General features: G+C 46.3%; 1 protein-coding gene and 1 long non-coding RNA gene across 2 annotated transcripts; both read right to left on the bottom strand.

Annotated features, from left to right (window-relative positions):
- Positions 1 to 32,664: 32,664 nt before the first annotated feature.
- LOC119373418 (uncharacterized) lies at positions 32,665 to 55,871 on the bottom strand. The gene is made up of 3 exons (XR_005179855.1): positions 55,734 to 55,871; positions 36,682 to 36,720; positions 32,665 to 32,874 (listed from the first exon to the last, which is right to left on the bottom strand). It is a non-coding gene; the product is annotated as an uncharacterized LOC119373418 (long non-coding RNA).
- Positions 55,872 to 57,313: 1,442 nt separating this feature from the next.
- On the bottom strand, positions 57,314 to 66,574 carry LOC119375288 (uncharacterized). Its single transcript, XM_037645468.1, has 2 exons — positions 65,578 to 66,574; positions 57,314 to 57,387 (listed from the first exon to the last, which is right to left on the bottom strand). The coding sequence occupies exons 1-2, from the start codon at positions 66,572 to 66,574 to the stop codon at positions 57,314 to 57,316; spliced, it is 1,071 nt and encodes a 356-aa protein (XP_037501396.1).
- Positions 66,575 to 117,626: the final 51,052 nt, after the last annotated feature.

Below are 117,626 nucleotides of genomic sequence, written 5' to 3'. Positions count from 1 at the left end.
CACTTAACAGTTGTGTAAGGGTACGCTCGGCGCATTGCAGCATTAGCAACATTTCTTTTTGCAAGAAATTTAAAAAACACGCTTAAACAACATTGCGTTATACCAAGTTAATCAACAAAGTCCCACGCTCCTGTTTTGCGCAATGGCAAATGATCACACCACAATTGCCGTCGAGGTATACCAGTAAACAGCTATTATTTTAATAAATCGTCGTTTCCGCTCTCGTGCGTGACACGCTTAAAACTCGAAATGCATGCACAATCTGTTCAAGAGATCGAGATATAAACATCCGAGCAAATCGAAAGGTATGTAGTATGTAGTTTGCAATATCGCTGAACATAGCGAACCGAAAAGGGAAAGTATCCTGTCGCATGTGAGCTTTTCCAGCAAAGTTTGTGTAGTTCACTGCAGAAAGGAGTGTGTTCTTCGAGGGGGGGGGGGGGACGAATTCATTCCGGCTGACTATGCAGCCACGTAGAACGACGCTCTTTGACGTTAATTTTTCCCACACGGAATGCAGAAATGAACGAGATTCCCAGATTACGTTCGGTTGATGGTGAGCTACTCTCTGGCATCTGCATGACGCGTTTAAAAAAGCGACGAAGTACTTATAGGGATCGTGGTACTGCTAAATGTCCGGCCACGCTCTACGTTCAACGCGCCTGCACCCAAAACGCTTGGAAGGGATATGGTGGCGAGAGGTCACGTGATGCGAGTAAGCCAATCGCGTCGGCGGTGGCGCGCGGAAAAGAGGTGCGATACTTTGATTTTTTCCAGTGACTCTAATACATCTAACACTCATGAAAGAGCGAGTACAACGCGTTTCAAATATCTTGTGTCATGGTTTTGACGGCGCCACGTATACGTTTTACGCCGTTAGATCGTCATGCAGTATTAGTAATCTTCTTGTAGGTGCATACGTGTGTTCGGTGGTTCTCATGATTACCCATATGCAGCTTTTCAGAAAGGATATTTCTCCATATGCCTCGATGTATATCAGAATAGCTTCATACGTTCTGGCGTATGGCGTACAGGGCGCAGGGCATTTTAACTTCAAACAAAATTACGCTCACATTGCGAAGACTGCATAGTCTCCACGCTACGGTAATTCATCACAGCTAGAGACGGGTCATCACAACTAAACACGGACACGGACTTCATGATTTTCAAGGGACAACTTTATTAGCACTTGTTTTTCTGTGAATGCGAACAACGACGTGATCAGCCCCGCCAGCCTGAGCATCTCAGCAGGCACTCCATCATTGATCTAAATCCGTTGCAGTTTGCGAGAAATGCGTTTGGGAGACATCCACGAACCGTGGAACTGTAGTAGTACGCGTTCCGAGACCGTGGTCCATAGCGAAGTCTTGGATTACAGTCGCAGGCTTAAATGAAAAAAAAAGGAAATGAAAGACAACAGATGTTAACAAGGTAACGTCTCAGTGTCACAGAAATACAAACACAGTACCACAATCTGTCACAATTATTTGTCATTCGGCCCACCTGCGCTCTTTTTAGTGCAAACCACTGCCCTTATTGTGGTAGCAAATTTACGGACGTTTGGCATTTTTGCCGTCGACATCACCGTCGGCATCGCCGTCATGTTCCGCATAAAGTCTCTATCATTAACATTGCCCGTACGCCGTATGTTCCGTGTGCGAGTGAAAGCGTGGGAAGGCTGCCATTTTTCGCGGCTCAAGCGGAGACGAAACGTGCGAGCTGTCCCCGTCGCGCTAAATGCGGAGGGAAGAATGCGGGATAGGGAGCTGCGTCGCTCCGCCAATAAATGCGGACTAGCCGGGCTTGCACGCGCGAAGACACCCCACAGACTATACAGAATGACAGATCAGAACGGCTAGACCGCGTATTTCCGCGTAGTCTGTAGCCTGTACCCACTAGAATCATGGATGCATCAAGTCGGTACCAACCAGCCCAGCTGAATGCGATAGCTTCCGTTGTACATCCAACCACCACACGTGCCGGATTGATAGGTATCGTCTCTTACCTCGGCATGCGCAGATGCGTTTTTGTGTCTACCTTCCGTTTCACCGTTCTGCACATTTTTCAGTTGTTATTCGACGTTTGTGGTTTCTTTACTTCTCTGTATTGTGTCCGTGTTTGCATGCCTGGTATTTTTAACATGAATACCTCCAAATAATGCTTTCTTTTTACACATTGGTCTTGTAACGCCGGTACGAGGCTTTCATATGGTTCAGATATATTAACATTCTGCAAGGGTGGGTGTTTAGCGCAGGAGGTTAGGCGCTCGGCTTCGTATGGTGCGGCCCTGGTTATGAAACCAAGTACAAGCACAAAAATATTTGTTTTATGCATTTACTGCTTTATAGAGATCCGTCTTACGTATAGGGAGACGATGAAATATTTTAACAGGGGGTTTCTCTAGAGACTGACTCGAGCGACACCCAAATGCTCAAGGATTTGTCATAAGCCTCCGCTTTTTCCTGAACTTATACTTTGTATAGGGGGGCTCACACACAATGTTCGTATTTAAAATGCTCTTTGTCAGTCATTGCAGTCCTTGTTACAAAAGGGTGAATGTCCATAATCTGGTACCGGTTCTCACCTACGAGCCTTGTTTTATTCGTTATTTCGCGACCCACTCTTCAGAAGTCGAGATTTATGTCATAGAGCGAGTTCGTGAATAACAATCGACAAAAAATGTACTTTTCTCCACTGCAGTTTACCTCTTCGAGAATAATCTTCTAAGTTGTTTGTTTTATTTGACGCCAGTTGTGTAGAAATCAGTAAATTCCATGGTGCATGAATATAAGCAAGATACAGAGCTGCAACTTTCTACAGATGGTTGTAATTTGGAGCTGATGTAACTGTGCAGTAAGCCAGTGCTCCCGTATCTCCCTCATTACGCAGAGGAATAATTCATATTTATTTTTCGCGTAAAATTTTGGCTGGCAATCGCTTTTTATAAAAAAAGCCACAATTTCGCCCCAACGGCGAAGCAATGAATGGGATAGAAACAAATTAGAATGTCACACGAAGAACGGCAAGCAGTTCAATACTTGCAGTACGCCGCTAAACGCAAATGACTCAGAAAAAGAACTCACGACGACTGCGAACTAACAACGGTCACAGCTCGACACTCGCAACGCGCTGCTCAAACACGAGGAAGGGTGCTCGAAAAGAGCGCAGAGGTATACATAGAACGAGCACGAACTAACAACTGTCACAATTGTTGCTTCTTCGTGTATGAGCAGCGCGCTACAGCCCAACGATCTTGGATTTTTTTTTTTTTCATGAAAACTGCGGCGCGTGGAGTGACCCCTCTGCGCCTCCCGCCGTGTGGTGGCGTTCGACGCATTGTTTACCTAGGTTCATAGAGGCTCCCAATGCTTACCCGTATTTCCACATCCCGAGTGAGCACGGAAATGGGCCACATTTTAGTGCGCATCTCAAAGGCAGTTTTCAAACTCAAGGAAAATGTAGGAGCTTTGCTTTAAAGGGCGCCCTTCGGGCAACCTCGCGGCTGATACTTCACACGCTGAAGCACCTCCGAGCTCTGCGCGTCACCAGCGTTAAATGGCGTATATAAAGAGCTCTCCGTTAGCATCCTAATCAACGGATGGCTCGTGGCCGAGTTGTTAAACCGTTTCGCTGCGCAGCAAGGGGTGCAGGTTTGAATGCCGGTGGCGTGCTTCGTAAATGGTTTTCTTCTGGTTTATTTTGCTTTGTGGCTTTTATTATATACATCTATATATATATATATATATATATATATATATATATATATATATATATATATATATATATATATATATATATCATCATCATCAGCCTGTCTACGCCCACTGCAGGGCAAAAGCCTCTCCCATGTTCCGCCAATCAACCCGGTCCTGTGCTTTCTGCTGTCACGTAATACATGCAAACTTCTTAATCTCATCTACCCACCTAATTTTCTGTCTCCCCCTCACGCGTTTGCCATCTCTTGGAATCCAGTCAGTTACCCTTAATGACCACCGGTTATCCTGCCGACGTGCTACGTGCCCGGCCCATATCCATTTCTTCTTCTTGATTTCAACTATGATGTCCTTAACCCCCGTTTGTTCCCTGACCCACTCTGCTCTCTTCCTGTCTCTTAAGGTTACACCTATCATTTTCCTTTCCATCGCTCGCTGCGTCGTCCTCAATTTAAGTTGAACCCTCTTTGCAAGTCTCCAGGTTTCTGCTCCGTAGGTAAGTACCGGTAAGATGCAGCTGTTATATACCTTCCTCTTGAGGGATAGTGGTAGATTACCATTCATGATTTGGTAATGCTTGCCGAATGATCCCCAACCCATCCTTATTCTTCTAGTTATTTCACTCTCATGGTTCGGCTCCGCGGTTACTACCTGTCCTAAGTAGACGTACTCCTTTACAACTTCCAGTGTCTCGCCACCTATCGCAAAGCGCTGTTCTCTGCCAAGATTGTTCCACATTACTTTAGTTTTATGCATATTAATTTTCAGACCTACTCTTCTACTTTCCGCATCCAGTTCAGTAATCATGAGCTGCAATTCGTCTCCCGCGTTACTCATCAATGCAATGTCATCAGCGAATCGTAGGTTACTGAGATACTCTCCATTAACTCTTATCCCTAACTCTTCCCAATCTAGGGCCCTGAAAACCTCCTGTAAACACGCGGTGAATAACATTGGAGAGATCGTGTCTCCCTGCCGTACGCCCTTCTTTATTGGGATTCTGTTGCTTTCTTTATGGAGGACTATAGTGGCTGTGGATCCGCTGTAGATTTCTTCCATTATGTTTATATAGGCTTCGTCGATGCCTTGATTCCGCAGTGCCTGCATGACTGCTGATGTTTCCACCGAATCAAATGCCTTCTCGTAATCTATGAAGGCTATGTATAAGGGTTTGTTGTATTCCGCGGATTTCTCTATCACCTGATTGATAGTATGAATATGGTCTATTGTTGAGAATCCTGTACGAAATCCTGCCTGCTCCCTTGGTTGATTGAACTCTAATGTCGTATTAATTCTGTTAGCAATTACTTTTGTAAATAGCTTGTAGACAACGGACAGTAAGCTTATGGGCCTGTAATTTTTCAGGTCCTTGACGTCCCCTTTCTTATGGATCAAGATGATGTTGGCATTCTTCCAAGATTCTGGTATCCTCCCCGTCGAGAGGCACTTCGTGTACAGGGTGGCCAGTTTCTCCAACATAATCTCTCCACCGTCTTTCAATAGGTCTGATGTTACCTGATCCTCACCAGCTGCTTTGCCTCTTTGCATTCCCTTTAGGGCTTTCTTTACTTCTCCTGTCAATACTGGCGGGATGTCAGATTCCTCTGCGCTATTACTCCTTCTTACATTATCATCCTGAATGCCTCGGTTGCTGTACAGATCTCTGTAGAACTCTTCCGCTACCTCAACTATTCTATCCATATTGTTTGTGACCTGGCCTTCCTTGTCCCTTAATGCATACATCTGATTTTTGCCTATGCACAGTTTTGTCTTCATAGCTTTGAGGCTTCTTCCATTCTTTAGAGCATGCTCAAGGGGTGCAGCCTCACTGGCGACCTCAGCCAGCAATGCACCCCCTCACCAGAGCAGGATTGGCCACCCTGGTGTAGTGCTTGGCCACTACCTCCCACATGAATACACCAATATATATATATATATATATATATATATTGTTACAATCGTAGTTTGGGTATGTGCACCTGTGTGTAGTGGGTCTGGGCATGAGAGAGGTGAAGAGGAAGAAGACGTGCCTGGCGATAGCGACAACCTCGGTGCGTACTCAAGGCCGCTGAGGCTACCGCTGCGTCGCATCTCAATAAACCCCGTTCGTACGCGTAACAGAGTGGTGGAGGTGCGGGGTACACGAAGTCGACGTACCACGGAGCCACAACCGTTTGAACTCCGCCGGAGCCGCCGCCTTGCCGGTCTCTCACCGACGACTTTCACCATGCTCCAGAACGAGGCACAAGACTCAGTGTCAGCTGCAACCGCGCATAGGTCAACACCGGATGCAGCGATTCGTCACTACATGGAACCGCGTCCGTTCGCTGGAAGAGGAGGAGAAGATGTGGACGAGTGGCTCAAGCATTATGACAGGGTGAGCCGATACAACCACTGGAACTCCATCTCCAAGCTCGAGTATGTAGCGTTGTTTCTGACGGAAACCGCTCTGGTATGGTACGAGAATCACGAGGAGTCTTTAACAACGTGGGAGCTCTTTGTAGAAGAAATGAAACAATGCTTCGGTGACTCTGACTCGAAGAAGAAAGGCGCTGAGAGGACGCTTGCGCAAAGAGCTCAGACTCCTGGGGAGACTTGCACCACATACATAGAGGAAGTCCTCAAGCTGTGCAAGATTATAAACCCGCGGATGTCGGAAGAAGACAAGGTCGGATATCTTCTCAAAGGTATCGCAGAAGATGTTTACAACTTCCTAATAGGTAGAGAAGATCTTACCTCTGTCTCGAATGTTCTGCGCCACTGCCGTACCTTTGAGACGCTGAAGACACGTCGCATTGCGCCGAAATTTGGGCGACTGGCAAGTGTCACAACTGTCGCCAGCGTCGATGTAAGTCCGCCCGCCGACCTTGCTTCAACTATTCGCCAAATCGTGCGTGAAGAACTGCGGCAACACGACGTCACCTACTCTCCGCATTACTCGACGCCAGTAGCACCATGTGCTCCTTTGCCACCGTCAGTGTGCGTTGCGGACCCCACTGAACCAGGAAGAATGTGGCCGCATCCAGACACATTCGAATTTGAACAGCAACATGCGCAACGCTTTCGTCCCGGCCGCGGCACACAGCGACAGACAGCTACAGTCCAGGCTGCTGAGCCTTCGCATGCGGTGAGACGACCATTCACGGCGGAGCGTTCTCAACAGCATTTCTTTGCACATACCCAAACTACGATTGTAACAAACAATATATATATATATATATATATATATATATATATATATATATATATATATATATATATATATATATATATATATATATATATGTCCATATCCGGGACATGAAGGCGATGGCAAAAATCTGTCGAGACTGTCCGTATTATTGCTATCGCAGTAAAGCTTCATAAAGCGGCTCTAATGCAAGACATATGGGCCTGGGAGTGGCACTAGCACCGGTTCTTGCGTTAACTTGGGTAAACTGGCTAAACTGTGGTAAGGAGACACCGGCGGCGTCGTGTGTTTGCCGCCAGCACATACGACGCCGCTACGCGGCAGCGGCAACGGGGCGGTGAAGTCAAAAGCTCCTGATCTTACGCGTGGTCACAGACTCTACATTGATTTTGACGGTCGCGACACCTCGTACGAAGGACTGCAAGAAAGGGTGACGCGACGCGAAGCAACGAAGGGTTCACAGCTGCACACCACGTGTCTCGACCGTCGAGTTCAATGTAGCGTCTGTGAACAACGCTTGAGCCCAAGGTGACATCGGCGGCGTCACGAGTTCGAAACCACTGAGCCCTTTTTCTGCTTCACTGCACCGCGTCACACCCAGAAGACCAACTGGTGACGTAAGGCGGCGTGCGGTTTTACATGGTGCACGGGGAAGAGAAAGGGCGAGGCGCGCGACACCTGGCGATCTTCGGTACAAGGGTCTCCTACGGGAGCCATTTGCTGCTATATACGAGGCGACCGCTGTGTAACGCTGCGCACATCTTTCGACATTGAAAAATCTCTAACGTATTTACTAAAAACGCTGCAAATAACTGAATGAACAGATTCTTAATCGCTTAACTAATGTAAAAAAATATTGAAAGTACCACCAAAGGGATACAACCACTGAAATTAAGAGTAGATAAAAATTCACACATACCTTCTGGATAAATACATCCGTGCCGCCTTCTGTTGCACTCTGGCAAAAAATAATCGGGTTAGAACCTCTTCATATTCATAAAAAATATTATTTATATGATTAAAGTATTGAAACTTCCAGAAAACATATACTTAAAACTTTTTCTGGCTAAATGCGCTACTCAAAAACGTTGTGCTGCGTGGCTAAAAAAAAATAAGGAAGAGAATTTTGTGGGCTCGTTTCTTTGTTTGACACAGCCACTGATCCTTAGAGTAAATAAAAATTGTCCGTTCATGAACACCAGCTGCTGCTTTTCATTAACTATGGCTCAAAATAAACACTTAAAATGAACATGCCCGAATTGCCGCACTTCTCAACATTGCAGCGTTTGTTCAGTTTTTCACCGACAGACTGAAGCATCCATATACAAGGAACAATGTACTTATTGAACTATGTTAAGCCGAATCTTTTTTCTGAGTTAGCTTAGTATTGACGTTCAGGAAAAACCAAAAGACGAAATACGACAAAGCTTGAATTTGCGCTACTCGCAGTTGTACTACTGGCCCATTCTATCCCGTTCTAATTTATATTCGTATTTTTATCTTTTGAAAGCATGAAATGCTTTTAGTTCCCGTTGACGGCGGCCTTCACCGGACCCAAAAATTTAGAGCAGGGTGGTTTTTGGCAGTCGCCCCTTCTTACAGGACCGCATCACATACCCTGGCAGCGGTCAAAACAAGTTTGAAAATATATCGCTCCATAGTTCTTGCAATGTCAACTATGCATCCTTAAAGCGATTTCAAGCACGCAAAACACCTTTTTGCCTAACGAGAATTTGCAAAAAAAAGGTTTGTGAGGTTCTTTTGCTCCCTCAAATAGCCTTTCGGTTTGTGTAAGGGTTAATATGTTTTACCTAAAACACCCTTTAAGTGGTAAGGGTGTTATAGGTTATCGAAACAACTGTGGCCCCTACGACAGAGTGTCTGATCATAATTGTGACTCGCTGATTAAAAAGGCCTTCGTTATTGGGCGACTTCACATTACCAGACCTGTCTCTTTTAGGGCTATCTACAAGCACACCATAAATTTACGCGTAGTCTGCAAATGTTTACAGTTCAATTATGCGGAGCAGGAAGATTCCCAACGGCACTGAACAGCGGCTCAAGATACTATGGCTATATATACCAGATAGTCGATGAAGGTCAGTGTAGCGCGAGCGCTCCGTCCTTGGGGCATTTTGCAATATGCTATGTTGTGTGTATGGTTTGGCGTGCACGTACGCCTTCTAACTGACGTCATGTGTAACTGAAGGTTTCCTGACTAGTCCATTTTTCTTGCTGTTTTCTAGTGATAAGTATGTTTAGGCGATTGGCAACCCCCCATGATATTGGTGTTTTGATTCGTGCAAATGCCTTTTTCCTAGGGTGAAAGGGTGTGTATAATAGACACGGTAAGACCCCTTAATGAAGTAAACTGGTTTACTTTTTAAAATAAAGCTGTTTAGCAAATCGTTCTTTGTCCGAAAAACCAAAAAAACTATCATCACAGACGGATATGTGCCACAAAAATTGGGTAAGTTCCACTACTCGCCACTCGTCCACTAAAAATGAAGAAGGCAGCAATTAGCCTAAGAAATGCTTATCATCAAGGGTATGTACCTGGGACAAATCCCACTATTCACCACTGGCTCACTAAGAGAGAGAAAGATGTATAGAAAGCAAGAGAGAGAAGAAATAGAAATAATGGGAATAAGGACATCAAGAGATAGTAAGACAGAGAAAGAGACACTAGGCTTCAAAAAGTGAATGAACAAAAATATCTAGGTGTCACGATTACGTCAGATCTCCGATGGGATGCGCACATCTCCAATGTTACATCAGTTGCACTGCGCAAGCTCTTTTATCTTCGCAGATGCCTCCGGCTAGCCCCTCAATCTATCAAGGTTTTAGCCTATACTACATACATTAGACCAGTATTAGAATACGCTAACACAGTATGGTTCCCTTATACAGTCACTAACATAAAAAAATAGAAAATGTACAGAGGAAGGCTGTTAGATTCATCTGCAACAAATATAAACGCACTGATTCTCCCACAAATATGCTAACAAGCTGTGGCCTCCAAACGCTAGCGCTTAGAGCAAAGCAAGAGCGCCTGAAATTTCTTTTCCAGCTACTTCACAACTATTATAAAATTGACACATCATTGTACATCTGTCCATCAGAGTCTCGCGTAACCCGGCGCAAACATTCGCACACACTAAAAGAGTACTGTTACCACAATGAAACTTTCAAGCATTCTTTTTTTCCGCGTTCTGTCATCGACTGGAACTGTCTGGATCCCTCGGTTACTAACGCGAATTCATTATATGACTTTGTCTCACAAGTAGAAAGTATCACCTGATTAATACAATAGCGCTACCCGCCGCAGATTCATTCATTTCGTCACCATTGAAATCATATCAGTGGCCTACTGCTCAGTACAGTGCTTTCTGGTTTGCTGTGCCTTGCCTGTGTAGCACTTCATTTCATGTATGCTTTCTGTAATATATCTATATTACGTGCGTATTGTATATTGTATAGTTGTATATTGGTTCTTTTATATTTCTGTATATGATTTCCATATGTATATTTGCATACTGATTGTCCATTATTATTAACAAAATTATATTGTATAACTTTTTTTATCACTGCACTGGATTCCTGCTTTTGTTTTGTTTTGTTGCACTTGCATGTCTAACCTGTATGCCCAACTGCTATGGTCTCGGAAAGAGAGTGGCAGTATTGAAAATAAATAAATAAATAAATAAATAGAAAGATAGAGAAAGAAACACAGAGAAAGAGATAGAAAAAATAGAAAGATCAAGCGAGAACTAAAGAGAAAGAAACAGCGAGAAAAAAGCAGGCAGAAAGAAAGGGAAGAAAAAGAAATAAATATAAAAAGAGCGAGAAAGAAATGGAAAGAATCAGATACAAAATTGAGATACATGAAACAAAGAGGAAGAGAAGAAAGAAAGAAAAGAATAATAACAAACAAAAATCACAGCATATCCACGGAGTGAATGATGATGAGTGGGCGAAGCTGCGGAGGTTCATCGGTAAACCGTGAATCTTCCATGAATTCTGCCCAGTACATCATCACCGACGTGAGATCGGGCGCGTTTATACTAAAGGTTCGATGAGTTATGACGACTTGCAGCTCACTTTAATTTTACATGTACACTGTGAATTTTCATTGTTTAGAAAACCATTGCTTTAGAAAACATCTGGCGTCTTTCGTTAAGCAGCTGGCGTCTTTTCATTTTGCTTTAGAAACATCTGGCGTTCTTTCGTTTTGCTTTTACAAAACATCTGGCGTCTTTCGTTGGTTTATTTCATCAATCAACGGCGTTTTGAACAAAATTTTTATTGTTTAATGACGCACAGGAGAAATCTCACCAGGCACTACCTTGGAGGTAAACAATGGCTGCTAATGGGAATGAGAGACAGAAGAAGTCGGCTTTTAGCTAACACTTACACTTCTACTTCTACTAACGTTTCCTACTGGAACATGCCAATGGCTGCTAATGGGGAATGAGAGACAGAAGAATTCGGCTTTTAGTTAACGCGCACGCTGCGAATTTTTTATTGTTCAACAACGAACAGGAAAAATCTCCCACCGGCACCACCTTGGAGGTCAAAGCGTAAGAATGGTTACGCACTACGACTACTACTACAACTACGAGAGACGAACGGGTGCCGCCTTAAGGAGCTTCGCCCCTAAAAAGGCCACCCAGCTGCGCTCTTTATTCAGGCTTGGCACGACTGGTGCGAGGCTCCCATATTAGGGAAGGAAAAAGCAACGGCGGTTGCGAGAAGAGGCCGAAGCGATGGAAGCCGTATACGCCAACGACGACGCGCCCGTAGATCTATGAGAAGTGTGAACGCTCGTTTCTGGGGATTCGACATCCGTGTCGTGACTAACCTAGCTAAAGCCTAGCAACAACATTGAAGCAACCAGATTAGACTTCAGAATCGTCCAGTTCCGCTATTTCAAGCCTTGCGCCACTAGTGCAAGCTTAGCCAATTTTTTTTTCGCTGGTTTACTGGTTTGTTCACAATACTACTGAAACTCTAAGTTCTACGCTGAACCCTTGTTTACCTTTTGCTGTAGCGACCTTCCATAGGCAGATATGGAACCATGCGCGTGCTCTTTAAAAAGCCAGCGCCCATCGTCCGCTATTTTTAAAGTTAGCGGTGGGCAGGCAAACGGCTGTCACGGCACGAGTTCCCGGATTCATCGAGAGATGGCGCCACAGTGCGTGCGGCGCAGCAGCTTGTCGCGCTGTGGCCGCATCGGCCGCATACGCTGTGTTAAGGCCAAGATTTATCTCGCCCAGTGACAGCAAACAATTTCGTCTGCGTGGACGATTGCACAGTGTAGTGTGGTGTAGTTTGGTGGGGTGCGCACTTGCGAACATGCACGAGATTGTGGCTAGCATAATCTCCAACCAATCTGCTTTTCCTGCTTACGTCTACTCTCGATTACGGGAAAGCGAGCCATCTTTTATCACTTCTTTTCTTGCTTATAAGCAGAATAGAAAAAAAGAAACACACATCAGGAAAGAGACATGAACATAATAGTAAAAAGAATATTACTTACTGTCTGCGCACGCGAAACTGCTTCGTGTGCGCAAGAAAATGTAGTGGCGGAACCCCTTTTGAATGCACCGATGTGATTCAAAATAAGCTTATTACTACTCCTGCTACTATTCCGGAACAAAACTCCCCACTAAATCGGGGCTATCACTTAGACTATGCTTACTCCACGAACATCACAAAGTGTAGAAACATAAACAGCAAGAAACCTGCGGCATCCTTGATGATTTTGGTAATGGTTTATCATGATCCTGTCGACAGGGCTCCCGCTAGTCCTAGCCCAAGTCCTGTCGTCTTTTCAGCGCTTTGGCGCCCTTTATAGCAAAGAACCAGCAAGCCCAAGAATATGGACCCCCCCCCCCCCACTTCCCCATCCCTCACCCCCAGCCCTACTTCTACAGATTTTGCTGGTGTTCTGATGAAATGAAGAGACCGTGTTCAACGGGTCATCGCGCACTATTTTCGCAAGCGAGGACACGTCACATATTTGAGATTTCGTCCTTACACGTTGAAATAAAGTTTTCCCAATCCAATCCAATCCTTACACGTTCTATAGCCCTGCCCACCGACATCACTTAGCGATAAATTGTACATGGGAAGTGGAAACAACGGCACAGTTAATGACACTATTCTTACAGATCAATTCTTATATTTCTTGTGTCTTTAGTAACAGCAAGAGACGTTAAAATAGTTTCCTACCTAGTGTGTCCCTTCTTGCTTCCACGTCTGCGGATGCGCAGGCTCCTTGTTGACATAGTAAAATAGCGGACAGCAACATAATCAGGAGTGGATGGGGTGAAGTCATTGAATTCATTTACGTTCCGCAGCTGGACGGGGGACAGGCTGAAGCACAGCACGTATATTACACATACAATTCGCACACGTAAAAGTTCGACACACAATCCACTTATCGCACGCTCTTTATTTTTGTCTGGAATGAATATTACGGCATCATTAAACGAAACATGCATATTGTAATTCAACCTTGGATACAAACGCCTGCTTAAGGTTTTTAATAGGTGACACGCATATGTGACGACAAACTTTGAGCATAATCGTGTAGTGATTGATCTAATGTGACAATTTCTAAAATTCAAAAAGATGATGAATGGTTAGTAATGTGCCTACGAAATATTGCTATCGGATAACTGCTTGCTAGAAATGTCATGTCTTTATGCTGTATGCTTTAGTATGGCCTAGAGTAGTGCACGGATAGGTACGCATGTGCTAATTGTGGCTTCAAAAAAAAATAATAAATTGCGCGTAAAAGTCAACAGGGCTTGTTGCTGAGCTAGTTGGTTTATTACTTGAGGAACAACTGCAATGACGCCCGTGTCTGCCTGTTCGTGTCTTCGCTTCGTCCCAGTCCTCTTTGCGTCATTACAGTTTTTCCTCAAATGGGCGTAAAAGATTTGCGAACGTATTTTTTTCACTCGGAAATTTAGTTCTGACGTAGAAACCGGAAAAAATTCTCTATGCAAGTAAACATGAAGCAATAAAATAAATTTTCCAAATAAACGCTAAACCGTCCTTCAAGCTATCAGTGATAATAAAAAAAAATTCATATAATACAGGCTCGGAAAAAAATTGCGAATGAACATTATGTTGGATAAAGTTCCCGTGATGAGTTCGAACATTCAATTTGGGCGACTTATCAAATAGATCCCATGCATATTTCCTAAACTCCTGCTGGAACGTCACCTCTGTAATTGCCGCCTCACAGTAGTCTTCAGCGGATTAGCTGACTAGCAGTTTTCGTGTAAGAAGCACACCCTAGTGCATTACTAATAGCATCACCTCCGGCACACAGAAAGGTCTACATCGAGGGGTAGATCCCGCTCCCAGCCTAGGTAAACGTCAATACCAGAGAAAACTATAATCTATGCCGAGGCTGATAGATAGCGCTCCCCCTCTTCGTCCTCTTTTTTTTTTTTTTTCAGGGGCTAGCACAAGAAACTTCAGAGGAACAGGAGGTTGACCAGTTCAACATAGAAATTGAAAAGCTACGGCAGATCAACGACGGGTTGCTCAGAAAATGCAAGGACCGCCTTACTTCGACCAAGCAGCTTTAAAACATTCAATGACAACTAAAAGAAAAAGAAAATATCGCAGCTGAGTGATCTTCGTTGTTTCTCTTCATTTTTTTCTTCCTTTCTTCTATTTCTCTCTGTTTCTTGTATCTCATTTTTCTGTATGTTTGTTCATATTTCTTCCTTTCTATTCCTCTATGTTTCTATCGGGGCAAGGGACATTCCATTTACCCGCTCGTATCTGTCAAGGCGTGGCACACGACTTTCAGAACGACCGGCGCGAGTAACACGGCAAGGTGCCGGCGTGAACTGAGGATTACTAGAACATTGCAAGTAATGTACTACATAAATAATAAATGCATCTTTTTCTTTAAGAATAGGAGCTTATAGAGCACAGTTTATCCGCCAATATTCCTTAACTGTTATTTGGGACTTACATTTTTCTTAATAGCGATATATCGCAACTTAGATATCTCTTTGCTTTATTTAAACATTGAGCCGTATTAGATGGCAGTGCCTGTGATAAAACGCGTGCGATAAATCGATAGATCACGATTCTTTATGCCACTAGAATACTGAATACGTCCCGTATGAGAGTCAGTGTCGCGCTAACGAATAAGCGGGGTCAACCGTCTTCTCATACATTCAAGCAATAACACTGCAAACTCGCCGGGTGAACCTATTCGGCTTGCATTGTTCTGACATTAATCAAATGATTGCAGTACGATGGAATGTAATATTAGGGCTGCGAGCGCTACAGTTTAATTAAATTCGTGGCATCCCAAGACGATATAACTTCGAGACATCGTGGGGATTTTCGCTATGAGGCCACGACACATCACTATGGTTGCATCAATTTACAGGAGGGAATATGTTAACCCCAACTGAGACGTATTGCAGCCATAAATGACCTGAAACGGAGTGCACGAAGGTGTGTTCAAATAGTTTATATAATAGTCCAGCTTTCCAGGTCTGAAATCAATCTGAAGTGAGCAACTGATGGTTCACTGCGTGTTCCTTCTTGAACCATATGTACAATATGTTTTGGCATACTTCATTGTGAGAGCACGTGAAGCACCTATTTCCAGTTTCATATATGAATGATACGATGCAATCTCTTAAAGAAAGCCAAACGTGCATTGGACACTGTAGACTTGAACCATATGCTATGTGGTTGTGCATCGAGTACCACTTACGCGAAGAAGGAAAAGTGGGACAAAGTGCTGAAAAGTGCTTCCCTAGAAGATCAACTTTGGGCTGTCCAGGAGGCCCGTGAGGCGGCGGAGAGCTTCGGGCTCTCTGTCCCAACATGGGAGATGCCCTCTGCACCTGGCACCTAGCCGAGTGTCTTTCAGGACCCCTTTTTGGGCAATAAAGTTTCACCACCACGACCACACCTATTCTTTCATATGTATTTTACACAACTCTACATCCGATAGCGACAAACAAGATGGTGGTATGCTGGCAATATAAAACAATAGTGACGAGTCCCCTATTAACCTTGACCTTTCGGCCATTTGTATCAAACCGACGCAGCGCTGTTGACGTCTTTCTTAATGCAGTTTTCGAGCTCCTCCAAATCAACTGTTTGCTGTCACTGGACTGGTTTGTAGATTTAAAAAAAAAAAACATGGCTGATCCCTCCGTCATAGGGATCGGTATAACACAAAAGCGAAACGTGTCTTCACAGTGGTAGCAGATTTATTTTGTGTATATTTTGCGTTTTTTTGTGTACTGATGTATGAGAGCTTGTACAATGTCTATTGGTGTTTGGCAGCTACAGCACAGTCAAACACAAAGAAAGACGTACGAAACGAACGCACAAGTATACTCACACTCTAAGAAAAAAAGATAACCAGAAGATGGTCACGGCACCGTGACTCTTTTGGAGTATTCATTTGACCCCTTTTGGAAGGTAGAATCCGAAAAAGAGAGTTGCCATTTCTGAGGGAGCACTCGACTTTCGTGAAGCGCGTTTCAATTGGCGCCGCCGTATACGCCATACCTATCGCGCGTTTGCCGTTTGCCGCCGTTCTGGCGCCATGGTTCGCCGACTGAGCCGGGCTGGCGCGGCGCCTCCGCCTCCTTTCTCAATATCCTCGGTTTTTTGGAATGCGTTGCGTTGGTTGCGCGGATTGCGTCAGTTGCCTATCTTGTAGTTTTGTGTTCGAGCGAACATGCGCATCTTCGGTGGAGGTGACGCCAGGATCCGTGCTCGAAGTTACTCTTGGGGGGCGGATATTCACGGAGCTGCGGACACGGACAACCTGCACCTGTTAAAGGGACTGTCTACCGTCCTTCATCGCTTTTCTGTTTTGTACCGCAGTAGAAAGCGTACCGTCTGAAGTGACCGACCTTGCAGCGGTTTCTCTGGAAAGTGAGTAGAAATTTTTAAAACAGCATTTTTAGATCTGCGTTCGGTTTTCTTCCGCTGGCGTGAAACACACCCACAATGCTGGTTGGTGGACACGATGACGATTGTAGTGCCGGTAAAAATTAAAACCGAAAGCACATGTGATATCTGTATGATTACTTTATTTTCGCGGAACACTATTGCAATGAATGTAACAGTCGTTTTCAGTGCGCTAACGGTTAAATGAAGCCTTATTATACGATTACAGTACACTTGTTTTGCTGTAATCTCAGTCTATGAGTTTATTTTAACACTACTGCCGCAATCCAAGCCAAGTCGATTCATCAAAAAGAGACAATAAAATGCGCGCCTTCACAGAGGAGCACGTGTGAGACATCTTAACAACAATACAGCGGCACAGTACGACTATAGTACGACCAGCGCGGAGAGCCGCATGGCATAGCGCATGAGTTGAAGCAGACGAAATTGAAGACAGCGCCGCAAGCAGCGCCACCGGGTGCGCGATACGTTTCTGGGTAACTTCGCGATACGTTCAGTTACCCAGAAATAAAGCACGTCATACACAAGCTTAGCGTGGGCAAGTTTATTTTAAAACTCACATACGATAGACGAATGTCTTCGGTTGGCTTCATCATCATCTTCGTCAATCTGTTATGTATTCACTGCACGACGAAAGCATCTCATGATGTTCTCCAGCCCCACCTCTCTTTTGCGAGCTGATTCTATTTGATATCTGCAAATTTGCCACCCTGGACTGCGTCTCCCATCTCCTGCAATCAATTCCGTTGCTCTATGCGACCAACAGTTTTTCATCATTCGCATGGCGTCGACTCCCCAGGTATGTGCGTTTCCTTTCAATTTCAACAGCGATATCAGCTGCCCCTGTTTGTTCTCTGATCATCTGTGCCATCTTAATATCCCTAAAACTTGCGCCTATCAGCTTTCGTTACAGCGCACGCTGTGCGAGGCTGAACTTCTTCTCGAGCTTCTTTGTTGTTCTGCAAGTCTTTCTACCTATTTTTTTTTCCAAATCGAGGCGTTCGTAAAATTCTAAACATGTCGGGAATAACAGTGAATTCATGGTATGTGCTTGTCGAACTCGTCTCTCGATCGAAACTTTAATGTGTTCCTTGATGAGGATCAAGGCAGCTGTGGTGTCTACCTAGATGTTGGCTATGGTATTCACGTATGTTTCATGTACAGTACATGCAAAGGCCACATGCAAATCTATGCAAATGCCGCAAAGTCGAATACGTTTTCGACATCTATGGTTGTCCTGTAAAGAAGCATTTCGTGTTCGGCAGATTTCTTTGATAAATCGTACCAGGTGATCTGTGGTGATCTCTTTTCTGGAACCAGCTTCTTCTCTAGCCTGATTGAAGTCAAGGTTGGCTCTCATCATAATTTAGATTACCATTTGTGACTGTTTTGCATGAAGAGTAAAAAAGGCTCGTTGGTAAGTGGGTGCGCAGACACTTAAGATGAAGAAGAGCGACTAAAAACAGCCCTGTTCCCCTCGCACGTATGCACCGACTAGCTCAAGCCTTCACCAGGCTGATTCTCATTCAGTTATCCAAGCCTTTGTTGTCTCGTATTAGTAAAATACTGGCGCTATTCTGACCAACTGGTACATTTTCTGTTCTAAAGCATTGTGTCTAGAGCTCCGATACCACCTTAAGTAAAAAACTTCTTTCATCTTTAATAAAACCGGCTGTTAATTCATCTTGTGTGGACGATTTTCTGTGTTCAGGTTCGCTTTCATATGCGGTATTGTTTGTTATGTTTGAAAAATACCCTTCGCAGTAGAAGTGGACTACATCCATCACTATGTCATTAAAATCTCTAACAATATGGCCATGCTTATCTTCTATTGTATGCAATATAGTGTTTTTCATACAAACTTTTCTTTGAGCTAATTTGATGCTGTTGCCTTTTTTACTGCTCCCTCTACGTTTTTTTACGTTGGAGTTCCGTACTACAGGAAATTTACTTTCGTTGATCAATTTTAAAACTTCAGCAAGTTTTGTTGTATGTCTTGGTGAAAATGCTTTCATCTGTTCTGTTTTTAATAGGTATTCAGTCGCTTGAGAAACCGTGCTGACTTCTTGCCCTGGTGATGTCCCTGCAATTTCAGTTGTGGCTTCAGAAATTATTTTAATTGTGGTATGGCTCATATTCTTTGTGTCTTCGTCTTCGTTTTGTTTTAAAGTGCATTTGATGTTCTCAGGTGCCTTCCTAAAGTCATTCTTCTTTAACCAAATTACGTCTAGATTGGCATGTTCCCCAGTACAAAAATGGACATGACAATTAGCTACACTCGTAGCAAACACGGATAAGAAAGGGAAGAGAGATTCCGATAGCTTTAGCTTATGTAACAACTACTGCATAATACATAGTCACCGATCACAAACTGGTCTTAATTAGTACAGCAAGGAACTTCTACCACCGCAAGCATACCAATTTCTTATTCGAACGTGGCCTACCCGCAGATGACTGTTCACCTTATCTAGACGCCAGACCATGCAGGGGTATTTGAGAACCAAGCTGCGCACGACTCTACGCGAGCAAGTATCTAACGGGAGAGAGAGAGGTTTGTTTAGTGTGTTAAGGTGTTTAATAGACGGCACTCAACGACAATGCGTAATGGCGACAGTCACGACAAGGCACGAACTCTCAGCGCGAGCGGCGTCCTTTCAGAAGCCAAGAAGGACGACCCACTAAAACGCGCTGGAGAGAGCAACCCATTACTATGTTCCAAGGCTTCGCTACAATTACCCCGGGTACACAAAGGGAGCCGCCCGGTGCATGTCGAAGAGACTTGCTCTGGGCAGTCCAGCGAGCGGAGGGCGCTGCTACGGTCCAAGGCTTGGCATGCGTCTGGCGGAAAGGGGGAATATTGACCTGAAGCACATACCGTGGCGCCATCTTCCGGAATCTATCCGTGACATAAAAAGGACATCACGTGACATCTGCTGCGAGGTGTTCGACGCATCCAGTGGTTGAGCTCGTTTGTCCACTGTTGTTCTCGTGTTGAATAATAATAATTGTTGGGGTTTAACATCCCAAAACCACGATATGCTTGTGAGGGACGCCGTAGCGCTGGGCTTAACAAATTTCGGCCACCTAGGGTCTTTAACGTGCATCTAAATTAAGTACACGGTCTTCAAGCATTTTCGCCGTGGCCGACATTTGATCCCGCGACCAAGGGGGCAGCAGTCGAGCGCCATAACCACTAGACCACCTTGCCGGGTGTTGTCAAAGAATTAATTGGTGGGCAAGTTGTTCGTGGATAACTGGCTGAGACATATTAGCGCAAATAAAACCGACCAAGACAAGAGAGAAGACGAAGGCACGCGCTACTCACAACTGCCTATTAGCAGGGAAAGGTTTCACATATATACCATAATGTCACGCATGCGCATAAGCGAATAAAGCAGCATATCAGAAGCAGTTGTGCATAAATTCAAGTTCGGGGTCCAGCAATGCGATAGATGGTCCACTTATGCAAAGATCTATGTTCTGCTTGATAAGTAAAGCTTCCAAAGCAAGTCTCGAAGAAGCGTTACTGCTCCTTCGCAGAATGGCTGCGTCCGAAAATCTCGCATTACAGCCACATGCCGTGACATGGGCCACCATATGTACTACACCCCTGACTTCTTTCTTCTGGAGCTGCAAGTGTTGTGTATGTGTGTGTGTGTGCCTCAGCTGCAAGAAAGCCTGATGTGCACGTCAGCAGCTTTTTTATTGGGCGAAAAACGGGCGTCGCCGCGTCGTCCACTCTCGTCCGAGCGTGTGCACGCGGCGCTGTGGACAACAGATGTGTAGAAGCCACTCGCATTAAAGGTGAGCTGTCATGAGATTTACCTAGTAGACTTTAACAGGAGATACTTGCATATATGTACATTCATGTTTACTTAGGCGTGCGCGAATGTGCGCAGCCATCTATATCTTTCGGGCGGACGAGAGATATCATTTCGATTCGCGTTGCCAGACGTGTACGGTTCGCGGCAACGCTTCCTCTGCTTTTGAGTGCGTAACTAAATGAACGATGTATACATTGTTTGATACTGGTTACTGAGTCGCATGGAGTTGCATAAAAGCAGCCATACTCGCTATTACCGCAGTAACAGTACCATTCGCCGCACTTGCCGCGGAGAGTGCGACTTGCCACGAGCGTGATAATTTTCGCGGGACGTTGATTTATTTATCGCCGCTTCGTATCGCTTGCTATTCTGTTTAGTTACGATTGCCATGTTGTTTCTTCTACGGTGACTGCAGGTCTCTGCCGTAAACGAAATCGTTGAACAGCCGTTTAGCACAATAGCGTCGCTAACAAAATCTGGGGCAGTGTACGAGGCGGCCTACGTTTGAGGATTCAGCATAAAGGAATAGCATTTAGACAAAATCACTTTGGCCGCCCTTGTGTTGCAAACAGCTGGGATGAGCCCTGTTACCCACGAGGTTTACCTTGTCATGAAGGGTCGAGCAGCAGAGACTGCTTCTCTTCCGTTAAGTCATCCAAGGGCCGTACAGAACGTTGTATGTCACTACTTTGTGGAAAAGGCACTTTCTTTTACACCCTGGCGCAACTAAAGTTGGTACATTCCTGCGCGTACAGATCCGGGAAGTTTCACGTTTTACTCAGCGAACAATTTAGCTCCAACGTCGAACACATGTTCGAGGAGTTGTGTACAGTACACCTTTTAATGAACGCTCCGCTGTGTCCCCATTTTCAGCTTCGTCAGTCTCGCTGCCGCAACGTGTTCAAATGACTCATTCACACGGGGCTCGCTCGAATACGTCTGGCACTGCGTCACCGAGCAGTAAACCATGCTGTAATAGCAAGAAACAAGCTGCGGTGCGGGGGAAAGCAAGCACGCTGCGCTGGCAGCGGCATAGGTGAGTCACGTGATGTTCTCTACGTCACAGCGGCAGCAGCGTTGGTCTCTCCAGTCGTCCCCCTCGAGGCCAATATCGGCCTAGCCTCCCGGCCGCTCCCTTCCTTTTCCAAACCCGCAGGCACTTTTCTTGCGATAACAATTATATGGACAGTCTCGACGGGTTTTTGCCGTCGCCGTCATGTCCCTCCCGAATTAAGCCCAAATTGATAAGATCCCCCCGCGCATCGTATGCTCTACCGCATGTAAAAGCGCGCGAGCGGGGGCGACGAACGCGGCCGAATCAGCGATCAAACGAGCCGGCCCATTTCCGTCGGTGGGAGGGTGCATGCGATAACATCACCCCGCTCGGGAGGCCTGCCGTCGAAGCAGACAGGAAATGCCCCGCCCGTCTTTAACGAGCATGAAAAGACGCATGCACCCTCCGTTGCTCGGAGGGTGAATTCGCTCGGAGGGGGAGGGTGTCGCGCGAGCATAAACTTTGAACTTGAATCTAAGGCGCGGGCGCGATCGCTGGCGTGTGCGCTATCTCCACAGCCATCACAGCGGGCGGCTCGTATACCCTTCTACGTGCTGCGCTGTCAACGCGAAGTGACTATGCGGAGAGCATCTCTCCCTGGAGCGGCCGTATTCTCTTACACCAGCGTTTTGTAGTTACGCGAGATAGGATACAAAACAGTTACAGTGAAACCTCGGTGATACGAATCTCACGGGACCCCCAAAAATATTCGTACCATCCGAAATTCGTATTACCAGAAACGATGGAAAATTAGCATGCGACAAGAAAGCTGACGTACATTTTCATTTATTGTTTTTCAGGGCCGCAGCAACGTCAGGAAGAACCCTGAGTGATTGTCAGTTAAGTTTTTAGATGCCAGCAATCATACCAGCACTCGTAAATATACGGCCCGTACGCGCGTATTTAATTAATGAACCATGTGCGTTGTGACCCGCGAGAGCAGGGGCCCCTATCAAATTTTAGTATGCTTTTTGCATGAGACCGGAGTACTGCAGCGAAAGTAACAAAAGAAGCGCTTTGACGCGATGGATCAAGGCCACAAAATTACAGTACCACGGTCCTGTGTTACGATTTTGTTATCGCGGAGGTGTTGGGGATCTTTTTTGGAAGACTTACGGCCGTGCCCGCACAAGTGCGGCCTCAAAGGCCGCGCAAGTTGACGTTGTGAGGCCTGACTCCTTCGCCAAGACCGTCCTCGCTTTCTATCGGTCCTCGTCCACCTTTCATGGGATGTCTGATGCACGAGGCAGGCACGCGTGAACACAGTACAACGACAGCAGCCCGCGTCGACGCGTTAGAAAAAAAAGCATGGCGATGTCCTCTGTAATCTAAACGCGAAGGCACACGGAGGCACATAAGAGCCTCAATGACTCGCGCACACAATCTCGGAGGCCATGACGCGTCTTTGAAGGTTTATTCTGACCTAAGAAAAATGTTTTTCTCACACCGTGATTCTGACAATTTGGCGGTGCAGCACTCATGCCCACGCTTGCGTTCCCGCGCTCAAACGTGCTTGGCGCGTCTTCCGCGACAGTGCCGACAGCACCTATTCGTGCCTGTTTAGTAGCGTACGTTCGTATCAAACGTCGCTGGGTGAAAATCGGTTCGCAACAACCAAACTCCGTTACATTGCAGGCCAATGGGCCTTGGCCGGGACCAACGAAAAATTCGTATCACCCCGAAATTCGTAGGAGCTGTGATCGTATCACCGAGGTTTCACTGTAGCTGCCAGTCTCACTTCGTATAACACTACAATTTGTTGCTGTCGCATTTATTGCTTCGTGCTTGCGGTGAAACTGTGACTTTTTTTTTCAATAAACAAGTTTTATTTCTCTCTCTCCACAATCTCATGTGATTCCAGAAGGTAAAGGAACTCGCAGCACTCCGAAGGCACCTCCACCATTTACATGACGTCTGTGAAATCAATGTTTCTTCGTCGGTGTTTTGGAGCTGAACGAAGATTATGCTGACGAGGGTGAGGACTGTATATAGATGAAGGATATTAATCGCGAGTGATATGCTCGCAATACACTCATAATGACTATCCGCACTCAGCGTCGGGAGATAAGACATTTGAAGACAAATGAATTTCACAGAGTTTTACGCAAATTTTTGAAAACCTAACATACATAAACACCTTCAACAAAACGGCTCTCTGAGCGTCAATAGCAGTGACAACATATTTCAAGCAACCTCTATGATAAAATAGTTCCTTTATATTTATTAAGATGTTGTGTACCTATGCCTACTACTGACTGTGCTAATTCTGACATCGCCTGTCTGCTACAAATCATGCTCAAAGAAATTGTCAGTTGTCTTAAGTGACGACACCGAACGCTGTGTAGCGCCTTCACTGAAAACGGCAAGAAAACAATGCATCAGTAGGTTTTCAAATAGAGTAATTCAAAGAATGTAAGGTATTACAAATGTAGGAACAATCAATGAGAAGTAGCGCCAATACTAAAAATAAACACGCACCTATTGGAAAAAAACATTGGCCAAGCCTCCTGTCACACTCTGGAAAAAAGAGAGATTTTAGTTCGACCCTTGTTCAATTCATGAACAAAAAAAAAATCACCGACGATTACGATACTGCCTAATGCGAATTCTGAGCGCAGCTTCTTATTGGGGCAAGGCCAATTGTATCTGGTTTCCGCTTTCCGCAAGGTATCAACTACGCCATAAATCATAATTTTTGTGAAGTAGCAAAGCACCCACTATGCCATTATTCGTCTTTCTACAAATAAATGAGGTGAACGCTACACATGTGTAAGGCATTATGTGCACTTTGTTGATACTGCATGTCGCTGATAACTATCAAAAATTATGGGGGAGCAATTCGTAATTGGTGGGAGGTTTTTTCAACCACCCACTCGTTACGCACTTCGCATTGCGTGCAGCCTGATTGTTATATTACTCTTCTACCACGCTATATTAGGTCTGTTACCGTGATTCCTTGCCCGACATGAAACGTGTATATGGTCTTTTTGCGACGGAGGTCCAAGCACTGATATGGCTTTGTGGTAGAATACTAGACTGCCACGCCGCGGGCCTGCGTTCGCATCCCGCTCAATCCCGGATTTCTTTTCCCATCGTACCTGATAGCGGTCGCGGACACCAACGGCGGCGGTGGACAACTACGCCACCAATATCAGCTGTTGACATCTCATAACAGCTTTTGCTGTAAAAAAACAGTTTATTACGGTAACGGTTATGCATAATGCACTTTCTGGGTAATTGTGCCTGTGAGAAACGCAGCACACTTTTTCAGATTTTTCCAGGTCAACTCACATCATCTTTAAGCCTTTTTCTTATCATAGAAGAGGTTGGAATACATTCATACCTAGTTCATCCCTTCTTGCTTCCACATCCTTGTATGCACAGGCTCCTTGTACGTAGAGTAAAACAATTGGCAAAAATATAAGCAGGAGTGTATCAGATGAAGCTATTGCTTTCATTGATGTTTTGTTTGAAGACGTGGCCACAAGAGGAGGCAGAGCGCTTCTATTACATTTTTAATTGCCATGTGCAGCAGCTAGATACATAATCAACTACTCGCGGTCTGCTTTTTCTCGTAATACTTCTTACTTCATTCCATAATGTATCTTGCGTATTGTAATTTATGCTCACGTACTATTCTAATGCTTGCCTAATGATTTTCTTAGTCCGCACCTGCGGTTGATGACGAATGTCGAAAGCCTTGCTATCTGCGTTGAACGAAATTGTCATTTCATGCGATTCAAAAATAGCAGGGTGAATACATAACTTCGTCAACACAAAACTGTCTCCCTGAATTTTCTCGATGCTTTGTTTTAAGCTAGCCTAGTTGAGCGCAGCGGTAGCTACGCGCATAGGTCGGCAAAAAATGTGGAGCTGACTTAGACTCACTCATGAAACATATTTTGCGTTTAGGGCTCACTTGGACTCATGCTCACCAAAATTTTCGTCAACCAGACTCACTAGGACTCAGACTCACCAGAATATTCCTCCCTTTGACTCACTCAGACTCCGACCCACGGCTCGATCTGAGGCTGAGTGAGTCTGTGCGACCATTGTGTCAACGCTCTTTAACACGAATATCTCACATAGTCGGCGCTTTACTTAGCACCTTTTCATGTCGTACCTTCAAATATGAGCTATCAGTGGTTGCAAGGCAGTAAGGGCATTTTTATTGAAATATATGACTCATAAGAAATATTTATTCAAGAACTTCATGTTAGAGAGCTTTCGGGAGGGTGAGGCGAGGTCAAAGCACGCGTAACTCACGCCTCTGGTCATTAAATATTGAGCTGGCACAAGAACGCTTGTGCGTTGAAGTATGTGTGAGTAGACGTGAGTATAAACGTGAGCCGACATAAGGCTGATGGTAATGCTGAAGTTGAGTAGATCGGGCCATTAGTCGACGAAAAATGTGGAGCTCACTCGGACTCCCTCAAACAATACATTTCACGCTTAGGGCTCACTCAGACTCACCAAAATATTGCTCACCCGGACTCCCGCAGACTCATTCAGACTCATAGTCACGGCTCGATCTGTGTCTTAGTCTGAGTGGGTCGCCTCATCAGTGAGTTTGCGGACTTATGGGTACGCGTATACGGATTGATGCTTTATTGAAGTGAACTGAGTATTAGAGTTTTCCAAACATATTTTACAGCTAAGAAACTTATTTGCCTTCAAATTGGCGTTCAAGGAAAATCATGCGAGCAAGCGCGCGTAAAGCGACCTTTCGAAATAATTTATGAAGATTTGAGAATGGGGTCACTCAGACTAAATATAATCTACATAATGCACGGGATCAGAAAATACACTTGTGAAAGAAACTTGTGTTTCATATATTGATGACAACGATGATTACTTTATACACTCCCGCCTCAGCACCATCTCTCGAATTGCGTAGTAATAGCCACATTAACATCACTATTTATATGTAACTTTGTTTTAGAGGGATAGACAAAACGCACGGAAGAATATTTTCACCTTTATGTGCGGCTTAGATACTTGCAATAACTAAACAGTAATAGAGCTTTCCTGCATAGCACACCTCCAAGTGTAAAAACCAGTTATTTAAACACATCGGAAACGTCGCTTCAAGGTAGAGTTTTACTGGCAGGCACCCTCGTTGAGTCATATTCTCTTGTCACATAAATTTGTACTAGTTCAATTGTGATCTCTTCAGCGATTCCGCAGACATATCGAAGGTCTGTCATGGTTGATTCCTCACCCGTAGTTGGAGCACATCCCCAGTTTATAGGAACGTACTATCTATTATTAAAGATGATATTCTTTCTTGGGGAACTTAAGCGCAGAAATTTTGGTCTGTCTTTCTGTCTGTCTTTCTGTTTGTCGGCACGTCCCTCGATTCAGCCACTCGGCCAAAGTTGAACCACTTGCCCAAGGGCCAGCCAGCGTGAACGGCTGACTAGGTTCATACTTGTGTACATTGTTGATCAAAAAGCAAACATTACGCATATCTGAGGCGCAACATCACTAGGTAAGTATTAGGTGGTGTGTTCCTTTAATAGAAAATACATAGATACGTAATTCTAGAGACCCTAGTTTCTTAGGCTGCGCTGAAAATGCGACTGCGCCGAAACTTGGCTTCCTCCGTGCCCTCTGCACGAGCTCATTGTTGTGTTGCGGTTTCGGTTCAGTATTGCACTGTACGAATGCCATGGGGCGCCGCTCTGGCATTCCTGCTTTACCCAGGCGACGTGAATATAAAAGAGTGTGTGGAGAGAACTCGTTGAGTGCGGACGTTTCTCCTGCTTCGGCGCATCGCGCCAAATCGCGTGTTCGGGCTGGCTGGCGTCCCCGCCGGTCTTCGCCTGCTGCTGCGCCGGGACTACCAGCCCGCAACACAGCATTCACGTTTCCCGACGTATTGCCAGATGGCGTTCATAACACGCAGCGCCTCTTCTATCGTCTTTACACGACATTTGCAGCGAAGCACGCAGATACGTGGCCAATTTTTTTATTTTATTTTATTTTATTGCGATAGGGATTACATGGATAGTAATATATTATATTAAAAACCCACCAATAAAATAGCTGACAAGGAAGTTGCTTCTAAGCACGTGACCGGTGATTCGAACCTGCGACCCCTCACTCCGCGGCGGGAAGCGTTATACCACTCCGCCACAGAACATACATCTAACATCATACTAATGGCGAGCTATTTATACACACCATTTACCGCTCGCCGATCGCTGGTCTCTGAGGTGCTTGAGCGTAGTAGAGGCATATTGGCTATACCCCGCGAGATGGCGCAAAGGGCCAAAGGGCGCGCTTTAGAAGTCGTCGTCGAGCTCGTCCTCCTCTGGATGTGGGATGCGTGCATCCGGACCTCTTTGTCGACTTATAGGGCGTGGTCGCCCGTGTTCGCGCGCTTATCTCTTGAGGGGAAAGCTTTGTACGTGATGTGCTTTTATCGCAAAGTTTCCCTTGGAGTCACAGACCGCACGAAGGCCACTTCGCTCGCCGCAGCGGCCCTGTTTGCGATAGGAGTTAGCTGCTAACCTTTCTTTGTACTACGTTCCATTTTGCTGCTATCGCATTCATCCTTGCGGCGAAACTCTGCTTTATTTATTTATTTATTTATTTATTTATTTATTTATTTATTTAGTTATTTATTTATTTATTTATCTATTTATTTATTTATTTATTCATTCATTCCTTTTATAAACATACTGCACCTCCTAATTGGCCTATTGTATCAGTGGCAAAAGATGCGCGAAATAGAGGCGTGTTGCATAAATAATGAGCGTAATGAAAACGGTAATAGTCACCAAGAAAGAGAAAGCTGCAGCACCGATACGGCATACATCCGGCTAGTGGCACGATAAGGAAACACATGGCGACATGGGTAACAATGTCGGTTTGTTTAGGCTGCCTCTCATGGCATCTTCTTAATCTTTCGTATTGGGGTTTTTATTCACTGCCACGCCTTTACGCTTGATAAGCACTTTCCTTTTTACTGTTCTTGATCATTACTTTCTGATATTGCCGTATTCTATTGTTCGGCCTCTAAGTTCATTTTTTAATTACCAAAAAACTCCACTGATTCCTTTCTCACAATGCCTACAGCACTCTCATCGAGCTGGAGACATTGTGAGCTGCCAGCGTGCCCGTCGGCGCAAGAGAAGACACAAATCCCTGTCACTCCGCTCACTCTTCACGGATTCAGAAAATTCTTGCAGCAATCGATTCTCGAGGCAAAAAACTTGGACGACGCTTGAGCTTCGCCTTCAAGATTAGAACGCGATAACGTAATTGGGCCCCGTGCGCATTGCCTTCTCAACTGCCAGCCTCGCTTCGGTTCTCGGTGGATGCCTTAACCGTGCCGCATGGACACGAACATCTGCGTGTGTAACTTTGGTCGTTTAAATCTATCCCAGAATGCATAAAGTTAATATACTGACTCTAGAGGAGAAGCTCCCCATAGGGCCCGTTCATTGAAACCTATAACCGCATGGATCCCGCCATGGTGGAACAAAACGAACGTTGCCAGACCCTGAGACGCTCGCTATATTTGACGGTAGTAGTCAGTTTTAATCTACCAACCTAAGCCAGCTGCGCGCTGTTCGGGGAACATCAGCCCATCAGCTGCGTTTTGATGCGTGAAGCCGTGTGTTAGTGTAGCGTTGTCTGTGCAGCTGGCCCTATTGATAACAGTTAGCATTTTCACCTCGTTGTGCATGTTTTTTACTAGGCACGCCCTACCAATAACGCATAACGAATAAAGTTTCTCCGTTCGCTGGCACAAGGGTCACTCGATCGACAGATTCGCAGCTCGAAGCAAAGTGCGTAGGCGGTGGTCGCGCGGTGCTTCGACTTGCAATGACGAGACATCTGTATCCACGTTGTTTTTCAGCTCATTGCGGCCGTACTTCAGTGGAGAGTGCCATAAATCAGAACAATGTCGATTGCAGCATGCAGCGGTGAATGTGGGTGAGACGTCGCGCGAAAGCTTTAATCAAAACTAAAAATACACGGCACACAGAATTTTATCACCGTTAGTACCCAACATAGTACCCAACTTTCAGTGCTTGTCTCATCTCTTCTTTGCCGTCCGTCCTGGTTTGCACTGAAGTTTTCAGCTTGAAATAAAAAACGGGCTGTCACATGAAGTCGAGTAGTACGTGGCAACAGAAAATGCACACCACAGGCACTACGACAACTACGAGATACACGACGTAAATGAAGTTTTAGAGGCTTTAAGACGACGCGGAAACGGGCGCAATCGGCCGTAAGCGCACTCTCGTGTATTGGTGTTGATATGGTGACGCCATCTAGTAAACCAGCCTGCAAACGCTCCTTTCCGTTCACAGTAAATTGCATAAATAGCTCTCGTATTCTTTCGTAAACATATTCAAAAAAAATTGGGGGATGCTTAAGCTTCGCCTTTTAGAGTTGAACGCGATAGCGATATTCTGTTCCTAGTGCGCAGTTCCAACACTACGAGTGTTTAACAGAATGCGCGCACTAAGGTGTGTGCTTTATGTAATGGGTAGCATGCTTTAAACCAGGAGCTATTATTCGCGAGAAACTTTTTCGAAGTTGCGATGCACCCACTACGTGGTCTTAAGGGAATACGTGCAGTAATGTGTGTGCCTTTTGTAATGGGTGGCTGCCTTTAAACCACCAAGTCGTTATGATATTGACATGGTGTGACGCCCGATGGCAATGTACGCTTGTACCACGCAATATTACTGCGATATTACCTCTCGTACTGTGACACCTGTATGTAGGACGCGTATTTTTGGGAAGCATGAAAGTTACTTTCAGTGCAGCTCCAAGCAAAGGCGTGGCTGTGCGGTAATATCGCAGTAATATTGCGTGGTACAAGCGTACATTGCCATCGGGCGTCACACCATGTCAATATCATAACGACTTGGTGGTTTAAAGGCAGCCACCCAACATTTTTATTATTTATTTTATTTGCAGCTTTTTCGATTTTTCGGTCACGGACAAGATGATGATTTTTCGCTCACAACCAACGGCCCCGACGCCGACGGCGGAATTTCTGCGATACGAGCTCTTTAACGCTATCGCGTTAAAAACACAAAACAATATCCGCGCGTTTTTAATTGTTCAAATGCTTATTTAGGATTGATATATGATGGCTAGAATGACAACGTTCCAAGATGTCAGCGTTCTTGTGGTTAGTGGTCTCGCGGCCCAGCTTTTCCTCTAGAGTCAGTATATGAACTCTATGCTAGAATGCCTTCTGCAGATGCAGTTGCGAAGTACCCACTACGTCATAATTCTTCCTTTTGAGAATCAGCGAGGGGCCCACTACGCGTCCGTAAGGCAACACGCGAACCTACGCAGCTGGTCACTTTGTTGATGTCTTTGGCGATGATGATGATTAAATATGTCTTAGCGCTCTGTAATAGGCGGGCCTTTAAAACACCCACTCGTTGCGCAATTCACATGTTTTGACGCCATGTGCGAATCTACGCTTCTGCCACGCAATATTAAGACTCCTTCCATTACATGACATACAGTGTTTTTTTCCGAGGCAGATTGAAACAATGGTTCTCTGTGGTAGAACACCTGCTTGTCACGCAGAAGGCGTGGGTTCGATTCTCACTCGAACCGAATATTTTGAGTATTTATTTTATTTGCGTCTTTCTAAATTTTTCGCTCACGGACAACGCTGATTTTTCGCTCACAACCAACGACGTTGTCGCTGACAGCAGAAGGTCTGCGAAACGAGCTCTGTAACGCTATCGCGTTAATAAACTCCAATAGTGAGGCAACTCGATGCTTAATTGGAGAAGTGTTTCGACGCTCCTTTAACACAGAGTGATTTTCAGTTATATATACATTCTGGCTTTGGCATGAATCCATTTCTAAAAACTGTTACCCATTATAAATCATAGCTCTGGTACTTAGCCGAACTATTAGGATACTGATTAGACACCACTACCCTGAGATATATCACGGCAGCACCTGCAACGCCTGCGGTATAGAACCTGTTACACTCAAATACGTTCTCTGGGTATGTGAAGCAAATACTGAAGGCATTATATCCGATGTTATCTAGGCAAGGTTGGCCGACGCCCTGAGCCACTCAGAGCCTGTCTACCAAATCTCGGCCGTCCAGCAGGCCCGCGAAGCGGCTACTAGGGAAGGCCTGGACGCCCTGACGTGGGACGCCTGAGCCAGGGTCATCAAACTGCAGCACACTCAAGATTTTTCAACCATCCAAACCCGTGAAACGGCTCGGAAAGGTACAGCCCAAAGAACGTGAACTTGGGCATGTTGGTAATCCATCTTAACAACTATAGCGCACCGAAGGGACATGAACACAAAGAAAGGACGTGGACGCAGCGCGTTTTTTTGTGTGTTCCTGTCCCTTCAGTGCGCTATATGTGTTAAGGAGGTACACCCGTTTTTCAAAACAACAACAAAACACCTATGACGATTCTTTAGAGCCGCTTCTGAAAAAAAAATCCCCTTTTTGGCGGTGTATTAGCTGTGCACAAAGTCTACAAGAAAGATTAGTAAATCGAACACACTCGTCAGAGAACGGGCCAAAGACGTTTTAAAGGTCGTGTTAAAATTGATCCGTCGACTTTTCGCGCATGTTACATATTTGATTGGGAAGTAGGGTTGCTAGTCTAGTGTAGATGGATAGCAGATGCATGTGCGCCTAATGGGCCTGTACGTTTGCCATGTTCATCTTTCTGAATGGATTTCTGCATACACATGTTCAGCATTTTTGAGACTGTCAGCATACGTTTTAGCGTGTAGCGTACATGACAGGCTACGTTATAACTTTTAACGATATTGCGCCCAACCTTGGATCGAGTGCGCATCCTCTGTGTTATGTTAGTTCATTTCGGCTCATCTTAGCCACGCAAGGTAAAGGCGCACACGACCTTCGTGCTCTCTGAAGGAACAACTTTATTACCGCGTATATTTCCGTGAATGTGAACACATTCGCCTAAGCCCACCCTCGTGAGCATCTCACCAAGCACACAATGAGGGACCTAAACCCGTTGCAGTTGCCGCTATATCCGCCTGGTAGACACTCGTTGTTCCTGGCGTTGTAATGGTACATGGTTGGAGAGCGTTGTCCAAGACGAAGTCTTCCGTGGCAGCTGCAGGCTTCAATACCAGTAAAAAAATCAATAATGTAAACAAGGTCATTTATCAGGGACACAGCAATGAGACGCATTATTATAACACAATCTATATGGAGTTGTCATTCTGCCGACGTTTCCCTATCGAAAATTCTCATATGACACATATGCCTCGTATCCAATAATTTCGTATGAACACATATGGATCATATGTGTTCTCGTATGATCATGTGAGTTTATTGAATATGTATCATACGTCTCATATGAGAGTTTTCGATAGGGTTGCGCCTTTCCAATAAGAATCCGCTCTCTTCTTGCAACCTTCAGTAAAATTAATGTAACCTCTTTCTGCAGAATGCGCATGCCCCAACTAGTACGCTACCTACAGCAAGAAAGCCGGTCATATGCACTCTCAGTATGGGCAAAAATTTTAAAAAACTTCCATATGGACGTGCATGACTATTAACGTTTTGGTTAATTATAATCACAGTAAGCTAGCTTTTAGTATGTCAGCAGCCGGTGACCCTACTGCTCCCAACGCACCTTGTCCTGCACGAGCTTATTCTATTTGAGCCTGAAAATTTATTAATTCCTTCACCCTAATAAATCCTCGACCGTCCTGGGCCGCCCTTCTGTTCTAGAGGTACTCCGTTACTCAAACTGGCTATCGGTTACCTGTCCTCAGTAAGTAACCTGAAAAGTCTGTTTTGTTGATCTCAACTAGCATACTAATTACCCCTCTTTGGTCTCCGATCCACTGAGGATTTATCTCATATCCTAACGTAGCGCTTAACATATTTTCGCTGCATCACGCGCTGTGTAGTTTCAAACTTCTCGAGTTTCTTTGTTATTGTCGGAGTTTCTGCTCTATAGTATGGCAATGCAGAAAATGAAATGGTTTTACACTTTGCGTTTCAATGACACCGATGAGTTGACGGTCATGAGTTGATAATGCGAATCCGTAGCCGCCAGCCCATCCTTATTATCTTTTCAATGATTTCACAGTCTAGTATTTTAAACACTTCTTGTGACCATGCATTCAATAACACTGAAGAGATTGTATCTCCAAGCTTGACCCGTTTCTCGACCATGATTTTCTTACTTTTCTTGAGGAGGACCAGGGTAGCTGTGAAATGTATGCCTATGTTGGCCATGATGCTCACATACCTGCATGTTTCAAGAAACTAGGCGGACGCTTTAAGAATGGAACACGATAGCCTTTTCAGGCCCCGTTCACATCACCTTGTCATTCACTCGCCATGCTTCGGTTCCCTGTGGGCACCTCAACCGAGACGTGTGGGGAAGGACCACTGTGCGCGTGACATTGCCTGCCGTGAACTCATTTTTTTATATAAATTGCCCTTAGACATAGTAAAACGTGGTGTCAGAGATACACGAACAGATTTGATTCGCGCCGAAAACCTCGCTGTGAACGATAGTATGGTCAGTGGGTCCAACGATCAACGTCAGGTGGTCTGCCAGGCTACATTACACTTCTTCGCCACCTCCGTCTGTTGCACGGAGGTGACGAAGAAGACTTAATTGCAGACCTGGGCAAGTCCACAGCAAATGTGTCACTGCCACATCAAGGATTGTGGCGTATCAGAATGAGGACGGTTCACCATAGTGTCGCAGGTACTATTGCGGCCAGAAAGGGGTCATAGACGGAAGGAGCGTAAACCCGACACCAGTCCTCCATAACGCAACCTCCTCTCGGAGGGTTAATCCACCAGAGAGTTCTGACCCACATGGTGGTATAACGGCTCGTGTTGTACGTTGGACTTTTTTTCCCAAAGCATTTGCCCGTGAGCCTCTTCCGAAAAACATACAAGGAGGCGCGGTACAATTTGCGGGTGAGTTGCGAAATCTGCTTTGACAAGGTCCTGTAAAAATGCTCCAGGCACCCACTGAACACGTATCCGCACAGTTGGAGAAGCAGCAAGGCGGTGACTGTTATCCGAGACTGATGCGGAGCGATATACTTTACGTATATCGTAGAGAGCCTGCGTCGAGTCCGTAAGAATAATAAGAAGAGAATTACTAATAGCTTGAACAAACGGAATGACACCGGCCGCTCCACGTATGCGACAAGCTCACCAAGGTAGACCGCCATATCTGGAACGGACACAGACCAGTATGCCTGGCCTGCCTCTGTTATCGATGTGCACACAAGAGCGGTATGCATCGTGGTGCCACTAACGCTAGTATCAGTCTATGCTACAACAGTTCGAATTGTCTTGTCAGCGAGATGAAGGCTGGTTATATGGGCGAGGATTCGGGCTGGGGATTATGGAGAGGATTCGGGCTGTGAAGGCGAACTATGGGTTTGTTGACACTCTTGTTGCATCATTTTCCACTGGTCCATAGTGATAGTCGTGGAAGCTGGGCTACGAATTTCGCGCCCCATAGGCCGCAGCACCCACTACGCCATAATTCATGATTTTGCGAAGTGGCGAAATGCCCACTACGCGTCTCTAAGGTAATACGCGCACCTACGTAGGTCCAGTCTTTGTTAATATTGTAGCTGATGTTGATGATAATGATGACTTATGGCTGAGAGAGAGAGAGAGAAGGAATGTAGGAAAGGCAGGGAGGTTAACTAGACTATGCGTCCACTTTGCTACCCTACACAAGGGGAGGAGGAATAAGGGAGTAAAAGAGAGTGAAGGATAGACACATTTCACATCACACACACAGTGCCAAGTTTCACAGGCGGTTGCTCAATGAAGTGGCTTTCAAATACCGCAGGAGGGCTCGTGTGGCTTTCTGGGCTGATGTGGTGCGCGACCAGGCTCCTACTCGCCGACTTATGGCTGAGCTCTTCTAACGGGTAAGCGGCTTTAATCCACCGACTCTTTGCGCAATTCACATGGTGGGACGCATGGTACGAATATACGCCTATGCGATCCCACGGTCAGACATGTGCGTGGTACGATACAAGCAATGCATTACTTGTGCTCGATTACATTGTGCTGTAATTTTAATATTGCTTCAATTAGATGGACAGCCCAGAGCTGTGCTTCAAAAGGCCTCTCTGTCCCGACGTGGGAGCGGCCCGCTGCACGCTAATCGCGCGCACCGAAGGACTAAAATAAAGTTGTTCATCCATCCATCCATCCATCAATTAGATGCGTTAAAAAGTGAATGATTCTTGTCATTCATTTACTATCTTTCCTGTAATCGATTACAAATCACAAAATTACACGCCTCAATGTTTTCCTATGGAATTTAAAGCTGACCTTTGAAATTCGATAAGGTGGCGTTCACGACTAAAATAACGTTGGCAATATGCAGCTGAAGAAGACGAATGCCGAATAATACGGTCAGAGTACACTTTTAAATGAAATCACTTCAAGCGAAATTATTTTTAGCGACATGACTTCAAGACATTTCTACCAGAGTTTTGAAAAAAAGAGAGAACAATATAAAGAGTTTCTAGAAAAGCACTTTGAGCATCGCGGCGTCCCTCATGATCATATCGTGGTTTTAGGACGTTAAGCACAATATTATTATTTGAGCGTCGCGCTTGCGTAGTCACTCCACATGCACATAATATATATAACTAAACAATTCCGATTGTATGTTTAATAGACTGCAATACATTTGTGCCTACCAGCGTAAAATTATCACAGCCTCTGCTGCTCCAACTGATGTTTAACGGAATCATTTGTCCCAAGTGACGACTTTCAGTGAACTTTAGCATATCCTCTGAAAACGGTGACAGAACACTGCATGAACAGGTTTTCAACTAAATAATTTCAAAACAGTTATAGTATTAACAAAGAAGGAACAATCAATGAAAATTTGCGTGAATACTAAAATAAACACCAACCTGTAGGATAAATACATAGACCATTTCTTCTATCGCATTCTGGAAAAGAATGTAAGAATTTGGTTTCGAACCACGTTCCAGTTATGTACAAATTTAAGCTTACTTGTGTAGCATTGCGGTACCGTAACTTACGTATCATGATTTTTTTAGCTAACTGCGCTTCTCAAAAATGTTGCATTCTTTATTCAGATGTCAGAAGCAGAGAGAAGTGCAAATAACTAACGATCACTCCATCTATTTATATGTATCCAGCTCAATGTTCTTCTTTGGAAGATTACTATTTATGATCGGGAAAAACCGCAGAGTTCGATTCGATGAAGCCTGACCGCGCAGTACGCGCGCTTGTACTACCTGCACATCCTATTTTACCTTATATTAGATCCACCCGCCGCGGTGTTCTAGTGGTTATGGTGTTCGACTGTTCAACCGAAATTCGTGGGATAGAATCCCGGCCACAGTGGCCGCATTCCGATGGAGGCAAAATGCTAGAGGCCCATGTGCTTAAATTCAGGTGCAAGTTAAAGTACCCAGGTGGTCGAAATTTCCGGTGGCCTCTACCAAGGCGTCTCCCATGATCATATCGTTGTTCTGGCACACAGAACTCAAACAAATATGTTATTATATCAGATCTACATCGTCATCGTTTTTGTCCCGTACTTGACTACTATACTGAAATAACAATATTCGATAAAACAGGAGAAAAAATATTACTGTTTACGCATAAAAAACTCCGTCGTGTGCGCAGAAAAACATAGTCGCGCGAAATATTTAATATGCAGAAACCTTATTTTTTAGCAAGTACACGCATATTTGATTAATTGATTTGATTTTATTCACTTGTTTATTAGCACAGGTGTGACTGAAGGTGAAAGAAAAGCCATTCAAGGATGGCTTCAGGGGTCCTTGGCCCCCTTATTGGCAAATACAGCAGCGGAGGCACGAACATGTTGTTTACATTGACAAAGCATTATTGAACGCACAACATTGTCGTACAGTTTGACGAAGCCACCAAATTGATAAAACACATCATTTCTTGTTACCCTATACAGAGTATCTTGCATTAACATACATTACAGCTGAATGACACGCTAGCACAACAGTTCATTTGAGCTTTCGCCTTGTAATAGTGGCACTTAAGAATTAAATTCAGATAAAAAATCACCGATGACTACGATACTGCCTAATGCGAATTCTGGGCACAGCTTCGTGTTGGGGCAACGCCAACTGTGTTTGAATGTTGGCTTCCCACAGACGTAGCAAGGTAACATTCCTTACTTATTGCCACAGAAGCAGAAGCTGTCAGCGCTCGAGTGCTACGCGTTCGCTCTCTTTTTCCTCGTTCGCCGTATCGGTTACGCCGACGCCAACGGCGACGCCGCTCAACGCAGGAACGGGCGCCTAAGAGCTGAGCTCTAAAACGCCACGCTTGCGCGGAACGCGCAGTACAGTCCCATCGAAAGCTGGAAGAGCGGTCTTTCTAGAGCCCTTTCGAAACTCTCTTGGGGCAACAAATACAAGTACACATGCAAGGTATCCACTACGCCATAAATCATAATTTCAACACGAAACTGTTTTATGCCGGGGTCCACCAAGTACTTCCGTTACCGGGTATGACGTTCATAAAATGGACGCCAATGTGTGAGAAAGAAGAAAATCAAGAAAAAGATCCGCCGCTGGGAATCGAACCCACGACGTTGCGGGCGCGACGGTAAGCGCCCGATGCTAAACCAACTCAGCTACCTTGCATGTGCTGGACGCAGCAGGAATGCGCCTTTATCTCTCACACATTCTCTCTCGCACGGTGCTCTCCGCTGGCGGTGTGGGTAGGCGGCGAGGAGCGTGAGGAGTGGGGCGGTGGCGCTGTCTGTGAGAGCTGAAAAGAAGTAATGCGTCACGATCGACACTTACTAGCGCTTACTCCGACATTGCGCGCGATATCGGAGGTCATGGTTAAACCGTCTCGATACCGGCGCGGGACACTGCATGGCCGCGCTGGCGTCGCCGAGGCAGCCTAGACGCTGTTACGTTCTTTGCCTTTCGCTTCGTGTGAGCGTGCGCCGGCTCATCGCAGTAGTGCAGCTTCCACACGCATCAACGGGAATTCTCCACCACCGACCACTTCGATTGCGAGAGCACCGACTAACCAAACTGCTGCAACACGCGTTGCAGAAAGGACACGATTTCGACGGGTGAATGTCGTGCCTTGGTGGAGCGAGACAGAGGCCAGCACGCGTTTGCGGCTCAAGCTAAAACCTCTACAAACTAGGCGTCAACATAGGTGCATGCACGCCAATCGGTGCTATAGCTGCCAAGCACGAAGATACATTGTACAAGCTCTCATACATAACTACACGATAAGCACTACTTCTGTGTAGACACGTTTCAGTTTCGTGTTATACCGATTTCTATGACTGAGGGATCAGCCATGTTTTTTTGTGTGTGTGAAGTAGGACAGCACCCACTCCGCCATTATTCGTCTTTCCGCTGATAAGCGAGGTACCCCCTACACATCTGTAAGGCATTATGTGCGCTTTGTGGATGATGCGTTGGCTGATGACGATGAAGAATTATGCCTCATAACTTTTCAGTCTCTAGGGAAGCATTAAACCACACGTTCGTTGCGCAATGAGTATTGTGTGATGACTGGAAAAAGGGAGAGTTGGGCTAGTTGGTTGGGGTTTAATTTGTACAGCGCAAAGAACGAAAGACACAGAAGATGACTTAACCACACGAGTGCTGATTGACAACTGAGTGTTTTATTCAAAGAAAACAGAAAAACAAAGAAGAGAAAAAGCAGATCATGCGTGCGGGTCCTGTGGAAGGGGCAATTCAGTTCTTGAATTTGTCTCTCATGTTTAATGAGGAACACGTTTGCTGGGAGTTTGCCCCCAGGCTTAAGAAGCCCTTGGTCAGCTGTTCCTCCAGTCATTCTAAAAAATTGTAAAATCTGGCATTGCTGTTAACAACGTCTTATCTGCCCTGACAAAGTGTTGTGCCCACAAAATGCCTTTTATCTCGAGGTCAACGTCTGAAACATGAAGGTATCCCCTTTGACGTCAGCGTTTCCGCATCATTAAAACTTTCGAACAATGTTCAAAATGTTCAAGCAGAATCGCATAGTACCAAATCAGGAAAGGGTAAGAGGATAGCGGTGACTCGAATATTCGTGGTACCTCTCGCCGTATGAAAACGATTGCTGAGAAGCTCAATGTTGATGTCTACTTTGCGCCAAAAATAGGCTGAACTGCCGGTATGCCAGAATTGATAAGTTGTCCCCAGGTGTGAATGTGTCGTGCAGCAGAATTTGCACAGTCAAGCACTGCATGCCGTTTGTCCCTTGCCAAAACAATGTCTTTTATTCTATTCCGTTTTCATGCGGTAAGGTTTATGCGGGGCGAACGGGGCGCTGCCTCAACATTCGCCTGCGGGTGCACCATAACTCTCTAAAGGGTACACCGTACTCCCATTTGTCTGTACACTGTGCCGCTGGTGGATGCCGACCACCGTTTATGGGCACAATAATTCTCGCATAAGGAAGATGGCTGAAACATTCTCTATCTGAATAAATGGCGACACGTGCGGTAGCACACCGTCTATTGCGTTGCACGAATGCGAGTTGACTTCCTTGAATATTACCTAACGACGCTGCAAGCCTGTAGTCTTTTTGTCCTGTGCAAAGGTTGCGCGCGCATGTTCTGTTATTTTACATCAATCTTTTTCTGTCTTGTTTCAATAAAGCACTCAGTTGTCAGTCAGCGCTCGTGTTCTTAAGTCTTCCTCTGTGTCTTTTGTCTTTTGCGCTGTTGCAAAATGAAGACTGGTTGTGATCTTACTCTTCTGGGACGCTATACTACGTAGGTTAACGCGATTCCTCGCCCGACATGACGCCACTATATGGTCATCTCGTGAATGAGTTTCATCACCAGCGTGGCTCTGTGAGAGAGAGAGAGATAAGATTCTTTAATGAAATGCCCGGAGAGGTTAGCCTGGTTTGTCGCCTGGCTTGCTACTCCAGGTGTCGGGTGATTATGGTATATACAATGATCACATATACACCATATACACACAAATAGTACATACAGTCACAAACACACATATATACATAAGAAGAGTCCTTCACAGGCTTTGGTTAAGCTGAGTGTTCCTCAAAAACGCCAACAGCGCTTTTGTGCTGCGCATCGCACAACTGTTGTCTTGCCACGGGCCGAGAAGGTGCCGCAGCTCCAAGCTCGTGCCGCGTTGCAAATGAAGTGCCTCCTTCAGAATCTGTCGTTCTGCGTCGTATTGGGAACAGTCGCAGAGTACGTGCTTTAGGTCTTCCCGAGTGTTACATGTGGTGCACATGGGTGAGTCCGACTGCCTGATCTTGTGCTTGAAGTATTTCGTGTAGGCAACGTCGAGTCTCAGCCGGTGAATGCAAGTTTCATCTTGTCTGGTTAATCCCTGCGGCACATGAAAGCTACACGTCGGGTCTATTCTGTGCAGCGGTCCATACTGGTTGTTCGCATCGCTCCATATTGTTCTCTGCAGATTACGCGCGAACGCAGACACCAGAATCGCTGCGTCTTTTCTTGAAAAAGGAATTTCAATTTCCTCAGATGCTGTGTCATGCGCAGCTCTGGCAGCGGAGTCAGCTCGAACATTCCCTTCGATGCCGCAGTGAGCGGGCAGCCACTGCAGTACTACATCGTGGTGTAGTTCATGAGCATTATTGCCTAGGCGCCTGATGTCTAGGACTAGTTGGTCTTGCGTACGTGGAGATTTCAGGGACTGCAGTGCGGCTCGTGAGTCGGAGAATATCACCCAAGAGTCGGGTCTCTGATCTTTAATATATGCAAGCGCCCTCCGCAATGCAGCCAGCTCAGTGGCAGCGGCGGATGTACGGTGGCTGAGAGTGGCTGTGATGGTGACATTCGCCGACGGTATCCACACACCTATAGCAGATGATCCATCTGTGACAGACCCATCTGTATAAACGTGACGGCGGGTTCTATAGTTGGTGTTGATGTGTTCAAGAGCGAAGTACGTCAACGCTGGCCCAGGTGTGTTTCTCTTGCTCTTGAACCCCGGCACTGTCGTGACTATCGTCCAGGAAGGAAGCTGCCATGGAGGCCCCGACAATATCGACGGCTGTTCATACGTCGGGGGGAGTAACATTCGCACCTCAGAAATGCTGACTGAAGCAAGTGGATGATCTTGTACCCTTGCCGCAAAACGCAGACAGACTCGGAGGAACTCTTGCTTCATTAGCAGGGCAGCCGAAAGACGTTTGCTTTCTGTCAAGGTCCCGACTGTCGATGTATTTTTCGGTAAACCTAGGCACACCCTCAAGGCTTTGACTTGCATGCTCGTGAGCACCTGAATATTTGATTTGGTGAGGCCCTGTAGTGCAGGAAGACTGTACCGCAGGAGACCTTCACATAATGCTGTATACATTCGCAGCAGTGCACTCACGGAGCAGCCTTCAGCTTTACTTGACATCATGCGGAAGATGTTCGCGTATGATGCGAGCTTCTCTTTTAGTGATCGAATGTGAGGAGACCACGTCATGGATCTGTCGAAGATCACTCCCAAAAATTTGTGACTTGACACGTATGGGATGTGAGAGCCCGCAATCTTTAACTTGTAGTGCGACATATCCCGTTTGGTAAAGGCAATGGCGGCACACTTGTCGGGTGATATGGATAGCCCACGTGTTCGTAAAAAAGTCTCAATGGATTTAATGGCCTTCTGCAGTCTTCCGCGTAGTACTCGACGGTTGCGGCCACTGCTCCATATGCAGATGTCATCTGCATATAAGGATAACTCAACCGATGCAGGGACACATTTTTCCAGACCAATGAGCGAAACATTAAATAAAGTCGGGCTTAATACACCACCCTGAGGGACCCCACGAGGCACTGTATGAAAAGTGGTGTCGCCGTCTTTCGTAGTCATGTACACCAACCGGTCAGTGAGATAGTCAGAAATCCAGCTGTACATACAGCCACTGACTCCTGCAGACCTCAGAGTGTGTAAGATCGCCTCGTGTGTCACGTTATCAAATGCGCCCCTGATGTCAAGGAACACAGCAATGGTAATGTTATGTGCAAGTTTGTTAAGCCTAATGCAGTTGGCAAGACTGATGACGTTATCTATGCTATTGCGGCCCTTTCTGAAACCCGACATCTGTGGGGGATAGGCGTTAGCGCTCACCAGAACCCAATCCAGACGCATCAGCACCATCTTCTCCATAATCTTCCCCACACAGCTGAGAAGAGCTATCGGACGATAGGAGTTTATATCTGTTGGAGTCTTGCCAGGTTTGAGGACAGGGATGATTCGAGCCCGTTTCCAACTAGGTTCGAGTCGACCCCTCTTCCAGCTGGCATTGAAGATAGCAAGAAGGTGCATCTTCGCCTTGTCACCCAGATGCGACAGCTCAGCATAGCTGATGGAGTCAGGTCCAGGAGATGATGTTTTGTTTACTGAAGCCAGGGCGCCGAGCAGTTCCTGGAACGAGAACGGCTCGTCCGTCACACTAGTGTCTACTGTCACAGCAGCAGAGACATTCTGTGCCAATCGTGGTATGGTTGCGATCGCCGTTGCTGTAGTTATCTTGTAGCAAAAAGCCTCCGCCATGTCCAACTCACTGACGTTGCGGGATAGTGCAACAGAACTAAAAGGATGCAGTTGTGTCGGCGGGATCCTCAAGCTTCGCGCTATATTCCATATTCTAGACAGAGGTTTTCTGGGATCAAGCTTGGAGCAGAAAGTGCGCCACTGTCGCCTGTCCAGCTTGTCTAGATGACGTTGAATGCGTTTCTGCGTTCGCCTGGCTTCGCGAATGTCGTCTATAGATAGCGTTCTACGAGCACGCCTCTCAGATCTGCGGCGTATTGCTCGAAGTCTCTCGTACTCAATGTCAGCCGTTTTGCGATTCCCAGGCGGCTTGAGATGCTTAGTGCTACTGTGCTTTGTTTGACATATAGCATCCACAAATTCGTCGTAGGTCATCTCAGATGAGTATGAATCTTCGAGAGTCGCGCTGTACACTTCCCAGTCAGTGCAGCGAACAATCTTGCCTTTTATATGCTGCAGAGGGCAGCCCAAAGAGATGTACGTTGGCACGTGGTCGCTGCCGTGACTTTCAATATCTGGGAACCAGGTTGCCGCCCGCGTGAGGCAAGAGGACATCATGGTGACGTCTAGCGCACTGGATCGATCTCCCTGGTAGAAGGTTGGCCGACCGTCGTTGAGAACTACCAGGTCATTTTTGTGAGCTACTTCGAGAAGACGCCGACCTCGTGCAGACGATCTTCTGCCACCCCAGGCTGGGTGATGTGCGTTGAAATCCCCTGTTAAAATGTGCGGTCCAGGTGTCGCATCTAGTACTTCTTGCAGTCTGTCCACGTCAAATCTTGCTCGAGGAGGTATATATGCCGCAATCACCGTAAATGTCAAATTGTTCCACTTTACTGTCGCTGCCACATATTCGTTTGACGTGTCAACTGGCAGGTAATGAGCCTTAAAAGTCAGATCATTGCGGACCGCCAACATGACTCTATTGGTATCCACTCCAGTCGACGAAAAAATGAGAGTGTATCCAGAAAGGCGAATGCTGGTGCGCACTCGGGATTCCGAAATTGCGATTACCGGGAAGCGGTGCTTGTGTACAAATTGCCTGAAGTCCGAGAGACGACAGCGGAGGCTGCAGGCGTTCCATTGAAATATGGTGGCGTTGTTTCGGATGTTGGTCAAGCTGAGTTGTTGCGTTGCTAGCGCCATTTTTCCAGAATAGGCAAAATAAGGTCCAGCAGTGTCAAGATGGCTTTTGCGACCAGAGAAGACATGGGTGCGAGGAAGCTGCGAGCAGCGTCGACAAGAGCAGATAACAATGAGAATGTGGTTTCGTTGCCTTGCCGAGTGCTGCGCTCTCGCGGTCCACTCCATGGATATGAGGACCGTGGTCTTGTCGACGGACCAGCTGTGCTCTGCTGAACTCCAACAGTCGGAACATTAATTGGAGCTGCAGCTGCAGTTGTAGTCAAAATCGATGTTTGTGCCGTTGGGCGAGGCGGCAGAGATGGGAATTCATCCGTGTCGTCAATTCGTGGTGTCGTTTCAAATGCTTTTTCCGATGCACTTGTGTTGTTCACAGGCGTCTTTTCACCACTATGCCTGCTGGAAGCGTTCCGCTGCTTGCACACGACCGCCTTTGCAGAAGAGTATCCAACATTGTTATTCTTCTTGTAGTTGTGTATTTCCTTCTCTTTGCGCAATACACGACAACGAGGTGACGTAGACTCGTGCTTTTTCTTGCAGTTTGGACACTGTGGTTCTTCAGTTCCGCAGGAGGATCGCTCGTGGTTACCTCCGCAGCGCGAGCACCGCGCTTGCAGCCGACAGGTACCAGCCACGTGTCCAAAACGTTGGCACTTGGAGCATTGTCTCGGTGACTCAATGTACTTGTACACGCGATAACGTGTGTATCCCAATATAACATGCTCAGGAGCACTTTCTGTGGCAAACACAATGCGAACATTTTCCGACGCTCCAAGTCGCCGTACTGACTTGACAGGAGCCCTTTGAAGGAGTGCCGAGAAAATATCCTGTTGATCAAGGTCCGTAGGTACTCCCTTGATGACGCCGACTCCACAGTTGTTGGGCCGCGGCTCGTAAGCCTGAAGCGCGATTTCCCCAATATTTTTTATTTTCAGAAGACGTTCGGAGACTTCTGCACTGCGTGTGTCCACAGCGAGAAGATTTAGACGTTCATTAGGTCGCACTTGTAGCACGCCATCTGGTACTACCGCTTCAAAGGCTGCTTTCAATGTGAGTGGGTTGAAGCGCGTTATGATTTGCTCAGGATTTTGTGGCTTGAATATAACAGTAAGGTTTGGTCTCGGCATATTTTCAACAGGCGTTGAACTTAGTGGCATGCGAGATCTCTTCGATCCACGACATCGCTTAGGTGGCAGTACTACGCTGCCTTTATCTGAGTCATCAGAGGAGTTTACGGAAGCGTCCATGTAGGTAATAGTGGCAGAGGAATCGGACATGTCCGAAAAATCGTCCTGACCTTCAGGTAGCCCGGCGTCAAGGCAGGAGATGTTCTTGCTCGGAGCACCTTGGGCCAGTGGAAGTGAGAAGTTCTCGGCAGATGACTTCGAGCTGTGGCCCGAAGTTGCGCCAGGCTGCATTCCAGAGGCAGAGCATGTCCCAAGGCTCGTTGCCGGCGCATGCACCTTCAGAAGTTGATCTGGCTGGATCTCAGGAGCTTTGACAGGGTGCGGCCCCGAAGGCACCGCACCCGCTGCCGGAAGCATACCTGATGCCCCGGAGTTCAGCGTGTAGATGGTGAAGTGACTTGAGGCAGATATATCGAAAGATTGAAGAGAGACAAGCAAAGCAGCACAGCCGCCGCGCAACTTCTTCTTCTTCGAATCTGTGGTCTGCTCACCAACTCGGTAATGTAAGAGTTCACCGGTCTCGGATTTATGTCACAGTTCCTTACAGCCATGCGCTTTCTCCAAGTACTGTGAAGACCGAGGAGAAAAAACATGTCATAGGGCACAGTGCCTTGACCTGTAGCTAAATAACGAATACCGTGTGGCGTGAGCGGTAATTCTTTTTAAGGGTTCTTTGCATAATATCCCATAAGGAGGCCGCACTCCAACAGTCTACAAATACATGTTCTATAGATTCAGGTTTCCTACAAAGTAAACAATCGGTACCCCATGCGATTTTCGGAAATTGGAATATGACGAAGAAGGGTTGGTATTGATGGATGCTCTGATCAAAATGAAAGTTTTGTAATCTCAACCATATGCTAACAGCGGTGCGGTCAGAAAGTGTTTCCTAATATCTGGAAATACAGAAAAAAAAACCACCGCGGATCTGTGGTAGAATACTCAACTGTCGCGCAGATCGTCCGCGTTCAAATCCCATTCGATTATTGTTTTTTTTTTCTCGTTTTCCTTTTCATGTCTAGCGGTTATTCTTCCATGTCTATCGGTACGCCGCCGACGACGAAAACGACGGTGACGCCGCTCAACGCAGCAACGGGCGCCTAAGAGCTGCGCTCTAAAATAGCATTTTGGGATGTTTTGTAAAACGCATCTCAGCGAATCGGAATAGTCATTTAGACTACATTTAGCCTAAAAACATCTGCAAGGTGCAAAATATATAAACAGCAAGAAGGATCAAGCATAATTTATGATTCGAGCTCATTTCAATGAATATTATTATTATATTATTATTATTATTATTATTATTATTATTATTATTATTATTATTATTATAATTATTATTATTATTATTATTATTATTATTTTGTCAAAGAAGCGCAAGTCATTTATTCAACGTTTTGACCTCATACGATTTACAGCCACGCTTACTGTCAGCAAGCAAACTGCAACCTACGAAACAACATTTTCTATTTGGGCTAAACTGTGCACTGCTTACTAATTATCATGCGACAATGTCGGAGGGGTACTCACAGTACTGACGAAGCTTATCAATCCGTTCATATACTTCTAAGTGCTCTTTCTCCTCTAAATAAATTCGGCAGATGACACGTACCACGGGAATCTATGTAATGCGAAGCATGCGGCGGGGAGGTGACTGTGGCGTAATTTTAAATGCGAAGCATTTCTTAGCGAACTTCTGCGACTTTGACCGTATCTATCTATCTATCTATCTATCTATCTATCTATCTATCTATCTAGCCGCCTACGACTTTGTGCTCTCCTGCTCGCTTGGTTAATCGAATGTGCACCAAAATTGGTATGGCGTAACATGACTGTATGACGAACATAAATGACAAGTCATAACATGAAAATCATGACACGAATGTCATGTACAGCATGATTTACATGCTACGCTCATGGTGCGCTGGCGGCCGTTTCGCTAGCTTGATATACACCAAAATTGGTATCTTGTGACGTGACTGTGTGACGAACATAAATAACACGAGTTATCATGAAAATCATGACACGCATGTCATGTACAGCATGACTTACGTGCCACGCTCATGGGGCGCTGGCGGCCGTTTCGCTAGCTTGATATACACCAATATTGGTCTCTAACGACGTGACCGTGTGACGAACATAAATAACCCGAGTTATCATGAAAATCATGACACGCATGTCATGCACAGCATGACTTACGTGCCACGCTCATGGGGCGCTGGCGGCCGTTTCGCTAGATTGATATACACCAAAATTGGTATCTTGCGACGTGACCGTGTGACGAACATAAATAACACGAGTTATCCTGAAAATCATGACACGCATGTCATGTACAGCATGACTTACGTGCCACGCTCATGGTGCGCTGGCGGCCGTTTCGCTAGCTTGATATACACCAATATTGGTCTCTTACGACGTGACCGTGTGACGAACATAAATAACACGTGTTATCATGAAAATCATGACACGCATGTCATGCACAGCATGACTTACGTGCCACGCTCATGGGGCGCTGGCGGCCGTTTCGCTAGATTGATACACACCAAAATTGGTGTCTTGCGACGTGACCGTGTGACGAACATAAATAACACGAGTTATCCTGAAAATCATGACACGCATGTCATGTACAGCATGACTTACGTGCCACGCTCATGGTGCGCTGGCGGCCGTTTCGCTAGCTTGATATACACCAATATTGGTCTCTTACGACGTGACCGTGTGACGAACATAAATAACACGTGTTATCATGAAAATCATGACACGCATGTCATGCACAGCATGACTTACGTGCCACGCTCATGGGGCGCTGGCGGCCGTTTCGCTAGATTGATACACACCAAAATTGGTGTCTTGCGACGTGACCTTGTGACGAACATAAATAACACGAGTTATCATGAAAATCATGACACGCATGTCATGCACAGCATGACTTACGTGCCACGCTCACGGGGCGCTGGCGGCCGTTTCGCTAGCTTGATATACACCAATATTGGTCTCTTACGACGTGACCGTGTGACGAACATAAATAACACGAGTTATCATGAAAATCATGACACGCATGTCATGCACAGCATGACTTACGTGCCACGCTCATGGGGCGCTGGCGGCCGTTTCGCTAGATTGATACACACCAAAATTGGTATCTTGCGACGTGACCTTGTGACGAACATAAATAACACGAGTTATCATGAAAATCATGACACGCATGTCATGTACAGCATGACTTACGTGCCACGCTCACGGGGCGCTGGCGGCCGTTTCGCTAGCTTGATATACACCAATATTGGTCTCTTACGACGTGACCGTGTGACGAACATAAATAACACGAGTTATCATGAAAATCATGACACGCATGTCATGCACAGCATGACTTACGTGGCACGCTCATGGGGCGCTGGCGGCCGTTTCGCTAGATTGATACACACCAAAATTGGTATCTTGCGACGTGACCTTGTGACGAACATAAATAACACGAGTTATCATGAAAATCATGACACGCATGTCATGCACAGCATGACTTACGTGCCACGCTCATGGGGCGCTGGCGGCCGTTTCGCTAGATTGATACACACCAAAATTGGTATCTTGCGACGTGACCGTGTGGCGAACATAAATAACACGAGTTATCATGAAAATCATGACACGCATGTCATGTACAGCATGTCTTACGTGCCACGCTCATGGTGCGCTGGCGGCCGTTTCGCTAGCTTGATATACACCAATATTGGTCTCTTACGACGTGACCGTGTGACAAACATAAATAACACGAGTTATCATGAAAATCATGACACGCATGTCATGCACAGCATGACTTACGTGCCACGCTCATGGGGCGCTGGCGGCCGTTTCGCTAGCTTGATATACACCAATATTGGTCTCTTACGACGTGACCGTGTGACGAACATAAATAACACGAGTTATCATGAAAATCATGACACGCATGTCATGTACAGCATGACTTACGTGCCACGCTCATGGGGCGCTGGCGGCCGTTTCGCTAGATTGATATACACCAAAATTGGTATCTTGCGACGTGACCGTGTGACGAACATAAATAACACGAGTTATCATGAAAATCATGACACGCATGTCATGTACAGCATGACTTACGTGCCACGCTCATGGCGCGCTGGTGGCTGTTTCGCTAGCTTGATCTACCCCGGAATTGGTCTTGCGCGATGTGACTGTGTGACGAACATAAATAATAGGAGTTAACATGAAAACCATGACACGCATTTTCCTCAATGACATACAAGACGATGTATGCAGCTCTTTGCTGGCTGCTTCGCATTACATCGATTCCCACAATGCGTGGGATCTGCCGGCTTTTTTTACATTGAGCGAGACGTTACGAAATGACGCTAAAGATAGGCGCGAATAGTATACCCCCGCACATATGTTGAATATTAGCACATGTGTTATATAACCAGTTGTTTGCAGTTGCGTAAGGATGCCAACAGCAACGTAAGTATTACCAACACCAGATATGGCAAACCGATATGTAGTGCTTATACTTGTCCGCTATCAAGGAGAACTCGCACGTTTCACGAAACTGTGTGCATGTGCGGAAGGGGTTCTTGACAGTTCTCATGTAGACGGGGGCGAGCGCAATGTCTTCGTTGTTGTGACTGATGTGAGCAACGCAGATCTCGCCGATTCCGCTGCTTGTCTCTGTCTTTTCGGTGTCTGGCGGCCGGCGAAGTGGGATGCGGCTTACGTTGAAGTTGCGCATCCCCGTGTTCCTATATGTGCCCACACTGCCGCAGCTGCAATGAAGCCCCTTGCTGTGGACGACACATTTGAATTAAGTTATAGGAGTGAGTGGGCTCATCGCTCCAGGTTTCAGAAAGTGCTAACACGCCAATTTCTCTGAGCAGAGCGTCTCTTTCGAAGTCGTACACACTTACGTTGAGAGCGGCGAGCTTGATGTGATTGTTCTGGTTGTGGCACCCATTGAAGGTGGTAGCCCGGTCCAAGACAATGCTAGAGGCCTGTTTGCCAACCGGGTCATAACGTCGACAGACTGTGTCGATAGAGCCGGCGACATCTCGGCTCTATTGAAGTCACTTGAAGGCACTTGAAGTCACCTTTTGCGTTGGTGAGATATAGGCCGTCGAAGCTGGTAGCCCTTGATAGTGGTACGTAAACCAACTTCAGTGGATGGCGCTTATGGTATTCGAAGACTAGCTGGGCTTCTGTAGCCCTTTGTGACTTATATACAGTTAGGGTATTCGCTTGCGCAAGGGCAAACTGGGCCCTCTTACACGAAATATTTTATGGTGTATGTCGTGGTTGTGGTGCTTCGCAGTCCCTCGGGCACTGATTTCAATTCTATTGAGGGTGTGCGGCAGTGATGTGCTTCGTCCTGGCTGGGTCGACAGTGCCTAGCAGGGACATGAGAAATGTTCAAGCCACAGTAGCAACATGTTGCCGTGTTCGTCATGTTCGATGTACCACAAGGTGCCCATGTTTCCATTAACGAGGCCGTAGCGTCGATGTTGGCCGTGACCATGTACGGCTTGCCGATGCTCAGGTAAATTGAGGCCTGCAGGCTACTCATTTCGCTGGCCTTCATGTTACCACCTTGGTCAGGGAATGCCTGTGAACCTGCTCATTCTTATAGCCACTTGTGTTATCGAATGACATAACACGCTGTGCGCGATGTCAAGGCAAAGTGCGTTGTAGCGGTCGGCGCCCGCATCGCTGCAGTATAGCTGTATGCCGTCAGGGCACTTAGCGGCTCTCAGTCAATCTGACGTCATCCTCTGTCAGCATGAAGCCATCGCCCAGCCCCAAATGAAATGAAGAGAACACTGCGTCATTCTGGCGGACCACGTGGACGAGTGGATGGGTCGAGCGTCTTCCAGAGGTGTTCTGTCTTCAGCTCCCTCGCTTGCCTTGCGTTTCATGCGTATGTTCACCGTGGAGGAGGAGGAGGAGGAAGGAAATGAAGGAAAGGCAGGGAGGTTAACCAGACGCGCGTCCGGTTTGCTACCCTACGCTGGGGGGAAGGGATGAAGGGATTAAAAGAAAGAAAGAAGAGGGAAGAAGGCATTGTCAGGGTACATATGCACCTGTCCATTGAATGCCTACAAGCGGTCGTTTAAGCCGGTCGATCTTAAAAACAGCAGTAATGCTCGCGTCGCTTTGCTGGCCTGCGATGCGTAGGGCCACGATCCGAGGATCTTCTCTTCGGAAAACGGTCTGTCGTCTAACTTGTTCAACGCATCGCGCAGAACGTTTCGTTCGTTCACAAAACGTCCACAGAAACACAGTAGATGTTCTATCGTTTCGTTGCTATTGCACGAGTCACATTTTGAGGTGTCTGCCATTCCTATGCGAAAAGAGTACGCCTTCGTGAAAGCTACTCCTAACCACAGGCGGCACAGTAAAGTTGCATCACGGCGGGAGAGGTGCGATGGAACTTGGAGCTTCCTCGATGGGTCTAGTTCATGCAGGCGACGGTTCCAGACACTGGGGTCACTCAACCAAGTTTGCGTCATGGTGTCAGCGAACGAGCGTAGACCCTTTGCAGCGTCTATCCTCGACAAGGGTATTGGGGTTGTCTGGGCATCCTCGTGAGCGGACCGAGCAGCATCATCAGCGAGGTTGTTACCCACAATACCACAATGTCCCGGCAGCCATTGGAACACAACGTCATGTCCCTTCGATAAAGCTTGGTGAAGAGCTTCTCTCATTTCGTTCACTAACTGCTCGTGCACCCTTCGTCGTAATGCTGATTGCAGACTCTGAAGGGATGCCTTAGAGTCGCAAAAGACAGCCCACTTTTGAGGCTGGGCTTCCGCGATATAAAGGATAGCAGCACGTAAGGCGGCAAGCTCCGCTGCTGTTGATGTCGTCCCGTGTGACACCCTGAACTTGACAGTCACTTGGTAGGCCGGAATAACAACAGCACCTGTGGAGCTGTCGGCTAAGACTGATCCATCGGTATAAATGTGTGTCCTTTGGCCATACTCCTCGTTGAGTAGTGACAATGTCGCCTGTCGTAGAGCCACTGTCGAATGACGGCTCTTCTTCGTTATTCCCGGAATTGTGAGGCGTACCTGTGGTTGTTGTAGGCACCACGGAGGCGACAGTGGTCTTGCTGCTGGAGTAAAGCCCGACGGAAGGCATTCTCTATGAGTCGAAACAATCTTTGAAAACATGGCTTGCGGTCTCTGAAGTGGCAACGCAGCAATATGGTGACCGGGAACTCGGCAGAGATGTCTAATGTGAGCTCTTAAATTGTCAGTAGTGACGTATGTTGGAATCGGATGCTCTCTTGCGATCGTAATTGTCCCGTGCGTGGAGGTGCAGCGTGGTAATCCTAAGCACGTGCGTAGTGCCTGGCCTTGCAAACTTTGGAGGGTGCGGATGTTCGTCTTGCATGTATTGGCCAGCATCGGCAAGCTGTAACGTAAAAATCCCAGAAACAGTGCTCTGTAAAGCTGCATCATGGAACGTATCGATGTGCCCCAAGTTTTCCCGCAGAGGAAGCGCATTATGTGAACTATGGAAATTAGTCTTCTCTTCATGTAAACGCAGTGGGCGCTCCACGAAAGATCCCTGTCAATAATCACACCTAGGAAGCGATGGTTCTTCTGGTACGAGACATTTTGGCCGTTGATAATAACAGGATATGGTGTCATGGCCTTGCGTGTAAACGCGACCAACGCACATTTCTCGGTAGAGACAGAAAGACCCTGTTTGCGGAGATATGAGCAGGTTAAGGTGGCAGCCTGCTGGACTCTTGCGCGCACTTGAAGACGGGTCACAGCCGAAGACCAAAGGCAAATGTCGTCAGCATATATTGATATGTGAGCAGTACTTGGTAAAAGCTCACGAATGCCGACCATCACAAGATTAAACAAAGTGGGGCTCAATACCCCGCCCTGTGGGACGCCACGGGAAGTATAGTGGTTGGCAGTGGGACCATCTTCTGTCTGCACAAAGAAGGACCTCCTCGTCAAATAATCGCGGATCCAGTGGAACATCCGACCGCCAATGCCGACAGCCTCCAAGGACTCGAGGATCGCGTCATGTGTTACGTTGTCGTACGCCCCTTTCACATCGAGAAATAGCGCCAGTGATATGCGCTTGAGGCACTTTTGCTGCTGGACAAAGGTTGTGAGGTCAATGACGTTGTCAACGGATGACCTGCCTCGCCGAAAGCCCGTCATGCAGTCTGGGTACACATTGTAGCGCTCGAGATACCATTCTAGGCGTAGAAGTATCATCCTTTCCATGACTTTCCCGACGCAACTTGCCAGAGCAATAGGGCGAAATGACGTCAAATCGAATGGAGACTTTCCTGGTTTGAGTAGTGGCACAAGCCGACTTATCTTCCATTGCTGGGGAACAATGCCAGCATGCCATGAGTGGTTGTAATATCTCAACAGCTTTCCTCTGGCCTCTTTTTCAAGGTTGGCTAAAGCGGCGTAGGTGACGCCATCAGGCCCTGGTGAAGATGATCGTCGGGAAGCCGCCAAGGATGCGTCCAGTTCTTCCATAGTGAAATCTTTGTCCATTTCTGGGATCCGGGGCTCAGGAAAAACACTCTGAACGGCGGAAGCGGGCATGGCACACACACCAGCGATTCGCGTACAAAATTCATTCGTCACTTCAAGTTGGGTGCGGCCTAGATGTAGGGCTAGAGCCATGAAAGGATGTCTTTGTTGGGGAGTCGAGCGCAAGCCACGAATAGTGCTCCAGATGCGTGACAATGGCTTGCGAGGATCCAATGACTCGCAGAATGATTTCCAGTGCTGCTCTTCAAGTTTGTCCAAACGTCGTTGGACTTTTTTCTGTATGCGCCGTGCCAGCCTTAAGTCACATATTGCCTTCGTGCGTCTGTATCTCCTTTCCGCCCTTCGGCGAAGCGTGCACAGTTTCTCCAGTTCAACGTCAAAGTCTGAACGCTTGCCGGCAAACGGGAGCATGCAGGAAGCTTCTCTCATTGCCTCTTTGATAACATCTTCCAAGTTATGGCCAAAGTCTTCTCGGCATGCATTTTCCATGAGACGCTGAAATTTTTGCCAATCGATTCTCCGTATTTTATTCCTAGAGGACGAGTTGGTAAGACCTCTGATTCGCACATAAGTTGGAATGTGGTCACTACCATGTGTTTCAATGTCTGAAAACCACTGGACTTGCGACCGGAAGCTTCTGGATACCAGGGTCAAATCTAGGCAACTGCTGTACGTAAGCCCCCGCAGGTATGTAGGACTGCCATCATTTATAAAACACAGGTCGTGCTTAGAGGCGAATGACACGAGGTTTCTTCCTTTAGCGTTGATCGTCGAACTACCCCAAAGTAAGTGATGTGCGTTGAAGTCACCAGTTATGACCCAAGGGCCACTAGTTGCTGACAATATGTCTCGTAGTCTGTCCTGTTCAAATCGTCCGGCTGGCGATATGTAGACACCAATGAGTGTGAATGACACTTTCTCCTTTCTTACACGTAAACAGACATATTGATTGTCATCATGTGGTTGAACTGCGTGGTGAACATACGTAAAATCCGTGCGAATGTATACAACCACCTTGCTGCGTTCCTCGCACGTTGAAGAAACAAAAGCTTCGTACCCTGATAGTTTGAGAGGTTTTTCTATGTTTGGTTCGCAGATAACCGTTAATGTGTTGATTGAGACTGCGAATCATTCGGGGCACATACCCGCATAACATGAACTGTGGTATGCGGGTATCTGCCACAGGTGACTGAGAGAAAGGACTTCATACGCGACAGGCGTTTTGTGCTCCTATTGTCATGACCAGTGAGTTAATCGTGTTCGACATACACTGATCCCCTGCTATGCCAATTTCGGTATACTACACGTTATCGAGAAGACTGGAAGAGAGGTCCGCCCAGATTTAGGCGGCTAGATAGATAGATAGATAGATAGATAGATAGATAGATAGATAGATAGATAGATAGATAGATAGATAGATAGATAGATAGATAGATAGATAGATAGATAGATAGATAGATAGATAGATAGATAGATAGATAGATAGATAGATAGATAGATAGAAACTGCCAAACTGTCTGAGGTTCGCTAAGAAATACTTCGCCTTCAAAAAAAGGTTAAGATATTTCCCTACCTAGTTCGTCCCTTCTTGCCTCCACATCGTTCTGTGCACCGGTTCCTTGTAAATGAAGTAAAATGGCGAGCAGCAACATAATCAGGATAGTATCAGCTGAAATTATTGGTTTCATTGATGCTACGCTGCTAGACGTGCGCGCAGTCTGAATATTAACACGCATATTACATATGCAATTCTCACGTACAACGGCTTGAGGCACTCTCCATCAATCGTAGACTGTTCTTTCTCGGAATAATTTATACGCCAGATCAAAATTCATTTTGAATATTGCAACCGAATGTAGGGTGCTGATGCTTGCCTAAGTGTTTCAATCGTTGACACCTGTCAAGGATGACAAATCTTGGATACTCGTTATAAACGCATGCTGTAGAGATTAATCGAACCAGTCATTTCTACAATGCACACAGACGCTCAATGCTAACTAATGCGGACACAGCACCTTATCATCGGATGACTGTCTGCTTTGCTTGGTACTTCAAGCAAAGCAGACAGTCATCCTATACCGTATGCTTCAGAGGAAGCCTAGTTGAGTGCATTAATAGGCACGAGAGCGTACACTGATTCTTAACAGAAGTGAATAGAATGGTAGAGATTTGCAAGAATATTTTTCTGGTTAACACATTAGCTCCTCTTAAACACAAACTGAGCTAAACGCACGAACACAGATCAAGTAAGCAGTGGAAGCAATAAGAAATGCCTGAAGCGCTCTGAAGAGTATCAGCGCGAATATCCAAAGTGTGCAGATTAAGCAAACTGGGGAAATTTGCTCGCGACCAAAAATTATATTGCATTAGGTTATCGCGTCTTCCGAGATCATGCAACTTACGCTGCTTAAAAAAAGTAAACAATACGCCTCTTTTCTTCATAGCTTCTTTAGCATCATCTCTCGAATTACCTCGTCATGACAACAATATGAATTGCACTTATGTCTTGAACGCCTTGCGCAATGGCCATACCTCCATTGCAACACGGCTTTACTAGCCTGAAGCCTAAAGACCAGTCGTTCAAACCCATCGGGAAATGTAGCAGAGCAGTCCGGGTAAAAATATTTAAGACCAGAATATCTCGTTCAAATATGCCCTCTGATATACTCCCTGATAGTGTACTAGTTGATGAACTAACAATTCGAGAATTGTTGAGATGGAATTTCATAATATTAGTTGTTGTGGTTGGACGCCCCAAAACCACGATACTATTATGAGTGACGTCGTAGTGGATGGCTCCGGAAATTTTGACTACCTTGGGTTCTTTAACATGCACCTATATCTAAGCACACGGGCTTCAAGCGTGTTCGCCTCCATAATTGTTGAGGCGTAGATAGGTCCTTCATCAATTTCCCCACCCCTAAATTGAGCACTTACTCAATAATTAAGGCGAAAGCCTTAGATGGCTCAACGAACACGAAAACTGACCATCGGCGGCGCCAACAAAAGTGATGCAAAAAAATCATCACGTGATGACGCAACCATGTGACGTCATCTATGATGTCATCATGACGATGACGTCATATATTGTCAGAATGTGTGACGCCATTATTACGTCATTCTTATGTCACTATGACGTCATTATATGACGTCCTACAGCGTGACGTTGCATGATGCCGTCATCACATGCCATCGTCGCTTGGTCAAAGACGGGCTGATTATGGAGGCTGCGCAAAACCAGGTGAAGGTGCAAAACGCTTGCAGTGCCTCTGATCCTGGAGGCAATGCCAAACCATGTTAGATGTAGAATGCTTTCAGAGCAGAGCGGGGTAGGATCAAAACATCCACTGGAAGAGAAGATGATGAATTTCGCCTTCGAATCTTTCTAGGCGAATGCATAAGGGATCCTGTTGTAGGCGAAAATGCCTACAACCCGTGTACTGTGGGAATTCAGGCGTCCGCGCCAGTGGCTCGACGCCATCTTTCCTTGGAGAATGCTCGCGTCGCTCTCCTCTCGACCGGACGGGTGGCAGCTGGCCATAAATCGCCGTCACTTTGGTGCCACCCCGCCCTCGAAGGTTAAACACGGTGGCCGATTGGCCCAATTTTGGCGGGATTTGGACCTTGCTCGCGCTCGCCTAGAAGCGGCGGGCGCGCGACCAGGTTCGAGAGAGAACACTTGGGGACCTCGAAGGGTGCGTACGCGTTTTGGCCGCTCCGGCTGGCGGCGATCCTTTGTTCTTTGTTCTTCGCCGCCGGCCGGCGGTTACGTCGTTTTGTCGGCGCTCCGGCCTCAGCGGGCGCGCGCTACCCTCCGCGGTCTCGAAGTCTCGAGGCAGCGCCTCGCGATCGTGCACCGTATGTGTTCCTTTAAGTGTTCCTATGTCTGTTCTGTTTCTTCTGTTCTGGGCTGCGAGATCGCGGGAGCGCTGGCCGAAGGGTAGGTCGCCTCTCCAAACCTGGTTCTTTCTTTGCTTGTTCGTTTTGTGGGTGTGCCATTCGCGGCCACATTTGGTAACAATTGTATTAGCTAATTGGTGTCCTGTGTAACTATCTTACGTGCGATTGGTGTAACGAATTATTGTTCTCTTGTATTAAAATCCCCCGTAATAAACCACTAATTTGGAGAGTGTCGCCTAGGGTCTCCCTCGCTGCTCGCGACGGCTCGCCGTCCCTTCGCGGTGACACGCCGAGTTCTCGCGCGCAGCAGTTCGAACGTTACACGGGCGCGGGACGAACGAGGACGCGGCGCCCTGCGTGAAGCTCCCAGTGCTCGAACTCGCGGTGGTGCTTGACGACGACACCACAGTACTTAGATTTAGGTCCACGTTGAAGAACCCCAAGTGGTCGAAATTAGAGCACTGCACGGGCCGTAATTCTCGGCCCGGGCCCGGCGCGGCCCCGGAACTCGTTCAAATTTACCCGCCCGAACCCGGCCCGGTGACTCAAAATGAGACCCGGGCGCGGCCCGGCCCGAAACCCGAGAAAAAATTTCGCCTACCCGGCACGGCCCGGCCCGACCCAGTAATCCAGATGGTGTTGCTCGAACATGGAATTGACAGCAAGGTGTTCTAAGTGGCAAATATATACGCTTTGTTCGCGTATGTTTCGCTAACAATTATACTTTCACATACGGTAATTTATTGTAAAAATGGGCTCACGGCGCAAACAGTTGAGCGGACATATTGGATACAATGATTGTTTGTTCGGCAGTGGTATACCGTACCCATTTTTTTCTGCAAATACACTGGGGATCGTGAAGGACGTTTTGTAGCAGACATTGTAGCAGGGAAAGTGATTTGCAGCACGAGTTCAGTTTCGATAGGGAGCGCAATAACAGCAAAGGATGGATTGATGGATGGATAAACCTTATTACACCGCAGCGGCATGACTTCGCCTCCGCGTAACATGGAGCACCGCCAGAGCATGTGTTCTAGATTGGCTTGACAGAGAACAAAACTTTCACTTCACTTTGTTTGTATTGCACTCTATAGCCCATTGAAATTTATAGCATGCTCTAACCACGAAGCCAATCGTGCACCGTTCTCGATATGTAGTACCTCTTTTCACCATCGTATCACCTTGCCACAGCAAGAGAAACAGAGGGAAAAAAAAAATTTGACCGTTGTTGTAAATACACTAATCTATAGGTAAAGTTATGGAACTGCGTGCACCACGTGTGTGCGTATAAGCAGCCGAAAGGAAGAAAAAAACTATTTGTCATAGCATTATTTTCATATACCGCACCACTGCTAGTATAGCTATACAGTCTATAAGTTTGTTATGGAATGGTTTATAGTTTACTTCTTTACATGTTATTGTGCGAAAAAACAAAGTATCAAGAGATTTGTGCTTTAAGCACGCCATTGCATCACATATCTTGCCGCGCTAAAGCTTCTTGCACTGCTCGCGCTGGCCGCACGGGCGCACCACATCTGCCTTGCCAATTGCGAAGGCGTCGGCAGCCGTTGTTCTTCCACCACTCGAGCAAATCTAGGATCTTTTGGACCTCTGCAGAACGACCATAGCTGTCCAGTTCATCCCGTTCGTTCCCGAACGTCGTGCCTCTCTTAAATGTCATCTATAAACCTCCTCTTTGAGATCTTCTCCTTGATTTTTCAGCAGTCTATGTTATGCACGGTTTGCATCGTGCTAGCTTTTTTTTCATATTATAATGGCCTATGCCTTCCCAGCGATGTTGCACCGGTAGAAGGTGGTCATTAGACTACGCGGTTAGGACTGGTAGGAGGTGGACGAAGCGATTTCGATATATTTTCTGGGTTCGCTCGGGCTTGGTAATAAAGGCGCGACTAAGCTTCTTGAAGCTTACTCATTGAATGCACATGGTTCGAGGTAAGGGGACATCACCCTGCACGGAATGTGTCATTGTTCTTTTTCAAACCAGATATTTTGTCAAGCGAATATAGTTCACCCCACGCCTTGTTTAATGGACCTATTCTATTCCTGCGCATTCCAACGCCGTTGCGGCAGTATCATGTAGCTCTCGCACTATATAGCGCACTATATAGGGCCTCAAACACGCGGCTCGCAGACCTCTCGCTCGCGGACCTCCGCCCGCACATAATTGTCTTCATCCGACTTTTTTTTTTCTTGATAAGTATGTTCTTGAGCTACACAGACATCACTGATCTAAAGCATACTTTTCGTGAGGCACCTCCTGCGATTACCGTGTGTTGATACATAACCGTGAAACGAGAGCTATATTTCAGAATCGGCGTCCAGATTTCAGTCATTATGGGTGATACGAAATGTCTGGTTCCCCAGACGTAAAAGAGAGACGTCCGTTTATTGGCAATGCTAAAGACGAACTGCTGCGCCGGCCACGTGCACGTGCCCTCGATGCCCCTCGGTTTCCTCTTCTTCGATAGAGTCGGGCGCGCTCCAAGTTGCTCCGTTCCGCACTATTTTGCAACAATGGGTATCGATCTGTTGTTCGACTCCTTCCGCCAAATCTCCTTCAGAAATGATCCCGTATATGAGATATGAGAAAGGTCTGCTGTGAAATGACGGTAGTTTTAAAACAACCTGTTCCCTCCTACCACGCTCCTACCTTCGTTATTGGCCTAGCCCTTGCGGGAGTAAATTTTCATGAATGAGGCCCGGCCGTTAGCTGAGGTGAGTTTGAGACCCCTGATATGGCGGAACAAGACGAAAGCTCAGACGTTAACAATGTGGGCACACAAAGCAGGCTGTGCATGTCCATCTTGCGCCGCATGACCACTGGGAGCCGTCACCATCACAGAAAAAGAATGTGCCTTTACAGCGATTCTATGTATCAAGGCTCCATGCAGTCTTTTCGTTTTAGAGGGGGGCTCTAACTTTCAATAACGTTTCCCCGCTTTGGAGCTCTGTGATCGCTCTTGCGATGACATTTCATAGGTATAATTTTATTATATTAAATTTATTCCTGTGATTAGAGTAACATTTGCGATATAAAATTATAACGAAAGCAAATAAAGCACGGAATAGCGACATCTTACATATAAGCGCTTGGTCTATTTACTTTTAGCTCAACCGGTTTCAGATAAATCAAGTAGCTCATATGCAAGAAGAAAAAGCAGTTCAGTACTTATCCCTCATAAAACTTCTCCAAATAGCTTACCCACATAAAAAAGCGTTTTTTCGAGATAAAATGTGGGACCTATATGTATGCACAGCGTATGTGGAACAAGGCACATTAAAGACAAAAACAATTTTTATATTAACAGTAATATAACTGTTACTTAACTCTGACTAACCCTGAGTAATATAACTCTGACTTCTATAACATTCAGAATTGGTGCACAGCTAATGGTTTAACAATTAATACCAATAAAACACAGTTCATTGTCTTCCATTCCAGTCATAACGCTCTCTCACCTACACCCGCTATTACTATAAACGGCCACAGCCTTCTTAGCGCTACTAAGTGCACATTCTTGGGAGTAGTCCTAGATGCTCATCTCAAGTACCATCATCACATTTCACTTATAAGGCAGAGGATTGCTCATGGTATCAGAACACTAATTAAAGCACGACCATTCTTCTCCTTGCAGACTTTGCTTAAACTGTACTACGCCTTCATCCACAGTCATATCACGTACTGTATCACGTCATGGGCGAATACCTATCCATCTCATATCCTTCCACTTCAACGACTCCAAAACCAGGCCATTCGCATCCTAACATTCAGTTCACCAATCACCTGCGCGTCCCCACTTTTCCAACAACATAGTGTACTAACAGTGTGTAATTTATTCAAATATAAATTGGGGATTCTTGTATTTAAATGTCTCAACGGTACCATAACAGCCGCTGTTTAGGAGAAATTTCAATTGTTAAACTCTAATCCTACTAGGTTTGCCTCAAACAACAACTTTTTACTCCCACATGCACGCACTAACTACGGCAAACATACTACCATATTTGCAGCCATTCAGTTTGGAATTCAATACCACTAAGCACTAAACAATTGTCATTACCAGCTTTTAAAAAAGAACTTAAACATATTTTTGCGCAATCATAACTCATCTGTATTTCTATATCGGCGTTCTCTTACATTTAGAGCCATTACTGTGTTCGTTATTTTTTCACATTTATTACTCATGCACATTGAAGTCGTTTCAACAGCTATATATCATTCATTAACGGCATTATGTTCCCGATTTACTGCCATGTTTATTGTATGTTTCGTTCTTTTCATAGCTTTGTATAATTACTAGACGTTGTTTTGTTACCATTTTTACTGGCATTTTTTATTGCATGTTTGCGTTGTCTTTATTACTATCAATAATTACTTAACGCTTTTTAGTTGCCATTTTGTTGTACTTATCAACATGTAATTTTCTGACAGGAGGTCCCCTTTCAGCCTTGTGCTATGGGACCTCCTTCTGTATAAACTAACCCCAATGCGTGTATATTTTTTTGCGACAAATAAATTACTCTTTTACCATTACAAAAGCACCATGCTCGCTGCAACAAGACTCTCGGTAAGAGAGAAAACTCGCAGGAATATACAGGTAATGACGCCAACTTGAAAATCACGCTGCAAACGCCATGACGTCATAGATTCTGAGGGCATCTACTGGGCCCTACGTAGACTATAGTGGGTAAAAATGAAGTACATTCACCTCTGAGGGGCCTTAACAGACTTAACATACCAAGTTTCCGGAAATTTCAATGAGCCAAGGTCCCCAAAATACGACGAATACAGTTTGAAATCCGTGACGTCACGTGCGGAGATTTCAGCGCGAAATTTCAAAATGGAAATTTGACCTTGATTTTCTCCTTTATTAGTAAACTCATCGATGGTGGAATTGACGACGTTCGGGTTCTCAGAGTACACTTTATCGGTCTAAACCAATTCAGTGTTTCACATTTGTGACCCTTTAAGAATGGAGCAAAGTTCAAGCCCGGCCCGACCCGAGCCCGCCACCTCAAATCCGGGCCCGGCCCTAAGCCCGGAGCTTCAGGCCCGACACGGCCAGGTCCCGCCGTGAAAACTACTTTACCCGGGCCGGGCCGGGCCCGGGTTTTCGGGTAGGCCCGAGCCCGTGCAGTGCTCTGGTCGAAATTTCCGGAGCCCTCAACTACGGCGTCGTTGATAATCATATCGTGGTTTTGGGACGTTAAACCCCAGCAATTAAGGAACCCTGTGAGTTTTCTTTTTTTCATTTTTTTATATACCGTGTGCCAACCTGTTTAAGATGCATCTCACGCGTTCTTGATTTTACATATTCAGCTTGGCCTTTTTCCCCTGGCGCTCATTTGTTATCACCAAGCGCTTACCATACGGCTGTTCTAGCCCCTTTCTTTCTGTAATTGTCCTACTCTCTTCATCGGCCTTTGGATATCTTTTCTTGTCCAATATATATATTGCGTTGCTTTAAGCACACAACCGGTGTGTGCTTTTCGGCACTGCTACTTCTTTTTCTCCACTTCCCCTTTACATCGCACACTCCCTTTTCCCCAAAAGCCATGAGACGTGTCCCAACCCGGAATCGTTATTCGCTGCTAGTGCCCTTCGTTCTACGGGCCCTAACGCAGTGCTGTGTCACTCGTTCCACGGGTGGAGAGGAGCAGGTTGAAAGGTGCGAGAAATGGCAGTAAACGTCGATAGGTTAGAAGTTAGGAAGGAAGCACGGTTGTCATGGCATTCTCCGGCGAGGGAAAGACATCTTCTAGTTTACGGTGCGACCGCTAAATGCGATATTATGTGAAAAACCTATTAAAGCTATTATTTTCAAACAGTATCTGCCTGAAAATAATGTTTTGCCAACAAAGTTCAGTACCCAAGCTTTTATATCAGGCTGAAAATCTTCCCGGCAGTGTTTTTGTTCAGGTAGCTTTAATACGAGTGAAAATGAACTTTCTTAGAAGGTTAATATGGCTCCAGCCAAGTTTAAGAGAGCCCGACGTTTCGGGACCGACTCGGTCCCTTCCTCAGGGGTGACTGGTTTGGTCACGGAAGCTTCTCCCCGACTTGTTCCACCGCGACTCCGGATTTCCCTTTCCCTCACGTTTTTGGAGGCCGTGAACGTAAACCGAGGGCATTGTTCCCAGGGACCGGTTCACATTTGCCGGCGTGTTTTGAATGTGCCACGACTCGAGCAAGAGCCTCCTTCCCAGATTCTTTTCTGTTTCCAGAACAGAAGCGCCGTCGAAGTCAATCTTATGGTCGTGCTTTTCACAGTGCTCTGCAAGAGCGCTGCGTTGCATTTCCATCTTCCTGACGTCGTTCTTATGTTGGCGTAATCTTTCTGGGAAGCACTTGCTCTCGCCTATGTAGCTAGCTGGGCATTGTGAACACGGCACCCTGTAAACTACGCCCTGGTGTTGTTCCCTCGGGGGTCGATCCTTCGGCCGCGGTAGCAGGCGGGTGAGCGTCGACGCTGGCTTGTGTATCACCGTGACCCCCTCTTTTCTGAGAATCCTGGCGAGCTCTTCGCTGATGCCCGGCACATATGGTATGACAACGCGCTGGGCTGGCTTCTTGGATTCCGTTGTGGCCGGTGGGGTGGCCGGGGAGGGGGGAGGGGGGTCGCGTAGCGTGTCTTTCGGCACACGGCGCGACACTCGGCGAATGAAAGCTTTGGTGTATCCGTTCTTTAGCAGCTCGGCGACGACCTTCTCTTCTTCTCTCTTTCTCTCCCCCTCCGACGTGCAGATTGTTCTTGCACGTGAAAGGAGCGCCGAAACTACCGAAGCTTTGTGGGCAGTCGGATGACAGGACGTGAAATGCAAATACCTGCCGGTGTGCGTTGGCTTTCTGTACACCGAAAAGGTCATGCGCTCGCCCTGCCGCCCGACTGCCACATCGAGAAACGGAAGCGTCCCGTCTCGCTCTCGCTCCACCGTGAACTGTATCGCCTGGTCGACGGAATTCAGATGTTGGAGGAAGCTGTTTACGGCTGACTTCTTTATGACGCAGAAGCAGTCATCCACGTACCTCACAAACACTTTCGGCTTGTCAATAAAGGAGCCTAGTGCCGTTTCTTCAATGTGCTCCATTGTGAGGTTCGCAGCTGTAACGGAGATCGCCGCCCCCATCGCGGTCCCGCTGGCTTGTCTGTAGAAGATCCCGTCGACGCTGAAGTATGTCCCCTTGAGGCAATACTCCAGTAGACGACACAGTTCGTCGATGCTTAGGCAGCTTCTTTCGCTCAAGAGTTTATCTTCCTCCAAAGCTGCTCGTGCGCAGGACACTGCTAGCGCTATGGGCACACTGGTGAAGAGAGACACGACGTCGAACGAAACGATGCATTCATCACTGCTCACTGTCACATCTTTCATGCGCTCCACGAAGTGGCTGGCGTTGCGTATGTGGGTTGGTGTTTTTCCCACGAGCGGCGCCAGAGTCCGGTGGAGATACTTGGACAGCGCACGGAGTGGAGAAGATGTAAAATCCACGATAGGACGGAGCGGGACAGTGGGCTTGTGGATCTTGGGAAGCCCGTAAAATCCTGGTGCAGAGCCGTTCCGGCAGATAAGCTGGAGGTAGGTGGTTCTTGCCTCCGGGTGCCTCTTAAAGATATCCGCCAGGAGCTTGTTCAGTTCCCTTTGGACTCTTGGTGTGGGGTCTTTCGCCAGCGTTTCATAGGCCGAGCTGTGAAGGAGATCACGCACTTTGTCGCTGTACGCCTCCCTATCGAGCACGACCATTGCGTTGCCCTTGTCGGCTGGGAGGATGACAATGTTCTCATCATTCCGGAGTGAACGGATCGCATTATTCTCCTCCCTCGACATGTTGTGCTCACGGCGCTTTCCTATTTTCGATAGTACACCGATGGCCTTGAGACGGACATTTTCTCGAATGCCGTTGTCGAGTCGTCTTATGCCTTCCTCCGTAGCCGCAATGATCCTTGGTAGTGACGGATGCGCCGTGCTCACGTTGAAGTTGTGTCCCTTGGCCAGCACGCTATGCTCGGTAGGGGAGAGTTGTCTGGAGGACAGGTTGACGACGAAATTATCGTTGTCATGTCCGCGGTGGGGTTTTTCTCCTTGAAGTGTCGTGAACTTGCTTTTGTGGGCCGCTTGCTGCTTCCGAGCTGTTGTTGCAGCCACATTTCGAGCGAATTCCTCCAAAGACGGAAAGACGTCGGGCAGTCGATGTTGAAGCTGCCGTCGGAGGAAAAACAGGTCTAATTCCTTCTTCTTGATCACGCTGTGGCATTCATGGATTCGGGCGTTTAGCAGGCGCTGTTCGGCTTTTGCGATGATCTTGTGGCCCTCCGCCGTGTGCACCAAGCGTTTAAGCTGAAGGCTTCGTGGCACTACGTTCATCTCCCGGCAGGTCTTCGTGAAGTCGAGATGAGTCTGGTAGGTCGTGATGCCTCTTGCTACGCTCACGTACCGCTTTGCGAGGAGTGCCGCTTCCTGACCGAAGTCAATGCGTAATGACTTAAATGTAAACATTTCGACAGAAATCTGTCTGGCTGGGTGGAATAATTAGAAGGTTAATATGGCTCTAGCCAAGTTTAAGAGAGCCCGACGTTTCGGGACCGACTCGGTCCCTTCCTCAGGGGTGACTGGTTTGGTCACGGAAGCTTCTCCCCGACTTGTTCCACCGCGACTCCGGATTTCCCTTTCCCTCACGTTTTTGGAGGCCGTGAACGTAAACCGAGGGCATTGTTCCCAGGGACCGGTTCACATTTGCCGGCGTGTTTTGAATGTGCCACGACTCGAGCAAGAGCCTCCTTCCCAGATTCTTTTCTGTTTCCAGAACAGAAGCGCCGTCGAAGTCAATCTTATGGTCGTGCTTTTCACAGTGCTCTGCAAGAGCGCTGCGTTGCATTTCCATCTTCCTGACGTCGTTCTTATGTTGGCGTAATCTTTCTGGGAAGCACTTGCTCTCGCCTATGTAGCTAGCTGGGCATTGTGAACACGGCACCCTGTAAACTACGCCCTGGTGTTGTTCCCTCGGGGGTCGATCCTTCGGCCGCGGTAGCAGGCGGGTGAGCGTCGACGCTGGCTTGTGTATCACCGTGACCCCCTCTTTTCTGAGAATCCTGGCGAGCTCTTCGCTGATGCCCGGCACATATGGTATGACAACGCGCTGGGCTGGCTTCTTGGATTCCGTTGTGGCCGGTGGGGTGGCCGGGGAGGGGGGAGGGGGGTCGCGTAGCGTGTCTTTCGGCACACGGCGCGACACTCGGCGAATGAAAGCTTTGGTGTATCCGTTCTTTAGCAGCTCGGCGACGACCTTCTCTTCTTCTCTCTTTCTCTCCCCCTCCGACGTGCAGATTGTTCTTGCACGTGTTTGTGAGGTACGTGGATGACTGCTTCTGCGTCATAAAGAAGTCAGCCGTAAACAGCTTCCTCCAACATCTGAATTCCGTCGACCAGGCGATACAGTTCACGGTGGAGCGAGAGCGAGACGGGACGCTTCCGTTTCTCGATGTGGCAGTCGGGCGGCAGGGCGAGCGCATGACCTTTTCGGTGTACAGAAAGCCAACGCACACCGGCAGGTATTTGCATTTCACGTCCTGTCATCCGACTGCCCACAAAGCTTCGGTAGTTTCGGCGCTCCTTTCACGTGCAAGAACAATCTGCACGTCGGAGGGGGAGAGAAAGAGAGAAGAAGAGAAGGTCGTCGCCGAGCTGCTAAAGAACGGATACACCAAAGCTTTCATTCGCCGAGTGTCGCGCCGTGTGCCGAAAGACACGCTACGCGACCCCCCTCCCCCCTCCCCGGCCACCCCACCGGCCACAACGGAATCCAAGAAGCCAGCCCAGCGCGTTGTCATACCATATGTGCCGGGCATCAGCGAAGAGCTCGCCAGGATTCTCAGAAAAGAGGGGGTCACGGTGATACACAAGCCAGCGTCGACGCTCACCCGCCTGCTACCGCGGCCGAAGGATCGACCCCCGAGGGAACAACACCAGGGCGTAGTTTACAGGGTGCCGTGTTCACAATGCCCAGCTAGCTACATAGGCGAGAGCAAGTGCTTCCCAGAAAGATTACGCCAACATAAGAACGACGTCAGGAAGATGGAAATGCAACGCAGCGCTCTTGCAGAGCACTGTGAAAAGCACGACCATAAGATTGACTTCGACGGCGCTTCTGTTCTGGAAACAGAAAAGAATCTGGGAAGGAGGCTCTTGCTCGAGTCGTGGCACATTCAAAACACGCCGGCAAATGTGAACCGGTCCCTGGGAACAATGCCCTCGGTTTACGTTCACGGCCTCCAAAAACGTGAGGGAAAGGGAAATCCGGAGTCGCGGTGGAACAAGTCGGGGAGAAGCTTCCGTGACCAAACCAGTCACCCCTGAGGAAGGGACCGAGTCGGTCCCGAAACGTCGGGCTCTCTTAAACTTGGCTGGAGCCATATTAACCTTCTAATTATTCCACCCAGCCAGACAGATTTCTGTCGAAATGTTTACATTTAAATGAACTTTCTGTACTGCAAGTTAGTGGCAGAGGAGCGAACAAAAAATTGGCCGCGTATCAGCGTGCTTCGCTGCAAATGTCGTGTAAAGACGATAGAAGAGGCGCTGTGTGAGATATGGACGCCATCTGGCAATACGTCGGGAAACATGAGTGCTGTGTTGCGTGCTGGTAGTCCCGGCGCAGCAGCAGGCGAAGACCGGCGGTGACCAACGCGACCGGCGGGGACGGCAGCCAGCCCGAAAACGCGGTTTGGCGCGAAGCGCTGAAGCAGAGAAACGTCCGCACTCAACGAGTACTCTCCACACACTCTTTTAGAGCGAAAGCTGTTATGAGATCATTTCACCGGCCGTTTTTGGTGCCGTAGTTGTCCGCCACCGCCGCCGCCGCCGCCGCCGGTGTCCGTAACCAGTATCGCTCGAAATAAGAAAAAAAACTAAATAAGAAAAAATTTCCAGGATGGAACGAGGTTCGAACCTGGGCCCTCTGCGTGGGAGCCCAGTATTCAACCTCTGAGCCATGCCGGTGCTTGAAACTGCTTTGCAAAAAGGTCCTATACAGGCTTCATGTCGGGAAGGAACCACATTAGCATATGCAATATAGCGTGGTAAAAGAGTAGAATAAGCACCAAGCGTCGCACAACGCGAATTCTGTAACCAGGCGTCACACAATGCGAATTGCGCAACGAGTAGGTTGTTGAATGCTTCCAACCCATTACAAAGAGCTCTCCTATAATTCTTTATCGTCATCGCGCACAGCATCAACAAAGTGCGCATAATGCCTTACATGCGTTTAGCAGTTACCACGGCTGTCTGTAGAATGACGAAAAATGGCACAGCGCCTACTGCCCTACTTCTCAAAAATTACAATGATTTATAGCGTAGTGGGTTCCTCGCAAGTGCAATTCTGTTGGTTGCCAAGGAAGCCCATAAGGCTCCCATGATCCATTTCCTCAGGGTCTCAATAAAGTCAATTCTCTCTCTCTCTCTCTCTCTCTCTCTCTCTACGTTTCTCTGGTTAAAGTGTGTTATAAAGCGTGGTGGGACAGTTAAATAACGACCGGGCGTCACACAATATGCATTACGTAACTAGTGGGTCGTTTAAAGCTTCCAACCCATTACAAAGGGCGCAACCACAATTATTCATCGTCATCAACCGCCGCATCAACAAACTGCACATAATCGCTTACATATGGTACCTCGCTTCTCCGCAGAACAACAAATAATGTCGTGCTGGGTGCTTCCCAACTTCCCAAAAATTACACTTTGTTGCGTAGTGGGTACGTTGCTAATGTACCTGTATTAGTAGCCACAGGAGAGTTTATAACGGGCTCTAGAAATGCCGCTCTTCCAGCTTTCGCTGTGACTGTGCTGCGCTTTCCGCGCAGGCCTGGCGTTTTTTTATTTACACGTCGCCTGGGTAAAACAGGAACGCCAGAGCGGCGCCCACAACCGGCAGCCTGAAGGCCGCCCACAACGCTGCTTTTACATTTTTTAAATATTTTTTTTTCACCTTCTTGGCCTTCTCAAAACTAAAGTTTTTCAACACCAACCCATGGCATTCGTACAGTGCAATACAGAACCGAAACCGAAACACAACAATGAGCTCGTGCGAAGGGCACGGAGGAAGGCAAATTTCAGCGCAGTCGCATTTTCAGCTTTGTTGAAACAGCGCTCACTAGACGACGACGAAGTAAAAGAAGGCACAGGACAGGCAGCGCCTGTCCTGTGCCTTCTTTTACTTCGTCGTCGTCTAGTGAGCGCTGTTTCAACAAAGATGAACGCATACCAACTCGCTCAAGCTTCCATTCTTATGCATTTTCAGCGCAGCTTAAGAAACTAGGGTCCTTAAAATTACGTATGTATGCATTTTCTATTAAAGGAACACGCCTCCTAATACTTACCTAGTGATGTTGCACCTCAGATATGCATGATATTTACTTTTTGATCGACAACGTTCACAAGTATGAACAGCCGTACTAGTTCAAGACGGCGGGCCCTTGGGCAAGTGGTTCAACTTTGGCCGAGTGGCTGAATCGAGGGACGTGCCGACAAACAGAAAGACAGACAGACAGAAAGACAGACCAAAATTTCTGCGTTTAAGTTCCCCAAGAAAGACTATCGTCTTTAAAACACCAGACATCCTAGCGCGCCTAGCTCAGTACCATGGACTCTCAGGGACTCGGGGACCCACAACCACCAAAGTGTTTTGTACCCCAGTTCCTTGCTAGCAGCCGGGCTAGATATGTTCCATTTACCCGCTCGTTGCTCTCGATGTATGTCATTAGAGCTCTGCAGAACTCCTTCCATTTTATTTGAACTTTGACTTATATTGCAATGTGTGCTTCTTCATGAGATGCCTCAAATGCATAGCTAAATAATGAGAACTCCTCAGGTAGATCGTCGTCGTCAATAAAGGCTTCAAGCAGTTCGTCTTGTTGTGTTTCTTTTTCACCCAGTTCGACCCGTTTCCGTCCTTCCGCCACAGAATTATCGGCTGGCGGGAAACTCGATGGCGGCTGTTCGTCGGCCCGGCGGCGGCTTGTCTATATTTAGCACAGGTTGCACGTAGCTGTGGCGGTTGCTATGGCAACGGTACAGCTGGGGGTTTTGTTAGCGGACGTCTTACTGCCAGCCTTAACACCTTCGCTGTTAAAAATCGCAACACTGTGGGCTGCGATCTTGAGGCTACATAAAAGTACATCAAGTACGCGACAAGACATAATGTGGATGTATAGTAGAAGGCGATGATACGCCGTCATGGCAGCAACGATGTATACTATATAAGATATAAAACGTAACTTATAAAATATATAAAAGACAGTGATGAAGAACTTGAAACAAAGCACGCAAAAATAGGCGTGCAAGCAGTCAAATCAATCACAACGTGGATCATTGCTGTAACATTGTTTCTATTGTCAAGCATACGGTGGCAAGGCTTTCGCGAGCATCATCACGACAGCATTTGCAACAGTTATTTCGAGTTGCACCTCCGATGGATAAATCTAACCAGTCATACAGTTGTAATAATAGATCGTATCGCGTTTTAGACAGCTTTTCCTGCGTATGCATACTGCATAATTGAACATCCAATAACGAAAACTAGGACAGCGATACGTCAGCAACACCGGACTGTACGGGCGAATCTCGTACCTAAAAACGTTAAGGCTTCAGCAAAGTTTACTGACCCGACGAGGCGAATGGGTCGTCTTTCGCAACGCAGTTTTCGTCCTCGCCCAAATGTGCTGTTTTGTTTCACCAGACTTGTTATACATGGCACAGCAGGCCTTGTTTAACATAAAGAAAATATTTCACCCTACGAAGAGCAGTTTCTATTAAAGGGAAAGCGTTAGATGCCTCATCAAAGGGAAAATTCGCCGTCGGCTGTTTTTTGCGATGTAAGAGACTGCGGATACATGTGCTTTGATGACAAGCGCCGACACACGGTGATCCTGCGCCGGAATAGGAGCAGTGCTTCGACGCACAGCAAAGGGCCTAGTTTAAGGGGAATGGGAGGTGATGCAAAGTTCCAAATGGTGGTGGCTATGTTCGCGCGAGAATGTTTCAAACTTTAGTTACGTGTCATAGCTGTATGTGTGTGGAAGCGCTCGCGACATTTCTAGGTAAACGTGTCCGTTTTGGTCAACGCAGCGACACACATTTACGCTAAAGGTTTTCGAAACATTTTTTGTGCGAAACTGCTACATCTGCTGCCAGTTCACCGTAGCTGGTGATCTATGCACGCTATCTTTATTTAGAATAAACACATTTTTGTACAAAAGACCTATGACGGTCAGGCACCTAGTCATCACCCACAAACTCTACGACGAAGAAAAAGTAGCTTGGCCAAAGTGCAGGCGGAAATAGGGGAGGTATTAATACTGTAAAATTTTAGCCCGCCAGAAAATATAACATACTGACGTTTTAGAAATCACGAAAATAGCACTTAATTTGTGACATTCATTATTGAATTTTAGTGGACATATCGAAGCCGATCATGCCGAAACGAAGGCACGACGTTCACAATTACAAAATAATAATTCCAGGGAACACGGATTTCGAGAAGGCTTCTTTTACATTATACAGTTTTCAATTCGTTCACAATGAATTTGCAACAATTAGTCCCATGTTGTGGAAACGCTAGGTTTTTCGTTTCGCCATGGCGTTTCAAGAGCTGTCTCATCCAAAATGTGGTTACAAATTCGTGTTAATTAAAAGAATCCTGATGAGAGAAAGCTAAATTGTACGTTCAAATGCTACTATAGAGTTTCAGCTGTCTCTTTCAAGTTTCCTATGATAATGACCTGAGATTTAAGGCTTAGTATTGTGAATTCGCTGCCCAAAAATTCTCTTTGTGTATGTCTGTGAATATATAGTACAGTACTTACGCCGTCCAATAAAGTGCCACATTGAATTCTTTACATCAATGACAAATATTTTGTAGTAAGCAGAAATAATTTTATAGAAACATGTGCGTACTGTATGTACATTTTTATGTGAAATGGAGTCGCTATGCACATAAAGCCTTCAAAGCATTTTATAACCTTCAGCGAAGCTTTAATACGCAAGTTGCACAGCATGCATATCTCTTATAGAGTGCTATGATCAGTTACCGACAATGGGAAACCAGATGAGATCCGCGTACAGATATAAATTGTCTTAGCTTTTTCAGCGTACAATTGCACGTATATACGCTTTCTAAGTCAGCCCACCTTCACTAACATGAAAGGTCGGAATCGCAGAGTTATTCACAAGGACATTTTTTTTTCTTTTTGTTAGTCTTCCTGCGTACACTAAACGTGCATATAGCGAAAGCATGTAGTCAAAACATTAAGTGTATATTAAGCTTCTCTAAAATATATTGTCACATTGCCTAAAAATTTAGAAAATGAGTGAACAGAATATTGGTCTTCATAGACCATTTCACATGTTAAGTATGGGCCCATTATCCAGTGTAGTGATTCAGCTAGCGGACATTCCATTAGAAAAATCACAATAAAACGAGCGACTCTGTATTTTGTTCGAAGCATGTCGACATGAACACATTTTAAGTACCTTTGGATTTACATTTTTCTCTCTACAAACAGTGTTGTTACAACTGTGAATTGACATGCTTTGCAACAGTGGTTATTATCCTATTAAGAAACGGTGCCTTTCTATATTACATAAATCAATGAGCTTTATCTTGTTTACATAAAAACAAAACCCCCCAGCTTCACTGACCTAACGTCTCCAAGACCGGATAAACATCGTAGCTGGTGGCATCATATTGCTATTTCATTGTTTGACTTTCCTTTATAGTATATTTCCCACCATGTCCCTACACAAAAGCCGGGTCTTGCTATCCAAATTCAAGGCAAAATTCTTGCAACACATGTAACGTACAGCTTCTGTATATTGGGATTCAGGCGCGCACAATTTAGCAACTCACAAAGAGGCATTTTGCAGATATTGCGCAACTGGAATTTTAGGAAACGATGTTAGTATACTGAATGGAACACTGAGTGTTTGCACTTCTTCCCTCTGCCTGCCCTTTGCTTTGGATACTATTAGAGCACTGCACGGGCCACGATTCTCGGCCCAGGCCCGGCCCAGGGTCCGACACTCGTTCAAGTTTACCTGCCCGGACCCGGCCCGGTGACTCAAAGTGAGGCCCGGGCCCGGCCCATACCCGAGAGAAAATTTCACCTACCCGGCCTGGCCCAGCCCGACCACAGATCTGGCCGAGAGGGGCTCGAGCCAATATTGTAGGTGGTGTTGCGGGAACATGGGATCGGCAGCAAGGCGTTTTGAATAGCTAATTGCTAGGCTTTTTGGTGCATGCTTCGCTAACAATTATACTTTACCCTACGCTGATTCCTTGTACAAAAGGGCCTCGTGGTGTAAACAGTTTAGCGGGCATACTGGGTACGATGAACGTTTGTTCGGCAGCCTTATGCTGTACCCATTTTTTCTACAAATAAACTGGGAATCATCCAGAGCGTTTTGTAGCTGATGTAATAATGAAAGTGCTTTCCAGAGCGAGTGCAGTTTCAATAGGGAGTGCGATAAAAACAGAGGCGGCAAAGAACAGAACCATCTGTTCTGTTTCTGTTTTCATTGCGCGCTGTATTAAAATTTAAAGCATGCTCTTCCAACAAAGTCATCGTGCACCCTCTGGATATGTAGCACCTGTCTTCAGCCTAGTAGCACCTTGTCACAGCAAGCGAAATGGAGCAAGAAATCCAAATTCAAGATGATCGCCTCTGTTGTAAATCGACTAAACTAGATAAACATTATAACGAACTGAGTGCACCACGTGTACTTTTCGAAATATGTATAACAACCGAAAGGAATTAAAAAAAAAACCATTTGCTATAGCATTCTTTTCATATATCACACCACCGCTGTATATACAGCCCATAGATTTCATGTGGCATAGTTTACAGTTTATCTCTTCACGTGTTATTGTGCGAAATTCAAATTATCTAGAGATTTCGGCTTTAAGCACGCAATGCCCTGTTGCATCACATATCTTCCCGCGCTAAACTTTCTTGCACTGCTTGCGCTAGCCGCAGGGGAGCACGTCTCCCTTGTGAATTGTGAAGGCATCGGCAGTCATTCTTCTTAGACTTCCACCTCTGGAGCAAATTTTGGACGGCTTTGTGGACCTCTGCAGAGTGAACATAGTTGTCCAGCTCATCCCTTCATTTCTCTAGTTTCCGAACGTCGTCCCGCTCTTCAATATCATCTTTAAAACTGATCTTTTAGGGCTTCCTAACGATTTTGTACCGGTAGGGTTAATCTCTGGTAGGGTTAGTCTCCCGGCCCCCACCTCCCTTGACTCCAGCAAGAACACATAATAATGTTTCGTTTCTCTCGGTGCTCACTAAGCTAAACAGTCCCGCTTTTAAAAATCTTTAAAGCACCTTGCAAGCACCTTGCGTTTTCGGTGACCTTTTGCACACGTCAAATCGAGATTCATTGTGAAGTCGTGCGGGTACTCTTATCAAGAAGTTTTCTAAATGACTAGTGGATATATGTGCGTTCTGTGTGTCTGGTGTCTCGATGTTGATTTTCCGTACACCCAAAACATCAGCTGCATACGTTCTAGCGTGTGGTACGCAGGGTACACTACATTTTCACTTACAGCCATACTACGCCCCCATTTCATCGAGTGCCCAGCATCAGTGTTACAGTAATTCTTTTCAGCTCTTCTCCACCACACAAAGTAAAGGCTGCCACAAACTTGCATTCACAAGGAACAAATTTATTACTGCGTGTGTTTCTCTAAGTGTGAAGGTACTCACTTAGGGCCAAACAACGAAACGTTCCTTTCCTCAGTAAGGAAGCCTTCATTTTGGTGAGGCCGCCTTATGTCATTCTGAAAGCTTCCTCACTGAGGAGCCCTCGGTGAAGGCTTCCTTGGCACTTCCTCAGCTTAAGGTTGCTTTGGGGCTACCTTCGTGCGCCCTTAGGCCCGCTCCTGGCCCTGAACGAGCGCTTCACCTAACAGCTAGCCCACGTGATGAGCTAGCCCACGTGATGCTTTTTTCCGAGGCAACCCTACCACCCCACCTCTGGGGGGGACGCGAGCGTGCGTGCACGGTGAAGCGCGTTTTAGACTGACAGCGTTTAAAGAGGCGGGCTCATTGTTGCTAGAACGCACCACGTTTTGCGCTCGACTACGGTGGCTTTTCACATTTAGTAATCGCAGTTGGAAGAAAGCGTACACGCGTCTCTATATTAACACTTCAATTTGGAAGTGATGTGGTGGTCCAACTTTTTTTTTTACAGAATAAACGCTTGTGAGCAAAGCTTATATTCGATAATCTCGAACGCAGGAGCGCGGCAACCATTCCTCCCGCGAGGACGGGTGAAGGGAGCTTTCAGAGTACGCTTGCTTCCTCCGTCGGTACTTGGCTGTAAGGAGGCCTCACGTAAGGTGAGGACGCGGTCAAAGGAAAGGAACGTTTCGTTGTTTGGCCCTTAGTACCCCGCACGTCAGCATCTCACCAGGCACACAGGCATACTCCTAAATCCGTTGCAGTTGCCGCTATATCCACCTGGTAGAGACTGGTCATTCCTGGCATTGTAATAGAACATGTTTTGATACCGTTGTCCAAAGCGAAGTCTTTGGTTGCAGCTGCACGCTTCAATAAAAACAAAGAAAATAAGTTATGTAAACAAGTTAATACCTCAATGACTCAGAAATTAAAGTATGACTACAACATTTGATACTTGTTTTGATAGAACAAGTCCTTCTGCCGACATTGTCAACACAATCTATCAGTACAAGTTTTCGTTCCGTGCATTTTGATACGGTGCCGCTCTCTTTTTGCAGCACTCACTAAGTCAATGTAACTTTTTTTCGTGAGCTGTCAAAAATCTTTCCAAGATACACAAACTCACCGTACGACCGCTAGCAACACCAAGAAAGCAGGTCGAACACATGCTCTGTATGAGCAAGATTCACAAAATACTCGTATGCTAGTATACAAGAATATTTTCGTTTTGTTTCATCATAATCATAATCCGCTTATAGTAGATCGACAGCAGGTCGAAGGCCTTTCCTAGGGATATGCAAACCCACCTGTTCTGGGCGAGCTGATTCCATTTTATGCCTGCAAATTGGTGACCTTTGGTGACTTTGGTGACCACTTTGGTGAGCACTTTGGTGACCTAATCTGCCGTTCTCGCCCGCTCTTTCCATCTCGAAATATCCCTTCCGACGCTCTTATTACCTCACTCGTCCAGGTTCATTCTTTTCTGTTCTTGTTAACGACTACACAATTTAACCCTGCTTGTTCTATAATCCACTTTGCTGTCCCTATATCTCCTAATGTTACGCTTATCATGTTTCCTTCAATCGCACGCTGTGTGGTTCCTAAGATCGTCTGGGGTGTTCTTTTTCCTTTCTTGTTTCTCAAGTTTGCGCCCTATATGGTAAAGTGGCACTAAAGAGAAAAATGATTTTTCTCACATTAGTAAACTACACTTTCACTCTTCCAATATCACCACGCTTGCCGTGAGAAGATCCTTGGTAAGCGAGAAAATGCGCAAAAAATAATGACAGTAGCGATGCCACCTTGAAACCCTCGTACCAAACGCCGTGACTTCATAGATTTTGCCGGTCTATTCTAGACCCTACGTGGTTCCAAATCCGGAAAACTGAAGCAAATAGTCATCTGAGGGGGCCATAGACACAGTATACGTAGATTCAGGAAATTTCACTGAGCCAATGTCGCCAGACTACGAAAAATACACTTTGAAATTGGTGACGTCGAGCACGAAGACTTCGCGGGAAACTTAAAAATGAAGCTTTGACCTTGATTTTCTCCTCTATTAATAAACGTACGATGGGGAAAGCAACGGCATTACAGTTCTCAGAGTACTATTTCTCAATCTAAACCGAGTTATTGTTTCACTTTAGTGTCCCTTTAATACTGGCGTAACAAAAGCCTACAACTGCACAATTCCTGCTGTACATTTATTAAAGTGTAATGTATTGCTGCCGAATATTTGTTAATTTGAACATACCATATGCCGCTACAAATTATTTTCAACGAAATCACCACTTAAGTGTCTTCGCTTGATTTCAACTGTATTCGCTGAAAATTGCCATTCCACACTGCATGATCAGGCTCAAAAGTAGATTATTTTCAAGGAACTATGAATCATAACAATACTAAAATAAGCACCTACCTAAAGAGTAAGCACATGAGCCTTGCCTTCTGTCGCACTCTGCAAAAAATTTATACGCGAAATTCAGCATGCTCGCATATGAGGCTGCGGCAGCGAAAGTCATTACGTATAACGCTTCCAATGAAGTAGCACTCTTTGTCAGACAGAACCGGAAATCCCCAATGATCACTCTAAATATTTAAATATCTCAAGCGGAATCCTTTTCTCAACAAGCTTACTATTGATGTTCGAGAAAAATCAAGTCGCTCGGCACGACAAACCCTGAATTTGTAGTACCTGCCCTTATCTACCTGCACATTTTATCTTGTTTTAGATTAATCTCGTCATCATTTTTTCCAACTTCTTTTTCTTCTCTGTTGAAGGAAGGAAGGAAAAGGAGAGAAAGGAAAGGCAGGGATGTTAACCAGTCTAGAAGGACCGGTATGCTACCCTACACTGGGGGAAGGGATGGGGGAGATATAGACATAGAGAAAGAGAGAGAAGGAGAGCAAGCACGCACAAAGTCACACATATTTCACATTAATGACAACGCCGTCATTCTATAACCGCCGGTGCAAGTCTGATGTCTTCAAAAAGTAGAGCACTGCCTTCGTCGCCTTCACCCGCGATGACCTCTCAGGACGACATTCCAGGGTGGTTTCTGCCGTCATCGTTCTGGGATCTATGAGACCAAGAGCGACTGCAAGTGATTTTCTCTGCGCATTGTAGCGAGCACAGACGCAGAAGATGTGCTGTAGGGTCTCCTCGCTACCACACTTGTCAGAAAATGGGTTCTCAGCCATTTCGATTCGAAATGAGAATGACTTCGTGAAAGCCACTCTTAGCCATAAACGGCAAAGCAGAGGCGCATCATTTCGGCGTAGTCCCGTAGGTGTCTGAAGAGGTAAAGTGGTCGGGCAGTGGCGGTGGCGGTTGTACAGTCTGCTTGCTGTATTGCAAGTGGAGGAAGTGATTTCTTGTGCGGCCACTCGAAGATGGCTAGCAGCATCGGTCCTTGATAGGGGTATCCTCGAGCCTGTCAGCTTGAAGAGCTGATCGAGCAGTATTGTAGGCGTGTTCATTGCCTATCGCGCCGCAGAAACTTGGCAGCCCCTGAAATGTCACGTGGTGTCCTTTCTATAACGAAGTATGAAGGAGATACCTAACCTCGAAGACCAACTGCTCGTATGGTCCGTGCCGAAGGGCTGATAGCAAAGATTGTAGAGCTGCGTTCGAATCGCTGAAGGTTGACCATAGCTGAGGCTGTTCGCGGTTGACTACACAAAGTACAGCGCGAAGAGCGGCAAGTTCTGCTGCCGTCGATGTCGTTAGGTGGTCTGTTTTGAAACTGGTGGTAACAGCTTTCACTGGGACGACCACTGCTCCGCACGAACACTCGAGGGTAGCTGACCCATGATTGTAAACATGCACGTGATGAGCGTACGTCTAGTGCAAAAGAATCAGATATAGCTGTTTCAGAACTGGTGATGAGAGCTCAGATTTTTTTTCTGATTCCCGGTACACTAAGGGGCACTTCAGGTCGAATGAAGCACCAAGGAGGTATGGCGGTGTTAGATGCGGGGCTGAAGCCTGACGGAAGGTGGGCAGAATGGTTTGCAATCGTTGCACAATACGATGCCCGTGGTCTTTCCGTAGGCAATGTTGCAAGGTGGTGGCAATGGGCCCGGGAACAACGCCTCATATGGGCTCTCGATGCTTCCACCGCAATGTGCGTTTGCATAGGCTGATCCCATGCGATGGAAGTGGTTGCTTCAGTCGACGCGCATTTCGGCAAGCCAAGGCAAACTCTGAGAGCTTGAGCTTGTACAGCCTGCAGAGTGTGAGTACATGTCTTGCATCTATTAGCCAGTACAGACAGACAATATCTAAAATACCGAGAAACAGTGATCTTTACAGTTCCAGCATTGCGTCTGCCAAAATCCCCCCAGGTTTTTGCACCAAGAAACTCGAATAGCTGTGAGATTGCTGCGAGGCACTGTTTCACGTAAGACACATGCTCCAAAGAAGGTCTTTATCTAGGTGTACACCCAGAAATTTGTGGTTTCTGGCATAATAAATGGTACGCCCTTCAAAAGAAACGGCACAGTGCGTCATTGGTTTACCTGTGAAGGCCACTAATGCACAGTTTTACAGCGAAAGCTGTTATGAGACCATTTCAACGGCCGTTTTTGGTGGCGTAGTTGTCCGCCGCCGCCGCCGCCGCCGCTGCCGGTGTCCGTAACCACTATCGCTCGAAATAAGAAAAAAAAACGAAATAAGAAAAAATTTCCAGGATAGAACGGGGTTCGAACCTGGGGCCTCTGTGTGGGAGCCCAGTGTTGTACCTCAGAGCCACGCCGGTGCATGAAACTGCCTTGCAAAACGAAGCTATACCGGCTTCATGTCCAGAAGGAACCACATTAACATATGTAATTTAGTGTGGTAGAAGAATGAAATAAAAAACCACGCACCACACAACGCGAATTTTGTAACCAGGCGTCACGCAATGCGAATTGCACAACGAGCGGGCTGTTGGATGCTTCCAACCCACTACAACGGGCTCTGCAATAATTCTTCATCGTCATCAGGCACAACACCAACAAAGTGCGCATAATGCCTTACATGTTTTTAGCGGGTACCACGGCTCTCCGTTGAATGACGAAAAATGGCATAGTGGCTGCTTCCCCACTTCACAGAAATTATGATTTATAGCGTAGTGGGTTCCTCGCAAGTGCACTTGCATTGGTTGCCAAGGAAGCCCATGAGCCCATCATCCATTTCCTCAGGGTCTCAATAAAGTTCTTCCCCCCTCTCTCTGTCTCTCTTTCTCACGTCAATGTATGTTATATTGCATGGTGGGAGAGTTAAATAGCGACCGGGCGTCACCCAATGCGAATTACGTAACTGGTGAGCCGTTTAAAGCTTGCAACCCATTACAAAGGGCTGAGCCACCATTCTTCATCGTCATCAGTCGTCACGTAAACAAAGTGCACATAATGCCTTACATATGTGTAGCTGGAACCTCGCTCCTGCGCACAATGAGGAATAATGGCGTTGTAGGTGCTTCCCAATTTCACAAATATTGTGATTTATCGCGTAGTGGGTACCTTGCTAGTGTACTTGTATTAGTAGCCCCAAGAGAGTTTACAACGGGCTCTAGAAATTCCGCTCTTCCAGCTTTCGCTGTGACTGTGCTGCGCCTTCCGCGCAGGCCTGGCAATTTTTCAGGGATATTTCAAGGCCTTGCTTTCCGAGATAGCTCGCTATCAATTTACAGCTTCTTGAAACCTCGCTCGTATCTGCAGGCGTGTGACGGCTGATGTCCAGACACATATGTCGTATGCGTATATAGATATCTCGATCGTACATGGCAGGCAGTCGGTAAGTTTAATGAGAGCGAGATTGAATAGAGTAGGACTTAGTACTCCGCCTTGAGGAACGCCCCGGAAGGTATACCGTCGTGTGGTTAGGCCGACGTCGGTTGATGCAAAGAAGGTGGTGGTGGTGGTGGTGATGTTGCAGCAGGCGGGGTTAGCCTGGCCTGCATGGCCGGCAATTGTTCCGCCTGAGCATCTCCTGAATTGTAGGGGTATGTCACCAAGTGCCGAACAGCCCAGTGTCTCGCAGGAAAACCAACGAAATTCGTTGCACGCTGCTCCTCGTGGCCACGGGCCATTCAGGAAAAATGACGTCTTCAAATGTCCGGTGCCTATGACAACCTTTTTGCAAGCTGCGGATCATCGCTGCTCTTTCCACATCGAACTGCGGCCAAAGCCAAATAAAATGTTCAACGTCCCCGATGTCACCGCAGAAGGCACAAAACGGGGAAGCGTAACGCCCAGTCTTGAATGACCACGCCGGGGTGTATGCGGAGCCGGTTCTTATGCGGTATAACAGCGTCGCTTGTTCACGAGAAAGTCCGGTGATTACACATGCTTGGTGTGGAAACTTGTAGATCGCCTTGAAATGATTGCGTATCGCATCTTTGTTGTTCTGGTAAGTTTTAGGAGTTCTTACTTTTAGAACAGATGTCCGCGCTTCGCATGCAAGGACATCAGCCTTTTCATTGCCTTCAATGCCAACGTGGGATGGTATCCACTGAAACTTTATATTAAAGCTCTTGCCAATAAGGTGTTTGATGAGCGCCAGAGATTGACTGGTGAATTCTTCTTGAGGTAGGCCACGATGCAGTCTTTGTAGCGCCGACTCTGAGTCCGTCAGCACTACAACATCTCGTGCAGAAAAGGATCGCAATTTTCGCAAAGCCGTGGTGATTGCAGCGCTTTCTACCGTTGTGGACGAAACCACACGATCCAGGCGGCCCGCCCATGACACGCCAAGGCAGGGTATACAGAAAGCCACTGCGCAGCTATCCGTTTGTGTGCACACTGATCCGTCGGTGTACACTTGTATGTGGCCGTGGTACATGGTACTCAAGTTGTCCAGCACAAGAAACTTTGCTTCCGCGGCTGGAATGGTGCGTTTCGCTGATAGCTTGGGTACGCTGAAGTTACAGGCAACATCCACAAAAGACCATGGCGGGTCCATAGGGCGCCGTTTAGGCAATTTCAAGCCTAAATATCGAAATGTGTTCAGCGCCGCGTTGAAATGTGAGCCAGTTCTTGCTCTGAGCCGCCGGAGAAGCGCCGTGCCTGCGAAGGACTCTCCCAGTCTTGACAGCTGCGTCAATAAGGCCTGGGACGCCAAAAGGCGGAGCGGAAGAGACTGCTTTATTGGTGACCTTGATTGAAGCCGCCTGAGGAACTCCCATCGCCGAGCGGAAGCGTTCGAACTGGCTTGGTGATGGTGATATCAGCGACAGCTGATAAAGAATGCGGCTTGTTATGAGCGCAGCGTTCAATTTAAGCATGGACATAGGATTGTTGTCACAACGTACCCCTGCCATGCGACGCAGAGCGTTGATCGTTTGCACTGATGCAGTGACTATACCATCAACCGCACGTCGCCATAGTAGCTTGTTGTCGATGGTAACGCCTAGGAAACAGACACTTGTTGCAAAACGAATTGGGTGGCCTCGAATATTCAGCGACAGACGTGTTGACTTCCGTCTCACTCCCGGGAAGAGCATGAAGGTCGATTTTTCGGCTGATAAAGACAGACCAAGTGTCGACAAGTGGCGTTCAATGATTGAAATGGCGCCCTGTGCTATCCGGGCCAAACGTTTCTTATGGTACCCTGAGATCCAAATGCAGATGTCATCGGCGTAGATTGATATTTGAACTGCTTTCAGAGCTAAGTGCAGAGTGTCAGGAAGGCTGGCCATGGCAGCCTTAAAAAGCAACGGAAATAGAACACTTCCTTGTGGGACGCCGAGGGAAACGTGTCGCTCTTCGCTCGTTACATTTCCAAGCTTAACCCGGACATAGAGGTCTCTGAGAAATTCATGTACGAACCGAAGAGCATCTCCCGACACACCCATGGCTTGTAGCCCGTTGACGATGCCTGCCTGAAGCACACAATCATAAGCCTTGGCAACGTCCATGAAGACCGCGAGTGTCGAGAGGCCGCTGACATGGTAGTGCTCGATGTGGCTTAATAGGTCCAAAACACTGTCCTGGTCACTCAGTCGTGGGCGAAATCCCGTCATACACGATGGCCATCGTCTTCCTTGCTCAAGGTACCAAGTTAATCTTGTACATATCAATATTTCCATAAACGTAGATACACATGATGTAAGTGATACCGGTCGATATGATGCGAGGCTCGCAGGATCCTTTGCGGGCTTAAGGACTGGCACCACCCATGCTGTCTTCCAAACAATTGGGATCTCTCCCGTGCTCCAGACGTGATTAAATATGTCCAAAAGGGCCTTTTTTAGCTCATATGGCAGATTTGTCAGCATCTGGTTGCTGATCAAATCGGGACCCACTGCACAGCGTCTTCTTAATTTGCTAAGTGCCATATCCAGCTCTCGAAAGGTGAATGGCGTATCCATCGTGTGGAGTCCATGAGGTGACAGAGGAGTCACCGCTCCTGCTGATCTGCCAGTTGTGTATGCGTCTGCGAAATCCTCAGCAAGGGTTTGCAAATCTTTCCCTTGTTTCAAAGCGAGTGCTTCGAATGGCCTGTGTGAGCGGATCTTCCCAGAAAGACTGTTTATTACTACCCATATCCTTGTCAAGGGTGTAAACGTCGGTAAACTCTCACAGAAAGCGGCCCATTGAATTCGTCTTAATATTTTTGTGTGGCGACGGATCGCAGCGTTTGTCTTGTTATATTCAGTTTTCGCAGACGGATTTCCTTTTTTTCTCATGAGTTTCCGCTCCGCTCGACTACGTGCTGCGCAGAGGTTCTTTAACTTCAAGTCAGGAGCAGGGAAATGATCGGGCAGTTTCAGCAACGAAGTTGCCACTCGCTTGCTTTGTAACATATCTGCAAACAGCTCACCAGTGGATTCCTCCAACGCTTCTCTGTAGGTGTCCCAGCGAGTCACATTGCAGAATTGTCGACCAGCAGTCCGAAATCCCAGGATATTGGTGAAGATGGGGAAATGGTCGCTATCCATCCTGTCTGGAGCCGTGGTCGATGATACCAGAAGGTCCGTGGAGTGAAGTACAAGGTCTATCGCACTCCATGAATCTGGTGGCCTAAGAAATGTAGGTTTCCCATCGTTCGCCACACATAAGTCAGCAGCATCCGCAGCTGCTTATATACACTCTTATCTCCCCAGAGCGTATGATGCGCGTTAAAATCACCACAGAATATTCGAGGAGCGGGACATCGAGCGCAAAGGTCTTTTAGAAAAGCCTCCATGGAGACCTTCTTTCGTGGGCTTATGTACACCGATATCACGCTCAGTTTTCGGTTTCCCAGGTACACTTGCACAGCAGCGACTTCCAATGAGTTGGAACAGAGGTCGTGCACTGGTAAGGCGACGTGAGGTATTTCCCGTCTTATGTATAAAGATCTTGCTGTCAGGTAGCTAGCAATCAATCGAGAAACTCGACCACCCAGGCCAATCATCTCAAGGGCATCGAGAATGGCCTCGTGTAGCAGTTATCGCATGCGTCTTTTACATCTAAGTACAAGGCTGCAGACAAACGCTTGCGTGATTTCTGCTGTTGGACATATGTAACGACATCAATGACATGAATAGATGACAGATCACGTCCAAATCCAGCCATGGAGTTTGGATAAAGCTTGTAATGTTCAAGATGCCACTCGAGGCGGCTAAGGATCATTCGTTCCATTATATTTTCCACGCAGCTGGCCAGTACGCTAGAGCTGTATAAGGCAAGTTCAACTGGGGGCTTGCCTTGCTTCAGAAGTGGTACCATACGACTTGTCTTCCATGCGTCAGGAACACTTCCCGCTTGCCAGGATGCGTTGTACAGACGCAGCAGCTTTTCCCGGCACAGTCTGACCCTGATTGCACAGGGCTCGATATGATATACCATCTCGTCCCAGTGGTGAAGAACGCCTGCATTGGGCTAGTGCCGCCTCAAGCTCCTGCATTGTAAAAGGAAGGTCCATGCGGCCGTTACAGGAATGAGGGACGCCACTTCCGGCCAGAGCATCTGGACGAACCACTTGGTCCGCTATCCTCACGCAAAAGTCGTCTGCGACATCAATGTCTCGCCGCTTTTGGAAGAGCGCTAGTGCATTGAATCGAAAACGCTGTTCGGGAATGCAGCGCAGACCACGCACCTTTCTCCAGATGGGCAGATAGGGGCTTGCGGGGGTCTAGTGTCTGACAAAACCTTATCAAACGTTCACAGGCTAAATTGCCCATACGACGCTGAATCTTCTTTTGCATTATTTTGCCTGTTTTAAGGTCGTGAATGAACTTTCAGCGCTGGTATCTGCGTTCAGCACGGCGGCGAAGCACTTACAGTCCTTCCAATTCGGCATCAAAATCGTTCCGCCTGGACGTAATCGGTATCGCACGCGTGGCATCTTGCATTGTGCACTTGATTACTTGCCCAGTGCTTAGATCCGCTTGGCAAGCATCCTCCATGTCAGACTTAAAAGTGGTGCAGTCAATTCTGCGAACGGTCTTCTCTGGACCAGATTTGGACATCCCTTTGATGCGAAGATAAGTGGGAATATGGTCACTCCCGTGTGTCTCAATAACCGAAAACTACTTAACACATCTGGCGAACGAGTTGGAAACGAAAGCCAGATCAAGGCAGCTGCCATATGTCACAGCTCGAAGAGAAGTGGGGCTGCATTTCAGTAGATCATTGATGGGTGCTCTTTCTCTGTTGAAATAGCACCCATCAGTACGCTTCTAAAATGCACAATATTGACTGTCTATGCAGGAGGAATTGATTTGCGCGGGCAAGATTATATATTAGTGCAATCTATTGCCAAACACGAATATAATGTTTTTTTAACTGCATAACTATTTTGTGCCAAGTCGGACATGGCGAAACATCTGATTAAGTTAGTACGACTAATTAGATTACAAATGAAAACACGAATACAAAAATGGAGGACGCTTGAGCTTCGCCTTCAGAGTAGAACACGATAGCGTAATCAGGCCCCGTGCGCATCGTGTTCCCAATCTAGAGTCTGGCTTCGCTTTGAGGAGGCATCAACTGTGGCGTTAGGAAAGGAACGTCTGTACGCTCAAAAAATGCTGTTTCAAGCTATCCTGGAACGCCTACTGCAAGAAGGGTGGCAAGGTTCAAACAACGCCAGAATTCTTCCTTTTGCGAATTGAAAAAGTACCGAGTACGCGTCCGTAAGTTGCGATGCGCACCTGCGCAGCTGCAACATTGTTGATGCTGTCGCTGGTAATGATGATTATACATGAGTGCTTCGAAAGAGGGGCGCCGCTTTGAATCACCCACTCTTTGAGCAAATCACATGTTTGCACGCCTGGTGCAATCCTACGCTTCTGCCACGCAGCGTTACATGCGTTAAGGAAACTCCTCCCACAGCATGACGTTCGTATAGGTTCTTTATTTTTATTCGAAGCAGTTTAAACTCCTGGCGTTGCTCTGTGGCAGAACATCTGCTCGCCATGCACAAGGCCTGGGTTCGATTTTCATTGAAACCGAACACTTCGTTTGTCTGTTTATTTGCATCTATCTCATTTGCATCAACGCTCATTTTTCGCTGACAACCAACGACGCCGCTGGCTACACCGACACCGAAGCCTACTCGGAATTGGTGCGAAACGAGCTCTTTAACGCTATCGCCTGAACGCACAAAGCATTGATTACGTTCACGGCACTGTTTGACCAAACCCTCCGCCACAACCCATCAGAGTTGCATATCTTGCTGCTGGAAATACCGAGAAGTGGCTAATCGGAACATCACGCACATTTAATTCACTGTGATTGCGATAAAAATTTTATGGACACTCTCGGCTGGCTTTTATCGTCGCCTTCGCCGTCATGTCCTGTATATGTGCATGTTCGGAACATTTCTTTTCTGAAATATTCTTCTCTTCGGCTTTTAAAAAATATATATAAAAGCCACAAAGAAAAATAATTGATACAAGCTTTCTTTAGCGCGGGATCGAATGGGTGACATCTCACTCCGCAGCGCGCGGCGTTAAACAGCTAGGCCACGAAGAGTACGTCTTTCAGCGTGCTAACAGGGAGCTATTTATAAACACCATTTACTTCAACGTGCTTTCTTGGTCACAAGCGAGATGGTGCGAAAGACGCGAGGGGCGCGAGGGGCGCGCTTTAAAGGTCGTCGCTCCGCTCGTTGCGATGCACGCGCGCCTCCTGACACGCGAGGTGCACGTGGCCCTACAGGGCGCGGTCGCCTGCGCAGGCGCTTATCTCGTGAGGGGGCTGTTTTGTATGTCTTGAGCTTTCACCGCGATATCCGCGCTGAAGTTTCAGAGCGCATGAAGGTCACTTCGCTCGCTGCAGCGGTCGCGTTTGCGAAAGGAGCGCGCTGTTCAAACAGAGAGAAATAACAACTGTGACAGTTGTTAGTTCACTCTCTTCCTGTGTATACCTGTGCGTTCGTTTCGTGCATCCTTCGTTATGTTTGAATAGAGCGCTTTAAGTGTCGAGCTGCGACACTCGATAGTTCGCGCTCGTCCTGTGTGTGTTCTTTACGTGCGTCCTTTGCTCTTGAGTGACGCGCTGGAAATCTCGAGCTACTTTCCGTTCTTTGTGTCACATTCCAATTTGTTGCTACCGCATTCATTGCTTCGCCGTTGCGGCGAAACTGTGACTTTTTTTTTATTTTCCCAAAACAGCACACGTGACCTATGCGAGATTTCATTGTAATAGGTGTTGCAGATATGCTGGCTGATAGCATGCGAAGTGCCATGTACAAATAAAGCCAGTACAAACAAAGCCAGTTCTACCTCAAATGAAAGCTCTACGAACTGCGGAGCATTGGTTCGGCTGTGTTTGATTTATGTTTATTTTGTCGTGATTAGCTCTTTTCTGTTGTTTTGTAATTTGTTCTTGGGTTTATCTTCTCTTTTATACTCTTGTCTGTTCTTTTCGTGTGACCATGTGACATTTCATATCTTTTTTTTTTCTGTTATTTTCATGTAGTTATCTTGTTTGTTTTGCGATTTTTTTTTCTGTTCTGTGGTCACATTTCTACTGTGCTTCTACTGTTCTACTGTTCGCGGCTGGGAGCCAGTGTGTGTCTAACTCTCGACGCGGACGTTTCCCCTCCGCTTCACTCTTCCGTACACCCGAGCGAACATGTCTAACTCCCGACGCTGGCTTTCGCTGTCGCTTCGCTGCCTCGGTCAGAGGAATTAGCCATTCGGCGTCGTTGGCGTTCACGGGCAAGGAAGCGCTGGCGTTCCAAACGTGCAGCCTGCTCGCAAAAAAAAAGACTAAAATACTTTCCTACCTAGTTCGTCTCTTTTTTTCTTTCACGTCTTTTGACGCAAGACCCGCATGTAGACAGAGCAAAATAATGAGCAGCAACATAAGCACTATTGTATCAGCTGAAGGTACAACTTTCATTTACGCTTCACTAGAAGACGTACATGTGTACCGGCTAAAGCACAGCACATATACTACATAAAAATACTCAAATATACCAGTTTCAGACATCATCCACTAATGGCAGGCCGTTCTTTCTTGGAATATTTAATACGTCATTCCGAAGCGCATCTTGCATATTTCAGACGAATATCTGGTACGAATGCTTGCCTATTGTTTTTAATAGCTGGCAGCAACGACGAATGACCGATCTTGGGACCATTGTTAGCTGGGTATTTTTATAGTGATTGGTCGAAACTCGCATTTTTACACTGCAGGAACAGCTTCGTTACTAAATGATGCGCATACGGAACAGTACCGTCGAAGAGCTCTCTCTTCTTAATTTGCAATTCATCTATGATGCACGGTTTAGCGCAGCGTACTTGAGTTCACCAGTAAGAACACATGTGCAAACTCGTGCTTCACAGAACTTATTTGAACGTAAGAATTTGCGAGCGTGTGTTTCCGGTTGGAAATTGATTTGGCGTGGAATACAAGCCCAATAATAATTGCCATGCACAAGTACGCATAGAGAAAATTTTGGAAACAACCAACCAATCTGAAGCGTTCGAAAATGCGGCAGCGAGGCTAAACAAAACCTTCTTATTAGACAGGATGAGAGAATAGACGAGTGACCGAAGCGTGTATTTCAGAAAGTTACCATGTTCGGCTAGAACATACATCTTAAACTGCTTAAAAGATGTGAGCACCTTGCCTAATTTCGACCCTCGCGCTTGAGTATTATATCTTGAGTATATACTATCGCTTGAGTATATACCGATCCCTCCGTCAGCGGAATCGGTATAAGGCGAAATTGAAACATCTTCACAGAAAAAGTTTATTGTTTATTGTGCATTGGTATAGGAGAGCTTGTACAATGTCTATTAGTGTTTGGCATCTAGCTATAGCACCGTGTCACGTGGACGTGCCCACGTTCAACGTTACTAGCTGATCTAGTAACGTTGCCCACGTTGATGTCTGCTGCCACGTGTTCATCCGGACGACTAACATCAGTGGTCACGGTTTTACCCCATGTGTAAGCTCAAGCAGTTAACATACACGTGCACACAACCTATGTTGAATCCCGCGCAAACATTGCATCAACAACCACAGAACACAGCTACTGAATATACAACGAAAGCGTCGTGAATTGAGAAGAGAAACGGCAAGCTGTGCGCTCCCCGGTAATAGGGTAATCTGAGCCTGTGCCCCTGCGTACACTACCACACTGCGCTTCAGGAACGCTGGAGGCAGAGGTTCGTATTTTGAGCCGTGACCGCGCGAAGCTCCACGGGCGAATGTCGCACCTTGATCGCTCGACCAAGGCGCGACATTCGCCCGTCGACGTCGTTGCCTTTCGGCGCCGCTTATAGCAGCAGTTCTATTAGACGGTGCTATCGCACTCGAAGCAGCAGGCGGTGGACAAACTCCGTTGGCGCATGTGGAAGCTGCACTACTCCGTCAACGAGCCGCCACACGATAACACGACGCGAAAGGCAAAGAACTTAAACTTTGTCTAGGGCGAATCCTCGATGCTGGCGCGGCCGGCGTTCCTCGCTGACATCGATACGCTTTAACTGCGTCGCCGCCGAATCGATCCCTACCGGCTCTCGTTAGTGCCATGACGCAGTACTTCACTTGCAGGGCTTCAGTACGCAGTACTTCACGACGCAGTGCTTGAGTCGACTGCCTTATTTATAGCCTTGTAGCTAGCCGCCGCTATCCTTGGAAGCTGCCATATCATAAGCAAGGCGAAGCAGCTTAATCGGAGACAAAAGCGGAAAGCTCTGGTGCTCTGGTGGCTCTGGTAGCTCTGGTAGCTCTGGTGGCTCTGGTAGCTCTGGTGGCTCGGCTAAAACACTCAACATTTCTGCACACTCATCGACTCACAGCAGCTGGGATGTAGAGCAGCGGCAATTCTACACGTCTTCGAAGAAAGGAAATGAATTTCCTGAAACAGGAAGCGCATTTGATCAGTCCATAAAATGTTAGCTGATCCCCGTCCATACTTGTGTCAGTGATGATGTAATTTTCATGGCAGACAGAGCAGAATAAAAGCATGACAGCATGCTCTAACGTTATAAAACCCCTTGTGGTGACACACTATGCGCATATTCCCGCGTAGCCTCGGCCTTGCTCTCATTCATCCCGGCGTGACACAGCAACACGCTGCACTGCAATCCGATAAACCACAGCACCACCGCAGTGTCATCTGGCGGAGGCTACTGAAACAGGCTGCAATCTTGGGAGATTATTAATCCTTCGCTAGCGAGAAAAGCCCTGCGTCGGTATACCCGCCCGCTGCTACTGCTAGGTGAATAAACAGTTGTTACGTTTTCTTGTTGAGATTCGTCCTTCCGTCGACGCGACGTCACACACCCTGCTCAGCAGTACTCGCCTCTGTAATGTTGGAACCCGTAGCGCGAAGTCGTCACAATATCGTCACATAGGCGGCTTGCACCGCAGATAGCGTGCAGTGCGTGGTCGTGAGACAGAACGCAACCTTCACAGCATAAGCGTAGGAAAAATACGTTGTAAAATTTCATTGTATAATTCTGTGATTGCTTTGTTGAAGGAAAACGTCGCCTCAGCTTGTTGTTTTCCCAGTGCGCAGCCGACACTGACCACTGCTGAAAGTGTGTGGGGAGGGGGGCATACCCCCTTACTTTCTGCAGGGCGAGGGCTAGCGGCCCCTTGCCCTCCACCCCCCGGCAGATACGCCTATATGGTGCTTTTAGTGTTGTTTACCATGACTGGCATTGCTCGACCGGATTCGAGTATAGTTGGTGAGTAGCCAGGCCTACATGCGCCGTCCGGGAAACGTGTGGATATATACTGCCTTCTCTTTTTCCGGTCCAGATATAACGATAATCGCTCATAACGATCGACTTTTCTGATTTTGTTATTATCGTTATAAGTGGATTGCACTCTAGCAACAATGCACAGGTTAGAATGTATTACGCCTCAAAGATGAGGCATGCCGAATGCAGTCCTAAACGGCTTGAAAGAAAATGCGCTAAGCTGAATTCGAATATTGTACCGCAGGGGTCTCAAACAAGCGGCCCGCGGCCCGCAAATCAATGCCTTCGTCCCATGCTTTCTTTTTTTTTCTGAATCAGGATGCTCATGAGCTACACATACATCACTGGTTTCAAACATTTTTTTCCGTGAGGCACCCCCTGTGGTCACGATGTGTTGAAACATAACCGCGGAACAAAACCTGTTCATTGGAGAATCGGCGTGCAGATTTCAGTCATCTTCAAAATCGGTATCGATGTATTTCTCGAATTGTGACGCCAAATGCCATGCAGAAAGGGCCCATGTATGATATATGTGAAAGGACCTGTTTCAAATGGCAGCGTTACCTGATATGCTGTTCAATCTGCACCCCCCCCCCCTCCGCTCTAATGTCACGCACTGTCCAGGCACGTGCTGGACTAAATTTCATGACCCCGGCCAGCCAGATGAGGTGAGCTTGAGACACCTGTTCTGCCGGGTGTTTCAGGAAATGTGTCCAAAATTTACAAAAAGCAGGGCAATGCGATATTTATTCGATGCCTTTACAATTAGTTCTTCTGTAGCAGCAGGCAATTTAAGGTGGCTAAATACATAATTTAGGAATTAATCGAGACGGTTAGATTAATTAACCTTTTAATTAACGTGCTTAGATGGTTATGTCAAATGGGAGAATCGAAGCCCTTCTTGCGAAAAACGCGTTGCAGCTTTGAGATTCCGAAAAAGGTAGCCACCAGTAATAATTGCGAAGTAATGAAATTAACCACAATTCAGCGGCGAAGCCAAACGCGGAAGAGCTCAACTGCCATGTTCTTCTGAGACGTCCAGAATGTTCATGATAAACTGAGTCCCTTACTGAGTCCAGAATGTGCGTGACCGTCATTATATCAGCCACCAACCGACTTCGCTGTGTGGCTGAGCAGGCGGCGCTGGCAGTTATAGTACGCACTGCGCACATACGTTAACGAATGCGAAAGAACTACACCTCTGTAATCGTTGGCTTTTGAATAATGACGTGATTCTGGTCGTCTCCTAGTTGCACTCACCGGTGCTTCTGTTTCGGTTTCACCGTTGGATTTGTTTGCATTTCATTACGCCACAATAATTGCAAGCGGCCGCTTTTAAGAGCTTGCTCGCCAAGCTCTCATTCTCGCGCCTTGTCTATCGCGCCGTATCCGCTAGTTCTCATTGCTCCCGCTAGAGGCGCAGTTGTGCCCTCTCCAGAGATTCAAGCGCGCTATATATATATATATATATATATATATATATATATATATATATATATATATATATATATATATATATATATCTATATATATATATATATATATATATGTATATATATATATATATATATATATATATATAGTACCCATGTAATTGTTATTGCAATAAAATCGCCAACGCTCCCTGAACTCTCGATCATGTTTTCTCATGCTAATTGGACTCCCTCAGAGAGAAGTCGCTATGGTTTCTCGATTATGACTAAGAGTTATTTTCACGAAGTCGTTTTCTTTTCTCTTAAAGGGGTCATGAAGCACCCCTTGGGCTTGTTGAAAAAACACAACCTGCGGAAAGCTGACACAGCTATGAACTGCTCTGCAAAATATTACAGTCCTGCGCGCCACGTAAAGGCCACAAGCGGAGCGCGAAGTTGCCGTTTCCTCAGGCGCCCTCTTTACAAACAGAGGCCGTTTCTCACTCTCGTCGGTGGGCGGGGCGTCAGCACGTTGACGTCGCGGAGACATAGCATGCTTATTGGCCGATAGCCGGATGAGATGCGCTTCTTGCCACGGGGTGCCGCCACTTGCCCGCGCCGCACTTCTCAGTCTGCTAACTTTACACGGTAGCCGCACTCGCGCGTGCGAATCACAGCGGGAGAGCGATAGCGTTTCATGACGCACGCTGACGTAACTTCTTACCCCCGTGCCACCCCTCCCTGTCTAGCTTCCAGTGCGCTCGTCGGCACGAGAAAAAGAGAAAGCGCTTAGAGCGTGCGCCAAAGCCCCGTAACTCCGCTGATTCTTGACGGATTCGAGAAATTCTTGCGGCAATCGATTCGGGAGGCAGTAAACTCCGATACTAATGTCATTAGATCATTACTTGGAAAAGTGGTTCATGACCCCTTTAAGAATGGCAAACCGTACTTTTTGTGGTGACAGTCCGATTAAGGCTACCGTGGAACATATCTTTGAGGCACCTCTCACCATAATGGGTGGAGACGATCACTAGCAATTCCTATAGCTCTAATGGACCCCAGAGCTGTGTTAGCAGAAACCATTCTGGAAAGTCAGCCTCAGACGTCATTAGAGAAAAAGAAAACAACGCACAAGGTGAAGATAATGCCGCCTTGTCCCAGTCAGAAGTCACCGCATTTGAGAGCGACGAAGGCATTGTTCCAATTTCTGAAGACTACTTACTTGCCCAATGAGGTACACTAACTGCGCTTACCCGTATCTTTATTTTTTTTAAGCGTACTGCAGCCCGTCAGGGCTGTGGCAGGAGTGGGCGGCACGTACGTGAATATACAGAGATATGCGATATGCAGACATACGAACATTTAGGAACATTAAATAGGAACAAGATAGGAACATGTAAATGAACTGTACATCAGCAACAGCGTCGGAAAATTGAGAAATGGTAACAAACAAACTTCGACATGTAAAAATTTCCGATATGCAATGCTGCGCGTAAAATAACTGCGGGAAAACAATTTTTTTAGGAGTGACGTCGCACACCGCTCAGAATGTTACTAACATTGAAGTTGTGCATTTGTTCTCTACATATCTCTCTTTTAGGGGCGAAGCACCTTAGGGTCTCGGCTTGTCAGCGGTGCATCGTCGTCTGCTGTCACCGCGTGCATCGTTGTGACCAATTTGCTTGCATGCATCATCGTGTCCTCTTCATTCGCCTGAGCTCAAGAGAGGGCGCCACCGCCTCAGCACTCGCCGGTGCAGATAGTGGTATGCACTCTCAGGTGCAGATAGTGGTATGCACAATACCGGAAGTACCAGTGCGAAATATCAGCTTGCAAAGAGCGGTTGTCGTCGCAAACAAAGAGATATGGCGAATTAGTCGAGAGAAAGGCATCGAGGTAGTGGAAATAAACAGAGAGGTGCACAGGTGGGGTGGTTTTCGAAGAGACGGAATACACTTCGATAGGAGGCTTGGCCATGAGGTGGGTTGGCGTCTTGCAGGACGCGCAGTAGCTTTTTTGGGGGGCACGCGGGCCCTTCGGTGCCCAAGGTAGCTTGTAATGAGGAAAACAACCAGGGGGACTCTTTGACAGGTAGTATAGCGAAAAAACAGAGAAAAGGTAAAAGAAGGGAGAAGGCGCGTGTTGCAATTAGTTACATTAACATGCAGGGTGGCAGAAAAAAGGCAAAATGGTTAGAGATTGAGAGACAGTTAAACAAGGAACAGATAGGTGTTTATGCGGTTACAGAAACACACCTTAGAGACTTGGAAGAGCCACCACGTATTGAAAATTATGTTTGGGAAGGATGTAACAGGATCACATCAGAAAGGAGAGGTGGGGGGGTTGGAATGCTAATTCATAGCAGAACAAAATGGGAGAGAGTGAAACAAACGTGTTCAGAGCACATATGGGTTTCGGGCACAGTAGGTGGAAAGAAAACGTGGCTAGGTGTAGCTTACTTGTGGACGGGGAATAACTGCAGAGAAAAGAATCTGGAGATAGTGAAATGCATAAGCACCGATATTAAAGAATTTGGTCATGATGCCGAAATAATCCTTCTAGGGGACATGAACGCTCACATTCATGACCTTGACGGATATTCAGACACCAATGGCAAGTTATTGCTAGATCTCTGCGAGCAACATAGTCTTGAGATAGTTAATGTGGGGCCTAAGTGTGAGGGGCAGATCACGTGGGAAGTCGGAAACAGGCAATCGAGCATTGATTACTGTCTCATGACAGAAGGAATATATGACAAACTTAGAGACATGAGAATAGACGAAGAAGGCATTAACAGCTTGGGTAGTGATCATAAACGCATAATATTACAAATGGGATATAAAACTGAAAATAAGAACATAGAATCAAAGTTTGGCAGCTCGTATCTAAATGACAAACAAATAACAAATATAGCCGCAAGAGTCGAGGAAAAAGTAGACGAACTACCAGGCAAAGACTGCAAGTATAGTGAGCTGCTACATGTAATCACGAAAGAAATGGAAATAGAGAAGAAAACTATTTGTTGGAAAGGAAAGAAAAAGCCAAAAAGTTGGTGGAACAAAGAAATCCGGGAAGCGATCGAGATGCGACGTCAGGCATCACGGGAGCACAGACAGGCAAAAAAGGAGAAGCGGCCACAGGACGAAGTTAACCAAATATGGGAAATATATTTAGAGCAAAAATCCATTGTGCAGAAATTAGTCGAGGCAAAAATTAAAGGTGAAAGTGAACGCTGGATGACAGAGATTCGCGAAAAGAAGAAGGCCGCGCCTAGGATATTTTGGAGCCACCTAAAAGCGCTGGGTAGGAAGTCTGTCACAATGCAACAACATATGGTAGATGAAGGAGGAAATAAATTCGAAGGATATGAAGCGCTAGGTTACATTCGAAAGATAACAGCCGATTCGTTTAAAAAGGTCCCCCAGGGGATTCCCCCGGTGAGTAAAAGTACGCAAAGGAGAGCAACCGACGAAGATGTAGTACTAGAGAATTTCAATTGGAAGAAGGCCGAAGGAAAAATTCCTAAGCGCACTACTCCGGGCTTAGATGGGGTTCCCGTCAGCCTCATTAACGAACTCGGACATAACACTAAAGAAGCACTGCTGAAAGCCGTAGAAAAGTGCTTACAGGAGAGGGAAATACCAGACAGTTGGCGAAAAAGTAGAATGAACTTAATCTATAAAGGCAAGGGAGAAAAGATAACATTCGCTCGTATAGACCCCTAACAATTACATCGGTGCTATACAGGTTGGCGATGCAGGCAGTAAAATTAAAAATAGAAGCGTGGGTAGAACAAAATGATATTTTGGGAGAACTTCAGAATGGATTTCGAATCGACAGGCGGTTAGACGATAATCTGTTTGTTCTTACCCAGTGTATAGAAATATCTAAAATAGAAAACAGGCCCTTATACGTAGCTTATCTAGATATCACCGGGGCGTATGACAACGTTAATCAGGAAATTTTGTGGGATATATTGAAGGAAGTGGGCATAGGTGACGACTGTGTACAGCTTTTGAGAGAAATATACCGAGAAAATACAGTTTGTATAGAATGGGAAGGAATAAGTAGCAAGGACAGCGTTGAAATTAGCAAGGGGCTGAGACAGGGATGCCCTTTGTCCCCGCTGTTATTCATGCTGTACATGGCGAGGATGGAAAAAGCGCTAGAAGGTAGCAACATTGGATTTAATTTGTCACACAAACAGGTCGGAGCGATGGTTGAGCAGAAGCTTCCAGGCCTATTTTATGCTGATGATATTGTCTTATTTGCGGACAGTCAAGATGATATACAGCGACTGGCAGATATATGCGGAAGGGAGTGTGAGGCTCTAGGACTAGGATTTAGTGCAACAAAATGTGGATTGATGATATTCAATGATCACGGAGACCATACGGTCTTAATACAGGGCCAAAAAATACCGAGGGTAAGCGAGTACAAGTACCTCGGAGTATGGGTAAATGAGGGGGATAGATATATGGAGGTACAAGAGAAAGCATCGGTAGCAAAGGGAAAGAGGAATGCTGCAATTATGAAGCACAGAGCTTTATGGGGATACAATAGGTACGAGGTGCTTCGAGGGCTGTGTAAGGGTGTGATGGTTCCGGGGCTTACATTTGGGAACTCAGTGGTGTGCATGAAGTCAGAGGTGCAATCAGGAATGGATGTAAATCAAAGGACGGTGGGCCGCCTCGCCTTGGGCGCTCACGGGAAGACGACAAATGAGGCGGTGAAGGGTGATATGGGATGGACAGGCTTTGAAGTGAGGGAAGCGCAGAGCAAAATGAGATTCGAAGAGAGGCTGAGGAAAATGAAGAAGAGTAGATGGGCAGAGAAGGTTTTCAGGTATTTGTATAGAAAAAGCGTTGACACGCAGTGGAGAAAAAGAACTAGGAGGCTCACCAGTAAATATACGGCTGGCAGTGCGGGCGATATGACAACAAGGAGCATTAAGCGGAAGGTCAGAGAGGCGGAGAAGACTTATTGGATGACAGCGATGGAAAAGAAGCCGGCTCTGAGTAACTACCGAAAAGGAAAAAAACGAAATAAGGAGGGAAAGGTTTTATGATAATTCAAGGGGAAGCGCTTTACTGTTTGAAGCAAGGTCGGGCTGCCTGAGAACGCGTAGTTATAAAGCGAGATTCAGTAACGAAGAAGAACTATGTACATGCTGCGGGGGAACTAAGGAAACGATGGAACATGTACTGATTGAATGTGGCGATATTCACCCAGGTATACGTGTGGGCACGAGTCTACATGAAGCCTTGGGTTTTAGGGACAACAATGGAAAGCTGAACACGCCCGCGATAGAAATAAGTAAGAGACGGTTAGAGTATTGGTGGCAGAAAAGTAGAGATAAAGTACAAAAATAAATAATTGGGGGAAAAAAGGTTATTCTGCCTTAAGAGGCAGAGAGATGGACTGTGAATTTATATTTTTTGTTATAATAACATAGATTTAATCAATGTAGATAAGGCATTAGGACAACATGAAACAAGGAAGTTTTTTTTTCTTTTTTTTTCTTTTTTTATCCTTCGAGCCTGGTGGCAGACATGTCACCGCCCCGTTATAAAGGGGACGCTCATAGCATCCATCCATCCATCGCCGTGGGGCGAGAGAGAGTGAACGGCGCGCGTTTACTATGGAAGCGCTCTTTCTCCGATGAACGCTGAACTACCAGCTCGCGAGGAACGAGGACGCGCCCTCATCCGCGAGAGAATACCGACGCAGGCGGCGTCTGCTAGCGAGTTTCTTGAAAAACCGACTGCTCGCGGTGCACAACCGTTCACCGGCCACCCCATTTACACAGGCACTGGATCTTGACCTGCAATGTAGCGCCGGTGGGAGATTTCTCTCGTGCGCAGTTGCACAATAAAGATTCGCGGTGTGCGCGTTAGCTAAAAGCAGACTGCGGGTCTCTCTTTCTAAGCTTTTTTCTGTCTCTCATTGCCCATTTGCAATGATTTTGCTGTCGGAAGCAACGGCGAACACTGCATGCTTCGCCCTTCCACAGGTTTCACGTTAGTGGAACTAAAAGACCCTTCCCTGCATGCTTCGCCCCTCCCAAATTTTTCTCTCCTTACAACGTGAAGTTTCGAACTTCCCCCACCTACATTTGTGCTATCGACAATATTGCGCCCACATCTCATCGAGTGCGAGAACGCTCTATGTTCTAGTGATTCATTTCTGCACATCGCCTGCACGCAATGAAAATATAAACAACGACTTCACGCCCCCAGAAAGAACCACTTTATTACGACGTGTCATGCCCCGCATGTAGATATCATACGCGACTAGCCCAGCTGCAGTATGCAGATCACCTCGCACTCGATCGCTGATGTAAATCCGTTGCAGTTTCCGTTATAACCACCTGGACGACACTCGTTGGTCCTGCCATTGTAGTGGAAAGTGTTTCGAGACGGCCGTCCAAAACGAAGTCTCGGATTACATCTGCAGGCTTCCATGCAAAAAAAAAAGAAAAAGAAAAACAATCCCAACGTTGAGAACGCTTCGTTTAACACATTAGCAACACGAAACAACCGGAAATAGAAATAACGACAAATTAGCCTAACGGAATCGAACAGAAATGGTTATCAGCCAGCCGCTCTATTTGCCTTTTCAAGAAGTCACCAGCATTTTTTTGTCAATTACACTTCTCTTGATTTTGCCTCATCTTTTCAGGGAGTGCAAAAATTTACGAAATATGCACGAACTCGCGGCGCATATGCGTTACCTAGAGCATGAAAGTAGACCATACACATCGTGACTACAGAAAAGATTAAATAAAACTCGTTCACAACGTTACGCGAACATTTTCGTTTAGCTTATATGCCCGTTAATAATACTGAACCACATGAATTCCCATTGTATAACAGCCTGACGGAATGTTCATGCGAGTCCCAATGATGAACTCTAATAGGAATTTTCATCTATATCTGAATGAAATCACGCGGCTAAACGGCCTCTATTTCAGCTCGCGAACGAGAGGACTTATGACCCGTGGTCTGGTCTCGGCGGGGACATTCTTCTCTGCTGTGTTCTTTTTCGTCGAAACCCTTGTTCAGCAGTAAATAAAGCTAGCAAGAAGATAGTTTATGAATATTTGTGCGCAGGCATATTTACTTTATCATTAGTGCCTTTCTCATTTCAGAAATTCGACTCTAGTTGTGTTAGAATTGGTACTCTCAAAACACAGAAAGACAAGATACATGGATGCATCATTCTGCCAATCTTCGTATTTCGTAGTTGATGGTGCGTTAATCATGAGGCTAAAGATAGAGCGTAAATACAAAAGACGCTCCACGAAGTCCAGACACGAGTCACAGAAGCTTCGGAGAGGGTGTTCTGCTGCCGGGTTCAGGAGTGTACGAAAGTAAAATGTGGAGAAAAGAAAGTATTTGAAGGTGGCGTTCGTATTGAGTCGGACAACGTTATCGACCCCTTGCTGAAACTTGGTAGACGCGGCTTTTTTGTCCTATTGACGCTTTCCACAAAACGATGGTCAAACGCGGCTCGATCTTGAAGCTGCGACATTTTCTCGGCCCGTGGCACGACAGCGGTTGTGCGTTGCGCAACACAAAAGCTCTGTTGGTGTGCTTGAGGAAAACTCGACTTAACTAAAGTTTGTAAGTGACTCTTCTGTGTATATATGCGCGTTTGTGTCCGTACGCGCTATTTGTGTGTATATGTGATCATTGTATATACCATAATCACCACCCGACGCCTGGAGCAGCAAGGCAGGCGACAAGCCAGGCTAACCTCTCCGGGATTTTTATTGAAGATTATTATCTCTCTCTCGATGGGCATCTAATCTCCAAAATATGTTGGAATCCCAGTGAAAAAACGGGCCAATCGACGTTTTCTTTTTTGATCTGCCTCGACTGCTGAGCGAAGAACGGGGTGGCAAGAAATGTGCAATTGCCAATTTCTACACCGCAAACTCTATACCTCAAGCTCTACACCGCAAACCACTAGAAATTTGCAATAGCGCGGCACATATCCGATAATCTCGTATGATCATACGAGAACGCATATGATTCATACGTGTTCATACGAGATTATTGTATACGAGTCATAAGTGTCATACGAGTATTTTCTGTAGAATTCTACAGTATGAACCTAAGATTTCCGAAACGAGTACTAAATGAGGAGTTCCTATTAAAGAGTAATGAGCGCCAGGCTTCCGTGGTAGCAACGCATGGGCAGGATTGTGTATAACACATAATGCTGTCCAAACACTTACTAGTGTATATTTTGTCAGTCTAAATGCATTTATGTGTAGTATAGGGCCACTTCTGACAGCCCCTAATGTAAGAAATTGTGCCCAACAAAAGTGCCAGTTGTTGCATGTGGTATGTTTGAAAATTCTGCATCGTATTCTCCAAAGCAGTGGCACCGCACGGATTTTATACGGCAATGCAAAGAAATGAGTAAACTGTCATCTATTGAGGAACACTCAGTGACAACTAGCGTAAATAGCAAATATAAACACGAACCTTCAGGATAATTGCACATGCCGTTTCTTCTGTTGCACTCTGGAAGAAAATTTGTTTTTACTTAATAAATTATTCATTCATTCATTTATTCCAATACCTTCAACGCTTAAAGATGTTAAAGAAACTTGAACATTCTTGAAACAGCGCAACGACGACGAGGACGAAGAGAAAGGAACCACAAACCACAGCGCTGACTCGCAACTGAATGTTTAATAAAAACATATAAAATAAGAAAAGGAAGAAAAAAAGCTACACACCCATCACAACCAAAAGAGCTACTCTTTTGAGCAAACAAAAACCGCAAAAGAAACAGCAAGCCAGCATTACATCTTGAGACGGAAAAAAACGGAAACAGACCACGCGTACTCTCCAAGGCAAGGAATTTTAAGGTGCTATACTATCTAGGAAAATAAACTCGCTATCATGTAGAGCAATAGAAGGTACGCTAATGCATTGCTCGCCCCTTTTCCTGATATTGTAAGCCTCAATTATTTCTCTTCTGATCTGGTCCCGATGTGTTGACAGCACCTCATCTTCATGAAACGTAGGTGCGCAATGGCACAGCGCAACATGTTGGGACACATGTGAGTGTGGATTCCCTTGTAACGAACGCTTGTGTTCCGATAGCCTGATATTGGTACATCTACTCGTCTGGCCTATGTATACTCGACCACATGAAAACGGCAAGGGGTACACAACGCCTTTTTTACACTGCACAAAGGAAGTCACGTGTCTGACCCCAAAGTCTTTTTTTGCCGACTCCTGACAAGCGCTTGTTTTAGTTTTCACTCAACAATTTCACAGATCCTACTTACCCTATTCCACAGATCCTGCTTAACCAAGGTCCCAACAATTTTTTAACGATTGGTCGGCGCTTGTTATTTCCCGCCATGAAAATATTGTGGAATAACAATAAACGAGACACTTTATTGCCGAATGCGAGATTTGGAAATTACAAAGTGAGTTCACTCGATGGTACACTCGAAAAGCAAAAAAAGCGCACCAAGATTTTGTGCTGTGCCTCATCACTAAGTTCTTTATTATATCTTACAAAGTTCATTCATATTCTGGGTTGGAACTTACAAGTGTTTTACGTAACGCCAAGAGATGATGGTACACTTGAAAAGAAGTGGAGTGAGTAACCTAACTTGGAATCAGCATTCTTATGACGTAGTTAACATGGGTTTGCGAAGAGAAGTTAGCGTGGTACTGGTTTTTAAAAGAGCAAGTGTGCGGTGCCTTGTACCTTCGTTTGGAACGGCGCTGCCGGAAATTGCAAGTAAAGCTTCACGCGTACTAGAATATGCAACTTCATTGAAAGTGTGAAGAGACGCTGAAAAGAATTCGGAACTAATCATTTTTGTGTTTTATTTGGGCCATAATTAGCGTATATAATGCGGTCCTACACAATGGGGTAGCAGCAAGAGACAGCTTTTTTTTTTTTAACTTTTCGCTGAAAGCCCGGATGCTATCGTTTTATTCTCGCAGCGATGCCCGGATAACGGTGCTGGCTTTTGGCTCAAGGTTTCTGAAGCCCGCCGACAGCGGGAGCTAAAAGCATGGAATGCTTATGTCTTTCTTGGGCGGATTACTCACTCAGAAAACTTTCACTCCTTGTTCAATTTTAACCGGTAGCTATAAATACATTACACTTCATGATATTCATTTATCAGTTTCTTTGGGCAATACTTGAAATAGAAATCACTGGAAATAAGTACAGCTACCTAAGTGTTTCAAGAGTAATTTTGTGGTGCGTTACTTTGCCATTGTTGTCGGGAAAAGGACCGATGGTGTGAGACCACCAAACTTAAGTTCGCATCAGGTTCACGTGCTAAAGGCTCAGCCTACCCCGTGTTAAATTAGGTACTACAAATTAGCCTTATTTTTCATCACTGCTTTTCCTTCTCTCTTCAAAGACAGCACGTGAATACAATAAGAAGAATATCACTGACTGCCGAGGTCTTAAAATCTGCTTCGTGCGCGCAAGGATATCCAGTGTCGCAACGTAGGGTTCCTGCACAAAAATGTCGTTTAAAAAAAGCTGGATAAATAATTTATGAAAATCTCTATGTAACAAAACTGGTGAGGAAACTTGAACAGTCAATTTGGCTAACCTTACCCCGGAAACTGGTGTGGTTTTGGAAGGTGCTGGAAATATAAACATCACGTAATATGAAGCGCCGTTTATGAATTATTCACTGCTTCATTATGCCCTCCTATAGGTTTTGCAGCGGTTCTCATGGCATAGAGGGGACTTGTTAAACAGGCCACAGCACATAATTTGCTTATTGTCGATTCACTCAAGCTTGCGCTCTCATACGTTGCACCGCCACGCTTAACGACAGCAAACGAAGTCTGAAACTTTGAGCTACAAAAACGTTTCCTATTTGTAAATTCAATTGCGCCTATTCTTAACCAATTGTCACGCAGGGAGTGGTTGAAAGAAAATCACCGTACTGCGACCGATACTATGCTCAGAGATATAGCGATATAGTTCTTACTTTTTTGAAAAACACATTGCGAAAGAGGTTTGAAAACACTTCCGTACCTAGTTCATCTCTTCTTGCTTCTACATCTTTGAATGCACATGCTCCCGTCAGATAAAGTAAGATAGCGGGCAGCAAAATAATCAGGAGTGGATGAGTCGAAGCAACTGCTTGCATTGATATTCCGTTGAAATACGGGGGCACTGGCTGAAACACAGCACGTAAGTTATATCTCAAGTTCTCATATATAACAGCTAGAGACATGCTCCATCATTCGCAGGTGGTTTTTTTTTTCTCTTAATATTTTATGCGTCATGATTGATATCACTGTTATTCAATCTAGTGCGCTAATTTTCGCCAAACTATCACAGTCTCAGGTGGCTACGAGTGATCAAGAATGTGTGTAATCACGCATATCATGTACGTATTTCTGAACTGATTGATCGAAACTTTAATTTTTACGCCATATAAAGAGGCTCAGTGTCATTGTTGAGGAACTGTGTGCTAGCGTCTGCATTCCTCTGTGCTTCAGGGTAGCCTAGCTGTATGCGCGGATAGTTACATGCGTACGAATTTGTGCTAGGCAGTGCTGGAGTGAGCGGTGTTTTGCGTACATACTTCCTAACTCAAAAAGTGAATTTTTCTAACATGCAAGCTGAAGAATACTTCTGCACACAAGCGCATATAAATAAATTTGTGAAACCATGTCTAATGAATGGTGAAATGTATGAGCGAGAACAAATAAAAGCTTTATTTTAAAGAAGCTCAAAAAAAAAGGACTCCTCACCGTAGGAATCCTGACCCCTGGTCACCTAAGACAGAGACTAAGTGGGAGGGGGGGGCGCTACGATGAACCTTCGCCCCTCCCCCCCCCTTAATGGGGAACCCTGCGCATGACTATGCTCCTGACCAAGGATTATATTCGATAGATCTACCGTTGTCTGTTTAAACATGCAGTTAATGCGGCATAAGAATATACACCAACGCCTATTTTTTAAAATACAATTTTGCTTGAGCATCATCTATTCAACTGTCTTGTCATGGCTAAATTCAAGTTTGCGTTTTGAGCACCATTGAATGTTCGCTTTGCAGTCACAGACAAAATGTGGGCTAAAATCTGCACCCTTTCTTGTGCAAAAAAATTCTGGTGATCATCAAACTGAAAAAACGCCAGGCCTGCGCTGAAACCGCAGCACAGTCACAGCGAAAGCTGGAAGAGCGGCGTTTCTAGAGCCCGTTAAGCACTCGTGGGGCTACAATACAAGTACACTAGAAAGGTACCCACTACGCCATAAATCACAATTTTTGTGAAGTTGGGAAGCACCTACTGAGCCATTATTCGTCATTCTGCGGAGAAGCGAAGCACCAGCTACAGGGTGATTCCACGTAAGATCGAACAAACGATGGCTGGTCGACCTCTCAAATTTATTTCAAAATTTTATATATTATTGCCTGATGAGTGGAAAGAAGAGATCCGCAATTTGTTTTGCCGCCAAAAATTTTTTCGAACCACAGGAAATCAATAATGACGAAGAGGTGGAGTGGAGCGCTCATCCACTCTGCTGTTTTGGCCAACTTTCGTTATGAATTGCAGAAAATATATTAAAGTTAGGTAGCTGAAATTTATTTACCTAAATATATGCATGTTTTTGCTTCTGCTCAGGTATTTTTAGTTTTTATGTGTAGTGCAGATGTTTTTATAAAAAACCTCAAAAATGGCCCAATCGGCAAAATTTTCTTTACTTTGAAGGTCTTTATCTCAAAAACGCCTTGTAGCAGAGGTACAAAAATTCCGCATTACGTTATTCACATCTTTATCTACCAAAGTGCCAAATCTTGAATTTATATAGTTTTCCAGTAAAGAGATATGATCGGGCTAAGTTCAAGAAAACACCGAACAATGAAAACTTCCGACGACAATTAAAAAAAAACCCCATTTTTTAAATTTCTTAGACGTTGTCCACTTATTCTCCTCCACATCAGCTTTCACAATCATTAAAAACATGTTGCATAATGTCGTTGCACTAATAGTTACGGCCCCTCCAATGAGACCCTTAGGCAAGGATGGGCAATTCCGACTTCTTGCCCAGCCAGTGTATAAAATGCAGGTAGGATTGAATTTCTTTTTATTGAAAGGCCAGCAGGTACCTAAAAAGGTGTCGCCGGCCCTGAAGACGTTAATTTTGAAAATATTTGGTCACTGCAGCGGCCACGAGCGCGGGGCTACCGATCAGGCGCGCGCGCACCCGAGATGCTCGTTGTAAGAGACGGCGCAGTGAGAGCTCGTTTTCGCGTTCTCAGACCGATTGAGTTCGAAACAGCAACACCTCTCGGGTGATTTGAACGCACGTGCACCGGTAGTCGCAGCGATCTGGTTAATTGCGTCGCTTTCTTTTTCAGGGGGCATAAGAATGTCATCGTTAAACTGTGCGTTCCGTGAAGATCTTTCATTGCAGTGGTAGCAAAAGCACGCGTAGCACAAGTAGTCCGTCTCACTGACATTCACTGATCTTTCGGGCGTTAAACGTTCCTTCAAAGCATTTATGTCTAGGTTGGTAACTCTGCGAAATTTTGGCTTCTTTGCAATAATTAAAGGAGTACTGACACGATTTTGAGACATCGCAAAAGGGACATTTTTTGCTTCGTTGGTATACAGTGTCCACGCTGTCCACACACTGGAGTCGGAGAACACGTATCAAATATTTTAATTTGACTTTGAAGTTTTCGTCGCTGAGCATTTGCAAGCCAGCCACACTGCAAGGACATTATCCCGACAAGTCAAGACAGTTCCTCCGAGTTCGCGACTTCTGCGTCCTGCATGCAGCCTAAGTCGTAGAAATCACTGTCAGGGTCACTGGACGACAATTTACTCATCGTTGTCTATTGCACCACGAGCAGATGACGGATTTCCCGCTGGTACGTCACAAATTTCTGTATCTCCGTGACGTCACACTGCTATGAAACGACACTGAGAAGCCACCCCCTCGATATCGAAACCAAAAGTGTCTTTTTAAGGTGGCGCTACTTAAAATATATAGGATGCATTCCCAGGCACCACAATAGTCGTTTTAGGTTTCTCGACACCAGTATTTTTATTTAGAGCAACAATACGAAATTTTTAAAAATTCGTGTCAGTACTCCTTTAAGCTTCTTGTGCTTCGAAAGGTAGTCTCCACAATAGACTCATTCAGAGCTATACTTTCTCGTCATGAGACGCACAGGAGGAGTAGAGTAAGAGCAAAGCACAAGAACAATCCGCGCCGAATGAAGTGTGAACAGCGCACCGAACACGCGGCCAGTTCACGCCGTCTGCTGCCGACATCTATTATAGGCAAGCGCATCCGGTTACCGATAGTTTTGCTTTTCTTTCCTTTGACAATCCATATTTTGCTTTGCCACTGGAGCGCCACTTTCATGCTTTCCACTGATCGCAACTGGCGCAGCGCAGTTTCTGTGGCAGCAGCGTGCGTGAAGCGAGCGCTCATAGCTCCCTTATAGAGTTTTCATCTTGCTTCCATCTCCGCCGTGTTATCAGCGCCTAGCTGAGATGCGAACAGAGGGCGGATAGAATAGCGAAGCTCCAGTGCACGTGCGTTCAAGTCACCCGAGAGGTGTTACTGTTTCGAACTCAATCGGTCTGAGGACGCGAGAACGAGCTCTCACTGCGCCGTCTTTTACAACGAGCATCTCGGGTGCGCGCGCGCCTATTCGGTAGCTCCGCGCTCGTAGCCGCTGCAGTGACGAAATAATTTCAAAATTAACGTCTTCAGTGCCGGCGACACCTTTTTAGGTACCTGCTGACCTTTTAATAAAAAGAAATTCAACCCTGCCTGCATTTTATACACTGGCTGGGCAAGAAGTCGGAATTGCCCATCCTTGCCTAAGGGTCTCATTGGAGGGGCCGTAACTATTAGTGCAACGACATTATGCAACATGTTTTTAATGATTGTGAAAGCTGATGTGGAGGAGAATAAGTGGACAACGTCTAAGAAATTTAAAAAATGGGGTTTTTTTTTAATTGTCGTCAGAAGTTTTCATTGTTCGGTGTTTTCTTGAACTTAGCCCGATCATATCTCTTTACTGGAAAACTATATAAATTCAAGATTTGGCACTTTGGTAGATAAAGATGTGAATAACGCAATGCGGAATTTTTGTACCTCTGCTACAAGGCGTTTTTGAGATAAAGACCTTCAAAGTAAAGAAAATTTTGCCAATTGGGCCATTTTTGAGGTTTTTTATAAAAACATCTGCACTACACATAAAAACTAAAAATACCTGAGCAGAAGCAAAAACATGCATATATTTAGGTAAATAAATTTCAGCTACCTAACTTTAATATATTTTCTGCAATTCATAACGAAAGTTGGCCAAAACAGCAGAGTGGATGAGCGCTCCACTCCACCTCTTCGTCATTATTGATTTCCTGTGGTTCGAAAAAATTTTTGGCGGCAAAACAAATTGCGGATCTCTTCTTTCCACTCATCAGGCAATAATATATAAAATTTTGAAATAAATTTGAGAGGTCGACCAGCCATCGTTTGTTCGATCTTACGTGGAATCACCCTACACGTCTGTAAGGCATTATGTGCACTTTGCTAACGCGACGACTGATGACGATAAAGAATTATGGCTCAGCCCTTTGTAATGGGTTGGAAGCTTTAAACGGCCCACCAGTTATGTAATTTGCATTGGGTGACGCCCGCTCACTATTTCCCTCTCCTGTCATGCTGTATAACACACGTTGACGTGGGAGAGAGACGGGGGGGGGGGGGCGACGAACTTTACTGAGACCCCGAGGAAATGGATCATGCGCTTATGGGCTTCCTTGGCAACCAATACAAGTGCACTTGAGAGGAACCCACTACGCTATAAATCATTGTAATTTTTCAGAAGTAGGGCAGCAGGCACTGTGCCATTTTTCGTCATTTTACGGAGAGCCGTGGTACCTGCTAAACGCATGTAAGGCATTATGCGCACTTTGTTGATGCTGTGCCTGATGACGACGAAGAATTATGGCAGAGCCCTTTATAATGGGTTGCAAGCATCCAACAACCTACTCGTTGAGCATGACGCATTGTGTGACGCCTCGTTACAGAATTCGCGTTGTGCGACGCCTGGTGCTTATTTTACTCTTCTACAACTCTATATTGCATATGCTAATGTGGTTCCTTCCCGACATGAAGCCTGTATAGGACCTTTTTGCAAAGCAGTTTCAAGCAAGAAGTTACCGTTAAATTCACATGGAATGCGGTTTCTCTCGGTTGAAAAGGAAGATGGCGTACCTTACGACCTTATTATGCTCCTGGGCCTGCATAGTATATGGCAAACCCGAACGGCCTTTCATAATGCCGATGTGGAAGTCAGACCTGTTCGCGATTACTTTCGCGAATGTGTCTCTCGTTTTGTCGAAATGCAGAAATTGCAGATGGATGTACCAGAGTGGGTTCCTAGAGTGGAGTCGTTGTAACACATGCCAAAGTTTTGACATGTAGTCAGCTAACAGCTGGTGGTGTATCATTGTACTGTTCCCTGGTTTACGATTAGTGTATGAAAATACTTTGTGAGGCAACAAAGAAAAAAATAAACCCGCATGGCTCAGAGGTTGAATACTGGGCTCCCACGCAGAGGGCCCAGGTTCGAACCCTGTTCCATCCTGGAATTTTTTTTTTTCCTTATTTTGATCGATACTGGTTCCGGACACCGGCGGCGGCGGCGGACAACTACGGCGCCAAAAACGGCCGTTGAAATGATCTCATAACAGCTTTCGCTGTAAAAAGGAGACAAGCGAAGTGGCAGGCAGCGCGTAAGCACGTTCGACCTAGAATTCAGAGCCATCTTAACGTTCTGGGCTCAGGTGTACGCCAACAGACGTCGATCTGTCGGCGTTTCCGCTTGCCATACATGCTGTACCTTCATAATGCATGCAACGTTGCTATGTCATACATCATGAAGTGCTAAAACCAGTCATTTATACACATTGTAAAGTTCGCATGCCAACACCTATCAAAACTTTAACAGCGCAGGGGTTGAAGCTTAAGCTTAGCGGAAAATCTCTACCGAGTGTCACGTCGCTCCTAGCGGTTGTATGTACCGCATAAATTGGTCAAGCGCCACTACTCACCTCCGGTCCACTCAGAATGAAGAAGCAATAGCTGCAACGTTCGGCGATGGTTAAAGTCCAGCGCTCTCAGATAGATAGATAGATAGATAGATAGATAGATAGATAGATAGATAGATAGATAGATAGATAGATAGATAGATAGATAGATAGATAGATAGATAGATAGATAGATAGATAGATAGATAGATTAAAACCTCGGTGATACGATCATGGCTCGTACGAATTTCGGGATGATACGAATTTTTCTGTGGTCCCGGCCAAGGCCCGCTAGCCTCCAATGTATCGGAGTACGGTTGTTGCGAACCCATTTGCACCCCGCGACGTTTGATACGAACGTACGCTAGCGCACAGGTACGAACAGGTGCTGCCCGCGCTGTCGCGGAAGACGCGGCAGTCACGCGCGGGCATGCGCGCTGTGCGACCATCAGCGGTGCATTGTTGCCTCCGAGATAATGAGCGAATCTTGGAGGCCTTTAGGCGCCTTCCCGTTTAGATTACAGATAAGTTGACGTCGCGCTTTTTTTTCCGACGCGTTGACGCGTGCTCCTGTGTTCGAGGCTGCAGCGTCATTGTACTGCGTAACCGCGTGCCTACCACATCGAAGCAAGCCATGTCCCCGCAATCAGAGGTTCTGTGAAAAAAGACTGAAACTTGGGCTGCGGGTCCGTCATGAAGTCCCATTAAAGGTGGACGAAGGCCCCGAGAGACGAAGCGGATGGTCTTGGCGAAGGAGCTTGGCCTCTATCTATCGTGTGCAAGGCGCTTCTTAAGTCACTTTCACCGTAGTACTATACTGTCATGCAGAAAAGCGTAGTAAAATTAGGAAGGGGCTACTGGCGGTCACGGGGCAGAACACATCTGGTTCATTAATTACACACGCGCGCATGCACCTTATATTTACGAGTACAAGTATCATAGTTGACGTCTAAAAACTTTACTGGCAATCATTCAGAGCTGTCCATGACGTCGCTGCGGCCCTGAGAAACACTAAATAAAAACATATGTCAACTTTCTCTTGTCGCATACTAATTTTCCATGTTTTCTGGTGATACGAATTTTGGATGATACGAATATTTTTGGTAATCCCGCGAGATTCGTATCACCGAGGTTCATAGATAGATAGATAGATAGATAGATAGATAGATAGATAGATAGATAGATAGATAGATAGATAGATAGATAGATAGATAGATAGATAGATAGATAGATAGATAGATAGATAGATAGATAGATAGATAGATAGATAGATAGATAGATAGATAGATAGATAGATAGATAGATAGATAGATAGATAGATAGATAGATAGATGGATGGATGGATGGATGGATGGATAGTGTGCAAAGCAAAGGACAGGTAGAAGAAAAAAGTGCAAACTCTCGGTGTTCCATTCAGGATACTCGGTGTTTCCCAGAATTCCATGTGCGCAGTATGTGCAAACGGCCTCTTCGTGAATTGTGCGCGCGTCCATCGCTATATAGAGCAGCTGTACGTTATATGTGTTGCAAGAATTGTTTTGTGTCATTGGATAGGAAAGCTGAGCCGTCATGTAGGCAGACAGTGGCGAAACTGCTGTAGAGCGAAGTCAAGCAATGAAATGGCAATGTGATGCTACCAGCTCCGCTGTTTAACCAGTGTTGGCGACGTTAAATCAGTGAAGCTGCTGGAATTCTTTTTCTGACAGGCGTCCTCTAATGTGAAAAAATAACCTTATAGGACGCGAGTTACTCGTCAAAAACGGCCTGTACGGAACACGCAGCGCAGTAACATTTAAGCTGGAGCAGCGGCATTTCCAGACCCCTTTGAAAACTCTCTAAAGGCCATTACTGCAAGTTCAGCTGCAAGGTTCCCGCTACGCTATATACGAGGGGCGTTCAATAAATATTTCCCCTGACCCACTTCCTGACGACGGAGAGCAACGAACCTTTGCATATTTACTAGCCCTTCTCTACATAGGTGCCACCCAGGGACACACACTTCTCCCATCTTTTTATGCAACTGTAAACACCTCGCTTGTAGGAGTCGACAGGTTGCTGCAAAAGCCATGTTGTGACTTCAGAAATCAGAGTCTCATCATCTGGAAAATGCTTGCCCTTCAAATATGACTTGATTGTTGGAAAGAGGTGGAAGTCCGATGGTGCGAGGTCGAGATAATAATGCGATGCGGTAGAATTTCAAAGCTGCCGCAGCGTGCTTCCATCTGGACAACATGCGAGTTGTGAACTGGGGCATTGTCTTGCAGAAGGCGCACACCTTTGGTGAGCATGCCACGTCTCTTATTTTTGATGGCCTCCCGCAAAATACGCAGCAGTGAAGCACAGTATGCCCCAGTAATCCTGGCACCCTTTGCTCGGAAATCCATCAAGACTACTCCGTGCTTTGGAGGCGGTGAGACCAAGTGCTTCCATTGCGTCGACTGGACTTTAGTCTCCGAATCATAGTGATGGGCCCAGCAATAATCCTGTGTAATCACTCTGTTGGTTTCCATGGCACGTCCTGCTGGTTTCCATGGCACGTGGTCAAAAGAGCCTGGGAGAATTCGACTCGTTCCTGCTTTTGGAAAGGTGTGAGCAGCCGGGGAACCCAGGGAGCGGATACCTTACGAATATGAAGATGGTCTTGAATGATTTTTTCCATGGACCCCACACTAATCTTGACATGTTGGGCTAGGTCTCGAACGGTAACGCGGCGATTTTCCAAAATGGCGGTCTCCACTTGCTGGATGGTGTTTTCATCGACAGCGGACTGGGGTCGCCCTGCAATCGGAGCCGCTTCCACCGTAATCCGACCGTATTTGAATTGATGATGTCAGTTCTTCACTACATCATATGATGGGGAATTCCTCCCCATAAACCTCTTTTATCTCATCGAACGTCTCCCGTGGAGTGCGGCCTTACAGGAACTTGATGGCTGCTCTGTATTCCACTGCATCCAGATCACACCTCACACCACTTCAGCACCTCTAAAAGAAAGACCGTTATTAGTTTAGAGTTTCACATTGGCACGTGACCTACAGTGACTTATGTCACTGCACATGCGCAGTTTCAGCATCCTGCTATAAATAGAAGTGAGTCAGGGGAAATCTTTATTGAACGCCCCTCGTATCATCATTTTACGAAGTGGGGGAAGTACTATACTATGCCGTAACTCACCATTGTTGGTAGCAGCGAGGCATTCACCACCCGGCTCTAAGGCATTACGCGCATCTACGTGCTAGCACACTCTATGCATGCTGTGGCTGTTAATGATTATTATGGCGTTAGTAGTGACAAATTACGGCTTAGGCCTTCGTAATCGGTGGGAAGCTTTAAACCACCCACACATTGCTGAATTCATATTGTGCGACCTGTGCGTGAGTTGTCTTTTTTATATATACGAAGCATTTCTGAGCAAACGTCTGCGACTTTGGCCATATCTATCTATCTATCTATCTATCTATCTATCTATCTATCTATCTATCTATCTATCTATCTATCTATCTATCTATCTATCTATCTATCTATCTATCTATCTATCTATCTATCTATCTATCTATCTATCTATCTATCTATCTATTTAGCCGCCTACAACTTTGTGCTCTCCTGGCCGTTTTTTTTCTACGAACTTCCAAGCGCTTGCGTGGCTCTGTGGTAACACACGTGGCTGCAACGCAGAGTGTTTGGGCTTTTTTTTCGCTGTATTTTTTTTCCTTTCGCGCGATAGCTGTGCCTGACACCGGCGGCGGACATCTACGCCACCAAAATCGGCTGCTATTCTGAGCTCATAATAGCTTACACTGTAAAATTAAATAAAAACAAGCAAAGTACAAACACGTACATGGAGATCACACGCTTTTACCTAGGTACTAACTACTCTACCGTAAGCCTTCTTGGTGAACCTTTTAAGCTTGCCGTGTTTAAACGATGATGAAGAGATCACCAAACGATGTAATGCGACATGGAGGGGCTGCAGACAATACAGAACTTCCAAATATAATATTCCGACACGGTATATCTTCCATATTTCATGCGGATGCTCAGGATGAGGCCATAAAATAATGTCTTATCAACAATGTAAAGGAAATCCGTTAAACCTACCTCATACTACATGTTGAATGCCGTCATCACTGCTTTAAATATTTATGGCGGCATATTTAAATACTCCATACGAGTATTAAGCTTGTCAAGTATCTCCAATCACTCACGGCGTTACTTGTTGCGGGCGGATTCATTTTTTTATTACCACAGCGCGTGCAGCAATTATTACGAGCTTCATCTCTTATTGATGCACTTAACGAACGATGCCATTACATAGAACGGCGATACGCCAGCATTAATATACGGTAACGCTAACTCAAACCTTGACCTTTCCGCAAATCGCATCGACACTAAACGGCACATGTGGACTTTTTTCGCAGCGCAGTTTTCCTGCTCACTTATATAAGCTATTTCGGTGTCACCGGATTTTATACACAATAAAGTACATATTAAGGTGATAGTTTTAATATGTCTCACGAGTCGAGATATTTTGCGAGATTTTACCATACCTGACGATACTTCGCGAGACTTCACGAACGGTTAGAAAAGACTGACAAATTAAAGTTGGTCAAGAGTCACGCAATAATCAAGTGAATATTTCCCGTCGGCGTGCCAAAATTCACATGACGTCAGCACATGGCATCGCCTCTTGGTCTGGGTGGGCGGATCCCGGAGGGGGTGCCACGCCATGTGAGGTACAGAAAGTTTCGAGGTGGGTGAGTGTCGACTCAATCGAGTGAGAAGAAAAAAGAAGATCGCTTTCGCCTTCGAGTTCCCTTACGCATATGCACAAGTAACCGTGTGACTTTTCATAGCGGAGCTATTTACGCTCACAGAATCCCCGTTACGCACGAAAATAAAACTGTCACCCTCATGAACGCATATCTTTGTCCTCTTCTCCATCTTCTGCTTCGCTTCCCAGAACACGTTCGCCAGTTTTTCCAGCGTGGGATGCATCAACTCTGATGATGGGAGAGAGAAAGATTTCAGAAAGAGCGAAAAGAAAGAGAGATAATTGAGAAAGAGATTAAAAGATAAAAATATTGAGAAAGAAGGGGAAGAAATGCAGAGAAAGATGCAGACAGAAAACGAGATGGAAACAAATAGACACAAAAAGAGGCAGAAAAACAGAGAACAAGACATGTAGTGAAAAATGTGAAGATAGAGAATCGAAGAAATACAGAGACAAAGATAGAAAGAAAGAGGAAACGAGCACTATAGAGAGAGAGAAGAAAGTGGAGCAAAGAAATAAAGAAAGGAAAAAGAAGTAGAAGTTAACAGAGACAAAAAAGAGATAAAAAAAAGAAGCAGAAAGAGACGAAGAGAGAATAAGAAAAAAAATCACGCCATCTCCCGCTAAAGGGGACCATGAGGCGATGCGAAGCAGTGTTTCGACATGGAAGAGCACGCGTTTCAGAGGTGTAGGGGCGAGGGGAGAAGGGGAGAGGGGAAGTGCAGAGGGGGAAAGGGAAGGGGAGAGGTGATGTGGAGATGAGGAAGGGAAATGGAAAGGGGATGTGGGAAGGGAAGGGGAAAGGGAATTCGAGAGGTGATGTGGAGAGGGGGAAAGTGGATGGGGAGAGGGGGAGTGGAGAGGGGAAGTGGAGAAGGTTTGCGCATGCGCAGTAAGGGTGGTCACGCCGCACACCACCACCACCGGATTGAACTCCGCTATAAGATGCTTCACATCTAAAAAATAATGAGAGACAAGGACGGCCGCCCAGCTCCGCCCTTCATTCAGGCTTGGCACCAGGGGCGTAGCCAAGGGGGGGGGGGGTTGAAACCTTCCCCCCGAAATTTATCAATTTTGCTTGCGTATATATACACGCACACATACAAACGAACGCACGAACATACTTTAAGTATGGTGGAACCCCCTCCCACCCCCCCCCCCCCGAAAAAATTTCTGGCTACGCCCCTGCTTGGCCCCAATAGTGCGAAACTGCCTAAATTTTTAACACGGAAAATATTTCAAGCTATGAAGAGCCACTTTCTTACTTGTTTGGGGTTTTCGTAGCAGCAGCCCCCGATCTTTGACTATAAGTCTCCACCACCACACTAGTATTGAGACCCTCAATCATTTTACCGCACCTAATTTTATTTTTGTTATGAGTTGCTTCAATAAATCCGACTGAGGGGCTAATTGCTACTGCATATAATTAGGTTCAGCGCACAGTGACACGAGGACAATATTCCCCCGCGCATCCTATGTTCTACTTGCGGTAAAAGCGCGCGAGCGGGGGCGACGAACGCGGCTGAAGCAGAGATCTACGAGCCCGCCCATCTCCGTGGTTCGGAGGGCTCGTTCGATATGACCCCGCTTGGGAGGCCTGCCGTGGATACAGAGAGTGAACGCCCCGCCTGATTGAACGTGCTTGAAAGGACGCCAGGTGGATGGGAGGTGTCGCTCGAGTAGCAACTTTGAACTTTGATTCTAAGGGTGCGGTCGCGATCGCTGTCGCGCGGGCGATCTCGGCAGCCATCACCGCGCGGCTCGTATACCCTTGTACGTGCTGCGCTCTCAACGCGAACAGACTGTGCAGAAGGAGCATCTCTCCCTCGAGCGGCCGTATTCTCTTACACCAGCGTTTTGTAGAGTTACGCGAAATCCGGTCCAAAAGAGTTGGCTGCCAGCCTCACTTCGTATAACACTACAACTATCGCATTCAGAGCTTCACCCTTGCGGGGAAACTGTGACTTTTTTTATGTCTGCATAGTTAGGTACTATTGATCCTCTTTTTTCGTAGATTGAATGTTTATCGGTGAATAAATATGAGAATAAGCTGATACAAGACTTCTGAACATAAAGAACGCAAGGCCTGCGCTGAAACCGCAGCACAGTCACAGCGAAAGCTGGAAGAGCGTCGTTTCTAGATCTCATTGTAAGCTCTCTTGGGGCTACAATACAAATACACTAGAAAGGTACCCACTCGCTATAATTCACAATTTTTGTGAAGTTGGGAAGCACCTACTAAGCCATTATTCGTCATTCTGCGGAGAAGCGAGGCACCAGCTACACGTCTGTAAGGCATTATGTGCACTTTGTTGACGCGACGACTGATGACGATGAAGAATTATGGCTCAGCCCTTTGTAATGGGTTAGAAGCTTTAAACGGCCCACCAGTTATGTAATTTGCATTGGGTGACGC

This window comes from Rhipicephalus sanguineus, chromosome 11 (genome assembly GCF_013339695.2).
Source record: "Rhipicephalus sanguineus isolate Rsan-2018 chromosome 11, BIME_Rsan_1.4, whole genome shotgun sequence".
Lineage (NCBI taxonomy): Eukaryota > Metazoa > Arthropoda > Arachnida > Ixodida > Ixodidae > Rhipicephalus > Rhipicephalus sanguineus.
Note: the sequence above shows the minus strand (reverse complement) of the source record. Positions and strands in the feature narration are given on the sequence as shown.

Excerpts from the sequence above, each read along its gene's own strand:
- LOC119375288 (XM_037645468.1), bottom strand. The coding sequence starts at position 66,574 with ATGTTTACATTTAAGTCATTACGCATTGACTTCGGTCAGGAAGCGGCA. Across the intron at positions 57,388-65,577 it reads CAAGCCCACTGTCCCGCTCC|CCTCCATAATCAGCCCGTCT; the intron begins GTCCTATCGTGG and ends GGTTTTGCGCAG.